At 46.0% G+C, this 144,179-nt stretch overlaps 1 protein-coding gene across 1 annotated transcript; it reads left to right on the top strand.

Annotated features, from left to right (window-relative positions):
• Window positions 1-49,336: 49,336 nt before the first annotated feature.
• LOC147740915 (NXPE family member 3-like) lies at window positions 49,337-138,943 on the top strand. The gene is made up of 5 exons (XM_086959908.1): window positions 49,337-49,648; window positions 94,001-94,716; window positions 118,212-118,282; window positions 126,725-126,937; window positions 138,414-138,943. The coding sequence occupies exons 1-5, from the start codon at window positions 49,337-49,339 to the stop codon at window positions 138,941-138,943; spliced, it is 1,842 nt and encodes a 613-aa protein (XP_086816034.1).
• Window positions 138,944-144,179: the final 5,236 nt, after the last annotated feature.

Here is a 144,179-nt window from a genome sequence, read left to right as displayed (position 1 = left end):
TCTCGTAAATGAGGCCCTTGGTTAATTGATTGTAAAGAGTTGTGTTACCGGAGTCATTTCATTTGAAATTATTCTATTTTAACCTAGTCCAGATCTACACCATCTTTACAGAATACCCTTTTGCTCTTGTTTATTATTTATTTAGAGGTTTTCTGTTGCGCTAGCCTGACCCGAGGGTATCGAAGCGCTTTACAGCATGATGTAGAGAAGACAGATACAGAAAAATGGCATGGTAGAAGAATACAGAAGTGTGGAAAAAACAATACAGTTCTGCTGGACGTCAGAGGTGCGTCTTTGAGGTAGAGAAGTCTAGGGATCCGAGGAGTAGGATTGAGGTCAAGAGGTCGGGAGGTAGTCTCAAAGACTAGGGAACGCAAGTTTAGTGTTGGAGTTTTTTCTTAGCGGTGCCGACCCAGGGGCTGATTTTTCGTGTGGTGTCTGATGGTTGTCCGGTGGGAGCGTGATGTCAGGTAACTCCCTGGTGGGGGCATGTGAGTCACGTGATTGCGTTCGGGAAGGTGCGGTTGCGGGTAAAAGGCTTTTAGGAGGGTTTTGAATTTTGGAAAGGAGGGGGTGGTTCTGATGTTGACTGGGATGGAGTTCCAGATTTTTGGAGCTTTGCCAGCAAAAGAGAGGGCTACAGTCTTTTGATTACACATTTTCGGGGGAATGAGAAGGAAGGCCTTAGAACTCCTGTGGCTTCTTGATTGACCGGCTTTCTTGAGTTTGGAGGATAGGTATTCCGGTTTCCCTGTGTGCAGGGCTTTGTGTGTGAGGCAGGCAGTTCTGAAGCTGGATCGCATTTCCACAGGGAGCCATTTTAGATCTCTGAGATCGGGAGACATATGGTCAAATTTTTTGATTCCGGTGACCATTCTGGCTGCTGCATTGAGGGTGGTTTTGAGAGGGGCTAGGTGTGAGCGAGCTGTACCGGTGAGGACTGCGTTCCCATAGTTCAGTCTGGACAGCACCAGAGATTGGGTGGCTTGTTTGGGGTCGAGCTGAGGGATGTGGGGTTTGATTTTGTTGAGGAGCTTCAGATTGAGGAAGTCACTCTTGGCAGAGTTCTTGATGTGATTGATCATGGATAGTTTGGGGTCAAGGGTGATTCCCAGTGATTTGACCGAGGTAGTCAGGGTGAGATTTCCGTTGAGGGAATCAATTGCTTTCATCCATTCAGCAATTTGCGGATTTTCTTCCTTGTTGGAGATGAGAAGGATATCGGTTTTTCCCTGATTGAGTTTGAGGTGGTTCTTTGAAAGCCATTCTTGGACTTCTCTGAGAGTGTTGTTGAGTCTTAGGATGTCGTTAAAGGAGGTGGTTTCCAGGTAGATTTGAGTGTCGTCTGCATATAGATGAAAAGGGATGTTTGCTTTTTTCAGAATGGAGTTGAGGGGTTCCATGTATATGTTGAACAGTTGAACAGTTGAGGGGAGAGAATCGATTTGTGATGCTAGAGCAGGGGTACAGGGTGAGACACTTGACTGCACTCAATCTAATGAATCTTGGTCTGGTTGAATCTATGGGTGCCAAGAACCTAAGGCCATATACCCCTAGGCCTCCAAAGTCAATGCTAAAGGCACTGTGTACAATTCAGAAAAATGGTTCAGCACTCCATATAATGTACAATTGTCAATATCAATGAGGTCAAGAATCTCAATAAGCCACGATGTATTCTTTTCTTGCTTATTTCAAATCTTCTCAAACAAGTAGCCAAACAAGTAGCCAACGCGTTTCGTCCGAAGGACTTCTTCAGGGCGAAATGATAAGATACTGTTTTGTATTCTGGACTTTCGCAATCTCCAGCTATTGTAATGGCACCAGTCTCCAGGAACTTGAATGACAAATATCCTTTTATTATGTGATGAATAGATCAAGTTTTATACGAAAAATGTGTTCTAGCGAGAAGGAAGGATGTCAGAATACACATCCACGATAGGTGATGTCAGTATTCACCTTTGTTAAATAGTAGTTTCATGCGGTCTCCTCGGGCGTCGTCTCAGAAAAATGGTTCGAGGGGAGAGAATCGATCCTTGAGGGACACCTCTGTTCACTGGGAGGAGGTCAGAAGCAAAGGATTTGATTTTTACTCTTCGGGAGCGATTTTGGAAGAAGGAGGAGAATCATTGAAGGACCACTTCATCTGCACCTACCCGCTCTTTGAGCGCTTTGATGAGAAGACTATGGTCTACAGTGTCAAAGGCTGCTGACAAGTCTAGGAGGATGAGTAGACAGCAGTGGTCTGAGTAGAGGGAGTATAGGATGTCGTCCATGATTTGGAGGATTGCAGTTTCGGTGCTGTAGCCTTTTCTAAAGCCTGATTGGTGATGGTCTAACAAATTAATGTTGTCAATATGTTTGTTCAGTTGACGGAGAACACATTTTTCTAGGATTTTGGTTAGGAAGAGGAGATTGGAGACAGGTCTGAAGTTATTCAGGTCGGTAGAGTCTAAGCCAGGTTTCTTCAGAAGAGGAGTGACTTGGCTGTTTATGATTTTGCACCAAAGTGGAGCCAGGTTGAGTTTTAGCTCTTTGGCCATTTGAGAGGGAATGGGGTCAAGGTTATGTGACAAGGGCTTGGAGGCGTCGATAAGGTTAAGGATCTCAGCTTCTGTGATGAGGTCGAAGGAAGACCAGGTAGATGCCGGTCGCATTCTTGTGGTAGTTTCGATTGTGATGGGGCAGTCTTTGTCGGGAGGATGGAGGTTAATGTCTAGTGAAAGTTCGATCTTGGAGATTTTTTCGTTAAAGAAGTTGGCGAAGTTGGCGCATAAGCTTTTTGAGGGCTGGACGTGAGAGGTCACTGGCTTGGATGTTTGTTTTTTGATGATGGTCTGTTTTTGACCTTGTCTAGCACTGTGCAGAAAAAGTTGGATTTTTCATTGTCGATATGTTGTTTGTATTTTCGTCTTGCTGCTCTGAGTTCTTCGTAGCGGCTGGAGGAGGGATTATTTCTCCAGAGACGTACTGTGGCTCTGAGTTGTCTTCTTTCCTCATTAATGTCCTTGTTGAACCAGGATCTGGAGGGGGTGTTTCTGGGTATTTTCAGTTTCAAGGGGGTTAGTTCGTCTAGGATGGAGGACAAGGTGGTGCTGTAGTGGGATGTGAGTTCTTCAGTGGAGAGGCCTTCCGAGGAGATGGGTAGGAGGGAGGATATTTTCTCTTTTAAATCCTCTGTGTTGATCTGTGATATGTTTCTCAACCATGTGGGGTGTCAGAGATGGAGGGGCGAGTCATGATCTGTGGAGGGAGGTGGAATAGGATAAGATGATGATCTGACCAGTCGACCGGGAGGATGTGATCTATAGAGATTGCGTTGTGTTGGGTGATGATGGCATCCAGGATTGCTCCTTTGTTGTGGGTTTCTTTTGAGCAGTGCTGGGTGAGGTTGTTGGTATGGAGAAGCTCATTTAGGTTTTGTACTGGAACACTGTTCTTATCATTCCAGTAGAGGTTAAGGTCGCCTAGAATGATGTTGTTGGGATCACGGCGGGAGCAGTGAGCAATTAGATCTGATAGGTGTTCTGTGAACGTGATGGTGTTGCCCCAGGGGGGGGGGGTGGTACAGGAGGTGGCAGTGCATTAGTTTGTTGTTGGAGGTTTTGATGTTGGCGGTTAGGCATTCGAAGGAGTTGTAACTGGTGTTATCGGTATCGGACACTAATAGGTTATTGTTTTGGATAATTGCCATGCCTCCGCCTTTTTGGTCTTTTCTATCTTTGTTGATGATAGAGAAGCCCGGGGGAACAAGCAAATCCAGGATCGGAGGAGAGGAGTCATTGAGCCAGATCTCGGTGATGAAAGCTATGTCGAAGTCGTGATTGAGAATGGATTCTGCCAGCTCTGTAGCGTGTTTCGTGGCGGACCTGCAGTTTATGAGCATGCAGTTAGTGCAGGAAGGCTCTTTTTTTGGTTCCGTGGGGATGGTGATGAGGGAGGCTGGAGGTCTGGGGGATTTCTGGACAGAGTGTTCGCTTCTGATCCCAGTGATTACCTGGATTGCAGATTGCTGGTCATTGGTTGGAGGGGTGAGGTAAGTGGAGGTCTGCTCTAGCGCTTCCTCCGGGGACATGGCCTCCATAGCCCTCTTCAGTCTCGGGCCTGGGAAGAGGGGGGGGGGGTCAAGATTAACACTGACCTTGGGATATCTGCTATAAATATTCTTTATTAGCTAGTTTCATTGAAATATTAAAACAAGCAGTTGGAAGAATGTTACTTGACCTTTCGTCCTCCCTTGCATCGCACCCCGAGTTGGGCATGCGTTTGTCAAGCATGGGGTTGGGAGAGGGAGGCTGGAGAACAGGCTCTCAAAAGTCATTGCCACAGCAGCCGTCTGTGACCTACTAACCCTTCCAGCCCAAAATGAATCCTCATGAAAGAAAACAAAACAGCGGCCGTGAAACTGACCTTTATATAATAAAATAAAACTTACAGAATAGACAAGCTTAACCGGTGCGTGAAAACCACTTACAACTGCATATTTGCAAGTGACACCCTGTGACTCAGACAAGACAGCCCAGTAAACCAATATCCGATAATTGCTTGTTAGCTCAATATCCTTTTGTGTCTTCCTCTTAATTTATCTCCCCCATTGAAGTAGGTGTCCCGATCTCTTGCTTATCTTTTCTTTCTTCTCTCTTCTTCTTTTCTTCCTCTTTACTACTTTCTTCTCTCTTTTTCCTTTATTTTGTTAATTGATTTTTTCAAGCAATACAACTGATATCTTCGGATTATTTCTTTGCCTTTTAACATATTTTGATTGATACATAGATGTTATTTATGGCATTGATTTTATTTATAATGTTGATTGCCTATTCAAAATTGTAAGCTGTATTGCATAATATGGTATTTTAATTATTTTTACTCCTTTTGTTAAAATAATAAAGATATTTTAAAACCAAAAAAAACCCAATATCTGATAATGTACTCGCCGATTCTTGTGCTTCACTAAACTTGAAACTCAAAATGGAGCGATACAAAAGGTCCAGTCTTATTCCTTCCACCTGACAGAATGCGCTGCCCTGGACAGTGGCGGGAGGAGGCCACCTGGCGGGAGGAGGGAACCACATGCAATGACAATCCAAACTGGCCCATTGTCATTCTGTATGTGGCAATCAGCCCGCTGACAGAATGACAAATGGACGGGGTGGGGCTGCTCTTTTGCTCCCAGGAAGAGTGCAAGGAGACCCCATTAGGGTGCTGAGGCATTTCGAAGGGGAGCAGCGCTGTTCCCTGCAATACCCAAAATTCTGACAAATGGCGCCTGTAAAAGGGATCCTCGCGGTTAACGGACATGAGGTCCAAATTACAGACGGTCACCCCATTGTGCACCAGAGGGCAAACCAGAAATATGTGAAATTCAAATAATCTGCCTTTGCGAAATTTCAGGAAAATTACGTGAAATTACATGAAATGTAGATCCATCATTTAGCGCTCTATTCTAGTGCTTTCTGTTTGACATATTCGCCCTTAGGCTATGAGGAGGATATATGAAATTTTGAACAGCATACTGATATATTTGAGAAAAATTCATACATATTGATAGTACTCTGAAATATTTTACTGTATTTATAAATCTGTCTGCAAGACAATAAGATACTGCCAGATTATTTACTGTTACATTATCAGCTCTGATGGTGTTTTATTCTCTACCACTCAGATTTTGACGGGCCTAATACTTTACAAGAGAAAAGTAAAAGGCACATTTGTAGCAAAATCTGCATCTTCTGCGGTACAAATATTTGTCTTTTATTCAACCAGTGTTTTTATTGGGTATACAATTTTCCTGAAAGATGCATTTATGATTTATTGTTGACGTGGATACATATCTCTTGTAGGTGTCGTGTGACACACATGAGCATCGCTCTAGTACAATCTGTAAAACCTACGTTTTATTAGCTATTTCAATTTAAATTGTTTTTTAACGAGCAACATTCAGCACCAATTTTTCTTGAAAAGGGAGCCACTCCTGCCCCACACCTCCCATAGGGGAATGCCTTGCCCAAACATTAGGACATTGGTGTGGTATTTATGCCTCAGATGAAGATTGAATCACCTCTAAGCTATCACAGTTTGGGCACTTGAGCCAGCCAAGATACTGGAAGCTATTGTGACCAGCTCAGGATTGCTGGATTTAGTGAATTGCTTGACAAATCCAAGTCTCCTAACCCAGATTTCATTCATTTCTGCGCATCCCTCACAATGTAAGGTCCTAAAGAAAGTTTTTCTTGAAGGATATATCACACAAAATTGGGGATCAAAGCATAGATACCCGCACCAGTCTTGACGTCCCTATATTTGAAACAGAAAATAAGGTGCAAAAGGGCTTGAGACACAATCCCCTAGGTCCTAATATGGAGAAACCAGAAGTAACCTACCTGGTCTCCCCAATACCATATAGCAGAAAAACAGCCCAGCACACTTATAAGTATCAAATGTGTAAAATACACAATGAAATAGATTCAAGACAGAACTGTTTTCCCAAAAAAGAGTGGATGTGATCTTGTAATATTGTACTTCATCCTTTATTCATTTTTCTTTTAAAAGCGTTTTTTTTGCAACCGCCAACGTGTTTCGTCCACAATCGGACTTCTTCAGGGCTCACAATATATGCTTTATGCGTTTTCACATGACCATTGCCAATACATTGGAACAGTAGTTTTGAGATACATATATCCAGACAATGATATTGTGTCACTTCAGAGATTTCAATGATAAATGTGTGTTGGTGAATAAATGCAACCGTCCCCTCACGATCGTCTGTCTTCAAGAAGGTATTCTCACGAAATTGTTATTGAAGGATGCCTTGATATTGGATTGCATAATGGTCAGTTCTTAAACCTCCATTTTGTATGTCAGTAACACCAAAACCGTGTTTTTTTTATATGCCATGCTATCACTACCTGTCTGCAGAGCATGTTAATCTCCGTGAAGCTACTTAGGTCGATAAAAGTCCTGCAATTTCTTGGGGGCAGATTGCAGAGGTCAAATGCTGAAAATGACTGGCGGTGTGGGGATTGTATATGGGGACCCCTCGCAGTAGCTGGCGGGAGGGTGGGGGGCTATGGTTTTATTATGCCACTGGTGGTGGCTGCTCATATCTGAGTATACATGTGCATGCAAGCCGTCCTGGGAAAAACACTTGAGCATGCATGTGCACACGTCAGCCTGCATCTTGGACTTCCAAGATGACCGTCCATGCATGCGCACACACAAATCCCACCTTAAAATGTTTTTTGGTTAGCATTAGTTTACCACGTACAGTTTGCTGATGTGTTACTTTGGAATGGTAAACTAAGATCTGAGTAGAGCCCAGGAAACAAGCATTGGCCAAACGCTCTCGCTCAAAGGCTAGATCCTTTGGTATTGCCAATGCTTGTCTTCCCTGTGAGTTGCCTTGGCTCTACCGTGGTTCTCTTTGGAAGGAGCCAGTTGGATGAGGACGAAAGACATGCTTGTACTTCCCGAGCTGCTTCTGTGTTCTGTGCCACTCGTATTTGTTCAGTTGTCATTAAGTTGACATCTATGCCCATTACGCGAAGCTGAACCAGGTTATTGATAAGTAGTCAACACGCAATGTAGGACTTACATTTATCTTTTGCAACAGGTGACAGGTGTGACTACTCTCGTGGTCCTTATTTGTGATGGGGTTTACCTGTTCTATGTTGTCGTATAAATTAGTCGAGAGCAGAAGGTTTCACAAAATATTGTTAACAAGCAAGATCTTTTCAATGGGTAAAATGATGAAGTATTGGGGAAACATCAGTAAAATCGATGTATGTTATACCTGGCACAGTGTGAAAGCCTGGTCTCGATTTTCGATTCCATCTCTGATTGTTGTGATGTAAGAAAGATAGTGGGTTTAAATGTAAGAATGTACATAAATCCTGGACAGATTTATGCAGGTGGGAACAGGAGTTTGTGTGGACTAACTAATGTGGGCAGAGCGCCAAATGACATTGTGGAGAAGTGTAGCTCACTGGTTAGAGAAGGCAGACCCTGATGCAGAGGTCAGACCCGGGACCAGGGTTCAATTCCCGACGCGGCAGGGTCTTGAGCTCAAAATGTCCACGGAATCGATAATTCTCGCCTCGTGCCTACTCGAATCATGGGTTCACACTCTGCAACTCTGGGCAATAGCTTGCTTAATCTCCACTATGGCCCCACTGCGATGGGATGCCTGGTCTTCATTTGGGGGTGCCCAGTAGGGGTTATCTCGCAGGGAATGCCAGGACGGGTTCCCAAAGCAAGCGCTAAGAGACCTGTCGGTGATTTGGCGCTATATAAATCGAAATTAACATAACATTGGGCAGATTTACAAGAAAGTGAAGCATCTTTAGAGATGCTTCCCTTTCCCTGAGAAACCCTTGTGCCACCATTGATGTGCCACTGCATCCTAGAAGTGTCGCAGTGAAATCTTGTAGATTTCACTGCAATATTTTTAAAAGGCTTTCCTGCTTGGGAACGCCCACCCTGCATACATTATACCTGGCGCAGGTATAATATGACCCAGGGCTTAACAACATGACGCATCTTCCTAGATGAGTCACGTTGTAAATGGCCACTTTTTTTTGAACGCCGCTGCGCCACATGTGTCACAAAAGTGTTGCAGGGGGCTTGTAAATCTAACTCATTATCCCTACCACAAATTCCCCTACACAATCCTTTATTGCTCCCTCCATCTACATAAAACATTTTATTCAGACACACCACCAATGTCGATAGTCAAAAATTAGGCGTAGGAAAATACAAGACCAGCTTAATTCTCCATGTATCTCATTTTTATTCAAAGCAAAGTTTAGCATGTCTGCAGTGAATTCGTTTTATTCATTTCTTTATTCAAAAGTAACTTTAAAGAAAAGTTTTATTTCGAAACAGTTATATTCATTTCATTTCAAAGATTCGGAAATAGACATTATTATTTAGATTTTTAGAACACAGGTATTAGCAAAAGACTTACTCCCAGATTCATCATTGTCATGTTTTGCGAGTCCTTAACAGCGATTTTTAAGGAATCGCTATTAAAGACTCGCAAAATGGGATTCATGTAGAAACCGCAATATTTTTTGCGATTTCTACAGCTTCCTTTTTTGCGATTCGCTTATTGCCAATCGCAAATAAGGAAGCGATTTCAAGGGGGCCAGGGTGTCCAAAGGACACCCTGTAGCACCCCTGAAATGGTAATGTACACTGGTGTTGCGCACACTCATGTCCAAAGGACATCTGTGTGTGTAACATACAACGTAGAAAAATGCACTAAAGTTTACCACGTAGTTAGACTTCGTGGTAAATAGTGGCCCAGATTTCGAATTCACAATTTTAAAGTTGTTCATGAATTGCATTTAAGCAATCTCAAATAAAGATTCCTTAAATGCAATTATTCGCAATTTAGCGATTTTTAGAATTGCGATTTTTTGCATTTGGGATGATGAATCCCAAATGCAAAAATACCGCTCGCAAAGGGCCAGATTCTCAGTATCTGGCCCTTTGCGAGCCGATTTCGGCTTCATGAATCTGGCTGTAATAGTTCCCAAAATTCATATCTCCTAACTTCCCTGACTAATTACCTCAACTATAAGTTCAGTTTTCATTCAAATAAAAGAACATTAGCAAAGTATCTTACATCCCAAGGAAATCAGCATTCCAACAGCATCTCAGGAAGAAATCTAGAAGAGAGTTTTTTCTTAAGTAAAATCAGTGTTTTTTTTTACACTATTTAACTAACTTTATCTATCTGAAAGTAACTATCAGAATAAACTCAAATCCTGATTGGATAGTTCGAGGGTGGATGAGCATCACCTCATCATTTCATTCTTTAACTTCCGCAGCGTAGGCAAAATTAAAATGGTCCTTTGTCATTGTAAAATTTCCTTCAGTTATGTCCTTAAATTGACACTCTCATTTACTTTCTCACGTTCAACAATGAAGAAGTCCATAACTTTTTGGCAGTCAACAGGGTTTTCAGGACAGTCTGTCCTTGAACTCTCCCTCATGCAGACACGGGAAGCTCGCATTCATTTCTGTTTTAAAAGCACGCATGCATGTTCTGTCTTTCATTCGTAGTTTGGCACAGCAGCCATTTTGTGACTAGACATCACAGGCAGAACGGGAACTATCATAGAAACAAACACAAAATAAATGTTAATTATTGAATGTTAGCCCTTATTGATTTGAGGTGATCTGCAACGTCTTTCAAGATGACGAACGCACTGACTGCCCGGTCTCCCTGGTATCCCGTGTCAGTTATGATTTGGCTTAAATGCAATGTATGATGAGTTGGGGATATAATTGATTCAAATAGGTGTCATTGTTTACAAATTACATTAATGCTTTAAATTGTATTACACAGAAAGGAATTCTTTTTTGGTTGTGATATTTCCCGGTCCTTTCCGGGTTAAGTAGGGAAAACTCTCTCTTGTTTCTGCTCTGCCACAAATACATACACAAGAAGCACATTTCTGCCGTTTTGATTAAAATAAAGCATTTGCATTAGCACCTATCACAACAACAACATTGATTAGTCAGTTATATTTTGCCAAACAAGCAGATTAGTATTCCCACGTGTATTTGTGTGTGCATACTATACTATGTTGGTTAATTTTCTCAAATCATGCAATTAATAATGATTATGGTTATGAGGAAATAACTTCACGAGGGGTATACAAAATTTTGTGTGTTTCTCCACCTCTCTCCATCAATACCCACAGATGCATATTTGCTTTTGTGTTAGATTGAAGTGGAAACGTGAATAATGCTGAGATATATTGTGCTGTCTAATTACACTGGATACAAAATAATTTGTATTATTATTAACACAGGCAACTTATATGAGTATTTACTTAGTAAAATCGTAATGTGACTTACTATGTAGATAATGTACTAATTAAATATAATTGGGTTTGCACATTTGCAATTATAACATGGAGACACTTTTTTATGTTAGCAGAAGTATATAGGTCTGACCTGCAGCACCCTTTCAATGATTCTCGCTATTAGAATAAATGTTCTAAATTTCATGCACTGTGAATCTGCTCTTTCTCACGTTTTACATTGCATGTGTTGAAGCATTCTTTAGGAGAGTAGGGTCTTTGTTTCAGCATCCCTCGAAGGAGAAACAAAGTTATAGTGAAAATGGTTTGAAGGTGATAAGAAGGGAAGCTTTTGTTTCACATGAGAGAAGGCAAGAGGACCAAGGACAAATTGATGCAAGAAACAACACTGTGGAAAAAGTACAAGTTGGGACTGCACCTATCGAGGTGCATACTTGGACTATGTACTTTGGATAACTAAGCACTGTGATTAGAGATAGTTCCCTCAGACTTTCTTTACCTTTGGAGAGAGAGAGCCTCGATAGTGGCTTTATGCTGCTAGACCCATTTGAAGAGTAGAGAGACTTCTTAGGAATACTCCACGACTGACACATTTCCTTTTCCACCCAAGTTGCAATCTTCTTAGCACAGGGTTTCACATTAGCAATAGTTTAGGGATAGAAATTAAATGCTCTTTACTCATAAACTCTCAATGCAGGGAAATTTGGACTCTTGCTTTCTGATCACATGCATCATCATTATCAAATTGATTGTTTTATTCCTGCTGCATCGTGCTCATGTAATGAGTTGATTTGCCTTCGATTTGTTTCCTTTGTACTTTTACACTCTCATGTTGAGATGTGTTTAATTGCAGTTATTTTTGGCTTTGTAATAAATAAAACTAACCTTTATTGTTTGTCCTAGATTTATTAGTAATTTAATTGGAACCATTGAGATTGAATAATGATTTTCTCCCCTCCAGACTACACTGCTGCTATAAAGAACTATTGGATTGTCAGTCAGTGGGCAGTCTAGAACATATGGCCCAGCCCCTTCAGTTAGTAACAGAGTAGGATGTTTAGCACATTAAGGGGCCCATTACGATGGCGGACGGAAACGAGTACGGTCCGCCATGGTCGCGGCAAAAATACTCCCGATCGCACAGCGGAGAAACCGTAGGTGCGATTAGGATATTTTTGGCAACACACACCGACCGCGGCAGACGGATCACTACAAAGTCCGCCGCCAGCGGACGGAATCACATAAACTGTGTCCACCGCGGACACAAAGGCCGCGGACACAGTCCCAACCGCCGCAACACCTGCGGAGTGTCCGTACGCACGATTAGGATCAACCCGCGATCCCAACGGAACTCACCACCTTCCACGACCGCTGCGGAAACAAAGCATCGACAAACGGAGCTTGGCTGTGGAAGGACCAAACAAACACCACCCTTGCCGTCGAACAAACATAAAAATGGCTGACGGAAGTAAATAGTAAACAAAAAAAACAAGACATACATCCACCTGGAACCCCCACCTGGAGCACCCACCTCCAACAACTAGACGCTCCAATGACACACCCCCAGCACAAACAAGTGCACCCAAGTAACCACACCCACAGAACAACTGACCGCCACAAACCATTGTAACCACACCACCACACAGAGTATAAAAGGAATCCCTCCCATCACCACAATCCTATGCATCTCAGCACAGCATCAACATAGAGACAGAGCACCAGAAACACAAACACACATACAACCTGCACAACAACACACCCACCACACCAACGCCACAACACCATCCTTACATACCACACACCTGCACACCCCGCACCACCCACACCTTGCACATCACACACCATGGCACCCAAGAAAAATCCCAAATTCACAGAGAGTGATTTGAAGGTCATGGTGGATGAAATCATCCGTTTGGAACCACATTTGTTTGGTACCCTAGTCCAGCAGACCACCATTGCAACCAAAACCACCATGTGGGACAGGATAGGTAGCAGAGTGAATGCATCAGGGACCGTTCCACGCACCAAACACGAGATCCAGAGGCGGTGGCACCACCTCAGAAAAAGGGTGAAGGGCATCAGGGCGAAAAACCACCTGCAGGCAACCCACATCAGCGGTGGCACTCCCCCGGAACCCATACCATACGCCGAATGGGAGGAGAAGGTGCTCGGCATACTGCACCCAGAGAGCCTGGAAGGAATCGAAGAGGGACTCGATGCTGGTAAGTACAAACCAATGACCACTATCACACTGTAATTGTCTGCCATGCTCAACTGCCAAAACACATCTCCCAGGCCACAATCCATGCATGTGGATCACACAGTCACACAAATGTGAAGGCCAGGGCTCAAATGCACCCACCATGACCAACCACAAATGTTGCCTACTACGTCCTCAGGCTTGCATGTGGTCAAGCAGCGAACACTACAACTCCCACCAGTCCCACATGTCTCCGGGGAGGGGGGGGTTTGGGGTGGGTGGGCCCTGCACTACAACTTCCACCAGTCCCACATGTCTCCAGGGAGGAGGGGTTTGGGGTGGGTGGGTCCTGCACTACAACTCCCACCAGTCCCACATGTCTCCAGGGAGGGGGGGTTTGGGTTGGGTGGGTCCTGCACTACAACTCCCACCAGTCCCACATGTCTCCAGGGAGGGGGGGGGTTGGGGTGGGTGGGTCCTGCACTACAACTCCCACCAGTCCCACATGTCTCCAGGGAGGGGGGGTTTGGGGTGGGTGGGTCCAGCACTACAACTCCCACCAGTCCCACATGTCTCCAGGGTGGAGGGGTTTGGGGTGGGTGGGTCCAGCACTACAACTCCCACCAGTCCCACATGTCTCCAGGGAGGGGGGGGGGGGTTGGGTTGGGTGGGTCCTGCACTACAACTCTACCAGTCCCACATGTCTCATCCCAGAGCAAGATGGGGTCCATGCACCATTTGGTGACCAGTGCATCTTCCCCTTCAAACTCACAGGTAGGTAGGCATCTTCACAGGGGCACCATCCAATAACAGGACAGGACTATACACATCCAAGTATTGTCCAACCACCTCCACACCACCCAAAATGTCCACTACTGTGTACAACACAGATATGATGACACCAACAACTATGTACTGATTTGCTAGAAATATGTAATGTAACAACTACAAACCTGTCATGTCCACAGCATTGATTCCTACATTCTTGTCCCTTAGGTGATCGCAACTTGACTGGCGAAACCAGCACCCGCCAGAACCAGTAGCCCCCCTCACAGCCAAGTCCCTCAAGAGAGGAATCCCAGGACAGCTCGGGTGCAGAGGACGATGCTGGGCCCAGCACACTGCCAGGGACATATGGCTCTCAGCCCATCCAAGCCTCCACCACCTTGGCCACTGTAACTCCAGCAACAACTCCCATTGTGAGCTGTGCAGCTACCGCCACCATCACCACCACCACCACCACCACCACCGCTCCTACCAGTGCCACCCTCCGTGATCCATCGGACGATGATGGGCTCTCTACTTCTCAGACCATCAGGGAGAGTGGACGTGGTGTGACAATGGTGAGGCCACAGTGCACAACCAGGAGTGGTGGTGCAAGGGGAGTCCAGAGACGAGAGCCAGCCCATCCTGCCACTGAGACCCTTGCAGCCATCGCCAGGGTGGAAGCCTGCTATGACCTTTCACAGGCTACGGCAGATAGGGCACACCAGGACTCTGAACTGGCACACCAACTGTTGAGGTCCATGGATGCCCGTATGGGCCAAATTGTGGACCTCATGGGCCGGCAAAGTACTCTTTGGAGAGAGTGGCTATCCCACGCCACACCACCTCCCCCTCCCCCAAGTGCCCAGCAGGACAGGTCACCAACACCACCACCGCCAACATCACCTGAGGGCACTGACAGGGAAGTGGTCCCTGAAGAACCTGCCCCCACAGCTGAGCCAGCTCCAGCTCCAAGACGGAGGGGCCGTCCGAGGAACGCGACAGCACAGAGCAGTGACAAAGCCCCATCCACCCGCTCAAAGAGGGCAGCAAATGACTCCACCCAACCTTCACCCTGGCCTTCACCCTGCTAACTATCTTGTCCCACATTGCCATGCATTATCACAGGTCAGTTGGACTAGGTGGACAACACCCAATGTGGTGTCCCCATGTTGTTTTCTTCTGCCATGACCTTGTACTCACTCTCCCCCCCTACCTTTTTTGAATCATGCACAAACACTAATCAGCACCATGTAAATAAAATGCACTGAATCACTCAAGGCTGTGTGATCTCCATGTTTAAACATAGGTATGTCTCAGTTGTTGTGATCAGCATGTGCCGGGATCAATGTTGGTTTTATTCCTGGCTCGGTGTGAGTGACCTAGGCACAATCAGGAAACGAATCCACAACCATCACAAATCAACGTACAGCAACAACACACAAACCACATTCATCACAAAGTTAGCGTATCACAGGACACACATCAGGGATCAATGCTGGTAAACCATGTCCCACACACAATTGGAAAAATGCCATGACAGGCAGCAATCACACACCACATCCAACCATCTCCAGCAGACATACGTCACGCATTGTACAGCAGCACAAGAGGCACTCGCTAACCTTCATGGAAAGTAGTGATCGATGAGCTGACGCCTCTGGTCCACACCTTCTTCCTCGCCACTATCCTCATCACTGGACATGGGTGGGATGGGATGTGGAGCAACCTGTTGTTCTTCAGGGTCCAAGATCAGTTCAATATTCCTTCGCAAGGCCAGGTTGTGGAGCATGCAGCAGGCAATCACTATTTTGCATCCTTTGCCTGGTGAGTATGGCAGGGCCCCTCCAGTCTTATCCAGGCATCTAAACCTAGACTTAAGCAGTCCAAATGTACGTTCAATCACATGAGGTGTCCTCCCATGTGCCTCATTATAGCGCATTTCACCTGGGGTAGTAGGATTCCGTAAGGGGGTCAGCAGCCACGGTCGGTTTGGGTACGCAGCGTCGCCTAGGTGGAGTGGTGACAGAAAAAACATCATCACCAGGATTGTTGTGAACTGCATGGCACACATACAATACAGTAGTCAGCACAGCACATTCACCTACAAGCCACGCACGTTCTGGACGTAGATTAGCCATCAGTTGGGGGACAATGCTGCTTTGCAGGATGTGGGAGTCATGTGCGGACCAGGGAAATCTGGCACACACATGGGAGATGATGTTGTCAGCTAGGCACGCCACTTGCACATTGAGTGAATGGAAGTGCTTCCGATTGTGATATACGGGTTCGCAATCCCGGGGTGGAATCAAACCAATATGTGTGCCATCAATGGAACCCACCACGTGTAGAATGTTGCCCAGGGCATAGAAGTCCCCTTTGACTGCAGCCAGCTCTTCCGGACGTGGGCAATGTATGTAATCATCCCTGTAATGCATCATGGTGTTCAGCACATCACGCAGCACCATGCTGACCATGGATTGGGATATCCCCCTGGCATGACCAATTGTGTACTGGAATGTGCCTGTTGTGAAGAAGTGTAGTGCTGCCATCACCTTTGCAGTGGGTGTAATTGCTCCGGGATATGTCCTGCCTGGCTGCAGATGTGGTTCCAATTTTGCTGCTAGTTTAAGCAATGTCCGGCGGTCAAGGCGGAATTTGCGGATCACTTCCTCTGCAACCATGTCCTCCAGCACAGTGTATGGACGATGCACATTTGGAGCCCTCCTGTGTGGGAGTAGATGGTAGCAGATGTCAATATTCCAACACAGCACAACTGTGCCACACTATCACATCTTGAACAACACAATCCAAATGATAGGATTTGAAGACACTGATTGAATGTGTGATGTCACATGGATATAACGCACACAATGTACACCCACAAACAACATCCTGTGTGCAAACATGGTACTGCAATTGTGCGTTACATCTGCTGCATGCTCAAGGTCCATCACGGTCACACCCTGGAAACCGCATGTGCGCGCTACCGCGACGGTGCATCATTTAAAATACATCACTCACTGGCGTCGCTATGGCGGTGCACACATTCCGCGTGGGCGGAGCAGGCAAACACATACATTTGAATGTGCAAGTGGAAGTGGCTGTTGGTACCCCCCCTTACAGACACATTGATGCACCCACCATAGACCGCCTGGTGTGGGTGGTCACCCACTGCCTGGTGAGGGCGGTCACCTTCCGTGGTGTGTGGGCGGTGGGTGACCGCCCTGTGTATCGATGGTGGCCAGGCATGGATGGCCATGTCCTGTCACCCACCACCTGGTGTGGGCTGTCACCTACCGCGGGGTGCGGGCGGTGGGTGACCGCCCTGTGTATCGATGGTGGCCTGGCATGGATGGCCATGTCCGGTCACCCACCGCCTGGTGCGGGCGGTCACCTACCGCGGGGTGCGGGCGGTGGGTGACCGCCCTGTGTATCGATGGTGGCCTGGCATGGATGGCCATGTCCAGTCACGCACCGCCTGGTGCGAGCAGTCACCTACCGCGGGGTATGGGCGGTGGGTGACCGCCCTGTGTATCGATGGTGGCCTGGCAGGGATGGCCATGTCCGGTCACCCACCGCCCGCACCAGGCGGTCTACGGTGGGTGCATCAATGTGTCTGTAAGGGGGGGTACCAACTGCCACTTCCACTTGCACATTCATATGTACGTGTTTGCCTGCCCCGCCCCCGCGGAATGCTTGTACCGCCATAGCGATGCCAGTGAGTGATGTATTTTAAATGATGCACAATCACGGTAGCGCACACATGCGGTTGACGGTGGGTGCCCATGATGGTCCATGCACATTCAGCCAATGGGAACAGGTTACGCGGGACACGTAAGCGATTTCAAAAGTAGCGGAAGCCGTGCACCGCCACAGCAGGCCCAGTCATTGGACAATTTTGAATGAGGCAGTCCGGGAAAACCAATTGCTGCAGACGTGTGCCACTGATATCAGCTCTGGGCCGTATATATGTGTGGATTTGAGCAGCACACATCCACTGCTTCCAGCCACTGCTGCCTGTACCCATCACCTCTACTTGCTGCTGCTGAGCACTCCGACAACTGCTGCCTGCACCCATCACCTCTACTTGCTGCAGCTGAGCACTCCGGGTGAAAATTGCAAATAACACAGTTGATGGACAAAATACAGAACAATGTCTTACATTCACCCCAGTACAAAGATCTGGGCCTAAATCCATCGTTTTTTTGCACTCCACACCACCCTAGGTCAGACACTGGCCATATGCAAATCAGCCTTGACCCTGTGCCTCATGGGAACAGTCCAGCCCGAACTACCAAGCCATGTCTTTCCTAGACCGGAATCAAGCATCCAAGGACCGGTTTCTGGCTATCAGCCTTCTTAAGCCTGGATAGCTTGACTCCAGTGATGTGGAGAGCCTGGGACTCACGTCTGAGCATACCCAGCCCACTTGGTGTGAAAATTGCAAAAAACACAGTTGATGGACAGAATGCAGAACAATGTCTTACATTCACCCCAGTACAAAGATCTGGGCCTAAATCCATCGTTTTTTTGCACTCCACACCACCCTAGGTCAGACACTGGCTATATGCAAATCAGCCTTGACCCTGTGCCTCATGGGAACAGTCCAGCCCGAACTACCAAGCCATGTCTTTCCTAGACCGAAATCAAGCATCCAAGGACCGGTTTCTGGCTATCAGCCTTCTTCAGCCTGGATAGCTTGACTCCAGTGATGTGGAGAGCCTGGGACTCACGTCTGAGCATACCCAGCCCACTTGGGTTGAAAATTGGAAAAAATCACAGTTGAAGGACAGAATGCAGAACAATGTCTTACATTCACCCCAGTACAAAGATCTGGGCCTAAATCCATCGTTTTTTTGCACTCCACAACTGCTGCCTGCACCCATCATCTCTACTTGCTGCTGCTGAGCACTCAGACAACTGCTGCCTGCACCCATCACCTCTACTTGCTGCTGCTGAGCACTCCGACAACTGCTGCTGTTGTGCCATACTCTGGGATCTTGCCATGTCGAGAGTCAAAGAGATCCGGTCTCGTCCCTTCACCGCAGCGGAGCTGGATGTCCTCGTGGACGGTGTGCTCCGCAACTTTGAACGGCTCTATGGCGCCCCCGGACAGGTGTTAAGTGCAGTGGGGGACATGTTGGTGTGCATGAGGTGGTCACTGACTCCTGGCTTCTGCAATCTTGGCTGTGTGCCTTGGGCCCTACACATATGTCGGAATGTGCATGGCTGCTGACAGATACGTGATGCCCCTATCTGTGTGACTGGCCAACTGTCCACTGACTTGCCCTCTCTTGTCTCCCATCATGGTAGGTCTAGCTGCACCTTCGCAAGGCTGTGTGGAGGTCCGTAGCACATGATGTACGGGCAGTAGGGGTGTGTAATAGGCGACACACAAACTGCCACAAGCGCTGGGACGACATCGCCAGGCTCAGCAAAAATGTTGCAGAGATGACCCTGGGGCAGATTCCCAGATCTGGGCAGCTTGCACGACGTAACATGACCCTTCTCATGCACCGTATCATAGCTGTGACGCATCCTGACCTGCCCGCCCGATTGAGAGGGGAGCAGCATCAGCAAACTAGCGGTAAGCACAGTGATTGCGTTTGTGACTTATGTGAGCATGCATGTTTTTCTGCTCACACACAGTAGTGACATCATGGTGTGTATGTGGTGTTGCAATTGCATGTTGGTGCCATTAGCCTAGTGACCGTTAGCATCCATGTCAGACAGGTGGACAGACCAGTTGCAATGTAGTGCAGGGTCACAGGACATGCCGTTGAGGTCTGTGGACCCATGGCATCACATGTGTGGTGGTCTGCATGCACTTTGCAAGGTGTTTGGGGGTCCATGTTTCCCAGGCACCCCGGGTTCTTTGCCATGATCATGTCTGCTAGGGGTGGCTCGTGTTCAGGGTGGCTGCTACATGTTGTTCATCAGTCAAAGAAGTTCTGATTACTTTGTGCTGTACGTGAGATGGTCACTTATGTATACCTCTTTCCTATGTTTCTTTCAGCTTTGGACGAGGGCACTGAGCCACAAACGATGGAGGTTAGTGGTGGCAATGCATCGGAATCTGAGACCACACAGACGCAGACTGAGGCAGAGGAGAGCAGCCCCGGAGAGGGGGACAGGATTGTCCGTGAGGACTTGCATGTGGAGACACCATCATCCTCATCTTCAGACAGTGTTGGTGAGTCAGCACTGCTGGTCGACACAGGAAGTGGGCAATCTACACCTTCAGTTGGTACACAGCACACTGGGCCCACACTGCCACCAACTGCAACTAGTACTGCTCGTGCTCGCAAGAGTAGGGGGAGCAGAGTGGCCTTTGGTGCATGCACCGCTGCCCCTGCACCTTTGACACAAACTGCCCTTTGTACTGAGGTGGTTGATCTGCTGCGACAGCTGTGTGTAGGGCAAACAACCATGACTAATGCATTCCTAGACCACCATAGGAAGTTAGGGCAGGTGGTAGCATTGATGGAGGGGATGCATGGCGATGTTGCTGGTCGCCACAGGACAGTACAGTCATTATCCAACACAGTGTCTGCAGCCATTCAGTAGTCGCATGGCCACGGTTCTACTTCTGTTCCCCCTTCCTCACCACTTGATGTCTCAGGGGAGAGTGACATTACTGACCAGGACTCGTTTTCTGGGTATAGCACTAGGAGCAGGGACAGGCAGTAAGACAGGGCATGGAGGCCACAGACACCATCCCCTAGGACAGGGAAATCTTTCACAGGACACAACATCAGCCACCCTGGAGTTGACACAGAGGATCTTCAAGGGGTGTTAGGGGACAGGGATTCACATGGCACACAGCCATCCCCCTCAAGTAGGTATCCGAAGGCAAGGACACCTCCCAAGCCCAGGGACACTCCCAAGGAGAAGGACACTACAAAGGACAGGGCACCTCACAAGGAGAAGGACACTACAAAGGACAGGGCACCTCCCAAGGAGAAGGACACTACAATAGGCAGGGCACCTCACAAGGAGAAGGACACTACAAAGGACAGGGCACCTCCCAAGGAGAAGGACACTACAATGGGCAGGGCACCTCACAAGGAGAAGGACACTACAAAGGACAGGGCACCTCACAAGTAGAAGGACACTTCAAAGGACAGGGTACCTCCCAAGGAGAAGGACACTACAAAGGGCAGGAGAAGGACACTACACAGGACAGGGCACTTCCCAAGGAGAAGGGCAATACAAAGGGCAGGGCACCTCCCAAGGAGAAGGACACTACAAAGGGCAGGGCACCTTCCAAGGAGAAGGACACTACAATGGGCAGGGCACCTCCCAAGGACAGGGACACTACAAAGGGCAGGGCACCTCCCAAGGACAGGGACACTCCCAAGGAGAAGGACACTTCCAGGGAAAGAGCACCGCCCACAGCCAAGGCACCTCCCTGGGAGCAGGCACCTCCCAGCGCCAAGGATGCTGCCCTGGACCGAACATCCACCAAGGACAGGCCTACATCACCCCTGCGTCGCCTGAAGCTGGTGTTGTTGTTTTCATTCATAAATAACCCTGTTTACACATGACTTATTTACAATTTACAGAGAAGGCGCAATATAAAATTACGTGAGTATAATGTGACATCAAGTGAAATTAGTGACATTCAAACATGCTTATGTACAAGTGAGTGAAATGGAGAAGAAGTAGGGGGGGAAGCCTTATTTGGTCAGTTGCAGTTTGTGATTGTAATTATCCCAGTAATCCACTCCATTGGGTTATCATAAGAACTGGGTATTCTCTACTGATCCAATATTTTCAATATCGTCGACGTTTCAACCCTGTGGGACGCCTTAGTTGAGGGTCTAGGGCGGGTCTTCTTCAGGACATGGAGCAGTGATATAGCGCCTGTGGGTTAGATGAGTAGATTATCAGAAAGGATTGGCAGGAGCAGTAAAGAGTAAAGTGATGAGTGACATTCATTACTCATGCACTCACCAACGGGTCTCCGTGAGATAGACCCCAACTTATTTGTTTTGGAAAATATTTCTGGCGTGGAAGAATTGTAGATCTGTTGGATTAATGATGGACATTAGTACATATCCAATGGAATTGAACCGTTATTTCTACTTATGGCGAACATCTTCCACACACTGATGAGTAAAGGCTCACCTATTAGATGAAAAAAGTGGTTCCCGCCATAATCTCTAATGGGGGTCCTCTTAGGGCTTGAAATGATTTATGGTGCTCCTTAGGGCCAAGGTCGTCGTGTTAATCGGACGATCTGTAAAGAAAGGATATGCGTAATCAGCATCGGGTTATACGTATTGGGAGGTCTGAAGTTTTAAAATCATCTATCCCCGTGGTCTCACCTATTTAGAACAATACATTCTTCATCCAGGACCGAGATCCGTTACATCCGCTCGCTCCTGCAGCATTCAGGCAATGTGCCGGTAAGCTATGAGCCGGCGAATACCAGTTTTTTAGTCTCGAGTACGTCGATGCACGCAAGCCTAGTATGTTTGCTAGTCAACGGGTCAAAATACGTGCTGGCGCCCGCAGGCATTATTTGGTTGCTAGGCCACGATCAAGCTCCTCTCAAGAACGTTGTCTGACACAATTGTTGTACGGTTGGTATGCAACCGAACAGATTGTACTAAGTTTACGTAAAGGCATGTTTTCCGATTATATTAAATTCACGTAAAGGTATTCATACCAGTTTATACTGAGTGTACGTGAAGGCAAAGTTTGGCCAGGATTTTCGGGCATATAACTTCCACGGCAGGGGTTATTTATGACAGAAATATATAAGTACGAACATTTACAATGACTGAATAACTTTCATTGTCCATGACTGAATAACTAACATTGTACATGCAGATGGCATATTTCGTTACCATGCGTTTCAAGGACCCAATTATGATACATCGTACAGTGCGTAAATTATGACACAAAACGACTCCCCTTAAGAACGTTATTGTACACAAGCGATATGTGACACACGTGCATTGTAAGATTGGCATTATAAGCTTATTAGACAGAAGGTTTTTACATCGTGCATAATAGTTGCACCAGAGTAAATTTCAAATCAGAGGTTATTTGGGACAAAAACAAAAATATACAAATCTACATACATTTTTCATTAGCCCACACTCATGTAGATGGCCTATTTCTCAGTACCATTCTTATTAGTTTTAAAATCACAGCATTACAGCACATTCTACAATGTATAGACAGGAGTCTAACTCATAGGTATTGTAACAGGTTAGTTCGAACCAAGTACAAGGAACACGGTATATGAATCTATGACATTACAGTTGCCCCATTTGCCTGGCTGTCTCCTCTCGTTCATTCAACCCTTCCTGCACCGTATTGAGGGTATGAATCCACCTACACTCCTTGTAATTGAGTGACTTGGTAACAGAACCACATCTTGAACTGGGAATTATTTTCTCCAGGACCCTCCACCTGATGTCTTCTGGTTTGTGACTGTGTGTGTGGAAGTGTTCTACCAAAGGTGCACCCACTGTGTTACACCTAATTCTGCTCATGTGCTGCAAAATTCTGGTTTTAACCTTCTGTTTTGTCTGTCCTACATATGTCAGGGCCCGCAACAGCTTCAGCACACAGCCGACGCACCCCAAGACTGCACCAACTCCCCCCACCACCACCCTCCGCGCCTGGACCCCGATCAACACCGAAGACACCATCCGCACGATGAGATCCATCCACTCCAGATCACCAACTGACCCCTGCCCGCATCACGTCTTCAACAAGGCCGACTCCGTCATCGCACCCCATCTATGGGACATCATCAATGCCTCCTTCAACACCGCCACCTTCCCAGAGAGCTGGAAGCACGCCGAACTCAGCGCCCTACTGAAGAAACCATCAGCAGATCCCACCGACCTCAAAAACTACCACCCCATCTCGCTCCTTCCTTTTCCTGCCAAAGTCATCGAGAAGACCGTCAACAGACAGCTGGCCGCCTTCCTCGAGCCGAATGGATCCCTCGACCACTCGCAGTCCGGCTTCCGGGCCAACCACTGCACCGAGACCGCCCTCATCGCAGCCACCGATGACATCCGCACCATGCTCGACAACGGGGAAACAGCGGCCCTCATCCTCCTGGACCTCTCCGCGGTGTTCGACACGGTCTGCCACCGCACCCTAGTGCAGCGCCTCAACAACATCGGAATCCAGGAGAAGGCCCTGGAATGGATCATCTCCTTCCTCACCGGAAGAACACAGAGAGTCCGCCTCCCCAGATCAGAAGCCACCGAAGTCATCTGCGGAGTACCACAAGGATCTTCACTCAGCCCCACACTGTTCAACGTCTACATGAGCCCCCTCACAGCCATCGCACGCCAACACAGCCTCAACATCATCTCCTACGCCAACGGCACCCAGCTGATCCTCTCCCTCACCAACGACCCCGCCACCGCCAGAACCAACCTACACGAAGGGATGAAAGACGTAGCCGAGTGGATGATGAACAGCCTCCTGAAACTGAACTCAGATAAGACGGAAGTCCTCATCCTGGGGTCATCGCCCTCCACCTGGGACGACACCTGGTGGCCCCCTGCCCTGGGCAGCGCACCCAAACCAGGAAGACGGTCACCCAGGCCCTCGTCACCAGCCTACTGGACTACGGCAACTCCCTCAACGCTGGAACCACTGCAAAACTCCACAAAAGACTCAGCACGACTCATCCTGGACATCGCCCGACACAGCCACATCTCCGCACACCTGAGTAACCTACACTGGCTCCCCGTCAGCAAGAGAATCACATTCCGACTTCTCACCAACGCACACAAAGCCCTCCACAACCAAGGCCCAAGATGCCTCAACGACCTCCTGACCTTCTACACTCCCTCCCTCCATCTTCGATCGACCAACCACGCCCTCGCCGCCGTCCCCCGCATCCGAAGAGCCACAACGGGAGGAAGATCCTTCTCCTACCTGGCTGCCAAGACGTGGAACTCCCTCCCCATCTACCTCCGCCTGACCCAAGACCACCTCGCCTTCAGGAGGCAACTCAAGACCTGGCTGTTCGAGCAGTAGAGGACCCCCCTCCCCCAAGTGCCTTGAGCCCATCCGTGTGAGTAGCGCGCTATACAAATGCTTTGATTGATTGATTGATTGATTGGGCGTGTGATGGCATAGATGACCAGTGTACTGTTACAGTCCGTAAACGGTGTAAGTTTGAAGGTTCTCGTGTTCTGGATAAAGCTCGAGCCCTCGGGGCAGTAGTCACAGGCCCTGCAATTGCCACATTTATAGTGGCCAGATAGTGGTGGCAGGTTCCGCATATTTCTCAAATCGGGCTGTTTAGGGGGACCCAAAAAGGTTTTTAACCACAGTGTCTTTTATATTTCTACCCCTCTTGAAGGCAAAAAGTGGTTGTTGCAATGTTTGTAATTCTCCCTGGACCAGGTTCCAGCATTTTTAAATGATCTTCTGTATCTCACTGCTCTTAGTATTGTATGTGGTAATGCACACAATGCCACTGGGTTCATTGGTCTTCTCTATCGTCTCAAGTAGTGCTTCTCTCGGTTGGTACCATGCACGCTTCTTCGCACGCTTCAATAAGCCCGAAGGGGACCCACGATTTCTTAATCTTTTAGTCAGATCATCAGCCTCTTGAAAATAGTCTTTTCTTTTAGAGCAATTCCTCCTGAGTCTGAGATACTGTCCATAGGGCACGTTATCCCTCAAATTTCTGGGGTGATGAGAACCATACATAAGTAACGTGTTTCTCTCCATGGGTTTACGATATAAATCACTGTATAGCAATCCATTTTCCGCTTGAAAAGTCAGGTCTAGAAAGTCAATAGATTCCCTGCTCTTGGCCATCGAGAATTGTATGTCCGTATTTCTATTATTTAGCCAAATCCAGAATTCCTTCAACTCCTCTTCATCCCCTGACCAAATCATTACAACATCGTTGATGTAGCGTTTCCATACATCAATCTTATTCAGAAAGGGATTGGACAGGTCATACAGATGTTCTTCCTCGTATTTATCCATGAAAAGATTTGCCAGACTGAGTGCATATGTTGCGCCCATGGCCACGCCCTTACATTGATAATAAAACTGTCCCTAAAAGATAAAGTAGTTTTTTCTCATCGCTATTTCCAGTAGCTTGATCAGGAATTCAGTCAGAATCCAATGTGGTCTATTTCTCTGGTCCAATGTCCTTTTTATCACCTCTATTGCGCTGTCCTGAGGGATGGAGGTGTATAGCGATGATACATCCAAAGTGACCAGTATTTGTTTGTTGCAATCAAAAGCTTGACCCTCAAGTAGTTGGATAATGTGCATGCTGACTCGCACATAGGACTTCATAGTAGGTACCCATGGCTGCAGAAAATGGTCAATGAATTGATTTAGTGGTTCAAGTATTGAACCACAGCCCGAAACTATCGGTCTTCCCGGCGGTTTCTCCAGTCTTTTATGCACCTTATGGAGAGTATATATGGTCGGTATCCTTGGTTCCTGCTGGTTAAGAAAATCTCTCTCCTGTTGGCTCAAGAATCCTTCTTCTAATCCCGCCTGGGTTGTTACTTCTATCAATGTTTTTATTTCATTTGTGGGCCGTCTACGGACCTTCAAGTAACTCTCCTGTACTTGTAGCTGTTGTTCAATCTCCAAAACATAGTCATCCTTATTCTGGATCACTATTGCTCCCCCTTTGTCTGCTGCCTTTATTACTATTGCAGTATTCTTTCCAAGGTCATTCAGGGCCACTTTCTCCTCTTAGCTTATGTTGTATTTTTTATATTTTCTTTCTCCCATCAGTTGCATGGTATCCTCTAGGACAACCTTCTCAAAAGCCAATATCCTGTCGCTCATCATGAAGGATGCTGGCGTGAAAGTAGATGATGGCCTAAAACTGGTTGCTGTCTGTTTTGGTGTAAAGATATTTTTCGTGAAAAAATACTTTAATCTGATCTTGCAGAAGAACCTTTGTATTTCCAATCTTATTTGGAATGAATCTGGTGCCGTTGTGGGGACATATGATAATCCTTTCGCCAGGATGCCTATTTCTGCATCAGTCATTTCATAATTGGACAAATTTATAACAGGATCCAAATGTGTCCCCTCCATTCCTGTTTGTAATGACCTAGGTATTTCCAATGGCGCCGGTGTGTCTTCCACAGCCATGTGGTTATCATTTGACTGCACCTCAATTACATCCAAAGCCAGGCCGTTTGTAATCCGTGGTCCAGTAGTCTGTGTGAAGGCAATAACCCCCTCCATATCAGTGACTACCACCTGTATGTCTGTCTTCTGGTTGAGATCTCGCCATGTGTCTCTGGCTGGTAAAATCTGACTCTGGAATTCCCGGGGCTCCCTGAGTGTATCTTGTTCATCCCCATCTCCTGGGGCGTTCCCAATTCTGCTGTCTTCCACCCCACCTGTTGCCAGTGGGGTAGCCCTCCCCTAAAAAAGGGCCTTGAACCTTGATATTCTGCACTGCTTGTGGAGGGTCTATCAGTCTCTGAATCTGAACTGCTTCCTACCAATGAGTCTGAAAAGGTATTAAACCTTCGTGGGCCCTGTCTGCCCCTATTCGAGTAAAACCCTTGGTTATCTTGCTGGTAATATTCGTCTGCAATGCATGGGTATGTAAGCTTCTTGTCGTAATTCTTTACTTCTTTATTTATCTAATTTCCTACCAAGTGTGATCGTGTTAAACTCGGAAAGGGCTTTTTCAGCACGCTCCAAGGCCTCTTTGGCATTCGTAACTGCTGAATCCCCCAGTATCTCGTTCTTAATCTCCGCAATTTCTTGCATCAACTTCTTGACGTATTCGATGGCTGCCTCAACTCCAAGCACCATCCAGTGCCTGGAGCAGTTATTTGCCACGTACCTAAAGCCTTCTCGGAAATTAGGTATGTCTATGAAGATGGCTGGCTCATTACGTACCTGGAAAACCTTTGGTATTATATCCGCCTCCAAATATTTAGTTAGTACATGGCCATATAGGCGTGATCTTATCAATTTCTTCTCAAGTCTTTCTACTTTCACTAGTTTGGCGTTCAAGCCAGCATCTGTTGATGATCTCTCGCCCCCTAACAGAAAGCTGGATGCACCCTGATCCTGGATAAGTTTAGCTATATATTCTTCCGTGTAGGACAGGGTTTCCTTATCGGACATATTCAAATATACATCAAGATTTCAATAGTTATTTTAGACAACACAACACTAAATGAAAGTAAAAAACACCCTCGCAGATATTCACCTGCACTTTACAATGATCTTGGCCTAGAAACTAAATAATGCTTGCGTGCGCCAGCACGTATTTTGAGCCGTTGTCTAGCAACCATACTAGGCTTGTGTGCATCGACGTCCTCGAGACTAAGTAACTGGTATTCACCGGCTCATAGCTTACCAGCACATCGCCTGAATGCTGCAGGAGCGAGCGGATGTAAGGGATCTTGGTCCTGGGTGAAGAATGCATTGTTCTGAATAGGTGAGACCGCGGGGATAGATGATTTTAAAACTTCAGACCTTCCAATACGTATAACGCGATGCTGATTAAGCATATCCCTTCTTTACAGATCGTCCGATTAACATGGCGACCTTGGCCCTAAGGAGCACCATAAATCATTTCAAGCCCTAAGAGGACCCCCATTAGAGATTATGGCGGGAACCATTTTTTTCATCTAATAGGTGAGCCTTTACTCATCAGTGTGTGGAAGATGTTCGCCATAAGTAGAAATAACGGTTCAATTCCATTGGATATGTACTAATGTCCATCATTAATCCAACAGCACTACAATTCTACCAAGCAAGAAATATTTTCCAAAACAAATAACTTGGGGTCTATCTCACGGAGACCCGTTGGTGATGCATGAGTAATGAATGTCACTCATCACTTTACTCTTTACTGCTCCTGCAAATACTTTCTGAAAATCTACTCCTCTAACCCACAGGCGCTATATCACTGCCCCATGTTCTGAAGAAGACCCCCCCCCTAGACCCTCAACTAAGGCGTCCCACAGGGTCGAAACGTCGACGATATTGAAAATATTGGATCAGTAGAGAATACCCAGTTCTTATGATAACCCAATGGAGTGGATTACAGGGATAATTACAATCACAAACTGCAACTGACCAAATAAAGCTTCCCCCCCTACTTCTTCTCCCTTTCACTCACTTGTACATAAGCACGTTTCAATGTCACTAATTTCACTTGATGTCACGTTATACTCACGTAATTTTATATTGCGCCATTCTCTGTAAATTGTAAATAAGTCATGTGTAAACAGGGTTATTTATGAATGAAAAAACGAATTTGTTACCCTGAACTCGTGTGGTATCGGATTTGCATTGTGAGCAAGCTCCTTGTTTGGAGCACAGTCTTAAGTAACCATAGGACCAGTTGAATTGAAATGAATTAAAGCATACATTGAAGTAATCAGGTCACATACCCGACAGAACCATTGTTTATATTTAATTGTATTTCCCAGGTTCTGAGGGATACTGGGTCACCCCATGGTGATTTACACTGTTCTGTACCATGGCCTGTTGATGCACTTAGCCCCTCTCATGTGCTGCCTCAGATGTACCTGCTCTGTTTTGTACCATGGACTGTTGATGCACTTAGCCCCTCTGATGTGCTGCCTCAGATGTACCTGCTCTGTTCTGTACCATGGACTGTTGATGCACTTAGCCCCTCTCATGTGCTGCCTCAGATGTACCTTCTCTGTACCATGGACTGTTGATGCACTTAGCCCCTCTCATGTGCTGCCTCAGATGTACCTGCTCTGTACCATGGACTGTTGATGCACTTAGCCCCTCTCATGTGCTGCCTCAGATGTACCTGCTCTGCCCTATCCAGTGCCCGTACTCCTGGTTACTGTAGGAGTATATCCCTGTTTTGTTTAAAAAGCTATTTACTCCTGTGTAGTGGTTTCTCTGTGTCATTACTTGTTGTCTCATTGCATTGTTGATATATTGGTGCTATCGTAAATGCTGTTTCCACAACATGCACCTCCCCCTCCCCACATCATGGCACAGGCAGGTACTCCCCTTCGGACAGCGATAGGTGTGTTGGGGTACCTGCGTCGTCGTCGGCGAGCTTCCATGACTGGTGGTGGAGCATGAAGAGTATCGCAAATGCGTGTAGAGCTGGGTCCATGACAGCGAGCTGCCTGTGGTGGGTATCTGTACAATGATTTGCCTCTCAGCTGAGGTGATTCTGTCGTGTTCAGGCTGGTGGTTTTTCCGCTGCGATTTGCTGTGTCTTTTCCGCAATCGTAATCTCGTGAACGGTCGAGACGTCATTCCGTACGGCGGTCTCTCGGGATTGGTTACGTCCGCTGCGGGGTCGGGTGTATTTGCGCGAGCTTGTCACGAGCAGCCAGACGCAGCTGAGCGCTCGTGACAGCGCGAGTCACAAAGAGTACACTCCCAACAGCGGCGGTGCAGGTTCTTCCGCGGCGTACGGAAATTTGGCAGGGCTTCCCATCCTAATATGGCGGACGGACTGTCAGTGGCTGGAGTACGGAAAAAAGGCATTTTCCGCGCACTCAAGACCGGCGGACGTCCTTCCGTCCACCATCGTAATCGACCGCTAAGTGGGGAGAATATAAAAAATTCGAGAAAAGTTTGGAGCTAAGAACCCTAGAAGCTCCAAGTTAGAGCCCGATGAGTGAGGATGGAAGTCAACGAAGTCCGACAGAGTTTAAAGATGCGGCGACAACAGGGGTGATCGGAGGAGTGAGTATTAACAGGGTATGTGTGTGGTACGTTAGATTGTGGGAATCCTGATGGTGTGACTTCTTACAGAGTTTTGTGTGAGAGTTAAGAGAATGTGGTTTCGGCCTGACGTGGTCCAAAGATTGAGATTTGAGTTGCGAGATCCAAAGCAGCCCAAGATCACGGGATATATTTGAAGGGTATAAAAGACAAATTCAACTTCTTGATTGTTTCTTTTACTTTCTCAGTATTAAAGGCTGGTTTTAGCCCTTCTACCGACACTGTCCAAGTAGATTTTTCCTCATTTACTTCCAGAATTCTACTAGCTCTATATAGGTTACCTAGGTAGTTTACCCAAGCCGCCTCTCCCACCACACAGCTCATATTTTCCGGGGTCCTACCTGCGGCATCCTATATCCTATATCACCCTCCAAAACCGTTCTATATTTTTAGCTTCTATTGTCTCTAGTAAGTTTTCCCAACATTTTTCTTTGAAGGTCCTTTTCTGCTTCCTTACTAAGGATTTGTATTCTTTCTTCAAATTTAGCAGGATCTCTAAGTTACCGTGGTTATAGCATATCCTCTGACGTCGCTCTATTTTCCAAATGGCCCTTTTTTTATTCTGGCAGGCAAGGTCAAACCACTTAGGTTGCTTACCATGGCTATGTGGTGTTTTTACCCTAACCTGTTTCTTATCTTTTAGATGCGCTCTAAGGCATTGCACTGCCTGCGTTATTCTATCCATGTAGAATACTACCTGCTGACCTTCAACCCAATCATCCTTTATTTTTTGTTGGAAGCTTACTCATTTCTCAATGTGTTCTTCCGACAATTTTGTAGTCAGCCGTTTGGGATATTCCACATCTTGGGGGATCACTCTCTCACAATGATTTGTATTCCCCCTTAAGTATTCACAATACAACGCATTATGGTCACACTCCCTGCGCTTGATTACCAGAATTATTTTACCATTGCATAATTCCAGGCCTGTACAAAGATATCATCTATAGGACACTGTTGATTGCCTGCTCTGAAAGTCTGTGTAGCAGTCTGGGTCCAACCTGACATTCAAACATATTAATCCCATAGAACCAAGAAACTTCCTTAATGCTTCATCCTGTTTATTAGAAAGACATGTGGGGAATTTTGCTTACCCTATATTATAAAAGTTCAAAATCTCCTCAAACTAGTGATCTATTTTTCCATAATTTAGTTTGTGGTTAAAATCACCCATTATCACCATTGCATCTTTTCCGTACACTTCATTTAAATGTGTTATATCCTTTTTAAAGAGCCCCATTTCTGTATCATACTCTTTTTGAGAACCTCATTGAATATATACATCTATAGGAATCAGGTAATCATTCTTCCCCTTACTGCCTCAATCGAATACCTTACAAACTAACAACCATTTACATAATGTGCTAATTGGCTTTGCCACTTTCACCAGCCTGGTTGAGATGAGAGTCATGATCCCGCCTGACGGTCGTCCAAACTTTTTCAATTTCCTAGCCGGCTTACGGATCTGAACAAACCCTTCAACTGCTGGGGTGTTGCCGCATAGCCACATTTCCTGTATACAAATAATGTCGACATACTTTGCAGCATGATTTAAGCTGTCCACCTTTGTCTGACCTCCCAACCCATTAACGTTCCATGAAATTATTCTCAGGCTATGCGGCAACTCGGTGTCCTAATCGATTTCACTAAGGCACTCTGACTCATTTAAACCCCATGAAGATGTACTTATGGTACTGTTATCCGAGCCCCAATTGCCCCAGTTTTTATTAGGATCCACGTTCTCCACTGCTATAGTAATGTTTGCCATCTCCCTGCGTCCACCTTCTACCAGATTCACTTGCCTTTCCCCCAGTCCTGCATGGAATCTCAGGAATTCACCTTCTTTCTTTTTCCCTTCTTCATTTTCAACCTCAGAAATGATCCTTATGCCCTCTTTCAATATCTCTTTCTCCACTTTCTGAATCGCTGCCTTAACAAGGCCTGAGTATACTTGGACCTTTGTGTATTCTATTCCTTTGTTGTTACTACAAAACCCAACACGTCTCAAATCCTTTGTACCAATTTCTTTTAATCCTGAACATTTTGCAAAAGCAAATAAGAGTTGGGAGCAATTTAAAGGGACACTTTTCCTTTGTCTTTTTTTCCCCATCTTTTGGTCTGTTAGTTTAAAATATATACACAATTTGTTTTTATTACTCTTTTCCAAAGGCATTTTTGTAGCCCAATCTCCTCTTACCTGCCATTCCTTCTTACTCCGTAGAGTATTCATTCTACTTTCACCAGCTGCAGATCTACTAGGGGGTTCTTTCCCTCCTAACCTATTTCTGTTAATTTTTAAACCCTTATGCTCCGTACTAAATTTGCAGCTACAATTTTGAGTTACCCTTCTCCCTTTTACTTCTGCATCTACTCTACCAACCCTTTTATTATTCTGCAGCGTTCCACTTTCATAATTTTTTAATCTCGGCTTCAATTCCTTTCTCTTTTCTTTGGGGCCTTCTTTCTTTCAGGTATATGAGATGGTCTTTTATAAGAGTAACCAAGGTTCTGGCGTTTTGGCCAAGACACATCTGCCCACCTCCTTACCAACATCGGCCATCTGGATATGTACACATCATGCTTAACACTTCCCTCCCCGGTGGCCCCAGTCACCTCTGTGTTCCCTTCACTACAACCTTCTGTTAAGGGGTCTTGTACTGGTCTAACCATTGTTGGCATCTGCCGCCTAATCCCCTGCAGTTCTTTTACCATTTTTTTAAATTGAATATCATGGTCATTTAACAGGGTGTTATTTAACACAGATACTTCTAACAACCCTTGCAACATTTTCTGCAGCATCAACATTATGTCCAACATAGAAGCAGAGGATGATGTTGTGATATCCAAGCCCAACGTACCATTCCGCAGCTTTTCATTTTCGGAGTCCATGGGCTTGGGGCTTTGATTACCTACGTGCTCCGTACTATTTTCCAATGTAGATCTTATAACAGAGTTTGATAAATCAATGCAGGCCCGCTTCTTTGAACCCATTCCTTGCCAATTCCTCATCCTCAACCCCCAACGAAGAAAAAATCAGAGGTAAAGGCGAGAGCCTGGGTTCCAGAGGAGGGCCGATATGGTTTATGTCACTCTGTGTGATGGAGGAGTCGACAGTCTGCACTTGGTAGCTCATTTGTACTTTCTTGGACTTGAGCTTGACCTCGTGGAGTAAGTGTCCTCTTATAGTGCTTCCCCATGAAGTCTTTTATTGAGTTGGACACTAAACCACCTTCTTTCCCACCACCTTGTGTTCTATTAACTGAGGTGGGTTTCTTTGTAATTTTCCTGATCAACTGACACCATTTCCAACTCATTGCAATCTTTCAATGAATCTTTGCTTAGTTTCCTTGACTTAGCTTTTCTTGGCGCCATTCCAAAAAGGTCTTCCTTAGATAAGCTGTACTGTTTATAAATTACGTCTGCTTCGTAGCCGGCACAGTGTAAGCACTAAACAGATTATTCTGTCTCCTTACACCCTATCATTCACTGCCCACACTTAATATAGCCTTTTATGTGCGCTTACTTCTTGCTCTTCCTGGGCTTTCTATACTCAAGCCCAGCTCTGGAACATCATTAAAACACTTTAAGAATTGTTATAGTTTAATATTTTAACAACCACTTACCTCCCCTGTGAGCTGGCTGACTGATTGTGGTCCTAATTTCTTCTTGACACTGGTTTTGCCACCAGCTAAAAGTTTCTATATCTATATGCAGGAGTAGGTCTTTTCTTAATAGAAATGCCTTTATCTCATGAGCTTGACCAGCCGGAACCAACTTCACTGGCCCCCCTGCACACTGCTACTGTTCACCGGGGACCTTATCGCCCCCCCTCTGGTTCAACAAGCTGCACAGACCCACCAGAGGAAACAGGGGCTGGGGATGGGAAGCTCACAGCTGGGTGAGAGTGCTAGCGTTATTGCTAGCAGATGTTCCTTCTCCCACCTAACGGTGCTGGGCATACCAGGCGATCCTTTCACGGCCCCCAAATCAGCCCCTTCTTGCTTCACACAATAATATCAGCGTTTTCCAAAGTTGTATGCAGGCGAATACGGAGCACTCCGTGCCTTCCGCCTGATCGCTCGCTTGTTTGCGTTCACGTCGTCACACTGCCACGTCATGTCAGTCAGTCTCAGCCACAGGGAAGGTGTGCAAGGATAGTGCCTAAGTGATTGTGTGAATGCATGGGTACCATCTGACTGAATGGATTAATGCATGAGTAGTTACTGGGTGATTGGATGAGGTCATGGGTACTACCTGAGTGAATGGTGAAGTGCAAGGATAGTGTCTGGGTCATTGGATATGTGCATGGGTAGTACCTGAGAGAATACAGGAGTGCATGTGTAGTTCCTCAGTGAATGGTTGAGTACAAGGATAGTACCTGAGTGATTGGATGAGTAAGTGCATGGGTGATTGGATGTGTGTATAGGCAGTGCCTGGGTGATTGTATGAGTGCAAGGGTAGTGCCTTAGAATATGGATGGGTACATGGGTAGAGCCTGAGTGAATAGATGTGTGCAAGTGTAGTGTATGAGTGCATGATTAGTGCCTGGGTGATTGGATGAATGCATGGGTTGTGCCTGGGTGACTGGATGTGTGCAAGGGTACTGCCTGGTTCATTGGATACGTATATGGTTAGTGCTTGAGAGAATAAAAGAGTGTATGCATACTGGCTGAACACATGGATGAGTGTATGCATGGTGCCCGAGTGAATGGTTCAGTGCAAGGGTTGTGCCTGGGTGATTGGATGAGTGCATATGTAGTGCCTTGATGATTGGATCAATACATGGGTATTGCATGAGTGGAAGGATGACTGCAAGGATAGCACCGTGGGTCATTGCATGAATGCATGGGTAGTGCCTTAGAGAATGGATGAGTGCATGGGTAGTGCCTGTGTGATTAGATGAGGGCATGGGTAGTGCCTAGGTAAATGGATGAGTCCATAGGTAGTGTCTAAATGAATGGATGAGTGCAAGGGTAGAACCTGCATGATTTGATGAGTGCATAATTAGTTCCTGAGTGATTGGATGAGTGCATGGGTTGTGCCTGAGTGAATGGATGAGTGCGATGGTAGTGCCTGGTTCTTTGGATGAGTGCATGGGTAGTGCCTAAGTGAATGGATGACTGTATGCACATTGCCTGAGTGAATAGGTGAGTGGGAGAGTAGTGCCTGAGTGATTGGATGAGTGCATGGGTAGTGCCTTGGTGACTGGATGAGTGCATGGTTAGTGCCTGGGTGACTGGTTGAGTGCAATTGTAGTGCCTGGGTCATTAGATAAGTGCATGAATAGTACCTGAGAGAATGCATGAGTATATGTATAGTGTCTAAGTAAATGTTTGAGTGCACAGATAGTGCCTGTGTGATTGGATGAGATCATGGGTAGTGCCTGAATAAATGGATGAGTACAAGGGTAGTGCCTGGGTCATTGGATGAGTGCATAATTAGTGCCTGAGAAAATGGACGAGGTTCTGAATAGTGCCTGAGTGAATGGTTTAGTGCAAGAGTAGTGCCTGAGTCATTGGATGAGTGCATGGGTAGTGCCTGGGTGAATGAATGAGTGCATTGTTAGTGCCTGGGTGATTGGATGAGTGCATGAGCAGTGACTGGATGATTGTATATCTGCATGGGTAGTGCCTGAGTGAATGCATGAGTGCAAGGGTAGTACCTGAGTGATTTGATACATGCATGGGTAGTACTTGAGTGAAATCAAGAAGGTCCATTATGCAGAATATATCTTTATTAGATCTCTGTGACCCATGGCGATTAAAATTTCCACAGAGAAAAGAATTTACTTGTTGGTCAGGGAGACATAGATCCTCTTCTCGTTTGTATTTTTTCCTGGCATCTAGGTTATTAAAATTTTCTCATCAAAAATTGTTTCACAATGGATTCTCAGACCACGCAATGTTGCTAATTGAATCTGAAGTAGGGGAAGAAATTAAGTCTTCTAAAAGATGGATATTTAATAAAATGTATCTACAGGATAGTAACTGGGTCTCCTTTTTAAAAATCGAAATTGCCGAGTTCATTATTCGCAATTTAGACACAGCCCCACTGCATATTGTTTGGGACTCATTAAAAGCCTTTATTCGTGGTATCGTAATCAGTAAAGACGCAGAAGAATGGCGCACTATTAAGCAAACTAAGATTCTACTTTATCAAAAAATCCATTCACTTACTTTGCTTCGACACTCTAATCCTTCTAGTGATGTACAAAAAAATTAAATGAGGCTAAACGTGAACTTAATACGTATTTTTTCACACAGAGTGAACAGCAATTTTTGATAAAATCTCAGAGGATTTATGAGGAGAGTATTTTCTCTGGTAAAATCCTCACATGGCAGGCAAAAGAGCAAGCTGCTGCAAATTTGATCCACTCGCTAAAGTGCCCGGTCACTCAAGTAGAAGTATCACAGTCGGATGCTATTGGCACTATTATATTGTCCCATTATAAACAGATTTATAGTCAACAGCAAAAAATAGATCATTCTAGGCACTCAATTCTTTTAAGATATCTAGAGAGAGAGTACCCCACTACCACCAGGGACCAGGGTACAGTGGGAGCAGAGTGTATGAATACCTATACTGATAGGGTATGGAAATAGAGTGAACTCCTATGATAGTGTGTACCCAGGGATTTTTCTCTGACTGGGACTCAATTTTTTTAACCAGATATGATATGCCCTCTTTATCCCAGGTAGATAGTGATTCAATGAAGCGCTTATTTTCTAAATCAGAATAGAATTAGTGGTTAAGAATTTACCAATTGGTAAAGCTTGTGGTCCGGACGGCCTCCCAGCTGAATTTTTAAAGATTTTCTTTAGTGTCTTTTCGGATTTATTACTACAATTATTTAATTATATGTTAATGGGTGGCCAAGTTTCAGACTCCTTTGGAGAAGGGACAGTTGTTAGTTTTCCGAAGAAAGGTAAAGATTCAAAAGACCCTAACTCATACAGGCCTATCAAATTCCTAATACTGATTATAAGATCCTCACTAAATTACTATCAATACGTTTTAATTCCATTGCAACGGATCTTATCCATTCAGATCAGAACGGTTTTGTGGCAGGCCGGCAGTTAGTTACCAATACACACTTTATCACGGAGGCTTTAGATTATTTTCAGATAAAAAAAATCCCGGCTTTAATTTTATTATTAGATGCAGAGAAAGCTTTTGATTTAGTGGTGTGGACAACTTTATTTTCTATTTTAAAGCACTTCGGAATCCCTTCACAAATTATTAGTTTAATCCAAAATTTATACACGGGTGCCAGAGCCAACATAATTATTAATTCTGTTATGATGGGCACAGTGTCGGTCCAACGGGGCACCAGGCAGGGTTGCCCCTTATCCCCTATTCTTTTTGCTTTTTTTATTGAACCACTAGCCACAGCAATTCGTGAATCTGTAAATATCCCTCCACCGATTGTTTCTATGGCAAAAATAAACTTTATGCCGATGATATTATGCTGATAATTAAGACAGATATTCAATCTCAGACTGCCGTTTTACAGCTTTTTGAAGAATTCGAGGCCTTGGGAGGTTATCGAATTAATAAAAAAAAGACGGAAATACTAGTTTGCGGTGGGGGGAGGTGGATTTACACGATGATTTAGTTAGATGCATTAATTCAAGACTGAAAAGGCATTTAGGGGTTATGTTTTCCACTTCGATTTCCGATTTAGTTATGTTTAATTTTGATCCACTTTTACGGAAGGTACAGTCTTTGTTTACTAGATGGGATTCATTGCCATTTACTATTTTGGGACGGGTGGCACTTATAAAGATGTCTATACTTCCACTATTAAATTTTTTATTTTCAGCTATTCCGTGTTTTTTGCCTAATAGTTTTTTTTCAAAAGCAGAATCATTTTTCTCAGGGTTTATATGGGCAAATAAATGCCCCGGGATAACAATGAAGACACTTCATGCGGACACCGAATTGGGAGGTTTATCCGTACCTAACCTTAGAGATTATTATAGTGCACATTTCACCCAATATTTAGAACGATTTAAATTCAGAATGAGGAGTCCAAAAGTATTGATTCATTTCTTTTTTGATCAAATTTGTCAAGAGGCTTAGACGCCAGTTCCTTTGCAGATCCCTAAATCACCAAAACTCAGTCGGTACAAGATGATGTATTCGTTTTTTAAACGTCGTGACATTTTTCTTAAAAGGTATTCTCTCCCGCATTTTAATTCTAGAACTCCCCTAAGGAATGCTCTCATTTTCATGGGAATGAAAATTGGAGCAGGTACGGTTTTGCAATGGGAACGAGCTGGGTTTTACACCCTATCAGATTTTTTAGGGGAAGGGGTTTGGTTGTTACCAGGAGAGATGCAGCAATTAATTTCAGGGAATTTTTTGTTATCAGGTTCCTATGTTTTGATTTTCAAAACACTGGAAAAAGTTGAGCCAAGAATTATTGGTTCTCCTTGCCAGTTATGGGACGATTTGTTTTTGATCCCCCAGGTGAAGAAGCTAGGGGTATGGAAACGTTGTCTAGCCCAACATATTGAGGTAGATCTTAGTACGAAAGCCATCAAAAAATGGCAAGAACAGGAGAATCATGTTCTTTACTATTAATACCTGGAAAAGTATAAATAAGCTGAATTTTAGTGTTCTTTGAGGATCTAATTGGAGGAGAATTTTATTTTTTAGTAAATTGCTCCTATATCGTACTCCTGCTGCCATCTCTAAAATGTATGTTAATACCAGTGCCATTTGTTTTAGATGTCAGCAACATACTCCTGCTAATTGGTCTCACACTATAGCTCACTGTGTTAAAATTGTGCCTTTTTGGAACGAGATTTTCGAATATTTACAAAAGTATTGTGGGATCCAGATTACTTACAACGTTAAATTAATACTGTATGGATATGATTCTGATCTTGGATTGTTAGAACATATGGTTAAACTATTATTTATTGTAATGGCAGTAGCAAGGTCACTCGTGCTTCAGAATTGGAAATTAACACAAGCTCCTTTGTTTAATACCTGGCTTCAAAAAATGAGAAATGTTAGAACAAGTGAATCTCGATATGCACAGCGAATTGGTGGGACAAGGAAATTTGATAACATTTGGAAATTGTATTTTGAGTAATATTGGACCTTTGTATTCTGTAAATTATGTTGTTTTGTATACTTACTTTTTGGTTGCCAATGTAAATGTATATTATTTTTGCGTTTAAAATACTGAAATTATAATACAAGAACTTCAATAATAAAATGTAAAAAAAAAAAAAGAATGGATGAATGCATCAAATGAGTGCATTGATAGTGCCTGACAGAATGGGTGAGTATATGCGTAGTGCCTGAGTGAATGGTTAAGTGCAAGAGTAACTGCCTGAGTGATTGGATGAGTGCATGGGTAGTGCCTTGGTGACTGGATGAGTGCAAGGGTAATGCCTGGGTCATTGTATAAGTGCATGGGTAGTGCCTGAGAGAAAGCAACAGTGAATGCATAGTACCTAAGTAAATTGTTGAGTACAAGGATAGTGCCTGAGTGACTGGATGAGTGCATGGGTAGTACCTGAGTGATATGATGAGTGCAAGGGTAGTGCTTGAGAGATTGGATGAGTGCATAGGTAGTTCATGGGTGATTGGTTGTCTGCAGGGGTTGTGCCTGAGGAATTTGATGATTGCACGGTAGTGCCTGGGTATTTGGATGAGTGCATGGGTAGTCCATGGGTGACTGGATGAGCGCATGTGTAGTGCCTGGGTGATTGAATGCATACATTGACGTACCAGAGTGATTGGATGAATGCATGGTCATATGCCTGGGTGATTGAATAAGTACATGGCTAGTGCCTGAAAGAAAGGAAGTGTGTTTGCATAGTGTCTGAAAGTATGGATGAGGATATATGTGGTGCCTGAGTGAACTGTTCAGTGCAAAGGAAGTGCCTGTGTGATTAGATGAGGACATGGGTAGTGCCTGAGTGAATGGATGACTGCAAGGGCAGTGCCTGGGTCATTGCATGAATTTATGGGTAGTGCCTGAGATAAAGGATGAGTACATGCTTAGTACCTGAGTGAATAGTTGAGTGCAAGGATAGTGCCTGAGTGAATGGATGAGTGCAAGTGTAGTGCCTGAGTGATTTGATGAGTGACATGGGTAGCACCTGAGTGATTTGATGAGTGACATGTAGTGTCTGGGTGATTGGATGAGTGCATGGGTTGTGCCTGGGTGACTGGATGAGTGCATGTGTAGTGCCTGGGTGACTGGATGAGAGAATGGGTGGTGCCTGGGTGATTAAATGAGTGCATTGGTAGTGCCTGTATGATTAGATGGGTGCATTGGTAGTGACTAGGTAATTGGATGAGTGTATGTGTATTGCCTGAGTGAATGGTTAAGTGCAAGAGTAGTGCCTGTGTGATTGCATGAGTGCCTAGGTAGTGCCTGGGTGATTGAATGAGTGCAAGGATAGTGCCTGCGTGACTAAATGAATACATGGGTAGTACCTGAGTGATTTAATGAGTGCAATGGTAGTGTTTGGGTGATTGGATGTCTGCACTGGTTGTTCCTGAGTGAATGGATGAGTTCAAGGGTAGTGCCTGTATGATTTGATGAGTGTATGGGTAGTGCCTGGGTGATTGGATGAGTGTATGGATAGTGCCAGAGGGAATAGATGAGTGTATGCACAGGGCCTGAGTAAATGGTCAAGTGCAAGAGTCGTACCTGAGTAATTGCGTGAGTGCATGGGTAGTGCCAGGGTGACTGGATGAGTGCAAGGGTAGTGCTTGGGCCATTGGATAAGTGCATTCGTAGTGCCTGAGAGAATGGATGTGTATGCATAGTGCCTGTTTGAATGGTTGAGTGCAAGGATAGTGCCTGACTGATTGGATGAATGCATGGTTGTGTCAGGGTGATTGGATGAGGTCATGGGTAGTGCCTGGGTGATTGGATGAGTGCATGAGTAGTGTCTGAGTTAATGGATTTGTTCATGGGTAGTGCATGAACAAATAGATAATTGCAAGGTTTAGTGTATTATTGTCAAGATGACTGCAAAGGTACGCCTTGGGTGAATGCATGAGTGCATGGATAGTGCTTGAGTCAATGAATGAGTGCATAGGTACTGCCTGAGTACACGGATGAGTGCAAAGCTAGTCGCTATGTGATTCAAAAGTGTACAGGTAGTGTGTGGATGAATGGATGAGTGCATGGGTTGTGCAATATACAGTAGATTACTTAGACCTATTAGCTCTAAGATTTATCTTAAAATCCTTGGTCAAATGAGAAAGTACAACAAACTTCAAAACGGTGAAATTTTCAAATATAATAAAAAGCTCTTTCAATACCCACATTGACTGCTTGAGAAATATGGTCAAACTTACAACAGTGACATGAGAAGAGTTGGTCTTTCATATTTTCCTAGGCCTATATTTGCGAGGTGTCAGTGAATAATGAAGTGCAAGAAAAGTCAGGTTTACATTTTTTTTATATATGGATTAGTGTTATGCTAGTTCATATGAGTGTCTGGAAAGGTGCACTTCAAGCTGGTTTCATTTATTCAGATGTCTGCTTTAAATAGAAAGTGCACTCTGTCAAGTTTGAATATCTTCTTGCTATCATGACTAAGGTATGTGTCTAATTCTACACGTATTCTGACAAGTGTTGTGCATCCGATGACCCTAACTTAAAAACTATGTAAAGTATTATACAGGTGCAAACATCCTATCAGTTCTACTAGAGCACTCAGTCACAGAAGCAGCCATCTGTTACCTATGTATAAGTCAGAGAAGTCCTTAAATAAATAGTTCAATACACACCTGCCCTATATAATGAGTAGACTTTAACTCAAAATAAAAGGCCAGCTATTATAACATCACTTTTATTGGTGTATTTACTTTTGCAGAAAATAGGTGTGTTACTGCTCCTCAGGAATAGGATGACACTTTTCAATTAGTCTAAAAGTTGTATATTATTTAATTTTTAAACAAATACCATATAAATACATTTTAAACATTTCTCCAGTTTATCATGAATATTGTATTATTTATTTTTTTACCTTCCAGGTAATTTAGATACATAATTCGTTAAATCTGTTTTAGAGTAGTATTATCCTAAACAGCCTTAAAACTGTTTTCAATCTTGAACAGTACCTACCATAAAGAAGAAAAAAAAAGCTATTATTTTGAAAAATTATAATGTTACATTTTTAAGAACATAACAATTATTTATATTTAGATAACATTTTCAGTTTTCCTTTTTTGCTGTTCTCAGATTACACCGAACTTCACCATACACAGTGATTTGAATGTAGCATCATCATTGAACAATGGGAATAAAACATTTGAATTGATTGTACAAAAAACAGAAGCGTAGAACATCATTATCAATATGTGTAACAATGCATTTTCCTATCTACACTTAAACACTTCTTTCATCTACATTAACTCTATTTCTTATCACAAATACTTTTGAAAAAAATTACAATCTCATTTACATTTACAAAATATATCTATGAGACAAAATAATAAAGAAAACACTAATTATAAAGACTTATAGATTGAAGTGATTTCTATTTACTGTTGACATCTTCCCCAATAGGTAGAATGATGTTCTCAAAACCTTCGCTGAGAAATAACATATAAGAATTTGGAAATTGAGAAGGCAATCTAGATTTGATTTCCAGATGGGCATCATTGCAATGCATCCATCTTTTGTTACACTTTAAATAAACAGTATAGTGTCCAGATGTTGTAGTAGGTCCATCATGGAAAATAATAGCCACTGTTGTATTCTTTCTAAAAAATAAATTCGACTTCCTTTAAAATGTGTAATTTGTGTTTCCAATTTGCTTCCATTTGCTCTACAATATTGTAGTATTAAAATTACATATATTTTCCAACATTAGAGTAAATGTCAATGAACCAGTTCATATATCTAAAATATGTTGAATGCCAGAAGCTGTATCTATTTTTCTTCTGTCACTAACCAGCTGTTGAAAAAAATTATGTGGTGAAGAACAGAATCTTTTTCACAATTTTCCATGATTTCACGATGAAGTTGTGGTAAATGAAACACAACATTCAGAATGACATTTGCAGAGGAGTTGATACCTGAACTGTTTTCCAACTTGTATCATAAAATGTCATCATCACTTTCCACTTTTTTTTCTTTATGCCTTCAACTTTCTCATCAATTGTTTTCTTATATTCACCGTCACTTGAATGTTTGATATATTTCCATTTTGGTAAAATATATGTTTCATGTATATTGGATAATCACCTAAACGAGGAGCATAAAGTCTTCTTAAACAATTGTACTCTCCTACACAATTTGCATTAGCACTAAGCTTTTTCTCATCAAAATCTATCAAATACAAACCAGACAATGTTCTTACTCGAGACAATGTAACGTATGCCATTCCCTCTTTGAGCACTGTACTTCCAATATCTACAAAAGCTCTTTCATTACTTATACCTTGAGATTTATGAAAAGTTAGTGCATATGCTAGAAAGGAAACTGTTGTCTATGAACGTACAAGACTTTTACAAGCAAAAACAGCACAACGCAATGCCCAATCTGTCTTACCTCATTATTCTGGCCACATTTTATAATCAAAATTTCTAATCCATCTCTATTTCAAAAATTAAAAAAATCAACAACTTTTCTCATTGCTCCATTTACTAATCCTTCTTCTACTTTCAAATTACACCTGAAAATGACTCTACAGTTTTGACATGCATGTAAACTCTTTTCTAATCCTGCCCTTTTAGATACAGACTTTTACAAAGAATCCGATTTAGCATGTAGCTTCTTAGTGAGAAGAATTGTTACTCCCTGATGTTCAAGTTTCTCAATGACTTTAATTTCCAGCATTTGTTGTTTTTCCAGTTTGAGAAGCATATTATACTTTGTTTCTGCAACTGTTTTTTAGATGTAAACAAATTCCTTAATAGCCTTCTTTCTAAAGCTTGTTTACCAGTTCAGTCAACATACAAATTCTTATGTCTTTAGGAATATATCCATAAGCTTCATCACTTGCTTCTAGGATATTCTTAACAAGTTCTGTATATTGAAAGTTTAACCAAATATTTACATTCCCAATTCTTCCCAAAGATTTCCTTGTGTTATCATGGAGAAGTGTTTTAAAAACCAGGGGGCATATTAGCAAGAAATAGCGATATTTATCGCTACATGCGCTTAGCTACATTTTTTATTATTGTTGCCTATCGCTGGATATGTTAGCGGGGAAAACCCGCTATTACCAACGTTTTTCTCCATTGTGCTAAAATATCCAGCGATAGTGGCGAAATGCGTGAATATCGCTGGAAATTCAGCGATATTCAAGAATTAACGCCAATGGGGACTTAACCTGAAGATCCACCTCCCATTGGATAAACAGGTAAGTCTTGTTTTTAGCAGGCATTAGATTATAGCGATAGTCGCGCTTAGCAAATTTTTTTTTATCGCTATGCCTGCCTTGCTAATAGGCGATAGCTGTTTTAGCGACTGTTTTCAGTCGCTAACATGTTGCATGTGTTTAGCGATAAATATCGCTGACATGCAAAGCGGGCCCCAAACCGGCCTCTATCGCCTAAAAGCTGTCGCTAACTGCTGTTAGAGGTGGAAAACAATAAGCTTCTAAACTTTTTTAATCATACACTCAAGGGAGTCATCATTTGAAATAATTCAATACTGTGTCATATGATTTCTTTCACATACAGGGGATGCATAGTATAATATTCATAAATCTTTTCACTCCTACACTTGTCCACTTTTTCAATATGGCCACTTGAGCTTAGTGTTCCAATCAATCAATCAGGGAATTGTTAAGCACACTACTCACCCATGAAGGTCTCAAGGTGCTGCGGGGGAGGGGAAGGCTGAAGGTAAGCAGCTCCGGTCAGTCGAAGAGCCAGGTCTTGAGGGTCTTCCTGAAGATGTGCAGAGAGGTGGCACGTCTGATGTCAACCGGGAGATCATTCTAGGTCTTGGCAGTGATGTAGGAGAAGGCTCTGCCACCTGTTCTGGCTCTGCAGATGTGCAGGGTATCAGCAAGGGTGAGGTCGGCAGAACGGAGGTTTCTCTTGGGTACGTGAAAGGATACTCTTTTGTTGAGGTTTTGGGGTCTGATGTTGGGGAGGCATTTGTAGGCATGGGTGAGTATCTTTAAGGTTACTCTCCTCCAATGGGAAGCCAGTAGAGGTCTCGCAGGTGTTGGGAGATGTGTTTTTGTCTAGAGATGCCAAGGACGAGTATGGCTGTGGTGTTCTGTATGGACTGTAGTTTACGGGGCAGAGACTCGTTAATTCCGGCATAGAGGGCATTTCTGTAGTCCAGTCTGCTGGTTATGAGTGCATAGGTGACGGTCTTTCTTGATTCGGGGGATCCATTTGAAGGTCTTGTGAAGGATCCAGAGAGTGTTGAAGCACGTGGAGGTGACGGCGTTGACCTGTCGGGTTATGGAGAGGGTGGAGTCGAGTACAATGCTAAGGTTCTGGGCGTGGTCCATGGGGGTGGGCGGGCTGCCGAGGGTGGTTTTTCCACTATGTGTTGTCCCATGCGGTGAGAGAGGGTCTGAGGACATAGACCTCTGTCTTCTCGAGTTGAGCTTCAGGCAGCTGCTGCTCATCCAGGCTGCCGATGTCCTTCATTTCTTCCTGGAAGCTGAGTCAGTGGTGACAGGATTCTTGAGAGGATGAGCTGGGTGCGTTGGATTAGGAGACTGTGTCCAGTCCGTGCTGTCTGACGATGGCGGCTATGGGGGCCAAGCAGACGTTGAAGAGTGTCGGGCTGAGAGACAGTCTGATTATTTGGGTTCTGCCGGTGAGGAAGGAGCAGAGCCATTCAAGGGCGGTTCCCTGTATGCCGGCATCGTGGAGTCTGGCGGCGACAGTGCGGTGGGAGACGATGTCAAAGGCTGCGGAGAAGTCACGTAGGATCAGGGCTGTGGCCTTGGTCGAGGAGGATGCGGATGTCGTCTATGGCAGTGAGTAGGGTGGTCTCTTTGCTGTGGTTGCTGTGAAATCCAGATTGGGAGTGGTCGAAGATGGAGTTCTGTTCGATAAATTTCATTGGTTGGGTGTTGACGGTCTTTTCAGTGACTTTAGCAGCGAAGGGGAGGAGGGAGATGGGTCGGTAGTTCTTGAGGTCTGAAGGATCTGCTGAGGGTTTCTTGAGAAGGGTCCTGACTTCTACACATTTCCAATCATCCGTTTTGAAGAAGGTGTTGATGGTGTGGCGTAGTTCTGGTGCGATGGCGGCAGCGGCTCTGTGGAAGATGTGCGGGGACAGGGCTCTGTGGGTGCTCCTGAGTGGATGCCTTTCATGGTTGATTCGGTGTCTTCTGTGGTGGCTGGGGTGCAGTCTTAGATGATCGGTTGACTGTTGTTGCTAGGGGAGTGCATGGTTTCGCTGTCTGGTGTCCGTTCATTGAAGTTGTCGTAGAGGGATTTTCAGATGGAAGTAGGAGCTGCGGACAAACGCAAACAGCAGGCCTATGCTGAATCTGGTGTGCTCCTGTGCATTACTCTGTTTTAATTTGCAGCAACTTTTTTTAATATTGCAATAATTTTTTTTGAACTGCTTAGGACTCCCTCTATTTTTTACTCTCTGCTGTCACTTGCTTGTTCTTAGCTCGTGCTCCAGTCTTTGGGGACTATATATTTAGCATGGCCTACTGGGCGCAAAGCAGACACGCGCAGACAGCAGGCTTTTGCTGAATCGTGTGTGTGCCTATGCATTACTATGTTTTAATTCGCCACAACTTTCTTTTAATATTGGGATCTTTTTTATTTAGGCTGCTTAGAACTCCCTGTAATTTTTACTCTCTGCTGCCACTCGCTTGTTCTTACCTCTCAGTAGGGTGCTCTCTGTGCTGCAACCAGCGCCCTCGCCAACTGCGGGTTTTCCCATTTGTTGTGGAGGGTGACGGCGTACTTGGGCGTCATTTCCTGGTATTCCTCAAGGTGGAGGTTAATCAAAAGGGAAGGATCACTTGTCCTGCTCAACCTTGAGTGTACAGGACTGGTAAGGGGTGTCCCAATAAAAAGACCCTCATGCACGTGATGGGTAAGGTGGGTTCAGAGCGGTATATCTTGATTCTCCGCTTTGGTATCACGTGTCTGCATAATCATAAGGTCTAGTTTCGGTATGCAGCCTCCACCCGGAGGTATTTTACCCAAGGTTGGTGCAGTAGTGAGCCAGAAATAAAAAATGGATTTATTAAAAAGACCAAAAAGCTCAGGGAAGGTAAATTTATTCAGTCTGGTTCATGGTCTAGTACACTCTGTTGCAGTGCAACTTGTTTACTTGGTAATGGGTAGTAGTTGCACTTAGAGTTAAAGGATTTACAAAAATAGGGAGAGGGGTGATTGAACATAGGTCGACATGTTTCTGCCTTGATTGCCTGGTTTTTAGGGCTTACGGGCATTCATCAGGACCAGTGATAAGTGAGGTAGGGATTAAAAATACAAGTGCTCAGAAAAGTGAAAAAGGAAGAGGGTTATTGACCTGTTCCTATGTTTGGAGGTCTTATGGTACCTGTAACGAGTAAACACAAGTTTGCCACACTCATACAGGGAGGGGAATAGTGGAGGGACACACGTTAAGCCAAAATTTTGCTTCTCATATCCAACAATTGTAAACAACTTTAAAATGACAATACTTTGCGGGACCGGTTACTGTCTACGATAGTTTCAACTTAATCTACTACTTTCCTATCTCATGCAGTATGTTATGGCATGCTGGTGGAAAAACGAGCATGCATCTCTTGTGAGTATCACATCGTCTTGTGCTCGTAAAGGTTTGCGCTAAATGTGATCAACTCTGTCGTGTTTCTTATTAAATTGTGAAAAAAACACACTTAAAAATGCACAGAATCTTAGTGGGCATCGCGTATTTAATACGTGGAGCTAGGTGCAATAATGCGAATATACAGCGTAGTGCACGATGGACTGATTCGCATGCGTATGGGAAAAGGCATTGTGACTGTCGGCGCGTTCTGGTTTTACCTCGCGCAAATGTTATGCACACTCCAATCGGTGGTAAGGCTCTGAGGAGGGGCTAAGAGGAAAGAAGAAAGGCAGAGGGATTCTGAAAATTAGACAGAACGCCATTCAATACTTGCGGTTTTCGTGGGAGCGCATTCGCGATGTTTCGGCGTCTACCTATTGCGCCCGTCCCGCTGCTTTCGAGTTGATGCGCTGTGCTGCTCTTACCGAACCGGAAGCACTTGGCATTGCTTCCGGTTCGTATAAATGGGCGTTGGTTGTGTACTGAGCGGCTTCCTATTGGTCTAGAGCTTGTATCAACGTTGCTATGGAGACCGAGTGTGTTGATCTCGGTGTTTGGTTTTACTTGCTTGTTCTTAGCTCGTGCTCCAGTCTTTGGGGACTATATATTTAGCATGGCCTACTGGGCGCAAAGCAGACACGCGCAGACAGCAGGCTTTTGCTGAATCGTGTGTGTGCCTATGCATTACTATGTTTTAATTCGCCACAACTTTCTTTTAATATTGGGATCTTTTTTATTTAGGCTGCTTAGAACTCCCTGTAATTTTTACTCTCTGCTGCCACTCGCTTGTTCTTACCTCTCAGTAGGGTGCTCTCTGTGCTGCAACCAGCGCCCTCGCCAACTGCGGGTTTTCCCATTTGTTGTGGAGGGTGACGGCGTACTTGGGCGTCATTTCCTGGTATTCCTCAAGGTGGAGCCAGGGGGTTAGTGCTCCAGTATTCGGGGACTATAGATTTACATGGCCTATTGGGCGCAAAGCGGACACATGCAGTGGGCGTGCCGCTGGGGCGCCAAAAGCAAGCCCATCTGCACCGACCACGCCAAGACCGCCCCCGCTGTATTCACTCCATGGACCCGGAACATTTAGTTAAGGAACAGCTTGTGGTCCGTAAGGAATGTAAGACCTCCGTTACCTGTTCTTCCTTCTGTAATACCTCCAGTGATAATGAGGCCTCCAGGTCCTATCATAAAGAACAGATGGCCCATGGTTATCTTATTAATGTAAGATCGTTGATTAAGAACAAGGTGGCTTTCAGGGACTTTGTCTCATTGAGGAAGCCTACCTGGGTCTTCATCACTGAAACATGGGCCACTGACTCTTCAGGTCCTGATCTTGTGGACGCCATCCCCATCGGTTATACTCTTGTTATGCTGGATAGGGTTGGTAGACGTGGAGGGGGTTTGGGCTTCCTCTATAGAGAAGACATGGTGTGCCGGACTCAAACACTTACTGCCCTACCTCATTCCTTCCAAGCTCTTTATTTTCCAATTAATCTGCATCCTACTGAGAGTTTGCTATTGGCAACCGGGCTCTCGGGTCCCTTTTAGCCAAGATTTTAGCAGCCTTCTAGAACCATTTCTGGAAACATCTTTTGGGGGACTTTAACTTTCATTTAGATAATATGCATTGCAGGGACACTCAAAATCTTGTGGATACTATGTGGGGCTGTGGATTTCCACAGCTGGTCATGAACGCAACTCATAGCACAGGGCATATTCTTGATGGTGTGTTCTAACTACCCCCGTATGAGGGTTGGAGAACCTATTCCCCTTGCATGGTCTGACCACTTTGCCCTCCCTTTTGATTTATGTTTTTTGACTTCAGGGTTGTCTTTCACTGGTGCCAGGAACTTGGAGGAAAAGAAGAACCGGAGCCTTATAGGCAAGGAGTTGTTCTTACATTTGTTTTAAAACTTTGAACCCTCTAGGTCCCATGATGTCAACCTGGTAGCCGCTGAGTTTTCACTGCATTTGTCAGCAGCATACCACTCTGCTCATTCTACTTGATCTTACAGCTGCCTTTGATACCCTGTCTCCCATGAGGATTGTTGAACGACTCAGGGAGATAGGGATCAAGGGCTCGGCTTTGAGGCTTCTTACCTCCTTTCTTAGTGAAAGGGCACAGACTGTTAAATTTGGCCAATTCTACTCAGCCTCTAAATCTTTGTAATGTTGTGTGCCTCAGGGCTCCTCCCTGAGTCTAACTCTTTTTAACATCTATGTTGCTCCACTGGCGAAGGTTGTTAGATCCTTTGGGCTGAAGGTGTTGTCCTATGCGGACGACACCCAAATAATGGTTTCCATTACCCATAACATCAGGGACTCTGCCCTCAATTTCAGGAATTGCATGCAGGCCGTCTCCATCTGGATGGTGGAAAACTTTATGAAATTAACCGGAGACAAGACTGAGGTTCTGATCTTCGGCAGTAAAGAGAGTAGAGATCTGGTCTGCTGACTGGTGGCCACACCGTTTCTGTGTTTGTCCCTGTCCAGTTTTACACTGAAAGAATTTAGAGGTCATTGTTGATAACTCACTCACCCTGGATCTCCAGGTCAGAAGGACCGTATCCACCTGTTTTGGTATCATTAGGGTCCTTAGAATTATTTTTCATTTTCTTTCTTTTGAAGCACGCAAGCAGGCTGTTGTTGCATTGGTAACGTCCAGACTGGATTATTGCAATGCCCTCTATTTGGGCATTACCAAGGGTCTAGTGCGATGCTTGCAGATGGTGCAGAATGCCTCAGCCAGGCTGGTGATGAATCTCCAGAAATTGCACTTAGTCACAGCCTCCATTAGGTCACTACACTGGTTGCGTTTGGACCAAAGGATTCTGTTTAAAACTCTCTGCCTGACTCATAATGCCTACTATGGCTTAGGCCCAGAGGGAATCAAGGCTATGTTCCCAGTAGACCACTTTGCTCCTCAGATAAAAACCTGTTAATACTTCCTAGGTTTAAAAAGTTCAGGTGGGGAGGTAGAGCTTTCTCCTTGGCTGGGCCAGGTTGTGGAACTCCCTCCTGGAAGATTTTTCTAGTCAGGTGTCTTATTCTCTCTTCTGTAAAACCTTAAAAACCTGGCTCTTTCCACAGATCTCAGTATGAGTATGTTGTTTGGTCCGCATCCCTCCTTCAGTTTGCATAAGCGCTTTGACACCCTTGGGCTTAGTTTGCGCTCCACAAATTCAATACTTACTTACTTACTGAGCTTGTTGCAGAAGTCCTGGGAGGGGGTGATGTCCATGGATTTGCTGGGGGGTAGAGTGAATTCTTGGATGAGCTGAAGAGTTCCTTCAAGTTGCTGGAGGTGGTGGTGATCTTGTTCTGGATGAAGGTCCTTTTGGTTGATCTGATGAGTTGGTGGTGCACTGTCATGGCGTTCTTCTATGTGGTGCAGTCTTCTGAAGATTTGCTGTTTCTCCAATTATTTTTGAGATGTCTGCAGGTGCATCTGGATTCTTGGAGGTTGGCGGTGAACCAGATGGCCTTCCTTGGACGCTGTCTGTCAGGGATGCGAAGGGGTGCGAGTTTGTCTGCGCAGTTGGTGATCCATCTGTGTAGTTCCTTGGCAGCGAGGTTGGCATCGGGCAGGGTGGCGGGGGCATCGGGGTTGAGGGGTAGGTTTGGGGGTGGGGATTTGTTGACATGTAAGTGAACGCAGTGGTGATCGTTACAAAGGGGCTGAAGCAGACGTTGTTGCCTCCTGCGATGATGGGGTCAAGGGTGTGTACTGCCTTGTGGGTGGAGGTGGTGATGACCTGTTGCAGTCAGAAGTTGGTGAGGTTGTCCAGGAGGCTGGCAGAGTTGGGGTTGTTGAGGTTGCCAAGGTGGAAGTTGAGGCCTCTGATGAATATGTAGTCAGTGGAGGCGATGGCATGGGGTGCGACAAGGTCAGTGATTGTAGTGGCAAACGCTGTTCGAGGACCAGGGGGCCTATATGCAAGGGTGTCGTGTAGGGTGGTCTGGATCTGGAAGTGAAGGTGTTCTGTGGTGGTGGGGGAGTCATTCGTGGTGGAGGTGGACGGTCAGAGGGAGTTCTTTTGTACGATGGCGAGGCCTCCTCTTGGGCGGTTGGGGCGGTCTTTCCTCTCGATCTTGTATCCGATGGGAAAGGCAGTGGCAATGTTGGTGGTGGAGGAGGAGTTGGTCCAGGTTTCCGTGAAGAAGGCGACGTCTGGCGAGAGGGTTTAATTGTGTAAGCATATTACTTGTTCATCAACATTTACATTCCTATAATAAATATTAGTCTGTATCAAGTGTAATGTAGCCTCTCAAAGTTTATTAACTACAAACTCTTCCCCAATTTGTCTACTCTTTGTTGATACACCTTTTACTAAAATAACTACTGGCTCATTTTCCTCTCTCTCTACACTAACAGTTTCAATGTCTTTCCTAAAATCCAAAGATAAGTAAACAACTCTTCCTTTGAGACCTTTTTTCCAATCTGTTGATGGCAGCTTACCTATTTTAGGCTCCATACGAACTATGGCTTGAAATGGGTGTACAGATTGAGTGAGAATAGACTCATATACATTTAAATCTGCTAGTTCCTGAGGAATAGGTTCCAACTCTAAGTTGTTATGTACTGCTCTAGCTGGCATTTTGTTTCTTCTAATTTGTTGTACCAGCACTTACAAATAACTTGATCACTGGCCAACTCAAACTGACCTTCTACATCAAAGAAAGACCAAATTACTGCCACTTATCCTTGTTTTCGGTTTCACTTTTTAATATAAATCAATATTCCTATTTTGACCTCTATGGTGAGTACGGCGACAACAAATGCAAATTAAGGGCCTCATTAGGATTGGGGTAAATCTGCATCCTCCAGGCTGGCGGAAGCCACCGCCGGGCCGGAGGATGCAGATTCACCGCTGCGGTGTGTGTGCAGACCCCCTGCCAGATTAGGAGGGCTGGGGGGTCATCGGCGGATGGGGAGACCGTCCGCCGCTTTTCTGCCGCGAGACCGCGGCGGAAAAGCTCCAATATGGTGGCGGTGTCTATCAGACATCGGCAGCCATATTATGATTTGCCCTTAGACATGCCTTTCTGCGGCGGCATTGCCACCACGAAAAGGCCTACGGTCTTTTCTTTGGGGGCCCGTTGCGGCTCCCAGGATGAAGGGGGTGGAGGGGTGCACATGGGGGTTACCTATGGTACCGCCTTTCATTTGCATCCACGAAGCGGTAGGCACTGCTCAGTGCCTGTTGCTTTGTGCATGCAAATGCACTGCTTGCACTTTTAACATTGCGGCGGGTGCTGCTGGAACCCTGGCAGTCACATCCTAATTCACACGGAGAGACCGCCGCTGCCCCTGCGGATGGTCCCTTCTCCTCTGGGGTGGCGAACGGACGCAGGTCCGTCCGCCATCCTAATGAGGCACATAGTTTTGTTTTTCCGACGAAACTGTGTTAAACTTTGTAATTTCTTCTCCCAAATCATCAATACTAATCTCTTTCTCCTGTTTTTCAACACCTACACTTATCAAACTCTCTGTTTTTCTAACCCAAGAAATTCAACTGTATATCATCACAAACCTTCTGTACATCGATACATACAAGTGCACAATAGCTATATTCATCTCACTTAAACATAATGCAGGAGTTTTTACATAGTAAAGTCTCCTTACTAGCTTCCCCATTACAAAGTGGTTTACAGCTATCATTCTTAAATGATGAAAAGTACTTTGGCACACTTTTGTTGAAAAACAAGCCAGAGAATGACCCTGCAACTTAGTATATTTTCTAATTTTACATGGATCTAGTCCTTGTAACATCTTAATCTTCTGTTTATCAATTATTTCTGCATATTGTTGTAAAAAATTATAATAAGTCAATAGAATCCTGTTGAATACTGCAAATACTGCTACAATCCAATGTTCTCATTCTCTTCAATATTAATATAAGAATATTTTGTTTCAATTCAAAAGCTCTATCTGCTATACTTGCAATCTATTACTTTTTCATACAAGCTGCTGATCTTCTTTTATCTTTTAAAAAATGTTTTTATACATTTTAAATTACTCTACTTCTAAATCTTCTTCTTTTTATATCCCAATGCTCTTTCTGCCTTCTTTTGATATGTGTTGTTTTTCCATAATTTGATGTTGTCTAACTAGGATAGCTTTTATTTAGTTTCTGATTTTCAATCTTTGTAAAACTGTTTTAAGAAACTGTTTAGTTCTCTTACCAGAAGATTTTTTTCTTGTATACTGTTGTGCGCATCATCTAATTTATTTTTTCACTCTTCTTTAAGGAGTACTGTTTTCTTTAGTCTCTCCTCTTTTCATGTTTTCTTGCCATCTTCAATATTTGTTCCAAATAAAACACATTTCTAAAAACCAAAGAACAGTTTCAATAGTTTGTTACATCAATTAATAACTTTATATTATTTATATATTATTTTCTTTTTCGTGTGTACATTAGACTTAACAAACTTATCTACCCTCTTACAGCAGTTGCATTAAACTAAAAAAACAGTCTATTTATAAAACAAGTTGTTCACAGATACAGTTTCATATCAAAAACATTTTTTTGGTAACATCATGGCACCATAACATTAAAATGACCTCCCTAACTGGAGGAGTTTCATGTTTTCAAAAACTTATTACAGCAAAATCCAGCGCTATAATTCAACTATCCGGGGCATGTTACTCTACTATCCAGGACATGTGAGGGGAGGAAAAAAAACAATAACTCCATTCTCCCCCTTCTTTTTCCATGGGATCCATTATCCCTCCATTTGTAACACTAGATCCCAATCAATCTATACACTCACCACACTCTTAAAGATTTCAACAGACCCAATACTCTTTTTGTCTGTTACTCTTTCTTATATGGCTTGTCCTCAAGTCTGGCAGAATAGCCTAGAGAGGACGAATAAACAACAAAGCACACACTCCGTCATTATTCAATTAATCCTTTTCTGAGAAAACCATGTATCTATGGAAGAGGGATCACCCACTACCTTTGATTGTAAGTGAGGGTGGGCCCCTATCTGGTAATCTTGGAGCTAGGCTCTTTTCTTATCTTGCACTAAAACCCCCATCTTGGGTGTGTGCGCTTCCTGATGGTTAAGCTCTCATGTTTGCTATCTGCAAAGTAATAGAATACAAGGAAAATCTTACCCCCATTTAAAACATTTTGTTTGGGGGGTGGCCTAAATTATCTGCGTATCGTAATTATTATGGTACAACCACCTACCTCTGTTTTTGAGGTGTGATGATTCTCCAATAGTATATTAAAATCATACGGGAGAAGACGTAGAAATAATAACGCTATGGTTGTGCAGCAAGGAATTCTGAATTAATTCTAATATGCCGCTCTTCCGCCTCATAAAGGCCAGACTTCGGTCCACCACTGGAATGAAAGAGACCAAACCTCTACTTATAAATCAATTTAGGTCCATGTGGGAGAATAATAGATCACTATATTTTACCGGCAATGCCTCCCAAGCTAGGTAAAGTGCTTTTTATATCAGCCTGCTACCTTGATTCCGTTCCGGGTATATTTTAAAGTATAATACGACAAGTCATTAGTGAAAACCTAGCAAACCTCACACGTGGGCTGTACGTCAGTCTTCCCCTCTCGACTACGTTATTATATCTATATTTAGTGCTCAGGAATTCAGGGTTCAGAAAGCCGCTGTCATTATGTATCGTGGCTTTTCGGCTATTCAAGCGGGCTAAATCCTGCTAAGCTAACAGCGCGAACAGTAATATTTAAAGCGCCTACTCCCCGCTGCCTTTACAACGCCTGGGGTGGGAAAAGGGAAAAGGGATGGGGGGTCCCCTACCCCCTTCAGAAATACCCCTGCCCCCAACAACAAAACGAGGCAGGATGCCCCTTGGCAGCGACCTCACCTTCTTTCTCTCCGTGTTCCTGTATCTACAGTCCACCTTCCGTAAACGGCCATGACGCCCATCCGTCCTATTTAAAGGGCCTGCAATTGGCTCAATTAGGGCGGTCCCCATCTGCATTACGTGGTTCTGCGCATGCCTGGTGGCCATCTTTGAGTGGTGAAAAGAACCCCGGTGAAAGACTCCTTTCCAATTCGAAAACAGGCCATTATTGCATTAATCTATCAGGTCCAAAAACCTTAAATTACCCAGTTTTTCTGTGTTTCCATTGGTCAGTGCAAAGTTACACCATTCCAGTTAGAGGAGGTGCACACACCAGAGATGGGGGTTTTAGAACAACATAAGAAAAGAGCCTAGCCCCAAGATTACCAGATAACTTTACCTCCCCATTCTCAAGCTAGTGTTAACAGCCCACAGCACCAGTTTACCTGCGATAGCAGCCGCAAAAAACATCGCCACAGACCCCGCAACTATCGCTAATGAGATGCAGAGTAGGTGTTCCCGTGCAAAAAGCCACAGCAACACAACACCTTAACATTCTCACCGACCAGCTAGATTGACGATAAGAACACAAAACACGCGATAAGGCGGGTTAGCAGCAGGAAATTAACACCTGCTCTGACCTGGTGTAAAGTTGGACCACAGCCTGCATCACAAAAGGGAGCACAGCCCAGAGTCACACCTGAAGACAAACAGATGCCATGGAGCAACTGAACAAGCAGCACAGACACCCAGGGCCATAACACCAAACCTTCACCACACCCAGGACCACCCCTCCCTGGCACCCCGACAGAAGACATGCCACATCAGATACACCTAAACATGTACAAAATAATCCACCTGATGTCGCACAATCACAACTGGTAACATACATATGTCATCACAGAAATGAACATCACACATAAACACTTTCGAAGCAACTAATGAAACTTTATTGAAATGAACACTGAAATGAAATGAAGACACAGGGTGTCTCCCCTCAAGACACTCCACAGGTCTCAGCCTGCAAGACAAAAAACATGATGAGAAGGTGTGTCCTGCGCAGAGAGAAACGAAGGATAGAGAGAAAAGAAAAGAGAAAGAGAAAAGAGGAAGAGAGAGAGAGAAAAGAAGAGGGGAGAGAGAGAGAGATTGCCGACCCTGCGCGCCCAGGCCACACTGCTCACCTGCTGCCACCGAGTTGTCTCCAACCACTTGCCGGTATGTATAGCAGTACACCAGGTCACACATCATAGTCAGAGCCGTCATTTGAATCCAGATACATGACTGGCACAGTATACACACTTGCACAAGACAACATCGCCCGCTCACCCATGCACCCAGGCAGAGGTACCCCAGTGCCTCCTTCTGCCCATCGTAGCATGTCCACCCATGCACACCCGGGCCTCACTGCTCTCCTTCCTCCACCGGCGTGTACACACGAGGTCCCACCACGTGCCGCTGCAAGCCACAAGCCTGGGGCACGCAGACATGGCACCCTCCATACCATGCAGGTACGCTGTGTAGGCAACCAGGTCTCAGGTCTGTTGCTGGACACTGGGAGTGGTTCAGACCTTGTCCGGACAAGGAGATGGCTGATGTGTGTGTCCCTGTTGTGGGACCTGTTATATAAATTGCTATGTAGCACCCTCTGACTGGCATCCCACATGATGACCATCATTGACGCAAGGGGAATCACTGACCCTCCATTCATCCACACATACATACATGAATGATGAAAGACATGACACAGCAGTGCGTCACTGGATGTTTATTGCATATCCAGTGCCGTTCTGCAGCTGGAGCGGTAGAGGGCAATGCTGAGCACACCACACAATATAGGCCCGTGGAGGGCCAGCCAGAGTCCATCCGGGGATGACAAGTACTGCGGAAGAGGAAGGGCACAGTTCGCAGTAGGGTCGCCGAGTCATTGGTCAACAGGATGTGGCAGTCCATGTTGTTGACAATGCATCTGAGTGAATCAGGGGTCAGCGTAATGTCACGAGGCCATGTGCGGGACCAAGCAGAAACAGGCCTGGTGGCGGAAATGAATACTACTGAGTCCTTCTTATCACAGGCACATCCACGTTTTTGTCCCCGGATGTATGCTCTGCCCCAGCTGTGGGTGTTGCTGTACCAGCTGTGTTACTGTGTCCCACTGACACATCAGGGGCCGGAGATGGATTTTCGTCTGCACTGTGTCCCACTGACACATCAGGGGCCCGAGTGGTTAGGCCTGTTGCACGGGGAGGCAGAAACACACCAGGGGGCAGAGATGTGGATGATGTGGGGGCAGCAGCATTCATCATCACCACGCCTTAGGCAAGAATGCCATGAGGAGGATCTGCAGGGCATGGTAGATCCCAGCTACATTCCGCTGATGTACAGCAGTGGCTGCCATCCTTTCTGCCTCCATCCTCACCATGTCCTCCATGAGCCTCTGCATGTGTGCCAGCTCATGGCTGGTATCGCTCGAGCCACTCTGAGCAGACAGGTGTTCTTCTCTCTGCATCTTGACTCCAGCAATGTCAGTCAGGGCTTGTTGGAGACCATGGAGCTGGCCTACACACCCAAGGATGGCGTCAAGTTTGGGATGCCGAAACCCAACCGCACCTGCTCTGCGGTCTCCCTCTGGCACTCCAGCACATGGTGTTGGAAGGCCATGTGTTGTTCCTTGGGGTCTTTTGGGAGTGCCAGGGCTGTGGGTGCCTCCTGCTGGGTGCTTTGGGTAGTGGGTGGGTTCTCCTTGATGTATCTGGGCTGCCCTGACCCTGGAGGTGAGTGGCGGATGAGGTCAATGATGTCTTGGATGGTTTGGGTATCGATGCTGGTGTTGTCCTCCTCGTCATCAGTGAAGAGTCGCTGGGACTGCTCTGCAGGAGGTGTTGACGGTACCCCTGCGATGTGAAGGGGAGATGGTGTATTACAATGTGTCCACATGTATGTAGCCGCATGGTACATGTTGACATTCAGACAGCATGGCATTGTATATTGTGACAGTCTGTAGATCTGGGCGAGGACCCAGAGTCATTGTGGGTGTGCACTGTGCTCTGCTTGATTGTGCTTGTGTGCCCATCTCTACCCATTCCCCCAGTACCTGGTGGTCACTCACCCTGTTGCGGTTGTGTCGTGTCCTGTCGAGCAGTGTCCGATCCCCCGGCTCCAGCCACAGTCTCCACACTGATGACTGTCGACACCAGCTCCTCCGTGTCATCCAGCTCGAGCTGTGGCGCTGGGCCCCCACCTCCAGTCTGCGTTGCTGCCTTCTGGTTGACTGAGAGTTTCTCCTTGGTCCTCCGCTTGATGCCATTCCATCACCTCTTGACCTCGTCCATTGTCCTCTTGTGCTCTCCAACAGCATTCACCTTGTCCATGATGTCCCGCCATATTCCGATTTTGGTGCCCAATGACACGTTGGAGGTGACGAACAGTTGTGGATGGGGTTCCATCGCCTACTTGACTATGATCCTGTTCGTCTGCGGGCAGAACTTCGTCTTCCTCTTCTTCTTGTCCTTGCCCTTCCCATATCCCAGAGGTCCCGGGCTGGTCAACCGGGGTAGGTGTGGGGTTGCGCTTGTCCACTGCTCCTGCTCCAGCTGCCTCAATGGTGCTTGGGTGTTGGTCAGTTTGAGTTTGGGTGATTTTTCTACTTTTACAGTGATTTTTCCCGCCTGCCATGAGTGTGTTGCAGGCCTGGCGCTGCTTATCTCTGATCTCCTCACCGCACTTTGGTGCTGTGGTTTGTGTTTTTGTCTCCATCGAGGTGGTTGTATCGCGGACATTTGCCGCGTTTCGGCAGACTATTGCATGCTTCCGCTACGTTGTGAATTCCACGTTGACACAGGGTGTTTTTCCAGCGATAGGCTGCGATGTTGAAAGTTGCATTATGCTACTCTTGCAGTAGTTATCACACGTTCTTGTGAATATACCCCATAGTTTTTAAGTTAGAGTCCTCAGATGCACAACACGTATCAGAATACATGTAGAAATAAACACATATCTCAGTATTGATAGCAGGCAGATGTTCAAATTTGACAGTGTACACTTTCCATTTAAAGCAGACTCCTAAATGTATGCGGCCTACTTCAAGTGTACCTTTCCAGATACTGACATGAACTTGCATAAACACTAATCCATCTGCCATCATGTTTTAAACCTCACTTTTCTCTTGCATATTCAGTATTCACTGACACCTTACAAACTAAGGCCTAGTCAAATATGAAAGACCAACTTGCATTTCACTATTGTAAGTCTCATAATTTTAAACTTATTTCAAGTATATATCATGTTACAACGTAAACTATTACAGTGCATACTTTCACTATGTGAATTTTACAAGACAGCTTCCATTACAATGCATACTATTACAATACAATCCATTACAACACATGTACAATTGCAATGCCTGCATTGCAATGGATGTTTCGCACAGAGAGTTATATAGACTGGGAAATAGTATAATACACCTGCCACCATGTTTTAAACCTCAATTTTCTCTACTAATTTCATTGCAGACTCAGAAAGCATACATATCAGTATGCACAACCTATTTCAATCTTCATTTCAGTACAATGAAACAGACTACAATACATGTTCCTACATATTTCAAAAATCACATTTCTCTAATGCGTTGCAAGCTTTATATATATTGCATCACAAAGGTAAAAATATCATTACAAACACTGAAGCACTCGTACACAGTACATAACACACTTTAAACATTTGTAACTCGCCTCTGAAATACTACTGCAGAATATGAAAATATCAGAAACTCCCAAAAGATTTTCTTTCCCACACAATAAATGTGATGCACCACTCTCAGCAAGGTAAACTTTCCCTCTCTTTCTGCACACACATGACAAATCAAATGTTCCCTTCATTTTTTCAAATTCTAAAACCCATTTCTATTGGATACACATATTAACCCTTTATTACTCTCTTCTAAAAGTGCCCAATCTGGTTCTGTAATTTACTGGAGTCGCTATTCCACCGCTGTGCAACAGTGAAACATCGCAAAGGAATCGCGAACCCTGATGGGAGTTCAAAAACCTATTTCCAACAATACTAGTATTATTTTTCAAGAATACACCACATCTAAACATAGTACTGATTTGGGAAAACTTACTTTAGAAGGATATCACATATATATAACTTACCATTTCATATTTTAATACCACAGTTAACTTTCACCCCTTCCCCAATTCCGCTTAATCCTAGTTTCCATAGTAACAGTTTCTGCAACATTCAACTGTACCAGCAGGTCACAAGTTCACCATATTTTCTAACTCAGCAATCTAGCTTACAAATGCAAATAGCAGGGTGAGTGACATTTGCAAACTATTAGCTTATCCTGTCTACTGTACCTTTCAAACTTTTTTCTAGAGCCAGTCAGAAAGATGCTTGCTCTGCAAAGTAACATGCATCCTATTTTTGAGTACAAAATGTTTATAATCAACCAATCAGTTATCTGCTTTTTCTAAAACAGCATCTTCTCCACCATTTTAGATACCTCTCATTCCACCAACTGACTTACTCAGCTTCAGTCGTATTTGGATGCCTTACACACATCCCTTCAAATTGCTTACATTATGGATTGTAGGACACAACTATGTTTTCTGGGGCAAAAGGTATGCTAAACACAGATGTATTGACAAAGACCTAGGTTTGCAAAATGTGGATATTAAATGATTTGCGCAGAGAGAATTAAAGTAGCACCAACTGATGCCTTTGGTTAAGCCTTTTTGCATCTCCAATTGCCTGACCTCATGATTGTGCACTGTGATGGCAGTGACATAGGCACATTGACTGGGGTAGGATTGGAAATCCTAATGAAGGATACCTTTGCACACCTGATGTTGCTTTTCCCCCACACTGTCTTTGTATACTCTAGTATATGCCAAAGATAGAAATGGAATTGGCCAAATCAATTCTGTCCTCAGATTGACAAAGCTAGGAAGCATCTTAATAAAGCTGTTTTTGCTTACCTCAAAGGCCATAAAATGGGCTCTATCTATAACAACAATCTATGTTTTGACATGCATAACATCTACAGAAGTGATGGAGTTCACTTCACAGATGAAGGTAACAGAGTGTTTCTCAACAACCTTAGAGCCAAACTATAACCCAACAGCGAAAGTTTTATATTTTTAATATATATACTCTTTATACAAATATTTTCCGAATTCGCGAACCCATTGCCAATTTGCAAAACAAAAGCATGAATTCAATGAATTAAAATAAACTTTAACTTTTAATTAATATTTTTAATTTAATAGTATTTCTAACACTTTCAATTTTAATCTGATTATGAAGGTCAATCTCACAAGTCTATAAAAAAGTTCACAACTGTAACACTACCTCTGGAATTGTATAGTATTTAATTATTTATTTAATATGGATCTGTGAATCCACCATTCTGTTACACTGGGGGGGCCGCACTGAGCGCCGCAATAGGGTCACAACTCCCACCACTTTACAGCATTTATTTATTTAATGACCCCACTTGTTTAGGATGTTTTTTAGCCCTGGGATCCGTACCCCTGGGGCCTGGCCATTTTTCAAATTCATTTTATTTTGTTTAAGAAAGGGGGCAACGTGGCCCCCCCTTCCCTTGGCCAGTTTGTGCCCCAAGGACTCCATACCCCAGGGCCTGCCCTGTTATTTATTTAAAGTAGTTTTGGATGGAGCCATGTGGCCCCCCTCAGGAGGGACCACATCCGCGGGGCCAGGATTTATGCTTTTTAATTACCTCTCCTGTTACCTCTATTATGCCTCACACAGCTGGATTGCTGAGAGGTGGTCAGAAGCCACGCCCCTTTCTCCACCACTCGGCAAACGTGCCTCCTGGTGCATTGCTCGAGAGATTTTCGCGATGGTCCATGAACTTGCGGCTTCCGACAGGACTCAGACTAAAGTCCCCCCCTCACAGATTTTATGTAACTCTCTCAACGACTTTTTTATAGAAAAAGTGGCCATTATTAAGGCAAACATTCCCCCTCCCTCACCGTCCTTTTGTGAGGGCTTTATTCCTATCAATAGCCAGTCCCTGGCTCATATTCCCCCTCTGACTCTGGATTCACTTCCACCTCTTCTCAGACGGGTGAAATCTGGTTCCCCCGCTGATGTTTGCCCAGCCCACATATTAAGCCAGATCTTTCTAGATTGCCCTTCCCCTGCCCTCACCCTGCTAAATAAATCATTTGAACAGGGTACTGTCCCGCCTTCTTTCAAGGCCGCCACAATCATCCCGATACTGAAGAAACCAGGGGCGGACCCTGGCGTCCCGGCTAATTACCGTCCAATCTCCCTCCTCCCCTTCCTTGGGAAGATTGCCGAGTCCCATCTCACGCAGGTCCTTAGCTCCTTTATCGAGGATAGTAATTATCTTGCTCCCTGCCAAGCGGGTTTTCGTCCCCGCAACTCCACAGAGAAGGTGGTCATTTCAGTTCTGGACCGACTCAGGGAGGGATTGGACTCCAACGTACCTCAGGCCCTCGTTTTATTAGATCTGTCCGCCGCCTTTGACACGGTGGATCACTCCATCCTCTTACGCCGTGTCAGGTTGGCGGGCATCGAGGGCCCTCCGTTGGTTTGGCTGGAGTCCTTCCTGTCTGGTCGCTCCCAGTCTGTCCATCTGGCAGAATTTGCTGCCCCTTCTCGTGAAATCACGTGCGGGGTCCCTCAGGGCTCTTCGCTGTCCCCTCTACTTTTCAATTTATATATTTTTCCCCTTATTTTTGCTTTACAGCACATGGAGGTCGCGGTGTACAATTACGCCGACGACCTCCAACTCATCTTTGATTTATCCCCGACCTCGCCAGGTCAAACCAGCTTCCAGTCCGTGATGCTATTCATCCGTGATTGGATGAATACTAACCATCTCAAATTAAATCCGGACAAAACGGAGCTGGTTCTGACGGGCGGGGTCGCAAATCCATGGTCACCTTTTTTTTGGCCCCCATCCTTAGGCACCCCTCCCATTCCTTCCCCTTCAGTTAAAACGCTGGGCATTACTCTTAATCACCAACTCACCTTACATTCACATATTAGTTCAGTTGTCTCCTCTTGTTTCTTTTCCCTACGGACTATTAGGAAAATTTCCCGTTTTTTTTCTGTGTCAGCACTTAAACTGATCGTCATGGCCATGGTACTGTCAAAAATTGATTATGGGAACATCGTCTTCAATGGTGCCCCCGCATATGCCCTTCACCGTCTACAGCTGGTCCAGAACCAGGCAGCCCGCCTGGTTTATGGCCTGGCTAAGTCACACCATTCCACCCCCCTTTTAAAAAACCTTCACTGGCTCCCTATCAAGCAACGGGCTCTGTTCAAATTAGGATGCCTTACATTTCAAGCCCGAGCGGGCACAGCTCGGGCATTTATCAACTCTGCCGTTACAAACTATTGCCCGCCGAGAGCCCTTCGTTCCTCTTCTTTGGGCCTGCTAGTAGTACCCCGTTTTAAAAAGAAAAGAGCCGGTGGTCAGAAATTCACAGTTCTGGCCCCCACTTTTTGGAACGCCCTTCCCCCTTCAATTAGACTCCTACCATCCTATATGGAATATCGTAGGGCCTTAAAAACCCTCTTGTTCCAGCAAGCATTTACTGGTTAGCCGCGTCCCCCGCTTGTTTGTTTTTACCACTGTAGCTCCCAGCGCCAAGAAACTGCTTTAGTCTACGAGCGCTCTATAAATGTTTTTAAATTCCAAAATTGCTGCTTTGGGGGATGAAGTCCACTTTAGTCCTGAGGCGCTCGGTCCTGGTCTCTGGGGGAATCTGGACTCCATATAAACATGCTGAGGCTCTTTGCGGTCCGACTAGCATGGAATGCCTTTCTACCCATCATCAAGGTAAGGCTAGTGTAGTTGTTCACAGACAACAACACTGCCATGTGGTACTGCAACTAACAGGATGGGGTGAGGTCATGGACCCTTTGTCAAGAGGCTCTGTATCCCTGATGGTTCAACATCTGGCAGACTCCCTGAACACCTGAGTGGGTAAACTCAGCCGTCAATGCCTAGCAGTTCAGGAGTACTCTGTACTGGGGTGAATGTATGACATTGTTCTGCATTTTGTCCATCAGTTGTTATTTTTGCCTTTGTCACCCCGTGTGGTACAGGAAGGACCAGACGTGGGTCCTGTGCTCTCCATGCCACTGGAGTCCTAGGTTGCTTGTTTCCAGTCCAGGGAGAACCTGGCCTGGCAGTTCGGGCTGGACTGTTCCCATTGGTGCAAGCTCAAGACTGATTTACATATGGCTGGGTCCAAACTGGAATGGCATACTGAGAAAAAAACAATGGATTTAGGCCCAGATCCTTGTAATGGGGTGAATGTATGACATTGTTCTGCATTCTGTCCATCAATTTTTCTTTTTACATTTAGCAGTTCACGAGTGGTGTCTCTATCTAGAGGTGGCACAAGGTCTCTTTAAGCAGTAGGGAGATCCTTGGTTAGATCTGTTTCTCTCCATCGAAAACACGCAATGTCAGCAGGTTTGCGCACTGGAGTTTCTAAGGCTGCTCTCACTCTGAGACGCTTTTTGTCTCCAGTGGAGCTCAGGCCTACTATACCCCTTTCCATCTATACCACTCCTGCCCAGAGTTCTCAAGAAGATCAGGAAGCTATACTCGTGAACTCGGACTGGGCATGGAGAGTCTGGTATCCCAATCTTCTGAACATTAGTGTCTATCCTCCGATCAGGCTGCTCCTTTGTCCCCCACTCTGCCTCTTTCCTGCCAAAGGTGGTAACACAATTTCATGTGGGCAAATATGTCACCTTGCCCACTTTCTACCCTCCTTCATGTCCTTCTAAGGAAGAGCAGCCCCTCTGTCGTGTTCTTATCTAGGACTCTAATTCGATATTCCCGATTTATGCCCTTGTGAGGTTACAATCAATAGTGTCCTGACAAAGGCATAAGAATCAGATTCATATTCAGTTATAGCCCATGCAATCCAAAGCACAGCATGGCTACTCCCATCGACTCCTAGAAAGCACAACAAGTTCTTTAAACAAACCAAGCCTCCAGCAGCCCGGGAAACCCCCCCCTGCTTTTGTTTTGATTTGAACAAGAACTCCTGAAGTGTTAGTTCTTGGTGACGTCTTATGTCCAACCTTACGTCAAACCCGGCACCTTTCAGGTATAAAATACCAACAGTTGCCTTAAGTTCAGAGCAGAGCGGCCATCTACTTGCCCGAGAGTCCAGCTGATGCGAGTGCCCGCGGAAGCCGCCCCTCCTGTTTGACGCATTGAGAGAGACGCTGTCTTTTTCTCCAGCCGAGAAAATCCAGCTCCGGTGTTTCCAGCCTACCCTTGCGGGTTGCTGGGATATCGAGTCCTGAGGAAAGAGATACCAGACCTCCCACATTCTATTACCAAGGTACGGAGCTGACTAAACCCTTAGGAGAATTCTTGATGGAGATTCTTGGCAAAATTACTTAAACCAACATAACTTAACACTGCTACTTCCTTGTCCTTTCCCACGTATTAGGCTTAGGTCAGGTACACCGGGGTAGGCTTAGTTAGAAGCACCAGTTGAGCCTTTTAGCCAATGTATATATGTATGTATATATTTTATCCATTTTAAAGTATCATTTGGCTAAGAAACCGTATCAATGCTTTTACAGTATTACTTCATTATACTACTTTTACTGTACGCACTTTACTTTACTTTAAGTATTGCAATTGTGGCAATTAATTTCTCTTGCATGAGAAGGAAGACTGCTCAATAAATAACACCTTTTTATTGAAAACGCCCGTCTCTCCATTTCTCTGCACTCTGGTGAAACTAAGTATGCACTGTTGACTGAGTGAAATAATTGTCTATTGTTTTCACACGACACTAGAGATGTACTCTTATTCTGAGGGAGCAAAGTTGTCATGTTTATGCGGTTATCGGAAACTGAATCCCTTCTTGTCTGAGCCAGGGAAGGTTATCCATCCCTCTTCATTCGAGAAAGTTTCCAGTGACCTCTGAGCTAGCTGGCGCAAACCTAAATTAAGTTTAACATAGTCAGTAGAGACCTAGATGACCTCAGTCCTACGTCTACACTGCTGTTTATGTTCTTCCAATGCGCAGAGCCTATTGGGAAAATAGGAACTACACTACATGGCGCCCAACGTTTGGTAAGGCGATAATCTAATGCAAGACACTAGAGTAACTCAGTTGTGCCTTTTTACACAGACCCCTTTTCCCGTAAAAACTCCAATAGACGTCTGGAGTGGGTGAAAGGTTAATATCCGCCAGAACTTAGTAGGATGAGAATCCGATGTATTAGTTTCTGGTTTTGATCAACGTTGAAGGATACAGTGTTCCAAAATAGTGTGCACCTAATCATTGTTTCCTTGAAACTAAATCTGCAACAGAAAACTTTCAGTCAGTAAAATGACAGAAAGTGATGAAGAAAGGGAGCGAGTAAGACTAGCATCTCAACTCTTAGAGGATGACACAAGTCTTCATGAAACCGAACAGGATGCAATACTCATTCCGGTCAATCTAAGAAGAACTATAACTCTAAAACTTATAGAAAACGGCCTGTCACCGGGAGGTGGTACAGTCATATTCGTGATAGAGGCACACGAATATCGGCAGACAGAGGTATTCTATTCATTGATACAATTTCCAGCAGCACACGCTACGACAAAAGATTTCCACTTTTACAAAATAGAGGAACCTCCGGATGAATACACTCCTTTCGAGGAGATTGAAATTCCACTAAAATACCAAGAGCCCCAGCTCTGGTTTAAAGGCGCCCTAAAACATAATAATCACATCACCAGGCTCGGTCCACTAGGTAGACCAGGAGCAACGTTGCCGGTTCTAGCCAGCTACACACCATATCCAGACATTGATAAAATGTCAGTTCCTGAACTTTTAGCTCAGCTAAAATTCTTAATTAAAATACATAGACAGTCCAATATGTCATGCGGACCTCAATAGTCCAACTGACATTTAACATTCCACAGCAGATCCCTCACCAGGGGACCACAAACAAAATCACACCACAGAACATACAATCATGTCTTGGTAAAGTAACCATAAAACGGGAACAAATTCCATTTTGGTTAGCACAGAAAATTACTCAAATAGAGGCAGTATTTCCTGATACTACGCCTACTGATAAACACAGAATTCTGACTATCTGCCACCCGATGGGGATCGCACCACATGTGGAGGACTGTGACACTTGGGGCACAGTCTTTGCTTCCATCTACACAAAAACACAGGGTGTCCCGTCTATGGCGGTCATACCAGATGTATTAAGACAGATTCAACATGAATACGGTCCAGAACTAGCTTTAACTCTGGGTATGAAATTACTGAAGGAATTCAAGCTGGTCTCGGCTATATTATTAGCCAACATAAAAGGTGAAGCAGCATCTGTGGCGATCCGCCAGAAACTGAAGGAAATAGATATAGCAGCCCAACCATTGGAACTTGCCAGAATCATCAAAAAATCCTATGAAGAGCTAGGAAGAGATAGTTTGGGTGGGAAACCGATAAAACCCCAACTAACTAAAAATCCTGAAAAAACATGTATTAAAAATAATTTAAAAACTCCAAAAAAGAGCTGAGATGGTAATAAACAATCCACTCCCAGGGAAAAACGTTTCCAGTCCAGAGGAAGGTCTCCTCAGCGTAGAGAGAGATCTCCAGGCCGAGAAGACAAGTCTCCCCAAAGGGAACCCTCTGAAAAAAGATACAACCTTAGAGATAGGGATAAAATAAGAAAACCAGACAGATATCAAGATGTTGATAGACGTCCCTCTAGATCATTCTCACTGAATCCTTCTCGATCTTCCTCACAGAAATCAGAAAGAAGAGGACGATCAGAACACAGAGAAGAGCACGCCAAGTCCAAAGACAAGGAACCTGCTCATCAAAGTAAAAAATTACAATTTCCCAGAAAGAAGGTAGCAAGTATTAAGATTAAACATGCCGAGAATTCTGAGGACACAGCTGAAAAACGGAGAGTGGGCACAGACAATTCTAGACAGCGGAGCAGAAGTGACCATAGCTCACAAGACCCTGATGAATCTTCTGGAGACAGTGGACACGAATGAGTACATTCAAATGGAAACTGCAGACACACAAGTTAGTGTGCCCCATAAGCTATATGAAATAATATTACGTATAGAGGGAGATAAAACCAGCAAAATAAAAAGTCTCTTTTGGGAAAATTTTTCAAAAGGCTATGCCATTCTGTTAGCTGAGAAAGACTGGCCACCAGAGTTTGTCAGGGAGTGCCCTCATGGCGAAGAAATGTTTATGCCTGCCTTCTCGAATCATATCCCGATTCATAAAAAATATACTTATGCAAGAAAATGGGCAGTAGCCCAAGCTCCGGCTTTATACAAAAATCATGTAGGATGGGATGAGGACTGACCTCACCATAAGATCCAGTTAAAAAATCAGCCAACTGCACAAAGGCAGTACCCACTTAAGCAAGAAGCTAAAAAACAAGTCAGGGAGATCTTAGATCAACTTGAATACCAAGGGGTGATCGAAACATGCACCTCTCAAATGAACAATCCTTTGTTTTCTGTCTCCAAGCCAGACGATTCATATCGTCTAGTTTTGGACTACAGACACCTTAACTCCTATTGTAAAACATTTGCAGTGCAAAACTCACATAGTGCAGCACTAATGAACAACATTGTGCGCAAAAAATATAAAACGACATTAGACATCTCTAATGGATTCTTCTGTCAAAACATTGCACCAGAAAGCAGGTATTTGACCGCTTTCTCAATATTTGGGTCGCAAAAACAATTTTGCAGACTCCCACAGGGGTTCAAGAATAGCCCGGGATTATTCTCATCAAGGGTAACAGAGTTACTACAAATATATGATGATGGAGCATTATCATATGTCGATGACATCTATCTCACAGATAATGACTTGGAGACTCACTTAAAAAGGGTGAACACCAAAATACTTGGACTCGCCTCAAAGGGTTACAAATTCAACTTTAAAAAGTCACCTATTGCCCATCTAAATGTCCTATTTTTAGGTTATGAATTATCAAGTGAAGGCAAAAGCCTGGCAGACAATTTCTTAGAGAAATGTGCTGTACTCCAAGCACCAAAAACGCTGAAGAATTTACAATCACCACTAGGTTTCCTAAATTTCGGAAGAACATACATTCTAAATTATGCTGAGAGGGTTAAACCTCTCTATGAATTAATAAAACCAGATTTTTAACAAACCAATTGGACTCAGAAACACACAGAAATTTTGATATCTCTACAAACAGACACGTTAACTAAAACAAAATTGCAAACACGTGAGAACACACGCAATCTTGCAATCCGAGGCATCCCAGGAAGATGCGAATTCACATACCTGACCTCTAATGAGGGAGAAACGGTACCTATAGCTTACAAATCACATTAGTACACTGAAGCTGAAATGAAATTCAGCTCCACAGAGAAAATTCTAACTGCGGTTAGAACCTCTGTAGCTAAAGAAGAGCCCTAGCCCAAGGCAGGAGAAAATCTGTTCTTTCAGCAAAATCAGCCCTTGAGGCGTTAACAAGTCCTCGTAACCTGGTTAAAGGAGTATTAGATCCAGAATGGATAGAATGGGAAACTTATTTTTCTACAGAAGATGTTAAATACTATTTTGACCCAAAACTGAAAAAACTAGATGATCTAGTATATGAACGCGAATATCCTCTGCCAGCTGATTACACTTGTGTAATCTACATGGACAGATTTGCACATCACTACAATGAAGTGAAAAAATCATACAAAGCAGTGTGCACGATTGTTAAAGGTCGCTGGCGCTCTGGTAAATTCAGGCCGATGATTACCAAAACTGAATCAATCAGAAACTGTTCAGCTCAGCGAGCTGAAATAAGAACCTTAAAGATGGCGCTTGAAAATGCCGATCGCGAATTCCCCACACTAATAGTGTGCGAATCCTATTTCTGCGTCAAATCCTATAATAGTGACATGCAGACATGGATCAAAAACGGTTACAAAGATGACACAGGTGCCACAATCTATACTACTATTATAAAGGAAGAACTTTGAGGCTTTGAGGCAGGTAAACTCGGGAACCACAGCGCCAATCCACAAACCCGATACATTGTTGTAATCCTCAGGGTGTACAGATGGACATAGGCTATATAAAGTAAAAAAATGTGTTATATTTAAAAAAATTACATTATAAAAAAAGTAGTCCCCTCGAAGTAGCGCCGGCCGCGACCTGCGTGCTGACGTCAGGAGCGCGGGGAGGTGCGGCGTCCAGGAGCGCGAGGAGGAGCGGCGGACATGGCGTGGGGGAGGAGCGGTGACGAGCGGCGGACATGGCGTGGGGGAGGAGGTGAGGAGCAGCGGACCGGTGGGAGGAGCGGTTACCAGCGGCGAGTAGCGGTGAACTGAGAAGCGGCGGCTGAGGTAAGGCTCCGGAGGACAATGTCGGGCAGGCGGGGGTCGGGGCAGACGGGGGACGGGGACTTATACCAAAACAGAAGGAGGAGCGGTGAACTGAGGAGCGGCGGCTGAGGTAAGGCTCCGGGGGACAATGTTGGGCAGGCGGGGGTCGGGGCAGGCGGGGGACGGGGACTTACACTAAAACAGAAGGATAGAATTTAGATCGGCTGAGGTAAGGCTCCGGGGGACAATGTCGGGCCAGGCAGGGGTCGGGGGAGGCGGGGGACGGGGAGTTACAACAAAACAGAAGGGTACAATTTACATCGGCTGAGGAAATGCTCCGGGGGACAATTTCGGGGCAGGTGGGGGTCGGGGCAGGCCGTGGACGGGGACTTACAGCATCTGCCATGGAGATTTATGCAGAGCGCCTCAACACTGGGCCTTTGTGACATCCGGGGGACAATGTCTGGGCAGGCGGGGGTCGGGGCAGGCGGGGGACGGAGCGGCCGGGGGCCCGGGCTGCTGGGCAATGTCGGGGCAGGCGGGGGTCGGGGAAGCCTGATTGCTCCTGGACAAGGTCGGGATGGGCTGCTAGTAAAGCATAAAAGGCTTTGGGAACAGGTAGTTCTTTTACAGAAAGAACTATGAAAGACTTACGTGATACACGCATTGAGTCATCAACATGATGGCGTTCACGTTGCAGGGCATTCATTGGCTAGCACAGTCACAGCGGAAGCGGTTCAACCGGCTTCCGTAGCCACTGAAAAGCGTTCAGGAAAACACATAGATGGGGAAACCATGCTAGCGGTAAAAGCCTAATTAAAAGGCAATTATTCAGCATTACCTCTCAACCATCCACTCAGTAATACATACATAATTGATGCAAACTCCGTTCCGTTTGCTCGAATCCCTGGAGTGGGGGATAGGGTAATTCCAAACACGAACCGGAGAATATTCTTACTAGAAGAAGCACATATGGGGTTGGGTCTGAGGCACCAAGAAATCCTGAAATCTCTGATGGACCTACAATCAGAGTACTGGTGGCCGGGAATGAGCGTAGATATCTACTATTTTGCTAAAAATTGCGAGGACCGCAACAGAGATCGCAGTTGTGAACCAGTCCAGCCTGTAGCCCAGATACCAATATTAGATAGCATCAGGCTATCTATAGCGCAGAAATCCAGTCGGAGAAATGCGTACCCATAAGATTTAGGACTAGATTCACTTAATAATGCAGACCCCAGCACTCGGCTGACGCCAGAACTGTTTTGCAAGTCTTTATCGGCACATACGCAATTGGCATGCTACATTCTTATCAGGGTCCTGCGTTTAGCTCTCGAGCTTACAAATAGGCCATGAACAGTAAGGGCAACGCATTGCGGTATTCATCTCCCTTCCGTCCTGAGGGAAATGCGGTGTAGAAAGAAAAACCCGGGACATGAAGCAATCTATAACGACGAGGGTATTAGGTTCAGGTGATGGGTGGGTCAAACATTTACAAGTATCCAATGTAGTCTTAATAATCTGCCAAGAGACTCTCTAAAAGGTCTCACTCCATACGAACTATTGTTCGGAACTAGAATGCTTATTCAGGACTTAGATAGTCACACTTCAGTAGTAAAAGAAAAAAGCTTTGATATCAAAGATCGTTTGGCTGTTTTACAGGATCTAAATGAAAAAATGAAAAACCTGAGTAACATAAAGTTGAACAACAGTCGACATCCACTGAAAAAAACCCACCTGTCCCAGCAAGACCTGTCTGGATTCCAAAGATTGGGGATCTGGTCAGAGAAAAGATCGCGGTAAAGAAGGAATTTGGGCCTTCATACAGAAAAGCAGTACCTGTGTTAGCTATCAACGGAACAAGATCAGTAGTACTACTGCCCCTTGCTGGTAAAAAGGAGAACCGAGTTGTATTCATCGACCTGGTAAAACCACAATCATGTGGCCAATTATAAGTAGTAGGCCAAGTGGATTCCCAAGAAATAGCAGAATACCAAAGTTTGCTATAATCCAAGAGGTTCATGCTGAGAGACTAATCAAAATTGAAAAATCTGCAATGAATAAAAAGGACTATGCAATAATGCCATGGAACTTGTGCCTCTTGAAACCCAAATAATAACAGTTCGTCAAGAAACACCAATATACAATGATGTAGCATCAGACTATTCTAATGAAACAAAGAAAAATGCAAAAGCAAATGAAAATCCAGAAGTAATTCCTACAATTGATAGAACTGCATCAGGCTACTTCATCAACTTCGACAATTTCTCTGAAGACCCAAGCGAGCATGAAGAAACGCCTCCTACAATAACTTTTAAAAACAAAGTAATTGAACTTTTTCACCAACTGAAAAAGACTTACCTAATTTCACCATGGATTGAATTTTGGATTGTGTTAAGTGTACTTACTCTCCTACTTTGGCTCATCATGGTTCTATGTTTGGGAACATTCTTTGATGGAAAATATAGTAAAATGGACACAGCAAGTCAGAACATCAACTTGGTCCTAAAGCCACAGACATCTTCTCACATTGAGAAAAGAGAACTGTCATCAGTGAAAATCACAGCCATTCCAATACCCGGTGTGGTAGCATGGGACAGAACTGATTATGACATTTTGGGCCTGGTCGAGCTTTTAAAGTATCCCCACCAGCTCAAGATTTCATAAAGTGATTTTGTAACACCTAGTACCTTTTCTGATTACTGGGACTTTGAAAACTTTAATAATATGATGTCAGATTTAGTAATGTTTAGAGAACAAGATTACTTGCAGGGTTCATCCAATTATGAAGAGCTTTACTGCTACAACCATTATGGTGATCCCTATTTGCATAAAAGTGCTTAGCCTAGAAATGTTTTATCTTTTTACCAGTAGGAACACTGTCCTACTCCACCAAAAGGCAGTTCAAAAAAGTTTTCTGATAAATTCCAATACTTCTCAGAACTTAATAACAGTGACCCAAGAACGTTTTGTTGTAAAATGTCAAATAGAATAGGAATGAAAACAATGTTGACAAATACTAAATTGATTTATTCAGAAACATTTTATGACAAAATGTCTACATTAGGTTTCAAAATTTGGAAAAACATCATTGAAACAAAAACAATCTGGGGTTCCAAAGATTGGCAAGTACAAGGCCTAGAAGCACTGTTTAGGGCCTGCATGATCCCAGAACAAAATACATCAAATCAACCTGGGATTTACTTTATACACACAGATGTTACAGTGAAGGAAACAAGGAGGTATTTCTTAGTGGTAAAAATTGTAAAAAATCACTAAGCGGTACACTTCTGTGTCAAGGAATTGATTTGCATGGAGCCTGCGACGGGTCTTCAAAAAATCTTTCATGTCACCTGCATGGCAAGCCTGCAAAACAGATAGAGCCATTTGTTAGACCACTTTCAAACGGTAGTTACATTTTAATAAATGACCACAGCTGTTGTGGCATGCTGCCAGGAAAAGCCTATCTGACAAATGTAACTTCCAGGGCCATTTGCTGTATGCAAGTATTGTATCCACACAGCAATCCAGATATGGGGGCTGCGTTATGGCCTTGGTTGAATTTCTCTTCTATTCGAATTGATACTTTAAGCAGAATGAAGTCTATTCTTTTACAAACAACTGTGCCTCCAACGTCATCAAAAGAAACATATGAACTGCAAGTTGCAAGGACAACAGCAGAGATACATACCCTTTTATCAACAAATTGCCCCGTACATTTCGTAGAAGTGTTAAGCCAAATCTTAAACATGTCTGATACCAGTGGCATCGCACATGTATTTAAGACAATTTTTTCGGGACTGTTAACACCATTTGAAACAGTTCTGGGCATCTTCCCCAATTTTGTCTATTCTGTCTTTGGCGGCCTACCCTTAATCTTGGGACTCGTGGCAGGAATTTTATTTTTTCTTCTTTTGCACCGATATGGCAAGCCAATCCACAGGCAAGACTCTAGCAACGATGGAAGAAACGATCCTAGCAATACGATACCGAGACCGTATCACTAAGGTCCTCGGATTGGCCCGGCTAAGAGATCTAATTACAACTTGGTTTCTTTCATTCAGACCGATCTGGCGAGATTGCATCATACCTGTGCTTCGATGTCTGCTATGTGGAGAAGAATGCGTGTTGGACATCTGTCTTACACTACAATCAGCAGTTACCAATGGATATCAATACTTTGCTAGGTCCTGTAATGACTCATGCATCGTGATGTCCCCAGTGGCTACCGATTCTGATGACGGCATTCGTTGAGACTTCCCCACTACGAATAGGTGGCGGAGAAGTACGAGAGGAAAGCAGCACCGAACAGGTACAGCCTTCTGTGAGCATTGCTGATCCAACCATCGATGGTAGCACTCACGCCGAAAATTGCACTGTTGCAGCATTTTCATACTTGGTCGAACTTTCACCTGATATGGTAGACCAATTTTTTGCGGGTATGTCTGAAATAATGTTCTCTCCAACCAACGAGAATAAATCTTAATAAAAACAATGAGCACACAGCGTTCCCTGAACTCTGAATTCGGCCTTCAGTTTTGATAAACAAAGCTACAGAAAATATTTGGAACTTTTCCCCTGAAAGCAAAATTATTTTTGCCCATTTTTTCAAAATATTTACCTTTTTTTTGGCACATGGTACTCTGCTTAAAGTAGAACTATTCTTAGAGAACAGTGCTTCTATTTTTAGGATACTAGAGACAATATTTAACCTCAGCCTCTAGCACATATATAGAAATTTGTATAAATATGTGATGAAATGGTCTCGACCTTCTTTTCTGTATTTAGAGCCATTTCATGTGTAATTTTGCAATTCGTTCAGCTGATATATATATATGCATTTCTGTGAATGATAACACTGCTTGAAAATCGTACAGTACAAATACGCATTTCCGTGTATTTACCGTATACAATTTCAAATGCGAAATATGTATTTTGGGGTGGGTCGGAAAAAAACACATGCACCTTTGAAGTTTAATATTGCTTAGTTTTAGTAATGATGGACATCAATTCGTGGAGTGGGTGTTGTGTTCTTATCTAGGACCCTAATTCGATACTCCCGATTTATGCCCTTGTGAGGTTATAATCAATAATGTCCTGACAAAGGCATAAGAATCAGATTCATATTCTGTACAAGCCCATGCAATCCAAAGCACAGCACGGCTACTCCCATCGACTCCTAGAAAGCACAATGCGTTATTTAAACAAACCAATCCTCGACCAGCCCGGGAAAACGCCCCCTGCTTTTGTTTTAATTTGAACAAGAACTCCTGAAGTCCTGCAAGAATTGATAGTTCTTGGTGACGTCTTATGTCCAACCTAACGTCAAACCCGGCACCTTTCAGGTATAAAATACCAACAGTTGCCTTAATCAAAGACACAGTGGTTTGGAGTAGAGCGGCCATCTACTTGCCCGAGAGCCCAGCTGATGCGAGTGCCCGTGGAAGCCGCCCCTCCTGTTTGACGCACTGAGAGAGACGCTGTCTTTTTCTCTAGCCTAGAGAATCCAGCTCCGGTGTTTCCAGCCTATCCTTGCGGGTTGCTGGAATATCGAATCCTGAGGAAAGAGATACCAGACCTCCCACATTCTATTACCAAGGTACGGAGCTGACTAAACCCTTAGGAGAATTCTTGATGCAGATTCTTGGCAAAATTATCTTAACCAACTTAACTTAACATCTCTACTTACTTGTCCCTTCCCACGTATTAGGCTTAGGTCAGGTACACCGGGGTAGGCGTAGTTAGAAGCACCAGTTGAGCCTTTTAGTCAATGTATTTATGTATGTATATATTTTATCCATCTTAAAGTATCATATGGCTAAGAAACCGTATCAATGCTTTTACAGTATTATTTCATAATGCTACTTTTACTGTACGCACTTTACTTTACTTTAAGTATTGCAATTGTGGCAATTCACTTCTCTTGTATGAGAAAGAAGACTACTCAATAAATAACACCTTTTTATTGAAAACGCCAGTCTCTCTATTTCTCTGCACTCTGGTGAAACTAAGTATGCACTGCTGACTGAGTGAAACATCTGTCTATTGTTTTCACACGACTCTAGAGATATACTCTTATTCTGAGGGAGCAAAGTTGTCATGTTTATGCGGTTGTCGGAAACTGAATCCCTTCTTGTCTGAGCCAAGGGAGGTTGTCCCTCCCTATTCATTCAAGAAAGTTTCCAGTGCCCTCTGAGCTAGCTGGCGCAAACCTAAATTAAGTTTAACATAGTCAGTAGAGACCTAGATTACCTCAGTCCTACGTCTACACTGCTGTTTATATTATTCCAATGCTCAGAGCCTATTGGGAAAATAGGAACTACACTACACCTCCACCGCCTGGACCCAAGAAGAGTATTGGTGTTTTACCTTTTTTTTATTTCCTTTTTTTTAACAGTTGTTGGTACACCTTTTTAATGATACAGAGAAAGGGTGATTTAGAGTGGCAGTGAACAGAAGGAAGCCACACATCACACATAACAGAGTAAAACAGCATCTCATTTCCTTGTCACTCTTGTGCTTGTATCCCGCCAGCTTTATTATTTTTAATTTCTATATTTCCTCCACGACGACACATTTTTCTGGGCACCCTTTACTTTGATAGACCGCTTTCTAAGCCTGTTGGCACCAATCTAGGTAATTTTACCAATCCCTGATCTTAGGGAGACCCATGTTTCCCCACGGTCCAATGTTCCTTTTAGCCACTATTGAGGCAAGCATCAGCAACATTTTAATATGTCCCAGGAAATGCCATTTTGCGTCTACTGGAACCGGTTGTTTCACCACCCTAGCCATAAACTCCTGCCCAATAGCGTTGTATTCTGTGGCAGTGGTCTGTGTCATATCGACCCATTTTGTACTGGAGCGTTCTTGGGGTGAATGGCCTATGTAGGATCCTGAGCTGCACCAATCTAAACATTGCTCGTATGGCAATCTCTCTGGGGCTCCGAATGCCTCCCTCCAATACTCATCCTCCAGGATCCTCAAGTTGGTTTCCTATGCCTCCCTCAAGGGGACCAGAGGATCGGGGGAGTTATGATTTTACTGTAAGTAAGAGAGACGTCTTTTTCTATCATTGGGTGAAGCAATAATCTGTCTTCCAGTGGAGAGTATTCGGGCAATATTTCCCCCTCCAGTCTGTGACATTGTAGGGCATGTCTTAGCTGTAAATAGCAGAAGCGCTCCGAGTCAACCACTTGGTATTCACCCTTTCACCAAATGTCTCCAAGGCGATCTATGCCAATGAGGTTCCATTTATGCAAGCCGGGCAGGTGTCTCACTTCTTTTAACTTGTCACTTTCCCAGGGTCGGGTCTGTTCAGTTAGCTTTGCCTCCCATCAAAGTATTTTTGAGGCCTCACGCCAGGCTCTCACCACTGATTGTGTGTGCGTTGGAAGAGCTTTCACCATTTTCCTACTGTATAGTGAGGCCAGGTGACCACCACTCCACAAGGCATGCAGGTCTACCCAATAAGGGGTGTAGGAAAGTAGGATCTGCTTACTATGGTTACCCCCACTTTTGCTGTGTTTCACTGATTTATCGACTTTAGTCTGGCTAGGGCCCTGCTAACCATGACCCCAGCCTAGGTGCTTCCTCTTGAAATTGATTACCTGTACATCAGGTATACTCCAGATTGGTTACTGGGTCACCCTTATGAGTCCCTAGTATATGGTAACTTAGGCACCAAGTGCGTAGGTACCCCAGAGGCCTACCAGGGGCTGAAGCATGTATTATGCCACCCCTCGGAAGCCTTCCAAAATGGCACCACAGGTCTGCTACTGCAGCCTGGGTAAGGTGGTATTTGTACTCCTTACTTAGATATAGTATACCTATATCTACCTATATATGTAGACGCATATAAACCTATAAGTCACTCCTATGGCAGGCCTTGACAATTCTGAAGGTAGAGTGCTTGGTTTTGTGTGAGAGGGCGCCCAAGCATGAGCTGAGCCCCTCTGCAGTTTTCGGAATCCCTTCCTTATAGCTGTTCTATGATACAGACATACCATATACTCTTAAGTGCATTATAACCAGCCTGTAAATGCTAACATTTGAATGGCTGCATCAAAACATGTTGTGTTTGGTGTCAAACGCTTTGGAATACTACTCCCCCCCCCCACCAGTTCTGGCAGTGGGGGTAGCATTCCAGCCTTCCAGAGAGAGAAGACATGTACACACTGGTAAACCCGGTAGAAGTTAAACAGATCCCCAGCATCACAAAATGGATGCTGCGGCCACAGACATGAGTCTGACCTCCTGCTGCTGGACAAAACTCTATATTTTCACAAGAACAAGGGAACCCAAAAGGTATATCATAGGGACCATCGGACTGCCGTATTAGCCACAGTGCTCCTGCCAATACAAATTGAGCCATTGCGCTCCACTCCTGGCGTTTCCATACAACCTTGATGGAAACCCCGGAATTGTTTTGAAAGAATGCCAATAGCCCCGCGGTTTCTCCTCAATAACCCAGAATGAGACAACCAGCGAGTAAACCGACATTAATGCGATAATAGGCATTGTGTCAATAATTGTTGAACAAAACAATAATGCTGATAATTCTTATCCTGATGATGATGTCATAATTTAAAAAGGCATCGAAACGGCATTGTGTTAATAATTGTTGAACAAAACAATAATGCTGATAATTCTTGTCCTGATGATGATGTCATAATTTAAAAAGGCATCGAAACGTCGTCGACAAAAAAACCCATATGCAATATGATGAATGTTATATTGTTTGATGCAATGGTATGGTTATGTTTAAGAGATTAAGTCTGTAGCACTGAACAATAGTATACAGACAGATTTTCGCTTTGCCTTTTTGGCCATTTCTTTGTTGTTTTGTCTTAAATGTTGTGGGTCACGGCTGTGCCCACTTGTTATCTTGGTCTTAAAACTCCCTCTATGAACTTGATCATTTAAAATAAAATTCTTGTCCGGCTGGACAAAGAAACATACTACTTATTAGGTGTATAATTATTATTTTTTGCTATCCTGTCCACATATAGGGACCATTGTCTTTTGTAAGCTGGACAAAACTCTGGCAGGGGAGGCTTGGACAATAGGTTTCCTGTCCAGGGAGGTGCCAGTACCTCCCCAGACAGGCTATATTGCATTGGGGCAGGGTGGGTTGCATTCAGTGAATGCTTTCCAGACATTGCCTGGGGCACACAAGTTGTCCCGTGCATTTCCCAGTTCAAACCGGTTGTTAGGGGAGTCAGCCCTAGCTTTGGCGTGAAACTGGACAAAGGGGAAGGGGTGTAACCACCCCCTCCCCAGGTCCTCCCATAGGTGGGACCTTAGAGTTAGTCTAACCCCTAAACTTAGTATAAGTATGGGAACCCAGTCCCTAGGACTTTAGATTACTCAGGACGAAACTCTGAAACAGAAATCTTGGACCTTCGACATTCCATATCGACTGGAAGATGGAAGAAATCTCCATTGCGGTCAAGGAGTGACTCCTCTGTTCAAACAGGTACAAAAGAAGCATCTTGGCAGTCTGCATTTTTGAGGCTCCCACCAGATCCCGAAGACTCTGCGACACAGGACATGGACTTCCAGACATCTCCGAGGCTGACATGAGTCCCCAGCAAAGCTGAGACCTGTAGCTATTACGAGAGACGTGGGACCGGAACTCCTGGACATCCTGAACATTTGATAGTACATCAACTTGCCAAGCTTTCCCGAAGTTGTGCATTGGGCTATGTTAGACGGGGACCCGGAGGGTTGGCCGAGGACAGGGGGAGAGGCCTCCAGTGAGGGCCGTCTCCAGCGATCGTACAGACGAGTAACTTCCCCCCCACAGATGGACACCACACAAGGATGAGGTCAACACTCTTTATATACGATGCTTGAAGCAAGGTTATCAGCGATACAGTGAGGTCGGGACACGAGGGTCCTCTCAATTCTAGTCTCTGTAGGGGAAAGGGTAGCGGGACAGTCTTGGTAACGGTCCGGTACAGGTGTGGCAGGAGGGGAGGTCACAATCCTCGAGCTCGGAGGTCTGGAAGGTCGGGCCGCGGCAGCGCCAGCAGGCTAGGATGACAAGTCTCGGTGAGGAGGGCCGCGGCAGCGCCAGCAGGCAGGAGCGATGGTTCATATGGATGGGACGCGGCAGCGCCAGCAGGTCCCGACGAAGGTGTAGGTTGCAGAGGGCCGCGGCAGCGCCAGCAGGCAAGAGCGATGGTTCACAAGGATGGGCTGCGGCAGCGCCAGCAGGTCCCGACGAAGGTGTAGGTTGCAGAGGGCCGCGGCAGCGCCAGCAGGCAAGAGCGATGGTTCACAAGGATGGGCCGCGGCAGCGCCAGCAGGTCCCGACGAAGGTGTAGGTTGCAGAGGGCCGCGGCAGCGCCAGCAGGCTTCGGAGGTAGTTCACAAGGCAGGGCTGCGGCAGCGCCAGCAGTCCGTCAAGGATGAGTTCTTCAAGGTGTCTCTCGACTCCAGGATACAACTGCCTTCCTGCTCTGGAGCTGCCCCAGTATAGGTCTGGCCCTCTTTGATGTCCGGACCCTCGCGCTTGGAGGTTGGGAGGTCCGGGATGAGGGAGTCCAGACACCCAGCAGGGGGGTGGAGCCAGCGCCCGGGGAGGCCGGGGGCGATCGGCACCTGGCGGGGGAGAGCCATCGACACTCCTCTCTCCCATTGACCTGCCAAGTGGTCTCTTCACCTCCTGGGTGGATGGTGGTGCCTCAATGTCGGGGCCTGGCCAGGCCCAGGGTTGGGGTCGAGCTGAGGCCACGCGGCCTCGTGGTGCAGTGTCCAAGATGGCTGCTGGGCCGGGGCAATGGTGCTGACGGGGCCCGGGACAGCCGATGCTGGGATGTTCGGGAGCAGGCGTCCCGTTGGGGACGGGTTGCGGGTTGCTTCGGTGGGTTGCAGGGGTGGTTCTTCGGGGGACACCGGGAGAGCCGGCGTTCGGGCCTTCTCATGCGGGGAGGGAGCGGGCCTTTCACGAGGCCTGTCCAACATGCGCCCCCCCCAGCTGAAGGCAGAGAGAGTCACCCATCCTCTTGGGTACTCTCCTCACCGAGGCGGAAAAAGCGTGACAGGCCGTCCGCGTTGGCGTGGTCCTGGCCAGGACGATGCTCCACAGTGAAGTCCATCCCCTGCAAGGAGATGGACCATCGTAACAGTTTTGGGTTCTCCCCCCGCATCTGCATCAGCCATTGCAGGAGTCGGTGGTCTGTCTGTACCCTGAAATGGGTACCGAAGAGGTAGGGCCGGAGTTTCTTGAGAGCCCATACCACTGCGAAGACCTCCCGCTCGATGGTGCTCCAGCGCTGTTCTCGAGCCAGTAGGCGTCGGCTGATGAAGGCCACTGGCTGATCGACTCCCTCGGCGTTGAGTTGAGAGAGGACTGCCCCAACGCCATGATCTGAGGCATCCGTCTGGACTATGAACTCCCGGCTGTAGTCGGGGGCCTGGAGCACGGGGGCGGTGCACATGGCGGCCTTCAACTTCTCGAAGGCCGTTTGACAGTCCGGAGTCCAGTTGACCATTTTGGGGTGTTTCTTGGATGTTAGTTCTGTGAGGGGCCCCACAATGCTGCCATAGTCCTTTACAAACCGCCGATAGTATCCGGTGAGCCCTAGGAAGGCCCGGACCTCGGTTTGGATGACAGGTGGTTGCCAGGACTGGATGGCAGCGATCTTGAGCTGAAGGGGGGCCACCAGACCGCTCCCCACTTGGTGTCCGAGGTAGGTCACAGACCCCTGGCCAATCTGACATTTGCTGGCTTTGATGGTGAGGCCAGCCTGCTGGAGGGCGTGCAGGACTTCTCGGAGGTGGTGAAGGTGGTCTGCCCAGTGACGACTGTACACAGCGATATCGTCCGGGTAGGCGGCGCTGAATTCTTCGAGACCCGCCAGTACCTTGTTCACGAGTCGTTGGAAGGTAGCTGGAGCGTTTTTCATGCCGAATGGCATCACTTTGAAGTGGTAGTGGCCATCCGGGGTAGAGAAGGCGGATCGTTCTTGGGCCCTGGGGGTGAGGCCGATTTGCCAGTAGCCCGCTGTCAGATCGAAGATGCTGAGGTAGCGGGCAGCCCCCATGCGGTCAACCAGCTCATCTGCCCGGGGGATGGGGTGAGCGTTGGTTCTGGTAACAGCGTTCAGGCCCCGATAGTCTTCGCAGAACCGGAGCTCGGGGGCAACGCCCGGGGCGGCAGCCTTGGGGACCAGTAAGACTGGGCTGGCCCAGGGGCTGTCGGATGGTTCGATCACTCCTAGGGCCAGCATCTTAGTGACTTCGTTCTGGATGCAGGTGCGCACCCGATCTGGCACTCTGTACGCCCTGTGTCGAATAGGTGGACTATCCCCAGTGTCCACATCGTGAAGGCACCAGGGGGTGACCCCGGGGGTGAGGGAGAACAGGTTCGCAAATTGTAGCAGGAGAGCCCGACGGTCTTGGCGTTGTTCTGGGGACAAGGCATCGGAGAGTCTGACCCCTTCTACTGAGCCATCTTTTTCACGGGTCCTCAGTAGGTCAGGGAGGGGCTCGGAGTCTTCTTCTGTCCCACTATCTGTGGCCATCAGTAGGCTGAGCTCCGAACATACGAAGTGGGGTTTGAGTCTGTTGGCGTGGAGGATGCGCAGGGGGTTCCGGGAGGACTCCATGTCTATTAGGTAGGTGACAGGGCCCTTGCGCTCGATCACCTTGAAGGGTCCTGTCCATTTGTCCTGCAGGGCACAGGGTTCGACTGGAGACATCACCCAGACTTGCTGGCCTGGTTCGAACTCGATGGAGGAGGCATGCTGATCGTACCATTTCTTCATGTCTTCCTGACTGGCCTCAAGGTTGGCTTTGGCGAGTTCACTGAATCGCCGGGTTTGGTTGCGGAGGGTCAGGAGGCACTTATAGACGTCTGGAGGGGTCTTCTGGGGGGCCATCTCCCATCCTTCCTTGACCAGGCTGAGGGGGCCCCGGACGGGATGTCCGTACAGGAGCTCAAAGGGACTGAAGCCAAGGGATTTCTGGGGAACTTCTCGATAGGCGAAGAGGAGGCACGGGAGCAGCACATCCCATTGGCGACGTAGGGGTTCTTCCAGGCCCATGATCATTCCCTTGAGAGTGCGGTTAAACCGCTCGACCAGTCCATTTCCTTGCGGGTGATAAGGGGTCGTGAACCGGTAGGTGACCCCGCACTGTTGCCAGAGAGACTTCATGTACTTGGAGATAAAGTTCGTGCCCCTGTCGCTTACGACTTCCCGGGGGAAGCCCACTCGAGAGAAGATCCCCATCAGGGCCCGGCCTACCACGGGTGCTGTCATGGTCCGAAGAGGAATGGCCTCGGGATAGCGGGTGGCGTGGTCCACCAGGACTAGGATGAACCGGTGCCCCTGGGCCGTTCGGGGGTCTAGGGGCCCCACAATGTCTATTCCGACCCGTTCGAACGGGGTGGTGACGACGGGAAACGGTTGCAAGGGTGCTTTAATCTTTCGGCCGCTCTTCCCACTGGCCTGGCAGGTGGGGCAGGCCCGGCAGTGGTTGGAGACATCATTACGCATCTTGGTCCAGTAGAAGTGAGTTACCAGGCGGTTGTATTTTTTGTCTTGCCCCAGGTGCCCGGCAAGGGGGACATCGTGTGCCAAGTTCAAAAGGAAGTCCCTGAAGCGGAGGGGCACCACCAGCACCCGACTGGCCCCTAGCTCAGCAATTCTTTGCTCACTGTAGAGCAGGTCATTGTCCCAATAAATCCAGTGGGCCCCTGCGGTGTCTCCCTCGCTCTGGGCGAGGGCTTGCTGCCGGAGTCCCTCGAGGGAGGGACAGGTCCGCTGCTCTTGTCGGAATTGTTCCTGGGTGGGACCACCCTCTTGACGCCACTGGGCCAGTTCGGGAAGGTCCTGGAGTTGCAGCAGGGCGTCTCGCCCCTCGTTGACGAACCTCCCCCATAACCCGGCTCCCCAGTCGCTTCGGGGAATCCGGTGGGAGGTCATGGCTACCTCGTAGGCTTTGAACCATTGCTGGATATCGTCGTTCCGGTAATATTCTCTGACGACCTCCTTGGGGATGTGGACTTTAGGGTCTGTAGTGGCAGGAGTGTTCGTGCGCTCTGGTACCCCGAGATCTTTATTCTGTTTCCGAAGCTCTATTTCTTTTAGGTTGCGCTCATGTTCGTAGGCTAGCCTTTTCTCTTCTAACTCTCTTTGTCTTTGTTTTTCTTCCCGCTCCTCTCGGAGCCACAAGTGTTCCAATGTTATTTTTTGTTCCGCCAACTTCAGTTCTCCATCCAACCGAAGTCAAGCCAGCTCCAGTTCATGGAGCCTGCTTTTTTCTCGTTCCCGGATCTCCTCCGGGGAGAGACTCGATCTTCTTTCTTCCGTCGGAGTGGGGTTAGTTTCGGTGCCTCAAGGCTTTGGTTTTGGGGTACGGCCGTACCCGTCTCTGCCCAAGATTCCAGGGCCTTTTTGAAGTCTTCTTTCGTGCTCAGTCCTGTGGTAGCAATGACTAGTTCTATGCAGAACTGCTTTAGTTCTCTGTGGTTATACTCTTCTAATTTCTCCATCTGGATTTTCTCTGTGGTTCCGCTCTCTTTTGTGGTCATTGTGGTTGTGTCGTGGGGTGAGTTACTCTCTGTACAATTACGCGTTGGTTCGGATCGCGCCGCTGGCCACCAATGTTAGACGGGGACCCGGAGGGTCGGCCGAGGACAGGGGGAGAGGCCTCCAGTGAGGGCCGTCTCCAGCGATCGTACAGACGAGTAACTTCCCCCCCACAGATGGACACCACACAAGGGTGAGGTCAACACTCTTTATATACGATGCTTGAAGCAAGGTTATCAGCGATACAGTGAGGTCGGGACACGAGGGTCCTCTCAATTCTAGTCTCTGTAGGGGAAAGGGTAGCGGGACAGTCTTGGTACCGGTCCGGTACAGGTGTGGCAGGAGGGGAGCTCACAATCCTCGAGTTCGGAGGTCTGAAAGGTCGGGCCGCGGCAGCGCCAGCAGGCTAGGATGACAAGTCTCGGTGAGGAGGGTCCCGGCAGCGCCAGCAGGCAGGAGCGATGGTTCACAAGGATGGCCCGCGGCAGCGCCAGCAGGTCCCGACGAAGGTGTAGGTTGTAGAGGGCCGCGGCAGTGTCAGCAGGCAAGAGCGATGGTTCACAAGGATGGGCCGCGGCAGCGCCAGCAGGTCCCGACGAAGGTGTAGGTTGCAGAGGGCCACGGCAGCGCCAGCAGGCTTCGGAGGTAGTTCACAAGGCAGGGCTGCGGCAGCGCCAGCAGTCCGTCAAGGATGAGTTCTTCAAGGTGTCTCTCGACTCCAGGATACAACTGCCTTCCTGCTCTGGAGCTGCCCCAGTTATAGGTCTGGCCCCCTTTGATGTCCGGACCCTCGCGCTTGGAGGTCGGGAGGTCCGGGATGAGGGAGTCCAGACACCCAGCAGGGGGGTGGAGCCAGCGCCCAGGGAGGCTGGGGGCGATCGGCACCTGGCGGGGGAGAGCCATCGACACTCCTCTCTCCCATTGACCTGCCAAGTGGTCTCTTCACCTCCTGGGTGGATGGTGGTGCCTCAATGTCGGGGCCTGGCCAGGCCCAGGGTTGGGGTCGAGCTGAGGCCACGCGGCCTCGTGGTGCAGTGTCCAAGATGGCGGCTGGGCCAGGGCAATGGTGCTGACGGGGCCCGGGACAGCCGATGCTGGGATGTTCGGGAGCAGGCGTCCCATTGGGGACGGGTTGCGGGTTGCTTCGGTGGGTTGCAGGGGTGGTTCTTCGGGGGACACCGGGAGAGCCGGCGTTCGGGCCTTCTCATGCGGGGAGGGAGCGGGCCTTTCACGAGGCCTGTCCAACAGGCTACTTGTAGTCCAAGCCCTGAGCACCTTTTGCACTGAAGCTTAGAGGTCTACACTCCACAACTGGTGGGACCCCACGAAGGAATCTACTTTTTTTCTTGGGCTTTCATGGTTGCTCCAGATGTGCCCTGACTCCCCTCCAAAGGGTGAGCCCCTCAGACCTTTCTGGTCTGCAGCAAAACCAATCTTATCATCTTGCGTGGGTTGCTTTTGCCAAGGTTTGTTGGGTCCAACCCGGATACCAACACTGCAGCACTGGACATCAGACGTGGGACAGCTCAAATCCAGCTCCTGGTTGTTTTCAACGCCTCCTGGACCTCGTGGCTGAAAAAAGTTGCCTTCCAATTTACTAATGTGAATACCCAAATATTTGAATTATTCCTGTTGGGGCAGGGCTGTACAGTCGGTTGAGGTGGTGGGAGCACTCCAGCCAGAGGGAACAATAATCTCAAACCAGTTTATCTGGTAGCCGGAGTGGCTGCCAAAGAGCTGGAATATATGCATGAGTCTGTGCAGTGTTTGGTGGGGTCTATGGGCATAAGGTAAAAAATAGACCACGTATAAAGAAATACGCTCCTCCCAGCCAACCAAATGTCTATCCCATAAATCAAAGATTCCCCAAGGACCAGCTGCTCCAGTGCCTTGGCGAAAGTCATTAGGGAGAGTGGACATCCCTATTGCGTCCCCTTGTGTAGTGTGAGTAGCCTGGACACTGACCCATTTTTCCCGTGGGTCACAGTATAGGGGACAAACCCACATGCAAAACTGTGGTCCAAAGCCCAGTCTGGTTAGAACATCGAAGACGCATGGTCTTTCGATACTATCAAATGCCATCCAAGCATCTAATGAGAGTACTGCTGTGGCCTCTGATGGTCGGGCTCCCGTTTCATGTATAACTCCATATAGGGGCCTGAGGTTCAGCCTTGTGCTTCTGTGCAGCATGAATGCTGACTGATCAGGATGGATTAGTGTAGAGAGGATCGTATGTATCCTGTTTGCTAGAACCTTTGCCTAGAACTTGGCTTCAAAATTAAGTAGGGAGATGGGTCTGTATGAGCTGCATAGCTCTGGGGGTTTGCCTTTTTTTGGGATAACTACTATGGTGGCCGTTCCCAAGTCTTCCAGCAGTTTCCTGTCTTTTAGTGCTGTTTGGCATCTATTTAGCATAGGCTGTGCCACGTTGTATGCTACACACTTGTAGAGTTCAGCAGGTAGTCCATTTGGGCCAGACAGCTTTCCAGACTGTGGTTCTTGGATGGCCCCCACTATTTCTTCGACTGTCAGATCCTTATCTATCTCCTCCTGTTGTTCTACTTTGATCGCACACGAGAGTTCTGGGTGGACAACCAACTCTTCATGGGGTATGTTGGTGCGAAAAAAGGCCGGGCAGTGCAGAAATGGACCATCTCTCGATGGAATCAAAATCTTCTGGGCACTGGCAAAGAAACAGGCTTCTGAGGGCTTATGGGCTCATTCCACCAGAGCTAAAGCTGTAACCCCTACGTTAGCACATGGAGTCTCAGTCCTGGACATCTTCTGGGCAGCAACGTGGGCTTCCCTGCACACATTTAGAAAATATTACCGCCTGGACAGTCATGTCCGCAGGGATGGGCATTACGTCCATTCGGTCCTGCAGGACTTTTTAGTTTTAATTTGTTCATAGTACCACCACCGGGGACGGTATTGCTTGGGTATCTATTCAAAGGTAAGGAATCTGCGGCTAGAAGACAGTTTTTGAGATGATCAAGTTCCTTACCTTCAGTAAGACCTTATCTGGTATAGATAATATCAAGTCGCAGATTCCTTACAGACCGACCCATCCTCATCGCTCTGTAGACAGATTTCTAAGGTTAGAGATGATTCCTTGCAGGGCCCTAGTTTGGACACATTATTGTCAGTAACTTAATGGCTCAGCACTTCTGGTATTGAACGTTGTTAAAAGAAATTGACGTCCGCCTACCAAGGTGGCACCTATATAGGAAACACAGAAATCACTTCTGGCATGGACAACGGCATGCACAGCCGATCAATGCCACCTACTGGTGCGCACAGGTTCTGCTCATGAAAAATCTTCCAGATCCAGTCTCAGACTTGAGGAAATTCAAAGGTAAGGAATCAGTGGCTAGATCTTAATTGTACCTCTGTGACTGGGCTGTCCCCATACTCACATTTAATTCAGGAAGACGCACTGCCATTCGGCGGGTCCGGGTCCCTGGGGCTGGATTCTTGGGCGCCATCTTAGCTTGGGGTGAGTGTGTTGTAGCGCGGGCGCCATTTTGGAGCGTCCCGACGCTCGAGTTGTTCAGGGAGGCGCCTATTTAAGGCGGACTCGTGTTTCTTTTGCCCTTATCATTGCTGCACTAGCGCAGGTCGCGCTGCTAGCGAGCTGACATATTTTAAACCTACCTTTGGAGTATTTTGGTTCTTTTTGATTTAACTTTTCCCCTGATCTTAATTGTACCTCTGTGACTGGGCTGTCCCCATACTCACATTTAATTCAGGAAGACGCACCGCCATTCGGCGGGTCCGGGTCCCTGGGGCTGGATTCTTGGGCGCCATCTTAGCTTGGGGTGAGTGTGTTGTAGCGCGGGCGCCATTTTGGAGCGTCCTGACGCTCGAGTTGTTCAGGGAGGCGCCTATTTAAGGCGGACTCGTGTTTCTTTTGCCCTGATCATTGCTGCACTAGCGCAGGTCGCGCTGCTAGCGAGCTGACATATTTTAAACCTACCTTTGGAGTATTTTGGTTCTTTTTGATTTAACTTTTCCCCTGATCTTAATTGTACCTCTGTGACTGGGCTGTCCCCATACTCACATTTAATTCAGGAAGACGCACCGCCATTCGGCGGGTCCGGGTCCCTGAGGCTGGATTCTTGGGCGCCATCTTAGCTTGGGGTGAGTGTGTTGTAGCGCGGGCGCCATTTTGGAGCGTCCCGACGCTCGAGTTGTTCAGGGAGGCGCCTATTTAAGGCGGACTCGTGTTTCTTTTGCCCTGATCATTGCTGCACTAGCGCAGGTCGCGCTGCTAGCGAGCTGACATATTTTAAACCTACCTTTGGAGTATTTTGGTTCTTTTTGATTTAACTTTTCCCCTGATCTTAATTGTACCTCTGTGACTGGGCTGTCCCCATACTCACATTTAATTCAGGAAGACGCACCGCCATTCGGCGGGTCCGGGTCCCTGGGGCTGGATTCTTGGGCGCCATCTTAGCTTGGAGTGAGTGTGTTGTAGCGCGGGCGCCATTTTGGAGCGTCCCGACGCTCGAGTTGTTCAGGGAGGCGCCTATTTAAAGTCGCCCTCTCCCGCGCAGCGGGAACGCGCAGTGGGACGCCGTCGCTTAGCCGGAGTCGTGCCAGAGTCCTGCCCGTCTGCGCTCGTCCGCGTCGAGGTAGCGGGTGCGGGCTATGGACTCTGGCCTCTTGCATTTATACCATCATGTGCAACATAGCGACATTCAGGTATGATCGCGCTGACCTCTGTTCTATAAGAGACAGTCTACGGGTGTGCAACCATGCCTCTGTCCCTCCTCTTTCGGGACCTTATGAGTGCACGTGTGGTTGTTTCACTCTGGGCCCCCCTATTGGGGTGCGCCCTGTTGAGGTGACTGCCCGCAGCTCTCATATAGATTGTACGGAGCGAGTACTTAATATATGGAGCTTGAATGTTAGATCTTTGGTAAAGCACTATCAGTCACTCCGGGACATGATAGATACGGACCTTCCGGATATCATCTTTCTTACCGAAACTTGGCTGCAGCCATGTCTAAAGAGGTATTTGACACTCTGAGCCTCAAAACTAAATCTGGTTCTCCCTTAGACCCGCTGAAGCCGGAGTTTCTTACTCTTCTCCCGCCCCTCTGTCGTGAGCCCATTTTGGATCTGATCAATCTCTCCCTCAGTGAGGGCGTGGTTCCTTCCTCATGGAAGCAAGCGGTGGTCAGCCCTATTCTGAAGAAACCCAATCTAGACCCCTTGCTCCCAGAGAACTATCGGCCCATCTCCCTCCTGCCTTGGACCGCCAAGGTCACTGAGGCACACGTAAATTCCATCCTGTCTGCCCATCTCTCTCGTAATAATATTCTTGACGAGAGTCAAAATGGGTTCCGCTCACAACACAGCACTGAAACTGCGTTGCTCTTTATGACCGAGCATTTGCGGTCAGTGCTGGACGCGGGACAGACTGCGGCGCTCCTATTGTTAGACCTGAGCACCGCATTCGACACGGTGTCTCACGACATTTTGATGCGGCGCCTGGAGGAAGTAGGTATTGTGGGGAAGGCTCTTCAGTGGTTCCACTCTTTCCTCTCGGACCGGTTTTTCAAAGTAGCCATTCCACCTGGCCAGTCCTCTTTCCACTCTCTGGGTCTGGGAGTCCCTCAGGGTTCTGCCTTAAGCCCCACACTTTTCAACCTGTATGTGAAACCACTGGCTGCTGTCGTCAGGCAATGTGGCCTTACCATGACATCGTACGCCGACGACACGCAGCTGGCGGTGACACTTAGTGGGGACCCTGAGGTGAATGCGCCCAGATTCCGGGCAGGACTTATAGCTGTGGCCAACTGGATGCGTAGCAACTGCCTACAGCTCAATGCCAAGAAGACCGAGGTCCTGGTTTTAGGGAAGGAGGCGGAACTTTGGGGAGACCAGTGGTGGCCTCCCGAATTAGGGGTGTCCCCCATTCCAGCGGCCGAAGTTAAAAATCTGGGGGTCTGGCTGGACTCTAACCTCTCTTTCACCAGTCATACAAAGAAGACAGCAGCTACCTGTTTTGGTATTCTGCGAGGAATGAGACCTATCCTCAAGTTCTTCGACCCTCCCACGCGGCAACTGGTGGTTCAGGCCTCTATCCTTTCTCGGCTGGACTACGGGAGTGCTCTGCTACTGGGAGTTAATCAGGCTGAGGCTACCAGGCTTCAGAGGGTGCAGAATGCTGCGGCACGGGCCATTGTGGGCCTTCCGAGACGATGTTCTGTCTCCGCTGTTCTGACCTCCCTTCACTGGCTTCCGGTCAGACAGAGAGTCAAATTTAAGGCTCTCTGTCTGACATTTAAAATCCTGAAGCTCTCCTCCCCTCCTGCCCTCGCAAGCCTTATCTCTCCGTATGTCCCCACGCGGTCCCTCAGGTCTGAATCTCACCATCTGGCTACTAAGCCTAGGTTTAGACTGAGTAGGATGGGAGGACGATCTTTCCGTGTTCTGGCGGCTGATCTGTGGAATTCCCTTCCTGTACACATTCGTGCCCTAAATAGCCTAACTCTTTTCAGACGCGCCATTAAAACCCACCTGTTCGCTTCTGCTAATTGATTCTTTCCCTTTTCAGCTCTGACCTGTTATGTTATTGTACCTGATCAGGCGCCAGGACGCCCCTTCGCTGGGGTAGCTGTGCGCTGAATAAAAGTTATTAACATAACATAACATAACATATTGTCTCTACCAGATAAGGCATTACCAAAGGTAAGTAACCTTTTCATATTTTCAATCAGGGATGAGCTTTTCCACCCTTCACCCCCACTATCTACCAAATGCTCAGGAAGACTAATGAGCAGCTTCTTTTACCAAAAGACCAATCTGATTTCTAAAGGAGCCCTGTTTCTTGTTTCCCCACTTCAGTGTCTAGGTCTCCCTCCTCTTGCTTTAGGAATGTCTTTAATGCATATACATGGGTTGGGAAAAACAAGCTCACTGCCATCTTGTGCACAGGAACTGACCAGGGGCTTCTAAACTGGAACCTGCAGGCTTCCATACCTCTAGTTCACTCATGCGCACAATGCATGTTCCACACAGGCCACATACAGACAATTGTATAACATACACCTAGGAAGTTAGTGATAGTATTGGGGTTAGTGCAAAAACACACAGTTTTTAAAAGACTGGGCCTGGCAGGCCTCCACTTCAGTGACATCAATAAATATATTTTGGTCACAACTATTGATTTACAAAACATGTACGCTGCCACTACCACTTTACATGCTAAAGCCAAGACAGGTGAGGTTGCTGACTTTCAAAAAATAAAGAGATCATGCTTGGTGCACCTTTACATATTGCAGGACAGGTTCAGGACTTTACTCACATCAAGGGGCAGGTCCAGGACCGCACATGCACTTTCATGTACCTCATATACCTTTGCATGGTCTCAAACCAGCAAATCTGCCTCCCCCTCCCAGTACACATCACCTTCTTCAAAGGTCCTACATGCTTGCCAAATATCTAGGTGTTTATGTTTGAGAAGAGGACTGTAGATATTGGACCACTGAGGGATAGTGTATAGCTATTTCCTTGCTCTACCTTAACTTTCTTTCCACAGCATTCTGAATAAAAGAGTGAATGTGTGTTGTTCATGGTTTAAAATGTTTATTGCTACAATGTTTTGTTGTATTGTGTATTGTCAATTTGCTGATCTCTCTTAATAAAGAGTCCCAGTTTGGCCCAAAGGCAATACCCTTGCACCACATTGATGATGAGCATTATGACAACACTTTTCAAACTCCCCTGGAGACAGGTATCATAACCCTTACTTCCTCTACTATCCCCAGCTCAGGTCACCAATCCTTCCCTAGGTCAGACACGCCTAGTGAGTACTGCTAGTGGACACTACCATTAACTTCCAGATAGACTGCCAAGCTCCAAAAACCAGAACTAAAAGAGACATGATGTAAAATGAGCATCCAATAACGAATTACTCAATTCTGTTTAACTATCCAGTTATTTATGCTCTGTGTCTCTCTTCACAGGTAAGCTCCATTTGGAAATGGACATTGAATAATAATACAAAACCAACTGCTACCAGTCTGGTTACCACCACAGACGAGCATTCACAACCATCGCCTGAAACTGAAGAAGATAAGCTGGTAAAGGCACTCATCGAGTGGCCGGAACCCCTGGGGACTCTGACATTCAACTCGTCCACCAGTCCACAGAACTCTCACTTCCAACTTTTGCACCCCAAGCACAGATATTATGTAGGTGAGACCCTGGAGGTGTCCATCACAGCCAGAGACCACCAGCGGAAACCAAAGACATATGGTGGAGACTTCTTCCAGGCAAAGCTCCACTCTCCGCTGCTGAAGGCCGGGGTGACGGGGTCTGTTAGGGACCACCAGAATGGAACATACACTGTATCCTTCCAGCTTCTGTGGCCAGGGAAAGTGGAAATATCCATCCGGCTCATACACTCCAGCGAGGCCGTTCATATTCTCAAGCGTCTAAGGGATTCCCGTCCAGATAAAATCTACTTTGTCGGATATTTCCAAAAGAACGGAATCATGGAGACCACTGAATGCAACATGGAAATCTTGGACAAGCCTGTGTGTGAGTACCGAGACCCCAGGATTGGAGAGAAGTGGTTCTGCGTGAGGCCAAAGCAGCTACCATGCAGTGCCTTTGCTCATGTCCGTGGAGGAGGAATCCGGAACATCACAACTCTCCAGGAAGACGCCTTCTTTCATAAGTATGGTTCCTTCATTCACTCTCCTATGGGAAGTCGATTTTGTGTTAGCAAGTGGCAGGCTTCTTCAAAAAAACATGACATAACATCCTGAATGTCTATAACAAATAGTCTTAGGATTTCCAAGAGATAATGATTGCTCTTACAATTTTTCATGGGTTTATCAGCTTGACACAGCAAGGAAGACTGCGGTGAAATCAATGACGCAACTTGATGGAGCAGCCAAGGCTTACTCAGGGAGGTCGCAGTAGGTTTCGAATTGAGGCGCAAGGTAGTATAGTACTTACACACAAGTAAGGTTGTAACTGCTTGAATAAGAATAAAGAGCAAGCACCTTGAGTTTCTAAAAATATTAATTAAAAAATGTCTGCTCCAAGGCACATAATTAAGTTATGAAACAGAGGTCTCTAAAAAATGGTTAGATATCTGCATGGCGTCCATAGGGCACATACTACAACCACACTACTCTGGACTCCTACAAGGGAGCACAGGGATACGCTGAGTGCCTTGTGGCTCCTCGGGAATGTGAAGTACTATATAAATTCAATATAATAATACAATCTCCAGTCAAAGCTACTACTTATGCATATATTTTGAGTGTATGTACAAAATAGAACTTAAAAACAAACACAACAAACATATAAGGTCCTGGCAGCTTCCTAGGCTGAGATATGGTCCAAGGAAAAGATAAATTATGCATACTGCATTTTGTGTTTGTCTGCAGTTATTGACCATGAACAAAATTGGTGTTCGAGCTAGTGATCCTTGCACCCAGAAAATCCTGAGACCAGACAAAATACTTTGCATGCTGATAACAGTATCACCCCAAGTAGTCGGTAGTTGCGGTCTATAGTCTTACAATGTCAGGTGAAAAAGTCCACTGATAGCAATGTTATCAAAGTTCCTTAACATGTAGGAACTTGAATTTTGGGCACAGTTCCTTGGAAAAGTGCAATGCTTCTGGATAGTAGAATTCAGCAAAGATGACCAACAGAAGCACACTTGTACTGAATTGTCTTGTTGCCTACCTGTTCCCTCACGGGTACGCAGTCTCATAGGTGGCACGCCTCAGCTCTTATGCACTTTAGAGGCTGCCACCTCTGTCTCTCCTTGACACAATTTTCTGGAGCCAGGAAAGACATCATGTCTGGATGGTTCCTGCTGGGATGGTGGTGGCCACTGGAAATCTTCAGAGGTCAATATTTTAAAATGCTGATTGTCTGAATCAGACAATGCCAATGACCCCTGGACCTTTGTGATCAACAGCAGCGAATGGCACATGGGGCAGTTTTTTAGGGTTTGGCCTGTATTTATTGTGACGGGCATCAAAGAGGTCACTGTTGCTTTGATAGTTCCTGGCGCAGTGTCCACATGTGTTGGATTAGCAAAGGTCCCCTGCGTGGCTTTGGAGACTGTTCACCTCTTTGCCTGTTCCACATAGTGAGTTTCTGCTTAGTTTGTTTATAGTTTCAGCTTGGTGTGCACACAGTAATCATGTAGGTGACAGGAATAAAAATATTGTATAAGGGAACCAAACCCTAGTGAAGCTCTGCTATCAAGTAAACTCTTGATTTTCTGAGCGTGACTACAGTCAGCTCCACCAGGCTACTGATGTGGTTTCTAGTGGCAGGACAGACATTATCTTTCACCTGTTAAGGAAGTCTCTCAGGTTTTTGATCAGTCTGCCAGTGTCTTGAAACCAAAGGTTACTAAAATTCCTGGGTCCTCATTAACAGGATTTTGGCATAGGGCACTGCAGCAAGTCTTCTTAGTGCACTGCCCTTTTCCAAAGTGAAACGCAGAAATGCACCATATTTATGCATTAGGGTGCATTCCTGTCCTTTCCCCCCTGCACTGGTGCTCAGTCAGGATTAATTTTGTGCTGGAAGGGGCACCCTCCTGCACAGAAACAAGCTTAAGTGGTGTTACCTCATTTTATGGAGAATGCAGCAGACATAGGAAGAGGAAAAAAACTATAAGAAATAAACATTTTTCTCCTTGTCACGACTCACCTCGGGAGGCGTAAGCGTTTGGTGTTCCCCCAGGTTTATATGATTTTGTAAATCTGGGGCAGCATCAAAATCCATGGGTGTTGCTTGGAAACATCCCATGCAATGCCCTTGGAACACCTCCCAAGTGCAGAGTAAGATGACGCAGCTATTTGGGCTGTATCGCCTTACTCAAGATTTATGCCACTCAAAGAGCCCTACGAAACGCATGCACCACTTTCTGTACTACGAAAGTGATAATGCCACCAGTTTACCACTCTGCATGGCTTTGAGTGGCCTCATAAATCATGAGTACGATAATGCAGCACAAATCACTGTGTCACCTTATTATGCATCTGGGAGGTGTTGAATGGGAGCTGCAGTGGGTTTTCCCATGCAACACCCATGGATTTTGACACTGCCCCAAATTTATAAACTCATGTAATCCTGGGGAAGTGCCAAATACGTACGCCTCTCGAGGTGAGGAAAAACGAAAAAAAATCTTTATTTATCCTCCTTTTCTGCAGAACATATAGAAAGAGAAAAAAAACAATCCTGCATCCAACAGAGGCACCCTTGTACCATGGTGCAAGGGTGCCTACGTAGGCACTAGGCTGCCAGTGGAAGGAGAAAGGACACAAATGCATCCTATTGCATATATACAATGCATTCCTGCCCATTCACTTTGGCGTAAGGAAGCGCAGCAAGGTGGCACCAAAATCCCATATATAAGCTCCTTAGTCCAGACATTATTTCCACTGTTTGAGGTGGTGACCTTTAGCCACCCAGTGTTTGGCTGAAGACGTTCAAGCTTGGGAACCTGAGCAAGCCGCAAGGCCAGCCAGGGGCACTCAATGGGTTAAATCAGGCTGAGGCAAAATACCTGTCACTTCACCCTCCTGTGCCCTGTGGCTGCTGTCAGCTAGCTACACTGTGTGTGCGGGCCTCCTTGTGTATCCCCTAGAGACTTCCTCTACCATCATAATACAGTGAGCTAGGGCGTGAAACAGCAACACAACAGTAAGCATACACATGAAGAATTTACTCCATTCTGCCTAATGTGTGCATCTATATGCCAGTAAAAGCTACTCCCATATGCTGTGCTCACAGCAACAAAAGGATGACTACTGCCACTGTAAGTGTGAAAATAAGGCTGGTTTAACGAGATAGGTGAGCATGACATTTATGTATTCATTTATTTAAAAGGTCTTATATAGCGCTGGCTGGACCCAAGAGTATCAGAGCGCTTTACAAGTTATAGATCAGACTCAGTTGAAGTATAGCATTGGTACATTTGAAATAATAAGATAAATAATTAGCACATGTAGCGCAGAATTTAAATGGTGCAGAACAGAGAAGATCAAGGTCAAACAACAGATTGAAGATAGTAGAGTAGGAGTGACAGGATGGGATAATACTGCATAAGGCAGAGTAGGAGTTGATGGCCAGTGGCTAAGTAATTAAGAGCCCCAAGATTTGTTGAGAACGAGCAGCTTAAGGTCTTTTTTGAAGAGAGGGTAGGAGGGGTTACAGCATAGCTCTTTAGGGAGAGCATTCCAGACAGAGGGTGCATTTCAAGAGAAAGAGCGAGATTGTGTAGATTTCTTTTTTAGTAGATGAGGGACAAGGATAAGAGCGTTAGTGCTCCTCAATGTTCTGGTGCAGCCCGCTTTGTGTAGTTTTTTGGTGAGGTAAGTTGGGGTATTTTGATAGAGGGCTTTGTGGGTTATGCATGCAGTTTTATAGGTGGTTCTGCCTTCAATCGGAAGCCATTTGAAGTGTTTGAGAAAAGGGGGAGATGTGGTCAAATCGTTTGCAGCCAGTGATAAGCCTGGCAGCAAGGTTGAGAATGGATTTGACAGGGGCAAGGTGGACTTTAGGAGTTCTTCCAGCGAGAGTGACATTAATGTAGTCAATTCTTGATAGGGCCAACGCTTGCACAACCGATTTAAAGTCATCGTTGGAATGAAGGGTTTGATTTTTTTGAGATGCTGGAGTATGAAGAGAGCACCTTTGGCCGAGTTTTTGACGTGGGGGGTGAGACTGAGTTTCTGATCAATGCTGATGTCGAGGTATTTGACAGAGTTTGAGATGGAGAGAGAGCAGTTGAGGGCTTAGATGTCAGAGATCCAGTGATGAATGGGGAGCGGGTTGTTTTTGGGAGAGAATAGAATGATTTCAGTTTTTTTAGGGTTGAGTTTGAGGTGGTTGTGATGGAACCATAGTTGGATCTTAGTCAAGGCATCGTTGAGATGTATGACATCAGCATGGGATTTGATCCTATAGTAAAGTTGGGTGTCGTCAGCCAGGCATGGCCCGTGCCGGGCGTTATACTGGGGCGGTGACGTCAGGCAGGGGAGGGTCAGGGTGGGGGGTTGTAAAATGCGGGATATGGTCCATTAGAAGTAAGTACAGAAAAAAAGAAAAAAAACGAATTTCGTTGCCCAAGCTGCATCGCCAAATGTGATGCAGCGTGGGCAAGGACATTCTTTTTTTTTTTTTGTACTTACCTCTAATGGTCCATATCCTGAATTTTACAACCCTTCACCCTGACCCTCCCCTGCCTGATATCACCGCCCCAGTATAACCCCCGGCACAGGCCGTGCCTGTCATTGGCATAGAGGTGGTAACTGATTTCCGCATAGGATGGGAGAGAGAATGGAGCCCTGGGGGATGCCCATGGTGACAGGTAGCGGTTTGGAAAGGCAATTGCTGATTTTAATTTGTTGTGTTCTATGTTGGAAAAAGGAAGTGAACCACTTAAGAACAGCTCCGTCAAAGCCAAAACGGTCTTTGAGTATGTTGATTAGGGTAGCATGGTTAACAGTATCAAAGGCAGCAGAGGGGTCAAGAAGAATGAGAAGGGAGAATTCACCTTTGTCTAGGGAGCGATGGATGTTGTCAGTGATGTTGAGCATGGCTGTTTCAGTGCTACAGCCCTTACAAAAACCTGATTGGGAGGCATCTAAGAGGTTGAATGAGTTGATGTGATTGTCTAGCTGGCGCAGAGCGCATTTTTCCAGGACCTTAGATAAGAAAGGAAGGTTAGAGATAAGGCGTAGGTTATTTAAGTCATTGGGGTCAGCTGTAGCGTTTTTGATGATGGGGTAATTTGGCCTAGTTGGAGGGATGCAGGAACCTCACCGGTAGCAAGGGAGGTCCAATATGGGGGATGATGTGTTTTAGTTCTTGAACTAGATGGGCCGGAAGAGGATCTCTGGTATGTCAGGATGGTTTCAACTTGGAGGTGATGCTAAGAATATCACTTTCTGAGGCAGGACAAAAGTTATTCCAGGAAGCATTGTTCTTTCACTGGGGGACAGTGTGGTGAGGTACCGCAGGGGTGACAGCGATGGCAAGTTGAGCAGAGTCCGAGGGAGGGATAGGAATGGCAGGAGATACTGGGAGAATGTTAGGGAGGGGAGGTAGGGTATGTGGGAGGGTGGTACGGTGAAGGATAAGACAATCTTGGTGCTTTTGTCTAAGAAGAAGCTAGCGATTTCCTCACATCTTTCAACCATAGCCAGAAGTTTAGGGGGACTGAGGTAGTTTGGTTTTTAACAATGTTAAATATTTCTCTAGGTCAATTTTCTTCTAGTTGTGAACAGAAGAAGGATGCTTTTTCATTAAAGATATGTTGTTTATAGTTGGCCCCAGCGGCTCTGAGGAGGGCAAGATTAGAGGAGGGCTGTTGCCTCCAAATACGTTCAGTCTGTCTGAGGGTTCGTCTCTCATTGTTAAGGTCGGCATTTAACCAGGATTTTGATGGTTTGATTTTTTGTAGTTTAAGTTTGGCTGGGGTGATTTGGTCAAGGACCTCAGCAATGGATCTGTTGTAATGTTCAGTAAGGTCATTAGTGCTGTGGGAGAGAGGAGTATGTCATAGGTGGGCTTTTATTTTAGTCTCCAGCACGAACGGGGGGATACAGTGAAGTTTTCTTGTTAGTTTCATTTGTTTACTTGTATTAAAGGAGGGGGGCATGGAGCTGTTGATCGTGGAGAGAATAAGGTGTTGATTGGACCAGTCATTGGGGATAATGTTGGAGAGAACAGCCAGGTCCTTGCTGGTGATAACAGCATCAAGGGTGGCACCTTTGTTGTGTGTTTGAGATTTGCAAAGTTGCTTCAAGTTGCTGATATCAAGTAGGTCATTAATAAGGTTGATCGAGGGGTCGTCAGTTTTATTCCAGTGGAGGTTGAAGTCCCCAAGGAAGAGGTTACTAGAGTTGGTAACCGCTGATTGGATAAGAAGATCAGACAAAGGAAAGAGGGTCATCAGGGGGATTGTAAGCATTATGTAGACGAATCGAGGGGGATCCCTGAACAGTGAGTTCAGCACCAAGATATTCAAAAGTAGCCAGGTCATGGTGCAGGACAGGTGTGAGTAGGAGTTCATCTTTATAAATTATGGCGAGGCCCTCACCAATTTTATTAAGCCTGTCTTTTCTGAGGATGGAGTAAGCAGGGGGTGAGAGCAGGTCCAGGATTGATGCAGAGTGGTCATTGAGCCATGTTTCTGTCAAAAATGCTTTCACTGAGTAAGGTCTCAGTGATTTCAGTTGCATGGCAGGAAGCTGAATGGCAGTTGACCAGCAAGCAGTTGAGGGGTGTGGGGTCAGTCATTTTTGTGGGGTAACAGGAGTGGATAGTGGTGAGTTGTTGCGGAGGTCTGGGCGATGCAGGGGAGTACGGGGTCCTACTTGTTCCTAGGATCACAGGGGTAGATGGATGTGGTGGGTGAGAATTTGTGGTCGGGGTGGAGGCGAGGTGGTTTATATTGAGGCCAGGAAGAACAGGGGGGGATATGGTTTGGGAAGTGGGGTGGTATGCTTGAGCATTTATTGAAAGGTGACTCGGGTGAGGGGGAGGGGGAGGGGGAGTAGTCCCTTGATATGGGGTGCAGGGTTCGTAGGTATGATGTCCTGGGGATAGGTGTGACTGGAAGGATTCGTAGTGGCTGTTTTGAGGGAGGAGAGTTCTAACACAAGGGTTGAGAGGTGGAGTTCTATATTTAGGAGAGACTGAGTAAGAAGAGTGATGAAGAGAGAGGCTAGGAGATCATACGGGGGGAGATAATGGTCCCAGTTGGTCAGAAGTGGTGGATTGGGATGTGTGATCAGTGGAAAACCAGGTGGGGGGAGAGGAGTGTTAAGGTTGCAAGGAGGCAGTGGTGTAGGAGGGTGTGAGATGGTATTCTCAGGAGTCAATTGAGAGAAATGAAAGGAGATTGGGGCGTGAGGGGGTGCTGGAGGCTGTGAGCTAGATAATGGGTGGAATGGGTGACGGAAGAAAGGATTGGAGTTAATCATGGAGCTGTTGAGGGGTCAGGGGGGTGAGTAAGATGGCGATGGGGGTGTATTAAGGTAACAGTGTGAGATGTAGTAAGGTTGCTAGGAGAGAAGGGGATAGGGGTCATTTGTGCAGCTGTTCAGGTGTCAGGGGGCTGGGGTGCTGGCCAAGGGGGTTGTAGGAAGAACAGGAGGGGGGGGGGATGTTGATGCGGTTGAGGGAAGATATATCTGTGAGTCTGGAGTTTCAATGTCTATTAGTGAGTCCGAGACCAGCTGGGTTGGGGTCAGGGAGCAAGGGGGCAAGGGGGTCTCTTGCGTTTGGGGGGGAGAAAGCTAGCGGACAGATTAGGTGGTAGGTTATGGAATAATGAGCTGAAGTGGTGTTCAAAAATGGTGAGGTGGTTTTCGGAAGCTTGAATGAGGATATCTCTTGATTTGAAAATAGAGATGACGATTTCACCAGGGAAAGTGGGGGAAGGAGTGCAGGAATGTTTCAGAGCATAAAGGATTTTACGGGAATTCGTGCTAGAAAGGTGGCGGAGAAAGATACTTTTCCATTTAGAGGGGCGTTTACTGTAGAAGATGTTGTTAGTTTTAATGTTGGAGGTTAAGATAGTTGTCAACAAATAAGGTTTCTTGATGGCAAATAAGAAGTTTGTGTTTGAAGTTTTTCCTGCCATTTTTGGAAAGGTTAGAGGGGTAAAGGATAGACCAAGATTTGGGTCCATGTTTAATGATGGAGGAGTCTTGTGACAAGTGGGTAAGGTTGAAGGTGGCATGATGGGTAGTGTTAGTGGACCGGGTATGAGGGAGGACTGAAGGGGGTAGAGGGGTAGAGTACAATGTGGGCAGAGAATATGAAAGATGGGGGAAGGCCGGGGAACGTCGGTATAGAGGTAATATTTTCAGGGGGTGTTGTGGGCCGTGGAATGTGGTGGGTTGAGTGGGAGGCGTTAGGGGGTTTGTGAGGTGGGAGGAGGGGGAGATTCTAGGAGGAGGTAATGGACAGGTTTAGTGTTATGAGAGGTGGTAGAATGGGAGGTAGAGTTAGTCAGGAGAGAAAAGAGTGAAAAGTAGTAGTGGAAAGTGTTAGGGGGGAGAACGAGATAGACGGAGGTCGCAATGATAGTAAAAAGATCTGTGAACAACAGTGATAAACAAATCAATGAGGAGCAGGGAGACAAAGGCAAAAGTGCATCTGTACGTGTTTTTCAAAATATAAGCTAGGTAACATTGAGAAACATTAAAGTATAACATTTAAAATTGTAAGCAGTGGAGATAAATAAAGTGGGGTAGTCTATAATGAGTGTTCGTAGAGCAGAGGTAGATAACAAGACTAATATCAAAATACAAGAAATGAGGTAAACCATTATGACTGCTCCTAAACTAAATAATAAATAAATAATTAGCACAATTCACATTACGTTTCAGGCAGCATAAACAGTCCAGGGAAAATCCAGGAAAATCTATACTACTATTATAAAGAGAGAACACAAACCTTTTGGCAAGGTAAACTCGGGAACCACAGCGCCAATCCACACACCCAATACATTGTTGTAATCCTCCTCAGGGTGTGCAGATGGACATAGGCTATAGAAAAAAAAAACGTAAATTGAAAAATATAACTTAAAAAAAAAGTAGTGCCCTGAAAGTAGCACCGGCCACTACGTAGCGCTGGCCGCAACGTACGTGATGACAAGGAGGAGCGGTGGCAAAGTGAGGAGCTTGGGGAGGAGCGGAGGCTCAGGTAAGGTTCTGGGACATGGGACAGGAGGGAGCCGGTGCCGGAGGTTGGCCCGGAACAACTGCGGTAAGGCTCAGGGTCTGGGGGCAGCATTTAGGGCTTGCGTGCACTCCCGCCTCGGACCCCGCCCGCCACGACATTGTCCGGGACACAGACAATGTCGTGGCGGGTGGGGGCCGGGGCGGGAGTGCACGCAAGCCTGAAATGCTGCCCCCAGCCCCCTTCTGCCCCAGGCAACGCTGGGGCGGGCTGCTAGGTAAAATATAAAATGTAATATTGTAAGCAGTGGAGATTAATAAAGTGGGGGACATATTGGCAAACTTGCGAGAGCCATACAGACTAAACTTAAGGGCCTCACTGATATGTATATATGAGAGGCTTACACTGCCGGAGTTTCACTTTTTTCGAAACACTGGTGGTGTATGCCTCTCTATCATATCTATGAGGCGACGCACAGCCACTCTGCATGGTTTTGCATAGCCTCATAGATATGGAGTAAGACAAAGCAGTACAAGTCACTGCCTTGCCTTACTCTGCTTCAAGGAGGTGTTCATGGGCATTGTAGTGGGTTTTCCCACGCAGCATCCATGGATTTTGACGCTGCCCCAGATTTATGTAATCAAGTAAACCTGGGGCAGGACCAAAACTTTATGCCTCCCTAGAGCAGGTGTAACGAGGAGTCAAATTGTTATTTCTCCTCGTTTTTTCTTCTTTCTATGTGTGCTGCATTCTGCAGCACAGATACAAAGAGGGAACACACCTCTCTTGTACAGGAAGGGCTCCCTTCCTGCACAAAAACAATCTTGCCTGCAATAGAGGCACCATGGTGCTGGGGTGTTACGCAGCAAATTGTGCGGCAGAGGAGGGGGAAACGACAGGAATGCACAGTATTTCAGAAATACGATGCATTCCTGCCTTTTCACATTGGCATATGGCAGCGGAGCATGACGACTTGCAGTGCTGCCCTACGTACGCCAATCCTCATAAATAAGGCCCATTATTTCTGAATGCCCTGTTCCTTCCCTGTCTCCTAAAACCCTCTCTCTGATTTACACAACTGTCCACCCAGGAACTTATTTCTCCTTTAATTTCTCAACTCTTCCGGGCAATGTTACTGATTTACCTGAAAAATATGGTAAACGCATTGACCCCCTTCCCCAGAGCTGACCTGCCTGTCACCATGTTTCTATCTTTCACCACTCATTAGCGACAAAATCCACCCACCCAACAATGAAATACCCACAACCAACAATACCAACTCTCTCCTTCACTTAATGGCCATAATCACCCCAAAAACACTTCTTGTCCACCAGATACTCACCTTTACACAAATGTGTAGCTTCATGCTCACCTGCCGTCTCACGCGCAACTCCATCTGAATGTACCGCTCTGTATTCCCTTTCAATTCCTTTCTTACCCAGCAGTAGGTTAGGGGCACACACTGCAACTTCCCATTCAGCTATGGTTTTTGCGACACCATCATTTATTTCTTCTTTGTGTGTGTTTTGGTAAACACCAACTCTCGTCATATTAAATCCATCCACCCCATAAACTGCCTCTGAATCACTATCCAGCCATTCTTGTTCACTCCACCGCTCTCTCTCATCTTGAGCCACAATTTCCCCTTCCTCAAGCTCCATGTTCTATACTCATAATTCTTTACAGTTTCATCCAAAACATTCTCCAGTGAGCCAACTGCACTAATACTGGGCTGCTGCTTATCTCCGATTCGTCAGCACCCCAAGCATCAAAATCCTGGTTGTCCAGATAAGAATGTATTTCATGAAAGGCCATCCCAGAAACACCATGCCCAACAGTTAAATCGAGCTGGCCACCCCAATTCAAGCCTTTTCTTCTTGCCAGGGCAGTAAAGCACCATCACACTTCCCTTGTCTGATTAAACTGGTGTCAAAACATATGCTGCCCCTGCCTAAATCACTGTGCCACTTTATGTTTAAATCGTTTTTATTGTGGCAACACAGAGAATTAAAATATACATTGCGTAGAAGGTGCAAGACCTCAAGAGTCCGAGGTGCCTTTAGTGTCACAAGTCTCTCCAAATGACATATCAAAAAGGAACCGATCAGCAAAGATACATAGATAGAAGCGGTGTTGCAAAAAGAGATTGAGCCCCCCCTTAACCCCACCCCTCCCGGACCCCAACTCCCTCAAACTCCCTTCCCCACCCACCCCCCGTCCAGTGCTTAGCTCTCCCCGTTCTGTACTGCCACTCTCTCTGAAACCAATCACATCCAAGGTCCACTCAGGAGGCTGTCCCCTCAGCTGTCGTGAGTCATAAGAGGCGAAGGTATTTGGGACAAGTGATTTCTCTGAATTCAGTGACCAATAGGGACTGAAACGGCTGCCAAAGGTCGTCAAACTGCTCTACATCCCTGCTAAAGTGAGCGACATCTTCTCCATCCACAACACATACCACAGCCTATGTAACCACCCTGTGATGTAGGGGGGCTCGGTAGTTCGCCAATGTGCAAGGATATTTTGCACCGCAGCGCCTAAGGCAATAGCGATCTGGCGTCCCCTGCGGGATTTCAGAGGATACATCAAGCGGTTCGGGAGTCCTAAAAGAATGTATGCAGGAAAGCGCGGCAGTTCGGTGTTGAAGTGAGTGTCAATCTCATCTATCACCTCCCTCCAATAAGAGTGCAGGAGCGGACAGTCCCATAGTATATGTGATAGTGTGCCTATCTGCCCACAGGCCCTCCAACAGACGTTCTCCCGCTTGTGGTCCATTTCATGCATTCGTTCGGGTGTATAATACCAGTAGGTAGATACCTTGGTCAGTGTCTCTGTGAGTCCTGTGTGGTATGCGGAGTGGCGAGCTCTGTGCGAGATCTGATGCCATTCTTTGTGACTAAGTGTCCTGCCCAGTTCCCGTTCCCAGCGTTCCCTACCCGGGTTGTAAAAGTGTGAGGATGGAGGTTGCAAAAACTTGTAAAGGTCCGATATAATTTCCGCATCGGAGGTACGGGATAATAACCACCTTTCGTAAGGTAAGAATTTCCTGTCCGCAGTTTCCCGCACTTGCGGGTGCAGAGCCCAGTGTCGGACCTGCATGTAGCGTAGTCTGTCTGTCTCCAGCAGCGAGTACTCCTGCCTGATGAGTGGGAAGGGATTAACGCCTGCCGGACCATAAATGTGGAACAGAGTCCTACATCCCGCTATCCGCCAGTGCATGAAAGCCCCCTTCTCCAGCCCCGGAGTGAAGTCTGGGTTATCGACCAGCGGAGTAAGCAGCGAGGGGAACGTGGTGAGCCCCTGCGCGGTGTTAGTGGCGTCCCAAACTCGTTGGGGAACCCTCGTGATAAAGGAAGCATACAAGTTAGCAGGATGGTGGGCCTTATGCAGGAAGGGTATTTCCTGTAGGGGCCAACTTGCCACAGCCTGGTCCTGAAAGAGCCAGTGTTTGTCCGACTCCCACCTGCTCCACTCCACCAAGTAGCGTAATTGTGCCGCTTGGAAGTACTTGCGTAGATCCGGTATCCCTAGTCCTCCGGCTTCCGGGGCGAGCGTGGATAGTGCTCTCTTCAGTCTGGGCTTCCGAACCTGCCAGATGAAACGCGAGAGATCTGCCTGCGTTTGTTTGATCCACCCCACAGGTGGCTGAAGCGGAAGTGCCCTAAATAGGTAAAGAACCTGCGGCAAAACCGTCATTTTGACCGCAGCAATTCTACCCAGCCAGGATAGTGTGCTACGGTTCCAGCGCCCAAGTTCCTCCCGGATCCTTCCTCCCAGAGCGGCATAGTTGGCCTGCACCATGGCTGGCAGGGTGTTGTCCAGCTGGATTCCCAGATATGGCACCCGGTCTGCCGACCAGTGTAGGGGAAAAAGATCTTGCAAGTAGGCTTTAGTGGACGGCTTAAGCGACAGATCCAGAGCCACAGATTTATCCACGTTCATCTTAAATCCTGCAATGGCAGCAAAAGTGCCTAATTCCGCAATGCTGGCTGGAAGGGCCGTTCGTGGGTTGTCTAAGGATGATATTACATTGTCAGCATAGAGGCTAACGGCGTGATGGAAGCCGCTAAACTTCACCCCCGTCGCCAGGGGATTCTGCCGTATCCGCTGGGCAAATGGCTCCATATATAGGGCAAAGAGCAGGGGTGACAACGGGCACCCCTGCCTTGTACCCCTCTCAATGGTGAAGCTCCGCGAGCTATATCCATTCACCCGCACTACCCCCGTAGGGAATTTATAGCAATTAAATACTAGGGAGCGGAACTTTTCACCAATGCCTACTTTCGCTAGGACCTGCTCTAGGTATGGCCAGTGTACTCTGTCAAACACCTTTTCGGCGTCAACCGCTAGCATCATCCTCTCTCCGGGTATTTGGGAGGCTTTATCAATAAGGTTGACGATCCGATAGGCATTTTCCACCGTCTGCCGCCCAGGTACAAACCCCGCCTGGTCCGGTTCCACGAGTCCAAGTAAATGGAGGGCCAATCGGGCTGCCAGTATCCCAGTATATAGCTTAAGATCTACGTTTAAGAGCGATATCGGCCTATAGGAGCCGCACTTGGTCCTGTCCTTCCCTGGCTTGGGAATCACAGTAAGAGATGCTCGCAAAAGATCGGGTGGGATAGCGCCAGGTGTTGAGAATGAGTTAAACAGGCGGGTGAGTATCGGCGCCAGCGTTGTGCAAAATGTTTTGTAGAAAAGGGACTTGTAGCCGTCTGGCCCAGGGGCTTTGCCATGCTTAAGTTTAGCAATGGCCGAGATCACTTCTTCAATGCGAATGTCCCTTTCCAGGTACTCCGCTTGTGAGGGCGCCAGCGAGGGGAGTGTGACCGAGTCTAAATAATTTGCTGTCGCGGTATCGTCCGGGGGATCCCCAGTGTAAAGATCCGCATAAAACCTGCGGAAGGTATCTGCAATATGGGCATCTTCCATGACTAACGTCCCGTCTGAGTCAGAAATCTCTTTCACCAGCTGCTGCTGGCGCGCTACTCGGAGTTTATGGGCCAGAAGTCGGCCGCACCTGTCTCCTCCTGTATAGTAAGTGTGTCTCAGACGCAGTGCCGCATACTCCGCCCGGTCCATATCCAAGGCCGTGAGAAGTTTACTTGCTACTTTAAGTTGCTTCCAGAACCTGGGAGCCCCTGTACGCTGGTGCATTTGTTCAAGTTCATGTACCCGCTGTGTGAGCTCGTCCCTTTTGTTTTGCCGATCTTTGTTTTCTGCCAAGGAAAGGGCCAAAAACTCCCCTCTAATTACAGCCTTCATGGCCGCCCATTGTGTCGCCAAGGATGTGTCGGTGTTGGCATTGTGTGATAGATATTCATGGATAGCGTCTGTAATGTGCTTCACTACCGTCTTCCGGTGTAGTAAGGTGTCTCAGAGGCGCCAAACCCTAGGTGGACAAGATGTCGGCGGTAAACTGAGTGTGGCGGAGACCGGTGCATGGTCCGACAAGGAGATTACTCCCATCTCCATTGCCGTAGCTAAGGCGCACATTGGCTCTGTGACCAGGAGATGGTCTAGTTGTGCGTATGTTTTATGTGCATTGGAATAGTAAGAATATTCCCTGTCCGTGGGGTGCGCGCGGCACCAGAGGTCGTGAAGACCCAATTCCGCCATCTGTTCCTTACACCCAGTGGAGAATGCCCCTGCTTGTAGAGTACGGTGTGCGGACCTGTCCAGGAGTGTGTCAAAGACCATATTGAAATCCCCTCCCAGGATGATGTGTCTATCTGGTGTGGCTGTAATGTCCATCAAGGCTGATCTTAGGAAGCGTTCCTGCTGCTCATTAGGGCTATATAAGGATCCAATCGTAAATGCTAGCCCCCCTATCCTGAATCTGTATGCCAACAACCTCCCCTTCTGTTCCGCGCACTTGTATAATACCTCTCCTCTAAAATGCCTCTTCACTAGAATCGCTACCCCTGCTGTCTTGGTGGTGCTAGGTGAGAAAAATTGCGTTAGGAATTTGTGAGAGCGCAGCCGATGGCAGTCGCGAGATAGCAGGTGAGTTTCTTGTAGCAGGCAGATCTCTGCGTGAGTGCTTTCTAAGTGGGATAATACTGCACGCCGCTTAACCGGGTAATTTAGGCCCCGCACTTCAGGGTCAAAACCTTAATTGTCATGGCTGGCATTTAAACTGATGTAACCCATAGCGCTGAACCTCTGTCTGACCAAAGAGGTGTGTGTGATTGCTTCAAGGGTATGTAAAACTTCAGCACTGCACATGACGCCCCCCCATCCCCTCCCAGTTCCCTCCCTAACCCCAACTACCATGTCCACAACCTTCCCCCCCATCCCCGGCCCCCCCCCCTCCCTTGTCCTCCTCCCCCCTCCCTTCCCCCAATTCGAAACCCCCAATTGCATACCATAGTCTTGTGCCTGTCAATAACCAGTGCAGGTCCGTAGAAAGTCATCATAGTGGGAAATGTGGCCGTGGAAACCCTTCTGGCTCCCCGCCCCTCACCCCTCAATTAAGTAGAAGAAAGAAGGACTTCACCACCCATCAATGCTGCTTAGGAAGGCTCAGAGGTGTCTCTAACCACCTCTTGGACGGCCGCTGCCCGTTCCTGTGCAATTGTCTCCGGGTGGGGCCTGTGGCGCGCCCTGGAGCGTCGTCTTCTTTGGACCCGTTGCCATCCATCGCGAGAGTGCTGTGTGGGGTCATCCTGAGATCCATGTGGTGAAGCTTCTCTGGATTCCGCTTCTTCCGGTAGCTCGAGCTGTAGCAGGGAACAGGTGTCACTGAAAGAGCGGAGCTGATGCAGTTTCCCCTGCCATTTAAATATAATGCGGAACGGGTGGCCCCATGAATATGTCCTGTAGAAACTTCGTGACCACTTTGAATGTTCGCCGCTTCTGCAGCGTGATTGCTGATAAGTCTTGAAATAGGGCGATGGAGTCTCCTCGAAACTGCAGTGGTTGTTTCTGCCGGGCCATCTGTAGAATGCGCTCCTTCAGAGGGAAGTCCGGAAGGTATGCTAAGATATCTGGTGGTGGGGCTGGTGTGCGTCTCGCCAAGCCCACTCTGTGCGCTCGATCTATACAGATTGCAAAGTCCGAGGGCTCCCCTAGGATTTCTCTAAACAGGTCCTGCAGGTAGCAGGTCACGCTGTTCCCCTCTGCTTTCACTGGCACATTTCGGACGCGAATGTTGTTCCTGCGGGAACGGTTCTCCAGGTATTCCGCGTGGGCCTGCAGGTCCACCTGTTGCTCCTGTAGGCGTAGTACCTCCTGTTGTAGTTGAACCAGCTCCTCATCGCGGGTATGGCCAGAGTCCTCTATAGCAGCCACTCTCTCACAAGGCCATCAATATCTCGGCGGAGCTCCCTCTGTTCCCCAGCGAGATCTTGCTTCAACGTCTGGAAGTCATCCCGGAGAGTGTTAAAGAGGGATTCTAGGAACGACCTTGTGATGGGCACTTCCCCTTCTTCTTGCTGTTGGGCAGTGGAGTGTACCGTGGGAGATGTAGCTGTCGGGGCTTTCTCCCCCTTTGGAGTGTTGTGCTGAGCATATCCGTGATGGTACGGTTGCCTCTTCGGCTTGCGTTGGCCATGTTGCCACCAAGTCTTAAGCCCTCACCTGTTGCAGAGGGTCGGGTCAGGGGTATACCTCTGTGGTTTATTCTAGATTTAATCGCTCCTCGGTTGTATCAAAGAGGGACGGCCTCTACCATGAAGAATCAACGGATGAATCTCCTGCACTCGCGTTCCTTGGTCTCCGGCCCCTGCGCCGCACCATGTCAGCTCGACCGTAGCTGGGCCGTGGGTGTGCCCCGTTCTCTTGTGCAGATGGCGCGGTACTCCAGGTCTCCCAAAGGTGCCCACAAATGAGTCCTGGCCCATACAGCTAGTGAACGACAACCAACCCTTCTTCTAGTACCGGCGCGTAGCCCCTCAGTCCAACACCACCGAGTCCTGGATCACGACTTGTCGTGTTGAAGATAGAGCTGGGGTAGATCCTACTTAGGCACAAAGGGATATATAGATGCAACCTAAGGCCGTTTTCTGTCGTACAGCTGGGAATGCCCGGAGCACTTGCTTGGTCTTTTGCCTTCTCCCGTGCTTTTCAGTGTAGTGCTCCTCCGATCCTGAGGTGCCCCTAGCCAGTGCGTCTACGTGAACCTCCCTGGCAGGGACAGTCCCTCCAGAGCTTGTGAAATCCCCGGGTGAGAGCAGCGTAGTAGATCTCTCAATCAGCTGACGGGGTGGCCAAATCAGTCTAGGTACTAGGCCGGCCTCTCCAGATCCTCACTTTACCCCGGCCTATGGTGGCACTCCGCTAAGTAGGTGTGTAAGGCACCCCCGCTCCCTGCACAATCGATCTTCCCTGTCTCCAAGGCCAACCAGGCCCCCCGCCGGGAGCTCGATTACGCTCCCTGAGTGTCTGCCGCAACCACCCTCGGCATCGCTCCTCACCTCAGTCTGTTGGCGTGGTGCACCTCTCCACCTCGGGACCCTTGGGCTCAACGCTGGATTGGGCTCGATCACCCGGGCGGACTGCCTTACTGCTGCCTCCAAGTCCTTCCTCCTGTGTCCAGAGGGGAGTGTGGCACAGCGCTGAGCTGCCGACTTTACTGCCCCCACTGCATGCCTCTTCCCGCCAGTGTTCTGGGAGCTGCAATTTGCCTGCCGGCCTTATCCCTTCTTGTCTGCTGTGGCCCGAGCCGGGCCCGACCCTCCGGGCCTCGCCTCTTGTCCCTCTGGTGCCAATCCGATACCGGGCCGACCACGCCCAGACTCGCGGTTTGGGCCTGAGTCCCCAATCAACCAGGGAGCTGGGCCCGGTGCTGCAGGCCTCCGCCAGAGGCCTCTATAACGGGCAGTCTGCCCCTTCCAGGCCCGACCTCGACCCTGGGCCGGGCACACACTTCGGGCAGGCCCAAGACCGGGTCCCGTTCTTTATTTTGCCGCTTCCGGGAGTGTCCCGTGCCTCACCGCTCCACTATGGTCTCTCCGGTGGCAATCTGTCCCGGGGCCGGTCTGCTTCCTCCCGCTAAGCTCCCCGTGTCTTTAGACTTTCACTGGTCTGCGCCTCTCACAGCTTTAGAGCAGCCCAGGCAAGATACGGCGGGGCGCTGGCTTTCTCTCACCACCAGGCCCGCGACTGGGCCCTCTAGTTTAAGGCATCAGGGGCCTCCGCTCTCTGCTCCCCGGGCGGGCCGCGATGGGGGCCGCCGGTCTTTCAGCCCGGTAGCGGGCCCGTGCTCCAAATAGCTGAGCTCTGATCCAGGCCACTCTGGGAGACGATCCTCCTCTACAGCTGGGCTCGTCTTCAGCGCCAGGGCGGGCTCCTCACTCCGTGAAGGCCCGAAGCCGGGGCCTCAATTTTCGCGACCCCTTGCTGGCCCTACGTCTCTCCGCCGGCTTGGTGTCAGCGGCCGCCAACCGTATCCTCCAGCTGCTCCTCTCCCAGTTTACAGGCGGCCAGCCCCTCGCAGGGCAGCTGATAGGGGCGACTCAGCTGTGTACCTTGCCAGGACCTGCCCCACGCCGTCACAGAGCCCCTCACTGCTCCGTCGTAGCCGCCATTTCAGGCAACGCGGCCAGAAACAGCTGCCTTCAAAAAGTCGCTACGAGGGTTGCCTCCCCTCCGGAACGTCTCTTGTAGGGTCGTACACGTTCTCTGTAACTTCACCGGTTGAAGGTGTGACTTTTGCGGGGCAAAGTGTGCTATTAAGGGGCTTTAGAGGAGATCAGGGCAGGGAGCCATTAAAACCTGCATCTGATCAGGTCTCCATCTTGGCCACGCCCCCCACTGTGCCACTTTAAACATGAATTAAACAACCCTGAATGCTACTCTCATCAAGCTCCTCTGGAACCCAAACCCTCCTACACCCACCCAACATACTTGTTTTCTCTATGATTTGTAGCCCTGGCGCCCTCTTCGTAGCACTGTGGTCTACAGGACACCACTTCAGTATGAAGAATATCTCCACCCTGGCTCTGTGCAAAGCCACTACTACCCTGCCTGTTCCCCTCCACACCTTTGTTTCTAGTTATGCCTACGCCTTGGGAGTTGGCTGGTATCACTCCCTTGCCCCAGCGCTCTATGCTCGCTGTTACAAAAGGGGTCAGAGCATTCTGATTCTCCTGAGGCTTCCTGATTTTATCGGTGGCCGCCATGACAATTGGAGTCTGTATTCCTCTGTCCCTTTCCATGCTAAGAGAGGCTCCACCCAGCGCTTCCTGTAGGCCAACCAATGGCACCACAACTTCACTGACTGACACGACTACTTCCAACTGTTTGCCCTAATTAACTGCTCACCCTAGTTGTTATCAACTGCATCTTTCACAGGTAATGCCATCACAGCTTTTTAAAAAGGCAGAGAAGCACATCTGCACATGCCATGTAAAATTCTAATTTATGCACACACACTGTCTGAAACAAGACCTCTAGTCCACACATGCACACACTGTGAAACATAATATCATATGTATCCATTTATAATGTGTGTGTCTCATATGCACACACGGCTTCACATATGAGCGTGCAAGATTAGACGACCATGTTTTAGGAACAGTGGAGGTAAAATTAACCGGGGGCAATGAATTCCACTCCGCTAGCAAAGGTTGCGGAGATTAGGGGACATATGTATCAAGCCCTTTTGCCGTTCGCAAATGGGCCGATTCTCAGAATCGGCTCGTTTGCGAATGGGACAAGGCCTTTTGGGCTGTATTATCCCAAAAGGGCATCGAAAATTAGAGAATTGCAAAATTTGCGATTCTCTATTTTGCGATTTCAGTAGAACGCACCAAAGTTGTGCGAATTTGGCAAAAGAAATTGCAAATTACCACCAACTGACAGTGTGTGGTATTTTGCTAATTCTTTAAAAAAAGCACTTTTTTGCTTTTTTCAAAGTGCCATGTGCCACACATACATGCCCTTAGGGCAGGTATGTGCGCCATATGTGCACACATACATATTTCAGGGGTGAAAGAGAGTGTCCGTTTGACACCCTGGCACCCTTGAAATTGCATTCACAATTTGCGATTCTCTAATTGTGAATCACAAATTGAGAATTTCTTCCCATTCATTCCTATGGGCCTCCTACCCCATAGGAATGAATGGGAAGGTTTTCCTTAATTGCGATTCGCTATTTGCTAATTGCAATTACGGAATGCCAAAGAATCGCAAAATATTTGCTACGTTTTAGTTACATCCCGTTTTGCTATTCTCAAATAGCAATTCTCTAAAAATCGCTATTTGAGAATCGCAATAACGGTATTTGATACATATGCCCCTAGGTGACTACGCGTTTCACTGAAAACACGGAATCCATGCAATGATTCCAACTTCTCTTTGTAGTGTTATGTTTTTAAGACCAACAACTTCTGTGTAGAATGATGGCATACATACACTTAAGTAAAAGAAATATAAACATGTTAGTTGTACTGTGATAGAATTATATGTTTGCCTGGTCATGTAAATGTACACTTGTGTTAGATGAGTATTTTGGATCAGAGTGTTTGGCATTTTAACAAACAGAGTACAATGTTGTTAGATATGGTTTGATGTACATTAAGTTACATTTAGTGGTATTGGTCATTAACATAGTACATTTAAACAGATTTCAACAGCTTTAGTAACTTATAATGTGCTGAAGTTCATTAATCACTGCCAGAGACCTAGGACTTCTAGTAGCAGGAACATGTTGACTAAGTAAGGTGTATGGTTGTCCGTTGACAGCCTTACTCTAAACATGGACAGACCTCATTGGAGCCAGGCATTTGAACATACTGTTTCTGATTGGGCTGTTGTTTTTGCATTTGTAGCCCTAAGTGGTAAGGGTATGCCCAGATGTGGGTCCCGTGCACACCATGCCACTGGAGTTAAGTTACCCTAGCTGATGAATAATCATATTCATAGGTATCAAGTTTTTCAACTCTATGCGCAAGTAACCTTCAACCACTCCAGACTTTTTCTGATTTTAAAATGTATACAGAACTTGAATTTCCAGAATGGCAGGGCTTTAAGTGGGGTGGGCTCTTCTGGGTCTCAGACCCGGTAGTAATTAAAACAAGTGATTTGCACTGATTAACTATAGTGCCACATATTTTCTATGTTTGGGCCCAGGACAGCATTCAGTTGTAAGTCCTGTCTAGATATAGCTTTAGCTATTTCACTTTCTTTATTTATTAAAACATAATCATACATATTAATGCATAGAAAGGTTCTGATTCAGCTCTCCTCGTCTATTGGTCTGTTTAACTGCAATGCACATTTTGCTTTCACCTACCACCATCAACTTGGGAGCTTGGATTAGCATTAATTGCCACCTCAAGTTTGGAACCCGTAGATTTAAATGGGCACATATTAGGAGGTTAAAATAAAAGGAAATGCTGCTATTTGTAAGTTTCAGTGTGAATATTGCCATCTGCAGTCCTTCTGAACAGTCACTCATATTGTGGTCAGAAAGAATGTTCAAGGATCAATGATGCACTAAGACAGTGCTGGCTCTGGAATCGAGTTAGCACTGCAAGCAGCACTAGTCCAAGAAACAAGAATAAGCTCAGGAAGCGTCTGGAAACAAGTACTAACAAAAGCTCAGGAACCAGGGTGACCTACGCTGGACTGAAAGAAACTGTGGCCTATTAGAGCTGACTATGGTCACATGCCTCAGGTGTGAGCAGGATAGCACCAGACAGCCACAGGTGTGCTGCATTCCTCCAACCACCCCTGGACTGCACGGGTGGAGAATAAGCAGGGTGCAGAGAATTCTGGGCCTCATTTATGAGAAATGACGTACCGCTGCGTGAAAGCAGCGATGCGTCACTTCTCGGTGCGCACTCCTTGCGTCATGATTGATGATTCATATTTATAATATGAAGCATCATGTCGCAAGGAGTTACAGATACGTCAGTGTTTCTGACATATCTGTAGGCGCAAAAGTGACGCATTGCTGGAGTGTGTCACAAAAGTGATGCAACTCCAGCAATGTTTACTTTCACATGGGCAAGTCCCATGTGTTAGTGCCTTTGTCAGTCTTACGCCTGCCATGAAGCAGGCGTAAGATTTTGACGCATTATCAGCCCAAGAAATGGCGCACTGAAATCTTATAGTTTTCACTGCGTCACTTCCATGACCCTTTCTTGCGTCAAAACGCCTCCCTTGCATTCATTATACCTGGCACTGGTATCATGTGGCTCTGGGGTTTACAAAGTGACGCATGTACCTAGATGCGTCACTTTGTAAATATGGCAGAACAAGACGTATTTTTTTAGGCCACTGGTGCATCACAAAAAGTGACGCACCGGCGGCGTAAAATTGACGCACAGCCTCATAAATGAGGCCCCCTATGTATAGGAGATTTTAGCAAAAGCAGTCTTGCTTCCACCAAAGTGTGCATGGATTAAAAATTAATATGAATTTCATAATCATGTCCAAAAGGCTGGAAGTTAGTATGTGGGATTACCAGAAGGTCCGGAAGCTTATTTGAACGCAGAAACTCTGACAGGTATGTCCCTGATAGCAGGCACGAGAGCGCAGGGAGTGACTTGTGATTGGAGGGCTGCGAAAAGCTAAGGCAGGGGGAGTGGAACACATCACGCTGCAACCAAGAGAAGGGGCTCCATGCGCGAGCCCTTGAGACCCTGTGGCCTTTCCTGGAGGACTTGATGTTGCTTGCCAAATTTTAAGGGTGTATTAGCCATGAATGCTCAGTCAGACCAGTTCTGAACATATCACCGTTGAAATTGTAACTCTTAAAATGTAACAGTTCTGAGATGACGCAGATAGGCTTATTAGTTTGAAACAGTACAATTTGAAAAACGATAAAATCGGTCTCTGGAAAAGTGCCACTTCCCATGTCAAAGGAGTAAGAGCACATACCTACACCTTTCTGGGGGTCTAGGAGATGGCCGCAGCTAAGAACTGGGTAATGGGTGCATTTTACCAAGGCAGGGGAGAGTTAATCTGGGACAAGGTGAACTATGTAGAAACATCCCTGCCTACAATGTACACCTTTCAGGGAGGGTGTCCAGGATGTCCAACACACTTCTGTTCCTGTGCTAGAGTCACATCACATAGTCTGGGTTGTTTGAGACAACAGGGACCTGCCTCAGAAAGAAGGTGTACCACCAGTGGCCTTTGCATGGCTGTTGAGCTCACTAGACCAAAAACTACAGGGTGCCTAGAAAACAGTCAAGAGCAGGGTCGCACAGATTTCCAAAGCCATCCAAGGGGCTTTCATTGCAAGTCTATTTATGCTCCCCTAAAATTCTCAGAACTGTAGGGAGTGTATAGCTAAGATGTACCCTCACTTACCTTTTCAAGATATGGAAAGGGCACATTTTCAGGACCCTTACTCCCAGCTTTCCCAGTCACATCATTATAAATATAGTTATACATTGCTGCAGGTCCCAACAGCATTAACCCCTGCCACAACATAACAGGACACATGGACACCCTTCACTATTATGCCTGTTTGATTATATGTCACTATTCCCCCCAAGATGTTCAAAGACAACCATCAATGATGTTTACTTCTTCTACCCACAGGAACGTTACTAAACAGTTGATTCCTGGGACTAACTCAGCTCTTCAGGTGCTCCCCAGAGAACACGCCTCAGGTAAGTGCCAGCCCTGCACATGGTGCACTAAACCAACAACTGTCAAGCTGAGAAGCATCCGAATGGTTGCTGGAGGTGGTGTGGGTCCAATTAAGGCACAGTACCTGCTGTGTCAAAGAGTCCGGGCCGTCAAGCATATGAATATATATATATATATATATATATATATATATATATATATATATATATATATATATATATATATATATATATATATATATATATATATATATATATAGCCACTGAATAATGGTACACTAACTCAGGAGGGACTTCACTCCGCTTCCTCATCAGACTGAATGCTCTATAATTTCTTTTACGCGCACCATTATCAACTTACGAGTCTCTGCCCTAGTTCTTTATATAAAACCCTCCCAAGCATCCCCCTTAAAGGTCTGCATATACCTAACATATTTCACCATGTGAGATCCTCATTGCCCTACATTCTTATGCAAGACATTACGATATAATTATTTGTTTGTAGTCAGAATGTTTATGTTTTGCAAATATCTTTACACTTTTTTACAGAAAAATAATGTTTCATATTAAATTGCAAGCCAATGAGCAAGCAAAATATTCCTTCTTTAGTTTTGACTTCACTGCACAGTTCTACCTTAGATCCATGTAACAAGATAACCTGTAAATGGTTTAGGTAAACCATGGCAAGTTGGGACCAAGTTGGAATGACAGCCCCTAGAGGGCTGCTCTGCAGCCCTTCGGTGATTATCATGAAGTCTGGGACATTTACCGTCTCATCATATGCTTTGGTTCTCACAAACCTTGATGAAGTTGCAGAAATGGATGGTAGAGCACCAATTAAAGCTGAAATCACAAACAGCTGAATTTATGCTAATTTTCTCTGTCACCTCCAACCTCCTGGTCCTCTCCACAATGGTTCAGCTTAATATTGAAGATGCTAAATCTTGGAGAGAAACTTCACAACACAATGTCACGCCAGTGACTTCACCAAGAATATCAAGGAGTGCCTGGTGGAGCTATAAAAATAAACTTCTCTTTGTGTTATACAAGGTCTGCCTTCTACCCAACAATGCCTTCTGTGCTGCTGCCACTTCAAGTGCATTTTGTCCATTTTACTCAGTTCTCACCTCCTCATATTTGATCCCCCTTGGTACCAAATGCATCGTTAAAGCAGCCTGCTTCGGACATAGAATACTGAGCACTGAGTCTTTATGTGCCATTCAGAAATCACAAGATGCTATGGAGAGCCTTGTCATCTGTGCAACATGGAGACTATGAGACACTAAGCATACGTGGATGAGACCCAATCCATACGTGCTCTTAAAATCTGGAATTACTGAAGCAAGGCCTGTGTCAGACAGCTCTAAACATAGGCCTTTAATTGAGATTGATAACAGGTTCTTCCTAGTAGTCACCTTTCAGCCAAACCTTCTATGTTCTCCTAAGCTGAAACTGCTCCATGCTCCCAAATTACCTAATTTATACCCTCTGTTTTCCCTGAGCCCTCTCCCCACATTCTTCCAGCATACAAATTCCCTTCTTCCCACTCTGGATCCTTATAAATTGAAAAACTGACTTCACACACTGCTATCATGCTTAGATGACATCACCTCTGGATAGTTCATTTGATGGCAGACCCATCGTTCTTGTACAAGTCCGGCTGTGATCTTGCCTATCTTTTTGTTCCTTTGTACAGTCCTTTGTATTTTGACCATTATTATTGTTTATTAGTCAATTAACCCCTTCGCCACGGCATGAATTTCGAGGTGGCGCGGTTGGGGGAGCAGGCGGCGTGTGCTCATGACGGCGTGGTTCCTTCACCCGCTCACTAATTTGCCCGTACAGGTGGGGAATTAGCACCGCTTGGGAGGAGCGGCAGCTGCATGATGGAACCACGCTGTCATGAGCACACGCCGCCCGTGGCCCATGACGGCGTGCTTCCGTCATGCCCACGCAAGGGGTAAAAATCATAAACCTAACACAATACACAACGATAAAAGGAAACTTACAATAACATCATAGGACTACTTCGGCCATAATACCTCATGTTTTTTGTGCCTTTACACTTTCCTTTAGCCCTTCCTTTCAATTAAATAAAAGCCCCAATACAAAAAAAAAGTCTCACAATGACTTGATCAGGCCACAACAAATTTATAGTACTTCCGAATAACTTTCTCCTAAAATCACTACTATGGGTGCAAAAGTGCGTAAGTACAGATTTGAGCAGCAGTAGTGGGTGCACTGGTTTTCAGTCAAATATAGTACCCATGTACGAGACTGTCCTTTAATTAAGACCGATGCGTAAGACAAATGTGCCAAATTAAGTAAAATTATTGTCTTAACAAAACGAGGTAGAGAACAGCCACTATAGAGGAACCTAGCAACAATAAATTTATAACACTGCCGTTTATCGTTCTCATAAAAACAATACTATAGGTGTTAAAGTGCTTGAGTGCAAATTCAAACAGCGGAAATAGGTACTAAGCTAGGTGGACGATGGTTTTCAGTCAAATATGGTACCTATGTGCAAAACTGTGCTTCTATAGGAACCAATCTCCAAGACAAAAATGCTGAGTTGAGTAAGTAGCCTGAACGTACTGTTTACATGCTCGTATAGCTATGTCTAAAAGCACATACCAGAATTAATCTCTTCCATGCTCGTCATGAGTCACAGTAGAGCTGTGCTCATGACGAGCTGGGCTCGTCATAACTGCCGCGGTCTGCCCACGTGCGATTGATTCCCTGCCTGTGCGGGCAAATTAGTCAGTGGGCGGAGTCGTGACAAGCCTAGCTCGTCATGAGCACAGCTCTACTGTGACTCATGACGAGCTGGGCTCGTTACGAGCACCGCGGCGCTGCAGCTCCCCCACGCCGTGGGGGAATAGCCCCTGCAGCAAAGGGGTTAACACAGCCTAAAATCAAGTGCCAGGACCCTCTCCCCCCAAGATCACTCATTACCTTATATTAATCCATTACAAGATTTTTAAAAATAGCCAAAAACTGCACTAGTCTAATGTTCAACTTTGTGTTACTTGGATCCATTGACTCCACGAGTGCAGTCCTCCAGGATCTGATTCCCCGGTCTGAAAATTCACGCCTTAGTAGATTTCTTCATTGATCAATCAACATTGGACAGATGCATATAATGTGGAGCAAAATCTCTACTTCCTGATGGCACAAACGACAGGTCCGGGCTTCGGAACAAACCACCCATCCTCCATTTTGGGATAAGGTCTAACATGTATTGTATTTGTAATTGTATTGAAGCCAATATACAGGTAGCATTGTGCTATAAATCAAAATGGCAAGTAACAAACTTTTTAAGCACATCACTTCCTGCCTTACACCCTGGCTAAATTCCCCTGGAGAGGGTAAGGTTAGCTTGGTTCAATATGACCAATGTCTTAAAAAGGTTTACAAAGGCTGCTTTTAGCTTCTAACCCACACTGAGGCTAAGGCATGTGTTGCAGTGTTCTCTGACAGATAGGAAGGTGATGTCATGAGTTGGGAGGGCTCTAAAAATGTACACTTCATCAGTTGTGTGTGTTCTCTGCACTTTTGCGGAACTGAGCTAAGACATGTCGGTTTCATCATGCCAAATGCGGCATAAAGTGGTGTTGGTGATTCATCTCATTCAATGCTTCCAAGTCATTACCACCACACATACAGAGCATCCTATTACTAAGAGGTAACTCACAAAACCTTATGTAAAACCAAAGACAATTTGAATAATTAAAGCTCACAGTGTTTCTGAAAATAAATGGACAAAGCCTGGCAGGATCAAAAGATGGTAATGAAAATGAAACAGAATGCTTCCAGTACCATCATTTTGAAGATGAAAAACAACATGAACAGTTAACCACATGACAATTAAACATTGAAAGTACACTGAAAGAAACATATTCTACAAAAGATACTAAAGGTGAGTATGGGAGATGCAGTGATACAAATGACACAGAAAGAAATGCTGAATGCGAAACAATTTAATTCTAAAATAGGTATTGCTCTAAAATTATCTGGCAGAAACACTTTCAACAATTTTAATATTTGGTGTAACTGGTAAATATTTATAAAAAACTACTAAACAATTAAAAGTTTTCTAACCCTCTCGAAATACAAAATAATGTTGTGTCGTATTTTCAGTTGTATTAAACACACAAAACCAACTTCTAAATCTTTGGCCCTTATTTATGAGGCCTTGCGTCAGTTTTGCGCCGCCGGTGCGTCACTTTTTGTGACGCACCAGCGGCGTAAAATATGCGCCTTGTTGCGCCATATTTAAAAAGTGACGCATCTAGGTAGTTGCGTCACTTTTTAAACCCCTGCGTCACATTATACCTGCGTCAGGTATAATGTATGCAGAGGGGGCGTTCCCCCGCAAAGAGCCTCGTAATAGTGACGCAGTGAAATCTATGAGATTTCACTGCATCACTTTTAGGATGCTGTTGCGTCAAAATCTTACGCCTGCCTCACAGCAGGCGTAAGACTGACGCAAGCCCTTTCACATGGGGCTTTCCCCATGTGAAAGGACGCATTGCTGGAGTTGCGTCACTTTTGTGACACATTCCAGCAATGCATCACTTTTGCGCTTACAGATACGTCAGAAATACTGACGTATCTGTAAGTCCTTGCGACATGATGCGTCATAAATTAAATATGACGCATCATTGGTGTCGCAAGGAGTGCTCAGTGAAAAGTGACGCATCGCTGTTTTCACGCAGCGATGCGTCACTTTTCATAAATGAGGCCTTTTGTATTTAGTCATTGGTTTTGCGTGTAGAATGCAACTGAAAATATCAGAAAAAGTATTTTGTATTTCCAGAGGTTTAGAATAATTTGTATTTTGAATATATTGTGCAAAATGTGCACATTATGTCTTGTATACAATGCAATGAACTCAAACTTTTCTGTCTTATGAATTAATAAACTGACTTGTTATATCGATCAGAGTTACAGTTTGGGCTCAGTTTGCGTGCCTTGGTGTATAAATGGCAGCCGCTAGAAGATATAGGCAATTAATGGTTATATGTGTGATACAATCTCCACTTCCACTATAATTTGATTTTCTGTAAACCTATTGACATTAGGTTACAGTGGTGAGCAATGTCCTTGTAGAAAATCCCAGGGCCTTCCGAAATACAGTTTGGTACAAATATGCCGCGGGGCACTGGTATCATAAGGCATTATGTATGAAACCATATATTGGTTATAAAGACTTAGGGAAGCCCTTTGTGTCTTTACTGCCAATGTCTATGAAGTGCTCACATTGTATGCATATTTTGTTGTGTTCACTGTCCACTGATACAGATGTCACTCAGACAGATACATTTGGCATTTTATTTTTTTATTGTAGACACTCACTGATAGATTTCTTCCTCAACTGCTAGCAGAACTGCCCTACAGGAGAGTGGTCTTTTCCTTCCTTCACTTCTTGGTCAGCACTTGGCAGAGGTGGTGGTGTCTGATGTGATTCAGTGACTAAATATCTAGGGACATAATATAGAATATCCAAAATGTCAACTCCAAAATATCGAAGTACAGAACATAGAATGCTTATCTACAAACAGGTAAGTACTAAAATATCGAATCCATAATATAGATTGTTAAAATATAGTTAACTAAAATATCACATTTTTTAAATGTATTAACAATAATATAAAAGTAATTAAATATGAAAAACAATAAAATGAAACATACTTAAAATAATGTAAAAAAGCTTAAAATGTAAAAATAATAAATGTAATGTAAAAAAGTAGAGATTCAGTTGGATAGTGAGAGGGAAAAAATTACTATTCCCACTCCAGTGAGTGCAACAGTAGAAAAAACGTTGGATAGCATGGGGTAAAAATTACTATTCCCACTCCAAAGAGTGCAATAGTAGGGAAAGCGTTGGATAGTGGGAGGGTAAAAATTACTATTCCCACTCCAGTGAGTGCAACAGTAGGGAAAGCGTTGGATAGCGTAGGGGTAAAAATTACTATTCCCACTCCAATGAGTGTTGCCCACATCCTCGGTCATATATAGGACCCCATATAGCCGTCTCAAATTGTGCCGGGTGCTCCAGCGGGGCATGAAGCCCGACTGGTCTACGTGGATCAGATCAGGGAGAACGGCAACCAATATCTTGGCCTCCACGTTGTGCAAAGAGATAGGTCGATAAGACAAACACAGATCAGCCGGCTTACCAGCCATATGGATGACCATGATAGTTGCTTCTCGCTGATCCGGCGGGAGCCTCCCAACTTCCCGAGCCTCAAGGAACATCCGCCGCAGGGGGTCGATGACCACGCTGGCCTACCGCTTATATATTTCCACTGGGAGCCCATTACTTGGTAATTATTTTTAATTAATTTTTGATTGCTATTGATAATTAATTTAATCTTATTTTAATATTAAATCATTACTTTCCCTACTGTTGCACTTTCTGGAGTGGGAATAGTAATTTTAATTTTTACCCTCCCGCTATCCAACGCTTTCCCTCCTGTTGCACTCTCTGGTGTGGGAATAATAATTTTTACCCTCCCGCTATCCAACGCTTTCCCTACGGTTGAACTCTTTGGAGTGGGAATAGTAATTTTTACCCCCACGCTATCCAACACTTTCCCTACTTTTGCGCTCACTAGAGTGGGAATAGTACTTTTTACCCTCCCGCTATCCAACGCCTCAATGGTCTTTAATAGCATTGAGTGGCCGTACTTATTCCAGGTCCTTAGGAGGCTGGGCTTCGGCCCGGTTTTCCGTAGCTGGGTGCGCCTGTTGTATGAACAGCCAGTAGCGAGGGTGCGAGTGAATAAGGTGATGTCCCGTGCAATATCCCAGCGCTGGGGCACCAGGCAGGAGTGTCCCCTCTCCTATTTGCCCTGGCCCTTGAGCCGTTGGTGCATTGGATTCGGAGGGACAGGTCCTTTTGGGGACTGGCACTTAATGACGAGTGGAAGGAGCGTATATCTTTATACGCCGAAAACATTGTCCTTTACATGGCCAGATCCTACCACTCAATAGTGCAGACGCTCCACCTTTTCGAATTATTCGGCAGCTACGCTGGTTACAAGATTAACTGGTCCAAGTCCCTTATATATCCCCTCTCGGGTTCTCCTCCAAGGATCCCGAGGAGCTGCTCAGCCTCGATAGTACTGGATGGGTTTAAATACCTGGGGGTGTATGTCACCAGGGACAGGGCGGAAATCTTTGCCAAAAACCTGGAGCCCCATCTGCGCCATTTACGTTATTACAATTAAATTACTTCCCACACTATTCCCCTATAAACCCACAACCTGCTCCAAATAATAAAAAATACAATTAACATAATTATCAATTAATCAAATAAATAACAATAAATTACCAATTAATACAAATTTATTATCAATTAATAAAAATGCATTACCAATTAATAATGAATTATCAAGCATTTAATTATCAATACACATAAATAATTACTTTATTACAATTAAATTACTTCCCATCCTATTCCCCCATAAACTCACAACCTGCTCCAAATAAAACAATTAACATAATTATCAATTAATCAATTTATAAAAGTTAATTACAAGTAATACACATTAATTACAAATTAATAAAAATTATTTACCAATTAATAATGAAGTATCAATCAATTAATCATCAATACATATAAATAAAAATTAATATTTAATTTACTATAAATAAATTACTTCCTACCCTATTCCCCTATAAACCTACAACCCAAAACGGAATTAAATTACGCTAAAATTAAATTACATAACATTCATTACTTTAAAAAAATGTAACATACATTACAAAAATAATACATAGTTTTAACACATATATATAAATCGATATTATGGAAATCGATATTTTAAACTCGATATTATGGAAATCGATATTTCCTACCCCAATTTCGATTTTCTGACTAAATATATTTTGATGATTCGCTATTCTGTCCTACCTATATTTTGGAGTTGATATTCTGGCGTGTCTATATTTTGGATTCTATATTTCGGGCGTTCACTGTCTGATGTCCCCGCTGTAAACATGGAAACGAGTAGTGTTACTGGGTCTTAATGTTCTTCCCATTACATCGCTCCCCACTTTGACAGACAACAAGAAAAGTTTCCAGTCTCCTCTTTGGCCTTATTTCCCCCCATTTTGTAGAGGGCTCACATGTCAGTGCCATAGTACAGGAGCATGGTGATGATGTTACAGAATTCTGCAGTGTTATTTTATGACCATGATTTAAAATTTGGATATTGCACTGACTACATTTAACTCTATACATTCATCTTCGTCGGACAATGAAGGGACTGAAAGACATGTTGCTGAGGGCCAGAAGTCAGATCTTTCCTCAATTTAGTGCTTGTCAGAAAACCTACACATTCTTTGATAGACGGTATTTCATGTCTAGTCATAGGATGCTAGAATCACAGCAAGAAATAATGCTCGATTTGGGAATTCACATTTGACATCTGCCTTTTGTATCCCCAACAGATGCAAAGAAGCTGCCACCCTGCACCCCTGGCCAGGAGATAACACATCCATCCGGGTACTATTATAAAGACATCTGGGCCTCACTTTCCTGCTCCAACAAGCAATTTCGGACCCAGCAGGCAGTCACCAGCTGCTTGAGGGAAAAGATTGTCTATATGTTTGGCGACTCCACATTGAGGCAGTGGTGGGAGTATCTTGTGAACTTCATTCCATGTAAGACAAATAAGCATTGAGGCACAAGCTGTAAAAAGGATGGGATGGGACTGGGGGGTATTGGGTGAGTACTGTTGAAGTAAAATTGGAAAATCAATAATAATAGTCTTGGTTAGTGTGGCTGATATGCAACCGTTTCAGGGGTCTTGTGGTCTACAGAAGTTTCTGGACTCAGTTAGTGTAAAACGACTGGTATCCCAGGGCTTAAGCCCACTATTTTGCTTGAAACTGATAACCAAGCACACTCCTTTAGCACTTGACAATCATGGCAGCAAGGTCAAGTAGCCCAGGGCTTACTCAGGGAGGTGGTGTGGTGGTACAGAGTCAGCACTCACAAGAAATTAATAAATCACTGTAATTTGATGGATAATAAAATATATATATATATATATATATATATATATATATATATATATATATATATATATATATATATATATATATATATATATTTTTTTTTTTTTTATTCACATAGCTAACACATTATAGGATTATTTACAGCAAGTTAATCTTATGGGTATTCATTTCAACAGTGTACACTGTAGTCGCAGGTACCATTTCTCACAATAGAAGAGCATAGGCCTGTTGGCCTGCTGGCTGAAAATCTCTGTGGCACTATGTTATCTCCTGCAGCTCAGATTAATTTTACAGTCACTTGTAATGTAATGTAATGTAATGATGATACTTGTAAAGCGCACTGTTACCCCGTCTCGGGGTGTCCTGGCGCTGAAGACCACTGGGGAACCCGTCCTGGCTTTCCCTGTGAGATGGTCCCTTCTGGGTATCTCCAAGGTGAAACCAGGCATCCCCGGCGTCTGTGGGGGGCTGTTGTAGAGATGAGGCAAGCTTAATGCCCAGAGTTGCCGAGTGTGATCCCTGGTTAGATTAGGCACTGAGGCGAGAGAATTATTGAGTCCGCTGACCCAGGTCCACGACTCTGCCGCATCGGGAATTGAACCCTGGTCCCGGGCCGTTCTCTGCTTCGGGGTCTGCCGCCTCTAACCAGTGAGCCACACCACTCCACTTCAGTTGTCAGTTCCAATAGTTTCCTTCCTTTCTTCCCCTTATCTGGGTTCAATGCCACACTGCATAATTGTTCAACCAAAGTGTGTGCGGCTCTTTGGAGGTAGAGTGAGCTGGCTAGTGAACCTGTCACTCCGGTGGTGGGCATCTGGCAATGCAGACTGTATCCAGAGCATGTTGGCCCATCCAACATGTTCTCATTCTTGCGCCTGTTGATCAGGTCTATAGCTGCGGTCGCAACATTAGTGAAGAGGAAGCTGTGATGAGGTTGCCATGCTTATGGTCTAGCAGCTTTGATTTCTTCACTGTACTTGAATGTCTTTATCATTTCTTTCATGGTCAAAGACAGTTGGATTCTTCCAGTGCCTGAATACTCCCTGTTTCTAGATATCTTCCTTTAGAACCTGATCTGCTGAGTTTCCCTTGGCACCTTCCTATTTAGGTGGTGGTAAGGTTGCCTGTGCTTAGGACACAAGTGAGCCTCTAAGTCTCAATCACAGCACAGGTGTAGGTCTCGCCCAATGCCCCAGCGGCAATGTCAAGTTGTCTAGCTGGGCTCCTTCAATGCCCCTTGTCTTCACAGCAAAACACACAAGATGATGGTCGGAATGTTGCACAATGGCAAAACATTCACCACCAGTCACAGATCTGGGGTTAATCTGTCGTTATTTTGCTCACCAAGCCACCCCAGTTCAGACATGGCCATATGCAAATCAGTCTTGACCCTGTGCCTTCACAGCCGCATATTTCTCATGCAAGAGACCTCCAGCATCACTCCCAAGCAATGACTTGTTTTGTCCTTATAAATGTGTAAATGCAGCCTCTCCTGGCACAATTATAGAGTTTTCTAAACTTGCCAAGGAAAGTTAGCATGCATTACCCTAATCATTGTGCTCTAAGGATTCTCCTGGGCTACACTCATGTGGGACTCCAAGCTTCTGGCTTGGAATTCTTGGCTCAACGGCTGTAAGTTTCTGTCCCATTGTTATACCTGAGTTATAGGCATTATAAATGATATTTCATTCATTCTATTAAAGCATACCAGTAGGCTCTGTTTCTGTCTGCTAACAGCTTGTTATTTGGCTTAGGCGCCTTGACGCCCATTGGGCATAGTTGCGCATTATAAATGATATTTCATTCACTTGGTGGAACAGGGGGGTCTCCTTCCTACAGAAATCCAAATCCAGTATACAAAAGACACTTGGTCTGTCCTACTGCAGGTCCTCATAACCTGTGGGAGGGGGCCCATCCAAAGGGCAAAGTGCCAGGAAAAGGCAGGGGAAATTCATTGACTTCAAAAGGGCCCACTGTCTCTTTTCCTAAACACTCTCCAGTCTGGCCCACTACCAAGGTCCCTGAGATGTCTGAAAGAGTCCTCCAGTGCACATAAGCTGCCTGGGATCTTACTATTCCTCCATCTTAGACACCACTGCATTTTGTTTCAGGCAAATGGAAGCCAGGGTAACCATGGATACATGATCCACACGTACTCAGTACATCCCTACTAGCCTTGTGGGCAAGTTTACACACATCATCTACGTCCCACGTCTTCTACAGTCCGTTTAGGTGAAAGGTGACCCACTCTGTCACATATGTTACAAAAAGGCCTCAGCACACAGGCATAATCCCTGTGTGTACTGACAGAGATCTTTCTCCGTCCCAAATGTTGACCTTCGTGCTGCTATACTTTGTACCATTGGGAACAAGACAGAGATAGGGGGAAGTGAGGAAAGTGATGCTCCTCTATAGAGTGCTACAAGTAAATGAACTGGGAACCTGAACATTTTAAAAAGAAGTTCCCTCATGTCAGCTAATCATGACCAATAGCAACACAAAGTCCACTCTAGGTTGGTATACAGGGTTGTCTGAGAAAGACAGAAGCAAAACTGTAACAAGTATTGAACTAAGTTCAAGGCTGCAAATAGGGTGTGTGTGAATGAATGGTCGTGGGGCTTTTTCTCTTTCTGCTGGTTTAAAAAACAGAAGTACGATACCATACCAAATACATCAGGTGTTTGATGAGCAGCAGAGCATTAAAAGGTCAATCTGCAATTATGAACAGTCTGTGGTCATGCCGCAATCTTGGCTGAATGTGCTTTTGAAATACCCATGTTGGTATAAATTATTCATTTCATTTGTTGCCAAATAATATTGAAGTGTGCTCTATGCTTCTGATGCAGACCTGGTATCTTTTAGCAGTCGTATACAGAATTCTTGATAGGCATCTGTCACCAGTGGGTATAATCTTTTTTTCAGAACGGCCGTTCTTGTACCCTCAATGTTAGACTTGCTGAACAAGGGGAATGGTGAAATATCCAAGAAACGGGTGACCGGGAAATTTTATCCAGCTGCTGTATTTAGCAATTGATGGTAATTACATCAATATTTGCCAGCAATGTGCTGTACCAACCAGGCACTGGTGTACGCAGCACTGTAGCAGTGACCTCATTTAGGATGGATCTCATTTTTTTCATGAAACATCTAGATTGAAAATGGGTGCTTGTCGCCAGAGAGTGGAGTGGGGCTGATGCAGTTGTATTCTGAGCCCTGCAGAAAGTTATATTACCTTCTCTCTCAGAAATTCCTGACTTTGGGCTTCATGTTTGAGTCTAGACTGATGCATATTGTGGAGAAGAGTAGGAAAGTTAAACAAACCGTATCACCACCCACAACAAGCCCCCCCCAGAAGCTGGAGCAAGATCCCCGCCGACCAGCTCACCACCTCCCTCAGCCAGAACCCTCCCACCATCACGACGGACCCCACTGAAGCAGCTCGCAACCTCTCACAATGGATCACCGACTGCACCGACGAACTCGCACCACTGAAGAAACCACCCAGTGGGCCCCACAGCAAGAAAACCTCATGGTTCACGGACAACCTCATTAACTCCAAGAAAACATGCCGCTCCCTGGAGAAATCCTGGTGCCAGAACCAGTCAACAGAGAACATGGCAGCCCTCAATAACACCACCCGCAAGCACCACCAACTGATCCGGACCGCCAAGAGAACCACCTACAAACAGTGCCTGGACAACAACACCTACAACAGCAAGGAACTCTTCAGCATCGTCAAAGAGCTCTCCAACCCCAGCACCAGCAACAACGACATCACACCCTCGCAAGACCTCTGCGACTCACTCGCCTCGTTCGTTCACCGCAAGATCGCCAACATATCGCCGCACTCATCCTCCTGGACCTCTCAGCAGCCTTCGACACGGTATGTCACCGCACCCTGATACAACGCCTCAGCGACACCGGAATCCAAGGGGATGACTTAGAATGGATCATCTCGTTCCTCGCCGGCAGAACCCAGAGAGTCCGCCTCCCCCCGTTCCGGTCAGCAGCTACCGAAGTCATCTGTGGCGTCCCACAAGGATCCTCGCTCAGCCCCACCCTCTTCAACGTCTACATGTGCCCCCTTGCAGCCATTGCACAACCTCAACATCATCTCCTACGCCGACGACACACAGCTGATACTCTCCCTCACCAACGACCCTGCCACCGCCAGAGCCAGACTCCAGGAAGGAATGAAGGACGTCACGGAATGGATGAAGCTCAGCCGTCTGAAGCTGAACTCTGACAAAATGGAAGTCCTCATCCTCGGACCCTCGCCCTCCGCCTGGGATGACTCCTGGTGACCACCTGCACTGGGCACCGCACCCAAGCCAATGGACCGCGCTCGCAACCCGGGCTTCATCCTGGACTCTTCCCTCATGATGACCAAGCAAGTCAACGCCGTCTCATCGTCCTGTTTCAACACCCTGCGCATGCTCCGAAAAATCTTCCGATGGATCCCCACCGCAACCAGGAAGGCGGTCACCCAGGCCCTCGTCACCAGCCGCCTAGACCACGGAAACACTCTCTACGCCGGGACCACAGCCAAGCTCCAGAAAAGACTACAGCGCATCCGGAACGCCTCGGGAAGACTCATCTTGGACATCCCCCGCCGCAGCCACATCTCTGCCCATCTGAAGAACCTGCACTGGCTTCCCTTCAGCAAGAGAATCACATTCCGACTCCTCACCCACGCACACAAGGCTCTCCACGACACGGGCCCCAGGTACCTCACTAGTCGTCTCGCATTCTACACTCCTACCCGCCAGCTCTGCTCCGCCAGCCTCGCCCTTGCCACCATCCCACGTATTCGCAAAACCAACACTGGAGGAAGATCCTTCTCCTACCTGGCAGCCTAGAAATGGAACTCCCTCCCCACCCACCTCCGGCTGACACAGGACCATCTCGCCTTCAGGAAGCAACTCAAGACCTGGTTGTTTCAGCAGTAGCGACCTCCCTCAGTGCCTTGAGACCCTAACGGGTGAGTAGCTCGCTCTACAAATTCCTTGATTGATTGATTGAGTCATGCCATGTCCCACAACATCACTTAATCTCAACACTTGGGAATAATATCCTTTCAAGCCTCTTTTGATAGATATGCATTTGTTTTTAGACATTCGCCCCTGTGCCTAACTTTCTTTCTTGCCCAGACTTGTTTTTATTCCTCTGTGCCTGTACTTGTTTTCTTGCCTAAACTTGTTTTTCCTTCCTGTGCCCAGTTCTCCTGCAGCCCCTGCCCATTTTTCCCACCGCTGCGTCCCTGTGGCCCCACCCACCTGCAATCCCATTCGCTGCCCGCTCCTGCCTCCCAGCTGCTCCTCCCTCCCACATCCCCTCATATAGAAGCTGCGTAGCGGTGAAAGGAGCAACCTATGACCCTGCTCGCAGGCAGGTCGCTCCCCACGTTGCTGCACGGCTCTGCCTGCATTATTTTTGCCTAATCTTGTATTTTTCCCCTGTGCCTAACTTTCTTTCTTGCCCAGACTTGTTTTTATTCCCCTGTGCCTGTACTTGCTTTCTTGCCCAGACTTGTTTTTATTCCCCTGTGCCTAATTTGCTTTCTTACCCAGACTTGTTTTTATTCTTCTGTGCCTGTACTTGTTTTCTTGCCTAAACTTGTTTTTCCTTCCTGTGCCCAGTTCTCCCATGGCCCCGCCCATTTTTACTGCTGCTGCGTCCCTGTGGCCCCACCCACCTGCAATCCCATTCGCCGCCCGCCTCCCAGCTGCTCCTCCCTCCCACATCCCGTCATATGGAAGCCGCTACGCGGCCGCGCTACGCGGCCGCGCCGCTAGCATGCCACTGGCCCACCTAAGGCAAGCCCGTCTGTGCCCGTCCGTGCCTGGACCGCTCCCAGTTCCAGGACCCCTGAACACCACAAACGCCACGACGCCCGACACCGCTACGATGCCAGAACCCTCCACGCACTCAACACCGGACGATCACACACCTGATTCCTGGCCGCCCCAAAGCACACCCACAGAGCTTTCACCTGCAGGAACTGCAGCTTCACAAGCATCCACCCCACCATGCTGCCGACCAGGAAAGAACCCAACCACCTCAGCTGCATCCTTCTTAATACCCGATCCACCCGAAAACATGCAGTTGAACTCTGGGACCTACTCGACTCAACTTCCCCAGACATCGCCTTCCTGACGGAGACCTGGCTGAACCCCGCCTCGGCACTCGACATACCCACAGCTGTCCCGGAAGGCTACAAGATCACCCGCAAGGACCGCACCAACAGAGCGGGAGGAGGAATTGCCATCATCCACAGGAACACTCTCAGAGTCTTGACCAACACCGACAACACCCTCAGCACTGCGGAACACCTGCACTTCCAGATCCACACTGACCCCAACACCACCCTTAGAGGAACCCTCATCTACATACCGCCCGGACCCCGACCACAGTTCTGCGACTCCATCGCCGACTTTGTGAGCACACATGCCCTCACCTCCATGGACTACATCCTCCTCGGGGACCTGAACTTCCACCTCGAGAACAATGACGACACCAACTCCACCACCCTGATCGACAACCTAACCAACCTCAGACTCAGACAACTCGTCACAACACCCACCCACTCCGCTGGTCACACTCTTGACCCCATCTTTTCCGCAAGCCCCCACATCTCCTTCAACCATACCACCGAATTCCACTGGACCAACCACCGCTGCATCCACTTCACCTTCAAGAAACCCACCACGCACCACCGCACCCAACAGATTCCTCACCCCTCCGGGAGCAAAGTCACGAAGACCAGCTAACCACCACCCTCGCCCAGAGCCCACCCACCGACCATACCGACCCCGACATCGCCGCCCGCAACCTCAGACAGTGGATCAATGACGGCGCCAACACCCTCACCCCGATCAAGAAACCCTCCAACAATCATACCAACAAGAAAGCAGGCTGGTTCACTGAAGACCTTTGGGCCTCCAAGCAAAACTGCCGAAAGCTGGAGAAGATCTGGCTCCGTGAACGAACACCGGACAGCCATGCCGCCCACAAGAATGCCACCCGCAGACACCATCACCTCATCAGATCTGCCAAAAGGGCCTCCTTCAAAGACCGCCTAGACAACAATGCGCACAACAGCAAAGAGCTCTTCAACATTGTGAAGGAACTGTCCAACCCCAGCTCCAACACCAACGACGTCCCACCCTCGCAAGACCTGTGCGACTCGCTCGCCACCTTCTTCCACCGCAAGATCACAAACATCCACAACAGTTTCAATGCCACGACCCCCCCGACAACCACTGAGACCTCCGCTCCCATGACCACCATTCGCACCAACCGCCTGCTCTACTGGACCAACATCAACGACGATGACACCATCAAAATCATGAACACCATCCTCTCCGGATCTCCGTCAGATCCATGCCCACACCACATCTTCAACAAAGTCAGCACATCCATCGCACCCCATCTCCGGAAAGTCATCAACACCTCCTTCAAGACAGCAACCTTCCCGGAGAGCTGGAAGCACGCCGAGATCAACACCTTACTCAAGAAACCCAAGGCGGACCCCAAGGACCTCAAGAACTTCTGGCCCATCTCCCTGCTCCTGTTCCTGGCAAAGGTCATCGAGAAGACCGTCAACGAACAACTGACGCGCTACCTCGAGGAGAACAACATCCTGGACCCTTCCCAGTTCGGGTTCCGCAGCAACCACAGCACCGAGACTGCCCTTATCGCCGCCACTGATGACATCAAGTCCCTGCAGGACAACGGAGAAACGGCGGCCCTCATCCTCCTGGACCTGTCAGCCGCCTTCGACACGGTCTGACACCACACACTACGTACGCGCCTCCATAACGCTGGGATCCAAGAGAAGGCCCTAGACTGGACCACCTCTTTCCTCTGCGGCAGAACACAGAACGTCCGCCTTCCCCCCTTCCACTCCAAAGCCACCAAGATCATCTGCGGCGTACCCCAGGGCTCATCCCTCAGCCTAACTCTGTTTAACATCTACATGGCACCGCTCGCCCACGCCACCCATCGGCATGACCTCAACATCATTAGATGACACCCAGCTGATACTCTCCCTCACCAAGGACCCCCACACCGCCAAAACCAACATTCACAAAGGAATGAAGGCCGTTGCTGAATGGATGAGGAACAGCCGACTGAAGCTGACTCGGACAAGACGGAGGTCCTCATCCTCGGATCCAACCCTTCGGCTGGGACGACTCCTGGTGGCCGACCGCATTGGGAACCGATCCAACACCCACCGACCACGCACGCAACCTAGGGGTCATCCTCGACTCCACCCTCTCCATGACTAAACAGGTCAATGCCGTCTCCTGCTTCAACACCCTCTGCATGCTCCGTAGGATCTACAAGTGAATCCCCACTGAAACAAGAAGAACAGTCACCCAGGCCCTTGTCAGCAGTAGGTTGGACTATGGAAACGCCCTCTACGCAGGAGCCTCCGCCAAACTCATGAGACGGCTCCAACGCATCCAGAACGCCTCTGCACGCCTGATCCTCGACATCCCTTGCCGAAGCCACATCACACCCCACCTGAGAGACCTGCACTGGCTCCCGGTCAACAAGAGGATAACCTTCAAGCTCCTCACCCACGCACACAAGGCACTCCACAACACCGGACCAATGTACCTCAACAGACGACTCACCTTCTACACACCCACCCGCCAGCTCCGCTCCACCGACCTCGCCCTCGCTACAGTACCCAGCTTCAGAAGAGCGACCTCAGGTGGCAGATTGTTCTCCCACCTCGCCGCAAAGACCTGCAACACCCTCCCCATCCACCTACGGCAGACCCCAGACCTGCTGACCTTCAGAAAACTCCTCAAGACCTGGCTTTTCGAGCAGTAGCAGCATTCCCCACCCCAGCGCCTTGAGACCCTCACGGGTGAGTAGTGCGCTTTACAAATATGATTGATTGATTGATTGATTGATTGACAAAGCCAATAGGTCTGGTAATGGACACCATCCTTTTGGCAATTCTTGTTTTATTTTGTCATGGGTTTTGGAAAAATGTATTGTTTGGGATGCTGCCAGGCTCTCATCAATCTAAACAAAAACACTGGCTAAAACCAAAAATGTTCTAAAATATTCACATTGCCATAGCAGTCCCTGGCACTGAAGGGAACAACTCTATGTGTTGATTGGCTCCTGTGAAAGGGCAGCAAGTTGTAACTCATAGTGAGCACAACGCATGCTGGAGTGGCTGGAAGTAAAATGTAAATGACAAAACCACAGACTAATGGACGAAGTCTGGCTGCAAACCCTTATAGGTAACTATGTTATACACGTAATGTTAGTAAAATTTAAAAAAGCTTTGCCTAACACAGACTTAACAAAATGTCGATATGTCTGATACTGGAAGACAGCTTCTTGCCTTCAGGAAAGTAGGTGAGATAGAAAAAATAACAGGAAGGCATGAAAAAAGGAAGTCAAGAAAAAAGAAAGGCAGAAAAGGAAGGGATGTAAGAAAGAGGAGTGCAAAAAAAAGAAAAAGGAATAGTGAAAGAAAGGAAGAGGGAAATAAAGAAAAGGGGAAGAAGGTAATAAAGAAAGAGGGAAGAAGGAAAGAAAGAAAAAGGGAAGAATGAAAGAAAGAAAAATGAACAGGGAAACAAAAAAACAAAGAAAAAAAATGAAAGAGAAAAAAGCAGTGTAAGAACAAAAGCGACAAAGAAAGAAGGAAAGAAAAAAGAGATGAAGGAAGGAAGGAAGGAAGGAAGGAAGGAAGGAAGGAAGGAAGGGAGGAAGGAAGGAAGGAAGATCAAAGAAGAAGGCAATAAATTGAAAGCCAGAAAGCAAGAAAGGGGAAGAAGGAAAGAAAGAAAAGGAAAGAAGGAAAGAAAGAAAAAGGGACAGGGAAACAAAAAAACAAAGAAAAAAGAATGAAAGAGAAAAAAGCAGTGTAAGAACAAAAGCAGCAAAGAAAGAAGGAAAGAAAAAAGAGAGGAGAGAAGGAAGGAAGGAAGGAAGGAAGGAAAAAAGGAAGGAAGGAAGGAAGGAAGGAAGGAAGGAAGGAAGGAAGGAAGGAAGGAAGGAAGGAAGGAAGGAAGGGAAATCAAAGAAGAAGACTCGAAAGAAAGCTAGAAAGCAAGAAAGATGGAAAGCAAGAAAGACAGTTGGGTTTGCAAAAATAGAGTATCCTCAGCTCATATTTAGAGTTAATATGTGCTGCTGGTATGGTGTGAAAAATCATCAGTCGGATAAACAGAGGCCACTTTAAAAGGAGGTTACAACAGCATTGGCAGGAGACACAAACTGATAAAGCTGGAATGTGCCCTGTGCTCTCATCTGGAACAAATCTCTCCTATCATATCAGGTACCTCAAACAAAGGCAGCACTAAAGTAATAATGAACTACCTTGTGTGCGGAGGTGCTCCTTGTGAAAGGGCTAACTTCAGCCACTCAAAGTGAAGGTAGCAAGCGGCTGAAGTGGGCTGACCTTCCTGCCCCTTGCGGTAATAGGCAAAAGGAAATGCGAATAACACATCAACAAACTAATGGATGAAGAGAAGTGTCTGACAGCCCCTATTTGTAATTATATTATAGGTATGCATTTATTGATTTCAAAAGGTTTTGGCTAAAGCTAGACCTAAAAAGAAGTAAATGGTCCACAAACAGAACAGTGGTTGCAATGGATAAAAGCTGAGTACGAGGTGAGGAAACTGCAACAATTCACACCGACTGTAGAGTCTGGACTGAATATTGGAATGCTCCTTAGATGATAGATAGGCTACCGTGATGAGGACTCAACTATTACTCAATATTAGAGTGTTTGTCATTATTTTTGCAACCAAATGTAGGCCCTGGGAAAACACACTTGCATCCTGTATTCATATATTATATATATATATATATATTATTTGCACTAATTGATAAATTTGCATGTGTGAAGAATGTCTTTGGGAAAAGGAAGCTAAATTTCAGTATACTGAGGCTATGAATGGTGTACCTGTTTGTCTGTTGTATGTAATGCTCAACTACCAATAAAAGGTTAACAAAGCAACTGCACATGAATGAAGAGTAGTAATCTTCATCATCTGTATTGATTTGAGAAATGATCTCTGGCTGGGCTAGTGTCGTGAATCAATGTTCCTGGTAACTCTCTTTTATTTTTACTCTATAGCTCTGAAGAAAATTGATCTGCATGTTGAGTTCCCACCAGCGGGACCGCTTTTGGCGACAGATGCAATGAATGGGTTGTTGGTGCAGTGGAGGTCTCATGGGAAGCCTCTCCGGATGTCGCAAATGATGGTAGCCGATCTGCACTATATGGCCAATGACATTGCTAATCTTGGTGGGGGACCTGATATGGTGATTGCAATTAATCTCTGGGCTCACTTCACGTCCTTTCCGGTGGAGGTGTACATCCGGCGACTGAGGAACATCCGAACCGCTGTGATGGAGCTCCTAGAGAGGAGCCCCAATACCACGGTGATCCTCAAAACTGCCAACACTGGGCATAACTACGGCAGCAACTGGCTGTCATTCCAACTGGACCTTATTATGAGGAAGATGTTTTCTGGACTGCAGGTGGGCATTGTAGATGCTTGGGAAATGACTTCCTGCCACTACTTGGAGGAGAACCTTCATCCAAAGCGAATTATTATCCAAAATCAAATGGACATGTTTCTGTCTTTCATTTGCCCCAGCTGAGTCCAGTAGGGAGGTAGGAACACAAAGAAGAGAGTGCAATACACAGCTAGAGGTACTTATTACACTGTAAAAACTGTAACTGGAAACAAGCATGCCATACTGTGAGAGAGCATGCTGAAGAGTCCAGACAAGATAGAATAGTTGAATGAATGACAAAGGAGCTCTAAGAGTCTGTAGAAGATCAGCTGGATGCTGAATACCAGTAGATTGGAAGATGTTAAAAGTCCAGTTCATAGACAACAGACAGATATAGTTTATGAAAATGTTTTGGAGATACATAATATGCTGACTAAATCCTAACTAGTACTGGGAACATCTGTGTATTATTTTACTGCCTAGATGATGTCATTAGATTCCCACCCAAACCATTATAATATTGTTACCAGGGATAAGTGATGCCAGTGATAAAGATGAGCTGTGCTTACAGAAAAGTTTCGTAAAGCTTCCGGGCTTGGAGAAAATTTTTATAGTGATGTATAAGTGTGTGAGATTTACGGTAAGTCCAAACTGCAGTTGTGGGAGTATCTTCAGTTAGGAATGTGGTTCATGACAAATGTGGGTTTGAATGAACATTAATCTGAGTAATAAACATTCTTGTAAGCCACTTAATACATAATGATTCAGAAAAGGGGGTGGTGATGAACAGAGTGTCTGAATTAAGCAGACCACTCTTACCCAGTCCAAAGATCAGGGCTTGATCCATCACCGAAACTACCAAGCCAATTCTTATACTGAGAATGCCAGAAACCGGTCCCCGGTAGCTTGTCTCCTTTCTGGTGAAGAATTGGCTTGGTAGTTTAGTCTGCCCTGTTCCCATGATGCACTGGGCCAGGGACAGACTGATTTGCATATAGCCAGGTTCTGAGCTGGGATGGTGCAGTGAGATAAATAACAGTGATGGATCAAGCCCTGATCTTTGGACTGGGTAAGAGTGGTCTGCTTAATTCAGACACTCTGTTCATCACCACCCCCTTTTCTGAATCGATTTTGGCCACTATAGGTGTGGCAGGGTATACTCAGACATGAGTCCCTTTCTCACTGCACCATCAGGATTCAAGCAAGCCGGGCCGAAGACGGCTGAAATGCCAGAAACCGGTCCCCGGTAGCTTGTCTCCTTTCTGGTGAATAATTGGCTTGGTAGTTTAGTCTGCCCTGTTCCCATGATGCACTGGGCCAGGGACAGACTGATTTGCATATAGCCAGGTTCTGAGCTGGGATGGTGCAGTGAGATAAATAATGGTGATGGATCAAGCCCTGATCTTTGGACTGGGTAAGAGTGGTCTGCTTAATTCAGACACTCTGTTCATCACCACCCCCTTTTCTGAATCGATTTTGGCCACTATAGGTGTGGCAGGGTATACTCAGACATGAGTCCCTTTCTCACTGCACCATCAGGATTCAAGCAAGCCGGGCCGAAGACGGCTGAAATGCCAGAAACCGGTCCCCGGTAGCTTGTCTCCTTTCTGGTGAAGAATTGGCTTGGTAGTTTAGTCTGCCCTGTTCCCATGATGCACTGGGCCAGGGACAGACTGATTTGCATATAGCCAGGTTCTGGGCTGGGATGGTGCAGTGAGATAAATAACGGTGATGGATCAAGCCCTGATCTTTGGACTGGGTAAGAGTGGTCTGCTTAATTCAGACACTCTGTTCATCACCACCCCCTTTTCTGAATCACTTAATACATAGACATGTTCTCAAAATCCAATTTCAGCTAAGCTCTGTGTGGAGTGTTAAAAAGGAAGGTAGTGGAAAACATAAAAACTGTTTATTCTAGAGAGTAAAATCAAAGCTAACTCAGAGTTGATATAAGCAATGACTATAAATAAATGATGGCTCCTATTCAGAAAGATGATGCTATGACCATGGTTGGTTGGTTGTACACAATGAATGCCAATGCTACATATCCAATATTTAAGTGGACCGTTTGTTACTAGAATATTAATGTAATAATATTGCCTGCCAGAACTATTACCCTTGTAGACCTAATAATAGAAAATAGATACTATTTGGGACAATATTTCAGTGAACAATGATGTGTTATCCATGTCAGATCATATTTCTGTATTGAGTATTCTGACCTGCAAGTGAACATAATTTTATTGATATTACTGACAGCTATGATCATATCTTTGCCAACCATTACTTATTATAAGTTGATGAAATTTAAAGGAAGCATGGGTTCACCATCGTAGGAGTGGTATTTATTTTAAATCCCTAAACCTTTTTAAAAGTTTGGCTGCAATGATCAAAGGTAATGCTTCTGACATCGGATAAGTAAAGTAAACCACATTTATTATCCATCTCATCCATCTCCCAGCTCCATCTCTGCAACTGTCAAAAGCTCCCTTGAGACCCCACAAAGCACTGCAATCTAGAACCCTGTCAAGTCACATACCGTAGCAGTTACAGAAAGCTGCAAGTCATGTACATGTTTGAATGGAAAGAGACACCACAAATCTTCCCTTTTAAAACATTACCAAAACAAATTAATAACTTTCAATGCATGCAAAAGCAAGAAAAAAAGTGCAAATAATAATGAAGACATTCTAAAACATAGATGAAAATATTTAACCTATTAAAAAACATAGGAAACAATGCAAATAACAATAAATACAATCTAGAATATTGATATTTTTTTAATTTGGAACCAGCATTTAGCAGAGGGTAATACAAAATACAAACTTAATATGATACATCGATTGTTTACATTTAAATTCAGAAGAAAAGAACAAATAACAGAAAGTACATATGAAGCTTCAGATTTCCATTAACCAATTCCACTGGGACAGAGCTCTTCTTTCCATAATGATATAGGGTGCCACAGTTCTTTACCACGTAATTTTGTTTTGATTCCTCTAGTTGCATATATTGCAGATTCAAAAGAGTAAACTGCAAGAAATCGAGCTAGCCACATTTGAAAGGTAGGAGGAAGAGTATCCTTCCAGCGCGCGGACAAGATTAGTCTCAATACAGCTGTACCTATAAATAAAAGGTTTTGTTCAGATTTACTTAATTTTAGCGAGCTATCATATCCCAACACAACCAGGGTATCAGACTCTGGAAGTTTGTGATGGAAGACTTTCTCCCAAAATGTGGCAATCATATTTTTTAATATACGTAGCTCGGGGCAGCTGCTAAAGAGGTGAATTAAAGTCGCTGGACCTTTTGAACAACGTGGGCAATGATCATTTTCCCCTTTCCCCCATGCAAAAAGTTTAGCAGGGGTAAAATATAAATCATAAATGGTTTTGTACAGTTGTGCCTTTAGATTACTAGCCATAAAAAATTTATTGCTCATTTCAAGTGTTTTATCTATATCAATGTCAGGATTGTTTAATTTTACCATCCATTTAGTTTCTGTTTTCTCGAGATCATCGTTAATATTAGTTAATAAAATATTGTATAGTGTTCCAATCCTAGTTTTTGCAAGATAGCATGCTTCTATTAAATTGTTCTTCTGAAGATTAATAACATCTTTTTTAGCTTTTAATTTTGCCTGTAATTGTGAAAATTTAAGAAAATCACCTTCTGGGAGACCAAATCTTATTTTAACATCTTGAAATGTAGTTTGTGGACCATTTATCCACACTTCGTTAATTGTTTTTATGCCTAGACTATACCACTTCTTAGCTGTATGTTCAAAATCAAGATCAGCAGTAATGGTAGAATGGAAAATGGGCGTATATCGGTTGAATTTGCAGATCTGTGTGCGTTTAAGTATCTTATTCCAGATCAGCCAGGCACTTTTAATAATTTCATCCTTATTTTGATTATAATGGGCTTTTTCAGTTTTTCTTAATAACAACCCTTTCGCTTCTTGCCCTAACATTAATTCATAGATTGTGGGTATAGTAATATTAGAAGTGTCCAAGGCTAAGGGTGTTTCTAGAATCATAGGTTTTAGGTGTTTTAAAAAGGCTGCCCAATAGTATAGAATTAAATTCGGAGCAGTAAGCCCACCTCTGTTAAGCGGAGTGGATAGATAGAGTAGAGATCGTCTGATCTTCCCATTTTGCCAAACAAATTTGGAAGTAAGTTTATTAATTAAATTAATTATATTAGAATCAATAAGTAAAGGAATGGAACGAAAGAGATACAAACATTTCGGTAGTATATTCATCTTTAAATAGTTCACTCTACCTATAATGGAAAGATGCAAACCATTTACCCTATCCAAGTCGATCTTAATTTTATCTATTAGTGGATCAAAATTATTTTTGATTAGTATCTTTATCTCCGCAGATAATATCACACCCAGATATGTCGCGTTATTTGCTCTTCTCGCATCTGAACAAATAGTGTTGTCTGTGCACAGCACAATGGTCTTTCCCCTATTCAAAGAATAACCTGAATATTTACCGTATTGCAAAGAGAGTAGTTCAATTTCGCGTATAGCTTCGATCGGGTGAGATGTTAATACCGCGATGTCATCAGCATAGGCTAGAACTTTAGTTTAATAGTGGTTATATACAATTGGCTTCATATTATTACTTTCTAATAGTTTTAAAATAAGAGGATTAATATAAAGGGCGAAAAGTAAAGGAGAACAGGGACATCCTTGTCTTGTGCCTCTTGTTATATTAATAAAATTTGATTCCAATCCTGAGATTGAGACTTTTGCTTTGGGTTGGTGGTACATAGATTTTATAGATTTAAGATATTTTGGGGCCGAAATTAAGATGTGTCATGGCAACCCACAAAAAGCTCCATGAGACACGGTCAAAGGCTTTCTCAGCGTCAAGCAGGATCATAGACAACTGATCCCCCGTGACCGACACGGCATCCAAAAGAGCGATGGTGCGGCGAATATGATCCGTTGTCCCCTTACCCGGAATGAAACCATGTTGCCACGGAGAGACCAGATGCCCAATGACCCTGCTGAGTCTGAGAGCCATCACTTTGGCATATAATTTAGAGTCCGAATTTATCAATGAAATGGGTCGATACAAAGTTAGTTGTTCGGGCGATTTTCCCTTCTTGGGAAATACTATAATACTAGCCTCATCCCAAGAGGGTGGGGGAATGCCATTGTACTGTACACCTAAAAATAAGTCCAGTAGTAAAGGGCTTAATAGGGGGCTAAGAATCTTATAAATCTCAATTGGCAATTTATCAGGGCCTGCAGCTTTACCCGAGGATAAAAGTGATAAAGCTTCTCTAACTTCATCAATAGTAATCTCAGTTTCAAGTATTTCTCTCATCTCATCATCCAACAGGTTAGTAGTTGCCGTGTTGT

The sequence above is a fragment of the Lissotriton vulgaris genome, chromosome 1_1, assembly GCF_964263255.1.
Source record: "Lissotriton vulgaris chromosome 1_1, aLisVul1.2, whole genome shotgun sequence".
Classification (NCBI taxonomy): Eukaryota; Metazoa; Chordata; class Amphibia; order Caudata; family Salamandridae; genus Lissotriton; species Lissotriton vulgaris.
This window is presented reverse-complemented; position numbering and strand designations above follow the sequence as displayed.

Coding starts and splice junctions, on each gene's coding strand:
- LOC147740915 (XM_086959908.1), top strand. CDS start 49,337: ATGGACCCGGAACATTTAGTTAAGGAACAGCTTGTGGTCCGTAAGGAA. Junction 49,649..94,000: donor CTCTTGTTATGCTGGATAGG/GTTGGTAGACGT, acceptor CTCTCTTCACAG/GTAAGCTCCATTTGGAAATG. Junction 118,283..126,724: donor CCCCAGAGAACACGCCTCAG/GTAAGTGCCAGC, acceptor TATCCCCAACAG/ATGCAAAGAAGCTGCCACCC.